This window comes from Tetrao urogallus, assembly GCF_951394365.1.
Source record: "Tetrao urogallus genome assembly, chromosome: 15".
In the NCBI taxonomy this organism is placed as follows: Eukaryota; Metazoa; Chordata; class Aves; order Galliformes; family Phasianidae; genus Tetrao; species Tetrao urogallus.
The window spans coordinates 310,804-454,982 of NC_136828.1; the positions used below are offsets into that span (position 1 = coordinate 310,804).

General features: G+C 43.4%; 4 protein-coding genes across 5 annotated transcripts in view; 1 reads left to right on the forward strand and 3 right to left on the reverse strand.

Annotated features, from left to right (window-relative positions):
* Positions 1 to 3,620: 3,620 nt before the first annotated feature.
* On the reverse strand, positions 3,621 to 13,225 carry KNOP1 (lysine rich nucleolar protein 1; the record flags this gene model as incomplete). Its single annotated transcript, XM_079542930.1, has 5 exons — positions 13,152 to 13,225; positions 10,554 to 11,922; positions 6,849 to 6,917; positions 6,269 to 6,346; positions 3,621 to 3,932 (listed from the first exon to the last, which is right to left on the reverse strand). Exons 2-5 carry the CDS (start codon positions 11,919 to 11,921, stop codon positions 3,621 to 3,623), a joined length of 1,827 nt encoding a protein of 608 aa, XP_079399056.1. The 5' UTR covers position 11,922; positions 13,152 to 13,225.
* A 30-nt stretch (positions 13,226 to 13,255) lies between these two features.
* On the forward strand, positions 13,256 to 51,089 carry IQCK (IQ motif containing K; the record flags this gene model as incomplete). Its single annotated transcript, XM_079542789.1, has 9 exons — positions 13,256 to 13,304; positions 14,697 to 14,752; positions 16,484 to 16,622; positions 19,457 to 19,554; positions 25,097 to 25,149; positions 25,280 to 25,357; positions 34,127 to 34,211; positions 40,216 to 40,327; positions 50,938 to 51,089. The coding sequence occupies 9 exons, from the start codon at positions 13,256 to 13,258 to the stop codon at positions 51,087 to 51,089; spliced, it is 822 nt and encodes a 273-aa protein (XP_079398915.1).
* Positions 51,090 to 60,569: 9,480 nt separating this feature from the next.
* GPRC5B (G protein-coupled receptor class C group 5 member B) lies at positions 60,570 to 67,513 on the reverse strand (the record flags this gene model as incomplete). Its single annotated transcript, XM_079542926.1, has 3 exons — positions 60,570 to 60,614; positions 61,960 to 62,072; positions 66,484 to 67,513. The coding sequence occupies 3 exons, from the start codon at positions 67,511 to 67,513 to the stop codon at positions 60,570 to 60,572; spliced, it is 1,188 nt and encodes a 395-aa protein (XP_079399052.1).
* A 76,179-nt stretch (positions 67,514 to 143,692) lies between these two features.
* Positions 143,693 to 144,179, reverse strand: part of GPR139 (G protein-coupled receptor 139) — a gene marked incomplete at both ends in the record, with an annotated part of 14,918 nt that continues 14,431 nt past the window's right edge. For both annotated transcript variants that reach the window (XM_079542828.1, XM_079542827.1), the window contains one exon: positions 143,693 to 144,179. This exon is cut by the window's right edge and continues 448 nt beyond it. In XM_079542828.1, coding sequence (XP_079398954.1) covers positions 143,693 to 144,179 — 487 coding nt within the window.

The following is a 144,179-nucleotide window of genomic DNA, read 5'->3' on the forward strand; positions in this document are numbered from 1 at the left end:
ATTGTAGCGACAAAGGAATAAAATCTGATACTCTACACAGATCAATTCACAGCCCCCAGACTTCATCCTGCCTGTAGAGCAGTGTTTCTCCTGTGTAAAAGCAGTATTTCAGTGTAGTAATCCTACTAAGTTGTCCTCCTGCTTTGGAATGCTGCCAACATTTGGTCAGTTTTAGTAAGAGAAAAATGGACCAAGTGTTACTGTTCTAATTTCTAATATACATTTTCTCAGCTGCGCTTGTAATATCACTTCAGTAGTGTTTTGTATCTTTAAATGCTGTCTGCAAAGGAAAATGGAAATGTACGCATATTCTCTAGTATGCTGTATCACTGAATAAAGCAATTTGCAGCTCACCTGTTTGTTCTGGAGGAGTTCCTTTGTTTATACAAGTTTATTACCTAGTCATGCTGTAATTCAGCTGTGTGCGCTGCTTTTATACCTAATAAATTTCATTCTGTCCGTTTCCGTCCTGTGGTAAGCAACCACAGTGTGATCTTGCATCTATTGGTACTTCTATGTGGCAGTATTTTAATGACTGAAGTCACATATTAAGATGTATTTGCACAGAAATGTTCTCTTTGTTAAGGCAGATGTCCTACTTTCAGCAGGGATAGAGCTGATTTTTCCTTCACCATGTCTGATATGAGGCTGTGTTTTGGCTTTAGGAGAAAGACTGCTGGTAGCACACGGATGGTTTGGTTGTTGCTGAGCAGAGCCAAGGATGCCTCAGTTTCTCAGCTTCTCCTTCTGCTGAGGGGGCTAGGGGGGCACAAGGAGCTGGGAGGGAACAGAACCAGGACAGCTGCCCTCAACTGGCCAAAGGCTATTCTGTACCGTTTGGCATCATGCAGAAGCAGCCTGAAAACAGGGAGTTGGTCAGGGTGGGCAGCTGTTGCTTGGGGACTGGCTGGGCATCGGTCAGCAGGTGGTGAGCTACTGCGTCGTGCATTGCTTTTTTTGTCTGCATATAAGTATCATATGTATATAAAACTTTTTTTTGTTGTTGTTCCTTTTTTGATAAATAGTTTTATTTCAACCCTCAAATTCTACTTTGTGGGTTGTTTTTTTTTTTTTGTGATTCTCTCCCCCATGCCAGTGGGAGGTGGGGGAAGTGAGCAAATGACTGCCTAGTGTTTAACAGCAGCTAAGCATATAATTGGTTTTGCTAGAACCATATATTCATTTCTAACCTTCAGTACCCAATTTAATTACACTTTCTTTAGATAATTCTGTATATCCTATGCATAGTGAGATGACAGTACTGCACGTATTTTACTATGATTTAGCTCCCCTTTTTGCTGCAGCTGCACAAAGCAACTCTCAGCAGCACATGGATGATTCTATCTGTTAGACTTGGAAACTGGGTAAGTGGGATTGAACCGAGTGTCTAACCAGCCAAGTAGGTCACAGAGAGCAGCTGCAGTATGGTAGAAATTGTCCTGCAGGGGTAAATGCACTGCTCCAAACCCAGCATGGAGCTGTTCCAGGATCTGTAAAATGGAAACTTACAGCAGGCTTAGTTGGCCCAGCCAACCATTCCTTTTCCCCCACAGACACCCATTTTTGCCTGTCATCTTTTGTGCACAGTATAACTTTATTTATTGATGCAAGACTGCCATGGAAAAGGTTTTCAAGGTTTTTACCGATGCTTTGATTAGTGCAAAAACAGCTCGGTTATAGCCAGAAAGCTCTAATTAGTTACCAGGAGCAACTTTAAACATCCAGCCTTGAAGCTCACCCCACCACTCTAATAACCTGCTTTTGGCTTACGTCCATGTTAGAGAAAAATTATTCTTAGTTTAAGCATCCCACTTACTATAGACCCGTGTGGCTTCTGTATGCAGTAAATACACAAGCTAGAGCAAATTTGACTGCTTGAATGAAGTTAGTTTGTCCTGGATGTCTTCTTTTTCCGACTGTGACAACATTAGCAAGGGCAAGGTGTCAAGCCATGCACAGAGCTACAGTTCAGCAAGTGTTGTACATCATATATGGCTAGAGGGGGTAAACATCCACATCCAAGGGCAAGTGTAGAACTATTATCCCCTTCAGCCTCTTCAGCAGTGGCAATGCAAGGCCAGGCACTACATACCCAGTAATGGCTCTGTAGCAGAGATCTGTACATGCTGTTCTGTCCTTCCCTTTTCAAAGGAAGCCATCAGTTAACAATTTCCCACCTATTCCATTATTTCAATGCATTTTTTGCCAAGTAGTTGAAGGCCTGAATTCAGCATCTGTCTTCATAAGAATGTTTTCTGACTCTGAACCTGTGGTACTTGAAGCCAAGCCACAGCTGCAGCCCAGAAAGGTGCTGAAGCCAGTCCTTAAATGCAATGGTTCTCTCAAAGCCAAGTCCAGGCCCTGTAGGAAGTGGTTCAGTATCTCCTTCCCCAGGTATGGCTTTTGCTGGAGTCTCTGCACGATTTTTCATTTCCCCATAGGCATTGCCCAAAATGCACTGAATCACACCATTCTGCATATTTTCTGCCAGGAGTCAGTTGCTTTCAGGCACAGAAGTCTGATAGAAAAGGCTACTGTGCAAAGAAAGGTTGCCTTTCTTTGCAAACAAAAAATTTAGCAGATTAGTTTGCACCATCTTATCAGAAAGGACAAGTAAAACAGAAGAAGAAAGATGTAATTAGAGACAGCAACTTGTGTTGAGCATGGTGGGTTCCCTGCAAGGAGGCCACCATTGCTACAGCAAGTCCCAAACATAAGAGATGGTCATCTTGTCACGCTCGAGAACCAGGATGACCTGAAAACTTATAGAACACCACATCCCACAACAAACAGCACGCAGTGATGGAATATGGGACATTTCTTCATTATCTTTTTGTAACCTCCCCCAAAAAGTGCTCTGGAACTTTCAATTCTGAACTCAACGTAAACAATACGCTCTTAATAGTTTGTGTTCAGAAAGTGAAAGTGCAGGTTGCGTGAAAGTCTGAAGATTAAAAATTTCATTCATTTACAATAAACCCGTAAACGCATTATTACAACCGCCTTGCTTTTTATAATTTAGGAAACCTACTCACAAAGTGTTTATTTACAGGTAACAGCTGCTTCTTGAGACTCACACTGCTAGAGCATGTTGAAACAGGACGTTCGAGAGTATTTCTATTATAGTGAGGATGCCAATAGTCAAGAAACCACTTCCATGGTTAAGTCTTCCCTCATGAAATTTGTAGGCAACCCAGTAGTATTTCTTCCAAGTACAACGCCATCAGTTTGTACTGCTCACTGAGTGTAAAAACATGAAGATTTTACAGAATATTAAAATCCTTTTGAATCGCAAAGATGCAGCTAAAAAAAAGCTTATCAAATCCATTTTTTAAAAAATTACCAATTTTTACTTTCTTGCAGGCACTGTCCACATACCTTCAATCTCTAAGGGAAATTTTCTTTTGTCTGTGGAAAACGCTGGAAAGGTTTGAGATCCTACTGTTCTTAGCTCCTTTTGTGTCCAAGTGAGGACACAACTCCATGTAAGCTAGAAGCTGAAAACTTGTATTAAAAATGCCTCATAAGTACAATGTATTGAACACTTCATATTTTATTTCAAGTAAAAATAAGCGGAAAGCAAAAATAAATTTCCCCATTTTCATTCCATTACTTCAGTTTTAATCTGCAAATTTTATAGATCTAGATGCATATTTGTCTATGTACACTTTCCTCTTGGCAGCAGGTTGAAATCCAAGACCAATTCTTTTGTGTTGCTTCAAGTCCATTGCTTTGTCAAATTCCATCTTCAGAGCCTGCTGTAACTTCTCCTCCCCTTCCCTGCTCAAAGCCATGTTCTGTTTGTTCGTAGTCACAGAGAGATCTTCCATAGGTGCAGAGCTCTTTTTGAAACCACCCATCAGTCGAAGAAATTTCATCCCTCGCTCAGAACTTTGAAAAGCAGCTGTACTCCACTGGCCAATCTTTGTATCCTGTGAAACACACACACGAGACAAACACTAAAATATCACCACAACTGACAACTTCCAGCTGTGTACCACCAGCCACCACCACCTGACAGGGCAGGCTGCTGCAAGCAGTCATTCACATGCAGCACCTCTTGCAGTGTGTAATTAGACTGCCATAACCCAATGCTAGTGCAGCTTCATTAGCATAGGAATTCACTTAACCTGGAGACATCATTTAATGCGCTTTCAGATTCTTCTTTTCACCTGTCTTTACAAATCTTGACTTTCCTGCTTTCTGCTCAGAGCACCAGACCCTGCACAGATATTTCTCTTACTCTAAGACAATTCTAAGACTCAATCTTTCTCTCACTCTGTTGCCTCGTACAGCAATTTTTGTTTTTAATTTTTCTACTGCCCTTGATTAGGTAGTTTTTGTTTCCCAAGTATTTTGTTGTATTAGTGTTAGAGACAGTATTCCATCTGGCTCATGTGCTTTATATAACAAGGGCATTCTCATCCCACTACTTACCAACTTCATTGCAAGGGTGCAGAAATTTTAGGGCATACATTAACCAACAGGACTAAATGTAATGCCCTTAGAACCTCCCCTCCCTTGCAGTTTGCCACCCCACAACTTTGCCTTTCACTGTATTCTCTGAACAAATTACTCCTTCAGTTTTGTTTTTGATATTGTTTCCTTTCTGAGACTGTAGATAACATCCAAGTAGAATCAAAATTCAACAATTTGTGTTTGCAAATAACCCAAGACAGAGGGTGTGATTTAAGAAGTTTATGAACTTCTGGCTTAGCTATGAACATACTTCATTACATCAGGATCTTTTTGACTCCTGACCACATAGCTCCTACTGTTGCTCATTTCTGACTACTCCCATTTTTTTCTTTATAATTAGGGTGATATTAAATGGAAGAATGTTTGATCATTAATTAAACGTGATTAAACTGATCTGGCTTCATCCCAGGAAAAAAATGCGAATTTAGCAGTATGTTTATGTGAGCCTGAAACCCTTCCAACCAAACAGTTGTAGCTTACATGAAACAGTCGGTTCTTCACCAGACAGCCAACATGACACACAGCATGCTATGCAATATGAAGGCAATCTGTAGCAGGTGTTCTATGTTATAAAAACACAGAGCTGGAGCATCTGCCAGTATCACAGGCCAGAATACTGATACTAAAAGAAAGTTATCCATAAAAACAAGGCTAAGCTGCTGTATAAGCCCTGCTCTGTGACACAAATGCAGACATACATAAAGTCTTCCCTTTGGAACAGGAGATGGATATCTGCACAGATGCAGAAATAATTACGGCTTGTCAAACCTTTTTTTTTTTTTTTTTTTTTTTTTTGAACTGCTGGCAAGCACTGGACATAGCTTTTCCTGCAGTATTTCTAGCTCTCTCCTTTTGAAGCCCATCAATTAGTTTTCACAGCTTTTATTCTTTTATGTATTAATAAACAATGACAGACAAACTCCACAGAGCTGGGATCCCCTGCCAAAGAAGTCATTTTCCCCTCACAGACTATCAGATAGCTGCAGTTCAGAACGCACTGCAGTCTTGCTCCTACTCCATAAAACTTACATGAGTTGTTTCTGGGATTTGTTGAGGTTCCAGAAAGGCATTTATGGCCTTTGTAGTCCTGAGCAACACTTCTGCAAACAACTAAAGAATTCCACATTTTTAGCAAAGCTTTCTTTCTTCTGAATCTTATTATTCCTGCTGAACACTGCTGCAACAGTAATCTGAGAGGTAAATCTGCCAGGAGGCAGGCTAAGTAGGATGGAAAAACAAAAAATAAAGAACAGTCTTTCAAAGAGGTGGGAAAATGATGTAGAAATTAGGAGGCTATTGGCTGTAGGTACTGCAGGACTGTACTTTCAGTTACCATCCCTCTCACATTTTCATGTGCATCTCCATGTATGAATGTCTGCAAATTCTTCCAGATAGCAATTCAGATAAAATTCAATGGTACCTTATGACCATGGCCTAGGATCACTTAAATTTCACAGTAAGTAGCAAATGGCTTTGTAGCAATTCTTTGTAGCAAAATCTCCAGAAGAACTAGAGAAAATAGTGCTTTTCAGTACTCATGATGGGAGTCAGACCTCTAAGCAATTCCAAATGATGTTAAGAATTCACTGGTCAGCTCCCAGATTCTCTTGGTATTGCAATGCGTTCCAAAGCATGACTTCAAATTTACAATCAGGAGAGTGCTTGTGCCAAGCCACATACATGAACCACAAACAGAAAAAAATGCTGTTTTCAGTGCTTTCTTTTTTCCCCAGGAAGTGGTTCTGGGACATAGTATTTCCATCAGATCAAAGTCTGAATTCATACGTACCATGTTCTCTTTGGGACTGAAAATGTTAGTTTTTCCAGATTCTCTATCAATCTCTTCTTGCAGAGCCTGCCGCCTCGCCTAGCATACAGAGAAAAGCAACACAAGCCACTGTCCTCTGTGTTAAACAACACTTAATTTAATTCACAGTAAGCAGATGAGGGAAGATTAAGACGATTATTTGTCCTCAGTATTTTGCAAGGATAATTAAGAAAGTTGCATGTGATCTTCTTACACACTCCACTTAAGAGCTCTGCATTTTCTTGTGCTATTTTCAATGAACATTCTGTAGTGTCAGATATGTTTAACCTTCTAACTGCAGGTAACAGCTGTGATGAAACTGCCAGCAGCAATGAGAGGCAAAGGAGCCTGTATTTAACTGAATAAGCTACTTAGAAGCTTCTGACATTAAGTGGAGCTGTATATTTTTTACCTAACCCATGAGTGCAAAAGCAAATCTTAAGCAAAGGTCTACTTTAGAAAATACTGGCACAGACCAGCAGAAGGCATTCTTTTCATTACAAATCCTACTACACCCTAAAAGCTTACTTGCTTCAAATCGTGCTTAACTGAGAAAGCATACCTTGTCTATATTAATTTCATCACAGTTTCCTTTTTTTTCCTGCACAACAGTCACATCATCCACATCTTCCTGTAAAACAGGGAAACACTCGTATGAATATTATAAGCCATTCTTCTTAATTAATTTACACATGAGTAAGCAGAGAAATCACTAAGCAATGAGCAGTATTACTGGGGATCAGAAGAAACAGTCAGATTAAAGCTGGAAATTCCAGCTAAACCTGTACCTTTCTTTGGAGGGATTTTCTCCATCCATTCAAAAAAGAACTTACAAAACATACATTTAAAGTGACATTTTTAATATATATATTATATATATATTTAGCAATAAAGATAAGGGACTTTCTGATTCACACATTAAAATGGACCTGCCAGTATCAAAGGCACATACATACAGTAATATTTGCAGGCAGGAGCACTTCAAATCAGAAGCTATTGCAGAAGTTGAAATTTGTAATTGAAATAAAAATAGTACAGTTAAAAATAAAAAGTTAAACCAGTGGTAACATAATGGCCAATCTGAACGCACGTGGCAGGCCTGAAGCATGCTGACCCCACTACCAGCACCAAAACAAAAACCAGCCAAACAAAAAACACTCAAGAGGCATCTGCTTTGTGCCTGCTCTTGTACTAATGCAGAAGCAATGACAGTCCCCCAAAAGCTTCCAGTCTGGAAAGAGGAGAGGCGTGACACGTACATAAGCTGCCCCTGCAATGGCAGCATCAGCACGTTAGTCCCGCATTTGGGAGTGAGGAACAGAGAACTCACAGTGACAGAGCAGGAAGGGACAGGCAGGCTGGCAGGAGCCACAACCAGCCCCTGACTGTTAATTCTTCCTCAAAGTGCAGCCCTTCAGCACTGCCTGCTCCCACTCTTTCTTTCCCAAATCTGCGCTAAGATTTTGGGGCACCCACTGTAGTAGGGTTAAGTTTTAAGTCCAGGATAGCGGTAAATCTAAGCCATGAGCTTTAGACCAACCTGCAAAATATGGCCAGAGGGAACAACTATTGATACAGCTAACACAGTAATCCAAGCATGAAATAGCCACAGAACATTAAGACAAGCAAAAGATCTGTAACATACTTCTGCGAGCAGAAGCTGCTGTTTCTTTTTTGAAAACCTTTTTTGAAGGTTTACAGTATTATCTAAAGCCATGAATGATTTACCTAATTTTCCTAAGCTAGCTTTTGTGCGCTGCTTTCACACACAACTACACTATCAAAAAGGAGAACGCTGTCTGCAGTAAGAGGAGCTCATGAAAAAAGAAAAAAAAAACAAAAACAAAAAAACCTTACTTCTTGATGGCCTGGCACTGTCTATTCAGATCTCTCAAAACAAGCAGGAAAGCTGCTGTGACAGGACTTTGCAAACAGCTGTGCTGGGTTCTCTTTTAGCTGGTCAGAGGCAGACAGGCAAGGAAAAGCAGTGCACCTTCACGTGGGCCAATCTGCAGCGTGTTTTGGAGCTGCTGAAGGTCACTGAAAGGCAATAACAAACCCGTCCAGGGGTGTGCTGACCTCATCTCCCCCACACTGCAGGAAGGGGAGCACATTCACACACAGAGATGGCTTCAAAGAGGTACACCAAGTCCTCTGACACTGGATGTGCATCTGCTCTGTCATCTGACTCTCCCTGGACTCCTTCATGTTACGACACACAAGGCACTGTATAGCACTTTTGCTCTGCAGCTGAGTGCTTTCTCACAAGGAAGAAAATCCCGTATGCATGGTGGTGATGTCCCTGCAAGCAAGAACGACCACCTAAGCACAACACCTACCACTATACAGACAGAATTCGTCCACTTTCAGAGTTATCTCCTCCTAATGTCAAGAGAAAAACTGAACATAAGATCCCAGCCTGCTCCCAGAAACACCAGTGCAGGCATTCATCCACGTGGCAGAGGGCTGAGTTTGGGATGCTCATCACTGGCACGTTCCCCTCCCCCACATACGTAGACTTGCAGCCCAAAGTGCTTGTGCAAGCTGCTGGTACTCTGATGGACATCTTCCAAAGGAGGGAACAACAACAAGGAATATTTACTGGCAAAATACTTTCAGGAACTGCCTGCTCTATTTTTGTATTTTAACAAAGGAACTGAAAACAGCCTGCATCACAAAGACAGAGGGTCAGCATACAGTGGCCTGAGAAATGCCAGCAGCACACGATTTCACTGGGAGCATAATCAACTCACGCTGACTTTCCCCAGAAATGCCTCTATGTCAGCGTACAGCAATGCTGGAGTTAGTTGTGCATGTTTTGTATCAACAGACACATTCACTAATAACCATCCTCTTTCTCCCTCTGGATCATCTCAGCCTTCCCCTTGCTTTAGTTGGCTGTAACAGCATCCAATGGGAAAACACAAGTCTTTGATATTAAGCAGGTATGATTAACCTCATGATCAATCAATGAGAGTAGTGACAACAATCACTACTCTCTGCTGCAGAAATCTACCAGAGGATGCTTCAAGGCATGATGCAGTACAGCCCAGAAAATGGTTAAAGACTGAGACACAATTAAATGCAAGGCCGACACAATAGGCCATTTATTCCAGCAGTCTTTGAGCCTAGCAGTAACTAGATGTCCCAATTACCCAGAGTTCTAAATCTTGAGAGCTTCTCTGAAATGCCTTTTTACTGCTGTACAGAGCTGGATACAGGGAAGAGAACCAAAATGTGCATCACCCTACCCCCGTTCTCCTTAGTAGATCACAGAGGCCTTGCTGTGTTCTCCATGTTCGGTTACCTCTGGTATGCAAGTTTACTTATCATCATAAGGCTCATCTCGCCTCCATTTACACATGAGCAGCTGCAGGACTCCAAATAACGTCCAACAGTCTCAAAGAGACTTTACCCTTTGAAAGGTCAAAAGGAAAAAACACTGCAATAGTCTTATTCTTGAAAAGCTTTGAAGAAATCCCCATATTTCAAATATTTTCTCTTTTACATACACCAAGCAGATCTGTTTCCCCTGCTATTCCATCAGGTTCTCCACGCTTGCCTCACCACAGAAATAGCAGTACTCTGACTCTTGAATGAGATTTCCTTTAGCAGTTCCATTTACCTCGAGTTAAAAGTTGCACAGCCCTTGAATCTATTTGTTTTTTGTTTTACATACCTTTCCACCCACCTCACATTAGGAATTTGACTTCCAGTTTTTGACTGGGTTGTTCCCTGATTTTCTATCACAATTTATGCATTCATTGGCTAAAAAATCTCCCGTTTTCTAGCACTACACAGTTCCAGCAGTTTTTCTTGGGGAAAAAATAAATTGTAAGAGTCAGAATGTTACCTACCTGAACTGATTAAATGACATAACATTAAAATGCTGTTTTGTATCATAGTTATGACAGAAGCAAGTGAAAAAGAAGAACATAGGTAACTGTGCACACTAGCATTCTTTCTGCTCTCATACTTGCTGTCAGGTACTTTAGGCATTTTATATTTTCACAGCTGAAACACTAAATGACTACGGCATCAGGCATTAAAAAAACATACTTTCCTGCATTTCACAAACATGACACGCTAAAAATCAATGGATGCTCTGAGCCTGTGTCTGTTTCTTAAAACCCAGAGGAGTCCCCTTACTGACTTAAGTAAGCACAACCCAATGGTCTGAACAGGCAGAGGAGGCTACAAAACAGGGTACAGATGGTCTAAGAGGCCTTCAGCTCCAAAGCAGGAGGGCACCTTATTAACGACTTACCAAGATCTTATCTTCCCCATCTTCTATTTTGGTCCTTTTCTTTTTGATACTTGCATTTGATCTTGACTCTTCTGCAGAGTCCTCTGGCACTTTTTTCCTCTTCTTGTCAGAGAGCATATGACTAGAATTGCATAACACCCTATCACCTGCAGTGTCCCCTGTGACACATTCAACTGGCTTCACTTTCCTCTCTTTGTTCTTTTTGTTGCTTTCTGGGGGTGTTATTTTTTGGCTTTTAGGTGCACAGTCATTGCTTAAAGAAACTTTTGAAAAAGTTGTTTCCTTATCTTTTTTTATCTTCCTTTTCTTTTTCTTATTGGTTGCTTCATTATTATTCTTGTTTTTCTTCAAGGTTTTTCTCCCAGACAGCTCTTCCTCCTCAGGCTCAACTTCTTGCGATGTAGGAAGATGCTCATCAAGAACTCTCTGACTGTAGCACTGATCATCTTTACACTTTAAGGAGGAAACATCTTTTTTTTTCTTCTTCTTCATCTCTCTGATACTTTCTGGGTTCTCAGTAGCATCCTTTTCCTCTTTATCCGTCAATCTAACTTCTTTTCTGTGCCTTTCTCCAAAGCTGCTTAATGCAATGGAACTATAACAAACTGCAGAAATGTTTTGATTACCTGCTAGTGGCAAAAAAGAGCCAGATTTCTTTTTCTTCCTCTTCTTTCTTCTCATACCCTTCCCATCATTATGGATAGTATCTGTTCCATGACTTTCACCAGTAACAGATCTTTCTGAAGCGTGCACATTTGTTTCTTTGCAATCTTTTTGAGACTGTTTATATTCACTGTCCTGGATATCTCCTAATGCTAAAGAAAAGGTGTCTTCCTTCTTTTTTTTCTTATTTTGTTCACTATCCAGTTTCAAATTCAAAGCGTTACTTCTGCTTTTTGCAAAAGCAAATTTATTTTCCTGCATATCATCTGAATAATGATTTGAAAGCTCCACATCACTATTTTGTTTACTTTTCACTGATAAAGAGGCACGACATCGGTCTTTTTTTCTCTTCTTTTTGAACATTTTAGAACATTTTACCTCTGATGCTTCTTGTTCTAAATCCTGATGGCCTTCTACATACAAAAAGTCTTCTGAACATACTTCTTTCGGTAATTCAAAGCGAACCTTCCTCTTTTTGTTTTTCTTCTTCTTCAGATTCAATTGGTCTGAACATTCATCTTCTTTCACACTTTCCTTCTTCTTTACCTTTATTTTCGTTTCAAACCAGTCATCATCCTCCGCTTCAGCGGCAGCCTGAATTCTTTTCTCAGTTATAATGACAGTCTGGCTACCACTGCTTCTCACTTTTTTCTTTTTCTGTACAGTTTCCTCATGAACATGTTTCCGCTTTTTATTGACTGTCATCCTAAAAAAAAAAAAAAAAAAAAAAAAAAAAAAAAAATTTACTGTGCAAGACAGTATTGCAAATTCTGGCCTATCTGGTGTTCCCTTCCTCTGAAACCCGTTCACATCTCTGACTGCAAAACTGGGGAAAACAGCACCAGAGACCATGGATTTTCAGAGATGGAAGAACTAGAAGCATACGCTGCACTGAAGTGCAGTTACTGGAGCCTTATTCTTCCTTTTTAGCAGCTTCAGAGCTCTTACTGTCACAAAAACATCTATCCTCCAAAACTCCTTCCTAGCAAGACATGTACAGAATCATAGAATGGCCTGGGTTGAAAAGGAGCACAGTGCTCATCCAGTTCCAACCCCCTGCTGTGTGCAGGTCACCAACCAGCAGCCCAGGCTGCCCAGAGCCACATCTCCAGCCTGGCCTCGAATGTCTGCAGGGATGGGGCATCCATAGCCTCCTTGGGCAACCTGTTCCAGTGCCTCACCACCCTCTGGCTGAAAAACTTCCTCCTCATATCCAACCTAAACCTCCTCTGTCTGTTTAAAACCACTTCCCCTTGTCCCATCACCATCCCGCCATGTAATCAGCCATTCCCCCTGCTGTTTATACGCTCCCTTCAAGTACTGGAAGGCCACAATGAGGTCTCCCTGGAGCCTTCCCTTCTCCAAGCTAAACAAGCCCCTCAACCATTCTTCAGGAGAGGTGCTCCAGCCCTCTGACCATCTCAGCAGCTCTCCTCTGGACTCTGGATGTAATGTACATACAGTACAGTTTAGGCAGATTTCCACGTAAGTAAGAGGCCACACTTAGGCACCCCGGCTTTGTATCCCTTCATCTTCCACGTAACACCCCAGGATCCTTACAAGGCTCATCAGTCCCGGTGCGGAACGGCCCAATGCCCCTCTGGGTCCGCTGCCTATGAGGAGGAGTTAGCAGCGGCCGCGGGACACCCTTTCGCTAAGGAAACCCTCGCATCCGCTTCGGTTCTCGTCTTTTAACCGACAGCGAATGCACAGAAGGCCCTCCTGCAAGGCCCCGCAAAACGAAAGGCGCTGCCCTCCGCCCCGAGCCTCCGCGGGGCCGCCGGAAACCTCGCCTCCTCCCGAAGGTACAGACGAGGCCCCGCGCCGGGCGGGACGAGCAGGAGCGGGATTCAGCCCCAGCTCTCCGTTTCCCTCACGGACGGCACGAACGCAGCCGTGTCCACAGACCCACACACAACCGCAGCCGCCCCTTACCTGCCGCGGCCCACGTGCAGCACAGCGCACCGCCCCGGAAGCAGAACGCCTCCGCGACCGCCGCCCCGCCCCGATCTCCGGTTGCCGTGGCGACGCGGCGCGATATGGCGGCGGGCGGGCCGCGGCGGGGCCTGTGGGAACAGCCGTGCGCAGGTGGGCCCGCCCGGCACCGCGGGGCTGAGCGGCCTTCCCACTGCCCCGTGCCGCAGGGCGGGGCCACGAACGTCGCTTTCGGCGACGAGGTGTGATTCTGCCGTGCTGCCGCGGGGCGGAAGCGCGGGGCGGCGGTCGCGGCTGGGCTGTGGGGCGGTGAGGCGCCGCGGGTGCCCCGGGCTGCGTCCGTCATGGCGGTGGGCGGGGCCTTGTGAGCTCGGTGCGGCGCTGGGCTCTGAGGGGTGGCGGCGAACGCGCTCGTTCTCCTGCTGTGCGGTGACCGCGGCCGCTCGGGGAGCTATGTCCCACACCGCGGTGTTTTTGATGTACTGCTCTGTAATGCCGTCAGGTATTATATATTCATATATATATTCACATATAAAGGGCAGTTTCTAATGTGGAAAGAAGTTGTTTGGTGCAGTGTGACGACTGAGGCACTGCAGCGCACACATGGGGCGATGCGGTGCATCCGTAGCAGATGAGCGGTGTGGCACAGCCCATAACAGAGCAGTGATGCAGTGCAGCCCGTAGCAGAGGAGTGATGTGGTAGATCATGGTTTTAAACTGATACAGGGGAGGTTTAGGTTGGATATTAGGAGGAAGTTTTTCACCCAGAGGTGGTGAGGCACTGGAACAGGTTGCCCAAGGAGGCTGTGGATGCCCCATCCCTGCAGGCGTTCGAGGCCAGGCTGGATGTGGCTCTGGGCAGCCTGGGCTGCTGGTTGGTGACCTGCACACAGCAGGGGGTTGGAACTGGATGAGCACTGTGCTCTTTTTCAACTCAGGCCATTTTGTGATTCTTTGATTCTGGATCCCATAACTTAGGATCACTGACCTTGAGTGCTCTGTCTCTCAGGGCCCTTTGTGTTGCCTGACCCAGGAGGGTTTGGTGTGCCTATCAGATTCATTGCCGTTCTTGGTTATTTTTCTTACCTTGATTTGCTCCAATTTCAGTGGGTTGTGTACTGCTCCTGCACTGGTGCTTTTTTGGAAGTGGAGAAGATAAGTCTTAGCATTGTCCTGGGGGCTTGAATGCTCATAGGGAAACACAGGGGAAGTTGAAAAGCCATGCTGTATACTGGTGAAACCAATGGTTGATAACGTGTGAGCATCTGCATTATAATATTTTAGATTATTATTTTTTGGTCAAAAATATTTTTTCCAACGAGGAGTTATTTTATAGCTGAAAACCTTGTACTTGACTTAAAATCAGGACAAGAGACTTGAAAATGTTGCCTTTTCTTAGCACATCAGGTTCTGTATTAAACTAATAGTCATTCTGTACTGACTTTATTTTTTCAAACTGGAGTACAGCCTTTCAGAAGGTAATGCTTGGTTAGAATAAAAGTGGTTTTAAAATCTTTCATGTAATTGTTGTACTTTTTCTTTAAGAGTACAAAGCAGAACAGCATCCGTTTCCAGACATCCCTGAATCAGCGCAGAAATCTGTAAGTATAGTTCAAGTACCAAATCTTCATAAGGTATCGTGTTTTAAATAACAGAATAGGAAAATTAGGTATCTGCAGAGTAGGGTCATTCATAAAGTGTAAACAGAACTACATTTTGTAAACAACTTCTGTGAATCAACAAATGCAATATTCCAAATCATGGCTTTTGTCGAAAGCAACTTGGGGAGTGCTGTCCTAAAATTAGATGGCAGCTGTGTTTTGTGTGCACAGCCTGCTGCCTTTTGTCTTCAGCTGTCAGCTTTGCAGGGGGGAGGCAGAAGTGTGCAGGGATCTCCTGCTGCTGCTGGTGCAGGCAGACCCAGCATTGATGTGTAAAACAGAGGGAGCAAGCACTGCCAAGGAGTTATGCCTCAGTTTCACATTTGTGGTAGGTCACGTAGATGTGTCTGTCGAAGTCAGAGGAATTAAACCCGATCACAGCTGCCCAGAGTCTACATTTGACCAGGTAAATTCAGTCTAGGAAAACTAGTTTGGCAGACAGAAGCAGTATACAAGAACAAACCCTTTTAACTCTTTTTCCCCAGCAGTTCTACAAGCAGCAAAACTAATTATTTTAATAATCACAGAGTTAACTTTCATTTAAAATAGGCATCTTCTTATTATGCTGTATTTAGGTTACTTTCTTCAAGGCTTTCTGGTTCAAATTGTTTGACATGTGGTAAATTTAGGCCTTTACGTAGTATATCATGTTTCCTTAAGTAAAACTAGCTTCATCACAGGACATTGTTGAAATTGAATTGTGTACTCTGCTTAGGACATTCATGAGTCTAGGCGTTATATATTGACATATCTGAGCATTTAATGCCAGAATGTAATAGTGTGCCTTTTTATGTTGATATGTACTTTTTATAATTTCCTGAAGCATCATTTTATGTATCTTGCAAACATCACTGCAGTCATTGCATATGATATTGCAGTCACTGACTTGCAATATTGTATATTGTATGTGTGGTGGCCTGGGTCCACTGCTTGCTCTTCAGCAACTCGTAAATCCAGCTGAATTTCAAAGGGGAACTGTTGAGATAACATCTTTTTCACAGCATGTTTTCATACCAAATATGGTGAAGTGCATTCTTGCGTATGTAATGGGAGATATCTGGATTTCTGTAACAGATGTAGTTCACAATCTGCTAAAGGTACTCTCCTGGCTCACTGTAACAATTCTTGTACTTCTAAATACATAAGTAAAATTGTGGACTGCTTTTTTTTTTTGTGGTAACTGTAATTGTTCCTGTATGAAGAAACTTAAGATTGGCATTTACACTTGTTCTGAACTTATTTACTTGTGCTTTGTTTCTTTTAGAACTTCTGAGCAAGACAGAATATATAAGCTTCTGAGTGGAAGAATACTTATTCAGAAAACATTCCCAATTTTAATTTTCAAAAAATTATTATTTTTTTAGAATGGCTAAAATATTTTTAAAATTATGATATCTTGCCACCTTCTTTTAAAAACAATCACATGCCTTCTCCAAGCTTTGAATGTTTTCATTCAGTGGAAACTGTAAAAAATTTAAAGTGAAATTGTTTGTTTTTGAAGTGTGCAGAAAATATGGAACTAATTTAATATTTGTTTTAGAAAATTAGAATTTCTGTCTTTTATTTTTTTTTTAACTGACTGACCTTACAGCAGTGTACCTGCTGAATTGGTTTCTACATTTCTTTCAGTTTGATTGGGATATTTATATGGGTTCCGTTTATCTTAAACAGATGAGTTGGGAAGCAGGAATGTTGCAGCCATTCTGTACAGAACAGTTTTACTCATCCCCTGCAGCTGATGCAGTTGTCCAACAGTTGCTTCCCACACCTGAGGCAGCCCCCCTTCCAGAAGCACCTGATCCAAAAACGTGTAAGTAGGGCTATATTACCTTGTATCCTCCTGTGAATATTTTTCTCTAGTTTGGCAGGAGTTTGTCACTGGCTGCAGTTCATTACAGAATCACAATATCATTAAAATTGGAAAAGACGTCTAAGACCATCAAATCCCACCATCCAGCTACCACCAATATTGCCCACTAAACTGTGTCTCTGAGTACCACATCTCCACAGTTCTTGAACCCCTCCAGGGATGGTACTCTACCACCTCCCCAGGCAGCCTGTGCCAGTGCCTGGCCAGTCTTTTAGAGAAGAAATGTTTCCTAATATTGAACCTGAACCTCCTCCAGTGAAACTTGAGGCCATTCCCTCTTGTCTTATCACTGTTACCGGTGGGAACTTGCACCTCACCACAACCTCCTTTCAGGGAGTTGTAGAGAGCAATAAGGTCAGCCCTGAAATTTCTCTGCTCCCAGCTGAACGATCCCAGTGTGCTCCAGACCCCTCACAGCTCTACTGTCCTTCTTTGGACACACTCCAGAGCCTTGTTGTCTTTCTTGTAGTGAGGGGCTCAGAACTGAATACAGCACTTGAGGTGCTGCATTACCACTGCTGAGTAGGAGGGATGATCCCAGTCCTGCTGGCAACACGGTGTCTGATACAAGTCAGGATGCTGCTAACGTCAGTCACGTGGGCACACTGCTGTCTTATGTTCAGCTGGCTGTTGACCAGCATCCTCAGATCCTTTTCTGCTGCACAGATTTCCAGCCACTGTGCCCCACATATTCCATAGGGTTGTTGTGACTGTTTTTCAGAACACTGTGCTTGGTCTTGTTGGTTCTCATACGCTTGGCCTTAGCCCATTGATGCAGCCTGTCTAGATCCCTCTGTAAGGCCTTCCTAATCTCAGGCAGATCAACACTTCCCCCAGATTGGTGTCATCTGCAAACTTAATGAGGACACACTCAATGCCGTCATCCAGATCATCAATAATGATATTAAACAGGAGAGGCCTGAATACCAACCCCTGGGAGCACTGCTCGTGACCCATTGCCAGCTGGATGTAACTCCATCCACCAGCACTCTGGGCCGAGTCCTCCTGCCAGTTTTTTACCCAGCAGAGATCATACCTGCCAGACCACGGGCTGTACCTTCTGCAGGAGAGTAGTGTGGGAGACAGTGCCAAAGGCTTTGCTGAAGTCCAGGTAGACAACAACGACAGCTTTTCCCTCATCAACCAGGCAGGTCACCTGGTCACAGAAGGGGAAGAGGTTAGTCAAAGTGCTAACAGTTCAAAAGCATTAAAACAAAAAAGCACCTAACAGCTGAAGTGCTAACAGTTACATCACCTTTTCTGAAGTGGAACTTACTTTGGTCTGTTTGCAGGAGCCAGCTTGGCCTCTTCGTCAGGTGAAGGGAGCTTGAATATATATGCATTAGGAATTGTTAGTAGTGTCTAGACATTATAGTATTCTACTATCTTCTGAATTATTTGACCAGTTAGATCAGAGAGGGACAAGTATTTCTGCTTCTAAATTAATAATGCAAAATTAGGATCTGCAGACTAGGCAGATGATTAAAACTGCTTTCAAAATATTGTTTTACTCAAGTGATTACAAATCAGAGTGGAAATAACTCTCGAGTTTTGTTATTTTGTTTTTATCAGTTTCTATAACATTTCTACCAATTTACAAATAATGGTATGTTTTTAGTGTTTCAGCTGTGTGTTGCTAGAAGAGGAAGTATCTGTGACTTCATCCTTATCAAACACACTAAAACCAGAATACATACTGCATGGCAGGTAGTCTGGCTTTAAATTGAGGGCAGCACTTCAGTCAGTAAGTCATCCCTGCTTCTCAGAGATTTTGACAGCTTCTGGTTTGTTCACCATTCCAAGAGTAGGGCTCTTACAGCTACATATGGGGTCATGCTCCTTGTTCCCACAGGCCCAGTGAGCGTGAGTTCCTGCATGTATGGTATGGTGTCCTCATTAAAGGAGGCAGAAGGCTCCTTCACCTTAACCAGTTTATAAGTTGGTGGTGAAAGATCCTGTTGGAGGAGATGGGGATGTAGCTGAGACGAAGATAGCGTGAACGTCTTGGGAAATGTACAGCCATTCAGCTTTATGTAGAACAAAGACAATGGGTTGTTTTTTGTGGTGGTGTTTGTTGATTTGTTTTTTGTTTTTGTTTTTTGTAACACTGACCGTAGCTGCCTTCTTTTGCATAGAATTCAGAGCATGAGCACACAGGAAATAGGGCAAGTAGAGCTCAATGTACTGTCAGTGGAAACATAAGCAAGAGAGATGCCAATCCAGACAGCCCTTTCAAGGTGTATGGATTAATGTTCAGATTCAGAAGGATCTGGTGAGTAGGAAGTAGTTAGGAGAGAAATCACTGAAATACAGCCTTTTTTCCCCTCTGCCTAGAAAGTCAGTTTTATAACCAACACTATTACAACAGATTGTTAAGAGCATGAGTGCAGATATCAAAAGAGGTCTGGCTGTAAGAGCCCTGAGTGCAGTGCAGTCACATTTGCTGTTCTTCCTGTCAGGGTAAATCAGTCCACGTTGCTCCTCATTTCCTCATGCTAAACTGCTTCTGGTGTTTGAGTTTTACTCTAGTCTGACATCTTTGAGGCACACTGCAGTGTGCAGTGTTGATGCACCTTTGGTTTGAAATTTATGTTTATGTAATCTTGTCTGAAGAAATGGAAGACAGACCTATGGCTGTATCAAAGCTTAGAGAATCTGTATGTGGTTCAAGCTGCAGTCATATTGATTAAACGACTTCTACTTCATTTATGTTATCTACTCTTTGTGAAATGCAAGTGCTTGTCTACAAGTGAAAGCTGTACTGTTCTGTGCAGGTTCTCCTCAAGCATATTTAGAGTACTACATATTTCCAGTACTCTTACCCGGAATGACTGAACTTCTGCATCAAGCAAAGAAGGAAAAGTGCTTTGAGGTTAGTTCTTAGTTTGCAGTTCAGATCACTGTCAAGGAGTTACGGCCTTTTATTTCACAGGTTGTGTTTCTTTATGTTGTGCTTGTTTACATGAAAACCGATGACAATACTATGAAATAATATATTGTGAGTTGTTTTGGATCTAGTTTGCTGGGAGTGGTTTTTTGTCTGGTAATCCAGAATAGATTGTATACCACACACACTTCATCATTATGCCAATGTCTATTCACACCCAATTCTCCTTAAATATTCAGTTGCATCTAGCCAAAGCTGTGTTGTATTTCCAAGAAACGCACTTTCTTTTAGATTACTGTGCATCACTCATTTCAGAGACATAAAAAACTTGATGTTTACTTAATACAGTTCATTTTATTACTCAGTTATTTTTTTTTGGTCTGACATCCTAAGATAGGTATAATTTCTATTTTAGATTTTAAAAGTTCTGTATAAATTAATTCCATTTAACTGGAAAGCAGGGTATTTAGCATTGATGAGCTTTTGAAAAATGTACTTTTAAAAATATTTGTCTTCTATGTATATTTATGTATTTCTTCTGTCTGTGTGTGAATGTACCTATAGAGGCAGTCCACTTTGTACATAGGGGATACTTAAGAATACATTAGAACCAGTGCAAAAGAAATCTCGCCGTATCAGCCTAACTCCCTGACCCCCAGCAATAGATTAGGAACTCAGGGTTGTTGGGTTTGCATCATTTCTGCTATTTTCTCCAGCCACAGAAGTATTTTTTTAATTTCTTCCCCACTTTTTGCCTGTCGTCAGCAGTTTTCATGCTAATACTTACCTCTTCTTTATTTAATTCTAAATTAAAATGAAAGCTAAGTGAGGATGATTTTGAGATACTAGTGGGTTAATTATCTGAGGTCTTGGCATACCTGCACTCCAACTACTGACACTGACTTCCTGTTATAGATATGTGTATATGTGATAACAGATGTCATGGAACAAATTGTAAAAATTACATATGTAGTGTTTGCCATTGCCCCAGATGTGCTTAGCACAGCCTAAAATTCCTTAATTCACTTACCAGAAATTCACTTACCATGCTTGACTGGACACTCCAAACTTGTATTTCATATCCAGATCTGTACTTTTAATAACAGTGAGTTATTTCCATTTTTTGCTTTGTCTTTAAAAGATTTGTGTCTGTCTGTGAGATGATTGGTTTTATAGGTACGTTTGTGGGCATTTATAATTTGTGATTAATACATGTGAAATAAGAAAGTGGTCAGTGGACGTGTCATTGTGGCTTGACATCTCTATACATTATTCCTGCCATCAATTTTATGTTATCTGGCCAAGAACAAATTGAACATGTATATTATTCATCACACTTTAATGAAATTTATATTGATTCAGATTTTGTTTGAAGGAGTAGATATTGTCTAACAAAAAAAGCATGTTTTGAAGCTGCCTTAAAATACAGTCCTAAATAGGTATTACATATATTTGAAGGCAATAGAGCAGTGCTTAATACAGAATTATTTTTAGAAATACTTTAGCTTTAAACTTAGCACAAATCTGAGATTGCTTTGTCCTTTTTCAATCTGAGATATTTTGCAGAGGTTCTGTGGTATGTATATTGATTGTCCTCAGAATAGATTTTTGTATGCTTCTGCGCGTCGCTTTATAGAAAACTTTTTAAAAAAAAAAAAGTCAAATGCCAAGTTTAAGCAATTATTTTCTAATATCTAGAAACATCATAAAAATTAGCAGAGTGGTTTTTGTGGTTATATATAGAAGTCCTGATATTGAGGAAGGAAATTTAGGAAAGCAAGTTTATGCCAGATGATCATTTTCCACTGTGGCATCGTTTCCTTCTCTTTTTGAACAATAACGAGTAAAACAACAGCTCTCAATCCTTGCCATATGAATGAATATTTGTGTTCTTTTCCATTACTAACCAGGTGCTTGTACTTGGACATTCTGTTTCCTTTTCTGACTTAAATGCGTAATTTCTAATTGTACTGTTGTTTTGTAAGAAATATGTTGTTCTGTATGAATTCGAAGGAAAAAACTGTGCCACATCTTGTATTAAAGTGGTTATTGCAATGGCTGGTACTGATTTTTAGGATAAAAAAACAACCCTTAGAAAGCCCAGAGGAAGCTGAGAGCAGGGAGAAAGATTCCTGTGATAAACACAGTGGAAATAGCTTCAAAAATAGGAAGAGAACAAAGAGTAAAAAGATTCATGGAATTCATGAGAGAAAAAGAGAGCAACATGATTAATTGTGATTAAGGTAACTGAAATTGTAAAGGATGAGAGCAAAATATGGGATTTGAATTCTGGCTAGACATGAGTCATTAAAGCCCCTTTACAAAGGGCAGCTCCAATAGAATAAACCAGAGGAAGATAAATGGAAGAAGCAGTGCAAAAAAGAGAGGAGTAGTTGAAATGATGGCAGGCACTGCTGTGTGAGCCTGGGGAAAGAGAGAGGGAATGGTGGGGGGGAGCAAAGAGTGGATTGTTGATGAGAGCACTAAAGGTCTTCACGTGTTAAAGGGATTGAAGAAAATGGGATAAGGGAGTTTGGGTCATGGGAACAACAGAGGAAGTCAAGGTAGAGATCAGAAAAGACACCTGTCTGGAAGGGAAGAATCAGAATCAGAAGGGAAGTGTGGAAAAGGAAAGTATTCATCTATGTAAGAAAGCAGTCTGCAAGGTCTTATTTGGAAAGTGATGGAACAACTTAAACATTTGATTTGTAATAGGCTTCTTTTCATTATATAGTGAGTACACATGAGAAATCTAAAAGCAAAACCCTAGTAAAGCTGCCAGCTGCCAGATATATCTGCAGGCTTCAAATGAACTGGGAGCAGTCTGCAGGAGCTTCATTTTTAAATGAGAGATTTAAAAGAGACCTATTAGATTGTCCAGTGCATTCCCTTGCTGATTTTTTTTTTCTATTGTCATTTGTCCTCTGCTTTATCATGTCTGCTTTCAAAAGTCTCTGGGGAAAGATATTTTATTAAATCTTTTATTTCATGAAACTTGAGTAATGCATTCATTTTTCAAAATAAAGACTGAACAAGGTTTGAACACTTTTATTTTCATAACTATGGTTTTTCTCTCTTGTTGGCAATTGCAGAAGGAAATTGTTGTGACAGACTGTGTGGAATATATTATATTTTAAAGTATGTTAAATGAGGGAAAGCAAATGGAAGAAGATCATCTGATGTCTCTGGAATCTCCCCATCACCAATATTTTTGCATTATTATTACCAAGCACACTGAAGATAGGAACATGCATTCTGATCATGAATAGTTAATAAAGATTTCTGCAGGTTAACAGTGTGCATTGTGCAGATATTTCCTGTGTTTATCTTGATTCACGTGGCATAGGAGGAATGTGTCAAAGACAGGTCAATTTATGTCATTCTTTCCCTTCTGTAAATGTTGACTGCTGTGCAACTCAAGATTTAATTGACTAGCAGAGTGAGCTGTTTCCTGGCAGGAAAAAGAAAAAAAAAAAAAAAAAAAAAAAAAGATTTAGACTGAATCACTCTCTGATAAGCTCACTGAATCTGACAAGGATAGGCTAAGATGAATTTGATTCACTGATAACTGCTTTGACAACATTATTCTGATCGTTTTTCTTCCCATTGCAAAGGAACTCTGTTTTAAGATTAAATTACTAATGCTAGATTAAATTTCATTTTCTTGACAAAGCATAGAGTTTGGCTTCAGAAACAATTCGTTGAATAATGGATCCAGTTTTGTACTGGGCTTGGGAATATCTACATAAGGACAATCAAGCAGTGTTTTCAGATTCTGTTCAAGTGAAAGTCATCATGTAAAATAAGCTGCAGAAATCTCCCTAGTAAAGGGTGTTGGTGTCTCAAAACATAGGTGTTTGGCTTCTAGGAACAGTGTTTGGCATTGTACTGATAAGTGAGAAAATTCCTTGGAGAGACATACATGTTCTACACAGCCAAGCATTGTAGTGGAGCTCTCCATGAACCCCAGAACTTTTGTTATGAAGCCTGAAAAGGGATGTGGAGTTCAGGACTGAAAGGAGTTCTGTAATCTCCTCATTCTGTTCTCCCACTTACCTTTAAGGCAGTTTTCTTTCTTTTCTGTGGAAGATTATCTGTATGTCTACCTATGGTAAGATTTAATTAGAAAAGTAGGTGTTTTCTGGGGTGTTGTCTAGGGATGCTGTGCTGTCTACCTGTGAACTTCACTGTTGTCATCCCCTAGTTATGTGACCGCCCTGCATCCTTCACTGGATGCAGTCAGGATCTTAAAGAACTTTCCTCATCCACTTCAGGTGTGGCTGTGATACAAAGTGATTCTGTGTTGCACGCTAAATCTCAAACCTTGAGAGAGTGGCAGCCCTTCTTGTCTGCCTTGCTCTTCACATGCCCTTTTTTTTTTTTTTTTTTTTTGTTTTTTTTTTTTTCATCGTTTTTATGCATTGATCTCCAATTGCGTAGTTATTCTGATTTCTTAGCAAGTGGCAGTATTTCCATCATTTCTTGCAGTTCAAGGCTCCAACCTTTTTCATGACATCTAATGGTTTTCACTAACGTGTTTGAGCTTTGTGTTAGGCTTTCTTTCTTCCAAATGGCTGCTAGTTTAATAAAGTACTGATTGTCTCTCTTCAGCAGTGGCTAAATATCTTTTATCCTTCACTCTCTGGCTGTATATGTCTGTTACACATCTTGTGTAAGAGGGATCCTGAACAGACTAGTTAATTCTGACCAGCAGTCTAGATTATATTTTCCATGCTATGGAACCACACCTGGTGTATGAAAAGAAGAATAAGCACCTGTAGTCATTTGTACACTTTATTTGCAAGGATGGAATGCAAAGAGGAAACCTCCAGGAAAAGACAGGCTTTAATTCTATACTGATCAAAATTCTTGCTTGGTATTTTGATCTCAAAAGGTATTTTGTAGTATGTAGTGCAGTCCAGTTGAACAGGTCCTGTTCAACTGAGTCTGCAGTTAAAGGCTGCATCTGGACTACCCAACAGGAAATTTTGTGTGAGCAGCCATGCAGTGCGCTGTCGTGTGTACGTATGCACAACACCTGCAACTTTCCTCTATGCAAGAGGAAACAATGTTCCATCAATGTCCTTTCAAATCCTTGGAAGTAATGAAGTAATTTAAGTATGATAATAGAGCTTTGAACAAATGGCAAGTAGGCTTACAACATATTTTCATGTAAGAGTTCTGTTAATTTCTTTGCATTGAGGTTGCTACTAAAGGAGATTACCCTTCAGAGACATTTCTTTCAGCTATACTACAGTGAGTATCAAGATAACGTATGTAAAATTTTCTCACTCATTTTTTGACTTGGCTTGACATTATAACTTGACATTTTAGCATTTCACAAAAGGTTGAAGATTTTGGCTGAGCCACTGACTGTTGGCAGTAGCAGTATTTAAGGAGACAGAGTAACATCCCATATATTTTATTTAATAAAAACAGTCAGTTTAGCATCTGTTCCTTTCCGCTAGTAAAAACATGTGACTTATCCAAAGATAATAAATAATATGAAACTATCTTCTATCTTTAGAGAAAAAGGACCAAATTTATTGCCTGTGATTTCCTAACGGAGTGGTTATACAAGTAAGTTAATCATGGCTTTTGCTGTTAATATATGTCCAATGGCTCAAAGACAGTAATTTCTAAATGGAATAGCTGCTCTTTAATATTAATTGCTTTCTTTTTCTCTTGTTTGTTTGTTTGTTTTAATCAGCCACAATCCAAGGAGGAAAGATGAGTCATTCACAGAGTTCTTTTCTATCCCTTTTGTTCACGACTGGCTAAAGAACCAGTAAGTTATTGCAGTAGTCAGAGTAATCTCTCCTCTTTTTATTCTTTTCCTCCAGTTATTACAAAAATGTACTATGGTTTCAGTGCATTATATTTTTTCCACTCTAAATGCCCTCTACTTTGTGCAGTAAAGAACTATATGATCCTTTCTAACTTGGTAGTGTATTGTTTACAACGTATTTTTTGCATTAGGGTTGTTCACAGATAAGTTGGTTTAGAATTCTTAAACATCAATTGTTAAACAGAGCAGGACATGCAAATAACCTGGTAGTATTATGAGTATCACTGTAATCAGGAACAAAACAATGTTTCTAATGCTGCCTCCTACAGTGGAAATCTTTGAGGAAATACAATCTAGAAGTTCTTCCTCTAACTGTAAGCAGCTGTTTTAAAAGTACTTGTAGTAATCTTTGGCATTAGTATGCATTTATGCCCATATGTATGACTTTGCACTTGAGTAATGAGCACTTGTTTCAGCAGTCTCAACCCCAGGTTTCTCATTATTCCCTCAGAACCCACCTACCTAGCAATTTGAAACATTTGTTACTGTTCTTGAGGTTTCACTTTGTTTTACAGTGCAGCTGTGGTATGAAAAAAAGAAAAAAGTACAGCCCAGGGTGAGAGAATAAAGAAATTGAGGAGGTCAGATTTGGGAGAAAGTTTTCTGTTAAATACTTAATTGGAGACTAGAGTGGTCGTTGGTGAAAACTTAGAGATGAATGTCGCTGTAGACATGTTTGAGTCTTTGTGCTATGTAAGTGGAAGTTGAGCTTTTTTGTGAAACAATCCTTTGGAGAGACTTAGAACCTTGAGTCACTGACTCAGCAAGAGAAAAGCTCCTTGGTATATTCTGGTTTTTGGAAGCAAGTTGTAAAGTGAGGCATGGACAATTAACTCTGGCTATCTTAAGGACAGTCATGTCATCAAAGCTGCCTAGGAAGCGTCTGCACTAAGGGAGCCATTGGGGGGTGACCCATTTCATCTCAACTGTGTTAGCTTCAGGTACCTTTACTGTATCATACTGCCCAGCTGCTGTTGTTCGAGCCTTGTGTGGCGCCTCTAAAATTTTCATTCACTAGGTGATCTTGCCAACAAAATTCCTAATTAAGGCAGTAATTTTGGAGTTGTGAAGCTAATTATGAAATGCAGTGAAGTTGTCATACTAATTTCCTAAGCATACTAAGAGCCTTTGGACAGTAAGGCAATTTGACACCGCTGAATGGTTGGGGTGGATATCTATGCATAAAATAAATGTCTAAGTTCACAGTTTAACAAATATTCCTCCTAGAAGTAAAGCTAACCTACATTGTTCCTTGCCCTCTCCTGTTCTTCATTCCAACTTGCTTCTAGTCAACATGATAGCACCTTGTTTGATAGTAAGCTTGGTTATTCTGACCAGAAACCTCCTCCGAGTTAAAAATATCTCTGCCAAATATGAGGGTTTTGTATAGCTCTTTAAAATGTAGATCATTTCTCCAATCTGGTTCACTTGGGAGTCAAACAATCCTTTGCATTGGCACAAAAGAAAGATTAAAATGAAGGGCTCAGGCCAAGGTGAAGAAAGCAAATGAGCCGGTAAGATGTAGTGGTGGTGGCAGGAACTGCTTAAGTCAGCTTTGCCAACAAGAGAATACACTGTGGAATCACAGCCTGAATGACTCATAGCTTCTGCTAGGACTTGTGCTCCTAAATAACGTAGTGACAGCTCCACAAGGACACTGACATGTCAAAGTATTTTTTAAATTTATATGCATTTGGTCTCCAGTCCTCTGAGCAATGAGGCCTTCACAAATAATTTATTGAAAAGCAATTCTAGTGTGAACACACCTTGCAATTACAGATTTCTTAACAAATATTGCTTATGAAGTAAGCATCACTATTGTGAAATGAAAGATTGAAATATTAAATGAGAATTTGTTATTATGTTCTTCTGGGTAAGTTATAAATAATTTATTATTTTATCCTCCTGGACACAACAGTTAGAATGTGATTGAGTGTCTGTATTTTATTGTCATTTCTGTTTTTGTCTGTAATTGTTATCTTTTTTTTTAATATATTCCATACTTGACTATGACTTTTTTGGCTCTCCTCCAGTGCCTCCAGAAAAATAGTCAAAGTCATGGTCTTATGAGCCTCACTTCCCATACTGTGTGTTTCTAAGTGAGATCCTCCAGCTGAGTTTCCCTTTAGGAGACCTGAAGTCAGCTTCCAGAATTTTAAATTCAAACATTGTTGCCTTAAAAGTTGGTTGTCGTAAACTTGTAAAATTACTTCAGGTTTGTTTTCAGCTTTAGTATTTACAGTAATTGCTATGATAGCAGTACATAAAATGCCTAGTATACTTACACTGTCTTCACTGTGCTCAGGATAGTACTAGTAGCACAGACAACATATGAAGGCTGCTCCAAAAGCAATGCCTCCTATTTCATTAGTTTGGCCCATGATGTCAGAGGCAGTTGTTGGTGCTATGGCAGTAGAGGTGGAACCTTCCCCCCTAGGAAGGCTCTTGTTCATCACTGATAAAATTCTGCAGCTAGTGATGGTGTCTGTGTTGAAAAATAATGTTTTGTAGCTGAGAATTTGCCCTATTAAATGGTGTAATTGTGCTCTTCATGACTGTTGTAGTTCACGAGGAATAAATATGAGGCATTACTTTTGGAGCCACCTAGATATTATATCCCTTTGGAATCCTTGATTATTGAAGCAGATTTCATAAGCAATAGAAGGAGCAGCCTCCACACTGACTGTTAATCTACATTTCACTCCCAAGAGAGCACAAGACGTTTATGTTGCATTGAAGGATAGCTGTGCCATTTAGAGGACAGAAAACTGAAGTTTTAACAGGCAACTAACAAAAGGTTTTGGAAACTTACTGGAATATATCCCTATCTTACTTTCAACACCACTGGTATATTCAAATGGAATTAATGTAATTAAAGCCTAGGTTTTTTGCTTTCCTTCTTTAAATGTGCTAATAAGCAACGCTGTTGTCTTCTGTCAGTATTTTCTAGATGTTCAACCACATGTAACCAAACTCTATACATGAGACTGAATCATGGAGAAGTCAAGCTTGATCTGTGTTTATGCCCTAATCCCACTTAAACTTTGCTTTTCTAGCATAGGATGCATCTTTATTCTGAGCATTATGGGAATGTCATGGGAATGTCTTAAGGCCTATTAAGGAAAGAAATAGAAAACAATAATAATTTTAAAAATCCAAAGCATTCCATTGCACTGATAAATTTTGGTATTATAAAAGCCTGATGTTAACTGAATTTAATAACATGACAATATTTTTCAAGTTTATCTTCAACCCTTACACTCACTGAAAGATAATGCTGTATGGTTCTAGGTTAGGAATAAGTATGTATATTTTTCTGGCTGTTGAGGATTAATCTTTGCATATGCACATTACAGGGAATTCAGGATCTTTTATAAACATTTGTTCACAAGGGTTGTTTTATCTGCATTTCCTAATTTTCTGTATAGAGGTATTTACTGGATATTCAGTTCTGAAGGATACATTTCCTCATTTAATGTCTGTGTGTATGAAAACAAATGTGAGCAAATCATATGAACAAATAGAGCAAATCATTTATCTTTGCTTTAATGAAGTGGACAGATCATATATATATCTACAAATGATTGCTAAATCTGAAGTAGTGGCTTTCTGCCAAATGTCTGTTTGTACATATATACACATTGATTTTGCTTTTTTTTTTCCCCCTTTACCCACCCCCAGTACTCTAATTAGAAAAGCCTGCTGGTCTCAGCTGCCTTTACAGTTGACTTCATTGTCAGTTCTCAGATGGCCAATAGGGGTAATTTTGCATGGGTGACTGATTTCTTTCTTTCCTTAATGTGCCCATTTTCTACAGGCTTTGCTTTCTGCAGACTGTTTTATTTCTCTTGTCTGTCTCCAAATTAGCCCTATTTGGTATGTATTTAGTTTGCATTATGTTTTCTCTTTAATTTTCCTTAATAATTTGAACCTTAAACTTTTTGATGTGATGAGCAGCACCTTTAATTATATTAAGAGGGAAGTCAGACAAATACATCTGTATGGATTTTATTCTGCGTGGATCCAAGTAAAGAATTGACATTGCAGTAAAGTGGCAGAATTCAAGTTAACGAAGGATAAAATTTTGACTTAAAAGAGGATTGTGTATTGGAAAATTGCATTGTCAGAACTTCACAAACTTTATGTATTAAATATTTATCTCGTGTAATGGTGCTTTATGAGGTTGAGGTTTTATGGCTACAAATCCTGATGCAGTGTCATAACTTGCCTTAATTTATGTAAAGATTGTCCAAGTGGCAATGAAAAATTCAGAACATATTGGTGGTTTGTGGCATCTTCATAATGATGCTACTAGAGTACTATTGGAGACTAGTTTTGCTGCTGTTCCTTTTTCATATTCTGCAATATTTTTCTGCTACAATTATAGGTAATACATGCACAGTATTGTCCCCATTCTGAGGCCTTTGCACAGAAGGAAGAAACAGCCCAAGTTAAATTGTACGTAGAAGGTATTTTTTCCTAAAAGCCTTGAAAGTGGAAGAAGCTGCAGCTCTAAACTGTTGGGTTTCCCAGCACCCTGGGTATGGAGGTGGAGGGAGGGTTGCATATCTAGCCTACATTCGTGTGTTTTACATCAGATCTGTTCATCATTGTACGTCGTAAAAACCAATTAATCAAGCTAAAATTTACTACTTGTTGGTGTTTGTTAAAATTGTAAGAGGCAGAAATGGGGCAGATGATTTAAAAGTGAAATGTTTGCCTTGTTCATGACCTATAGCCTATACTTGAGTTATTCAAGATACAGAAGTGTGATCCTATGAAGCTGTGTAAGATTCAGAGAAAGGAGGTAGGCAATAGGGGTCTAAATCTATTTATTTATTTATTCATTCATTCGTTTATTTATTCTTCACTTAACTATTGATACTATCGAGGAGCCATTAGTTACAGAAAGTAATAGGAGGTCAGACAGCAAGAGTCACTCTTCAGAATGTCAGCTCATTTGCACGTCCTTACTTCAGGAGATTAAATTTGCCCTTGCCCACATTCACAATTGTTCAAAAATGTGCCTTCCATATAATGCACAAAAATGCTTACTTATATACTGTAAGGAATTTTTTGTTCCAATGCTTTTCTCTTATTACAGTGTATTTAGATTACTGCATGTTTTCATGTTTTACCACGATGCACTATGCTTCATTATGCACCCAGCCTGCCCTGTGGAAGTGTTCCAGGAGTACTTTTGTCAATTGTTTCTGGGAATCTTCCCCTGTAAACTTCTGAGGCTCATGCAGGGATAGTGTAACATGTGATTAATGTACCTAATTAGTTTTAAATACCAGCTCAGATAAATTGGTACCTTGGTCTCCCTTTTTTACCAGCAGTTTTCTTCTTCTTGTTCTTTGTTGTTTTGGTGGTTTTTTTGGTTCTGTTTTGTTTAGGTGTAAATAATCTTAAATCTTAGCAGTATCTATAAGAAGAACTTTGGGATTTTATTTATTTATTTATTTATTTTTGAGATGAAACAATACCTTTGACATGGAAGAAGCACACTATGAAGGCAGGTGCTGCTGTAATATTTCTACATTCTCTGGGTGGGAATAAGAAGTACTGGAAATATAAAAGATGGCTTTGATTGTTCAGGCCACCATCTCATTTGAGTACTTCCCAGACTTGATCAGAATCCTCTTTTAGGACTTAAGGAGATCACTGCATTCATTTATTTTGGTGTCTTATGTATTTCTTCCAATTCTATGTTCTGTTATTTTGTCCTTTAGATCAGGAATTCTGCCATGACTCTGTCATTGCCTGTGTTCATACATGATACCAATACTCAAGAACGGTAGTCATCACAGATAGAAGGTGGAGTGGCTTAGGCTGTTTGGTGTGGCTGTTATCTTGAAACTCGCAAGCCTCCAGAAAAGGGACCTGGTGCCTCTTTGCAAGGTTACTTCATTATTTCAAGAGAACAGCTTTCTAAAGAGAGAAAACCCCCTGGCAACTGCACTTACCTGCATTCCCTCCTGCACTCCGTCCTGCACAATTACCAAGTCCTGAATTAAGCATAGTGAAAATTGCCCTCCATTAAATTTCTTTCTTACATTTACTTTTCAAGGAAGGAATCGGGCCTATCTGTAGGACAGAGGGGAGTGTAAGAACAGCTGGGGCTTCCAGACATGACTGCATAACAATACCGACTGTATGCAGAGCCCTTTGTGGGACTGTGAGCCTCCATGTCAGCTTGGCTGTTTTGCTGTCAGTGGAGGTTCTTCCCTGCCCTTTCTGAGAGCTTGCTGGGAAGCCCAGCTTCTCTCCGGGAGGAAACAAGACACACAGCATCAGTGAGAACCTCTCCCAGTACCTCACGCATCTGTTTAATGAAGTCTGTTTTGGACCTTCTGGGAGGTAAATTCCACCTGTGTGCTGTGGTGTAATTAAAAAGTATCTCACGTAGTCAGGATCTGTAAAGCTCGATTGAGCACAATGCAAGAAATGTGTTTCCTGAAATGTAACTGTCCTCTGGTCAGCGTCTGCTTTATTCATGTTTGGTAAATTGTAGTACTTTGGACAGTCGTTTTATTGATTCTCTTTTACAGGTACAATTTTATGCAATATATCACATACATATATCAAAATAGATATTTAAATCGTAATCAAAGACTAAATAAGCAGAAGATAGCTACTGTGCATTTTGCTGTCAGTTTTAATCTTCTTGGAATCATACAGCTGTCTTGTGCCACAGATGACATATTCCCTCTTTTCCTAGCTCGGTGCTGATGGGTGATTACCTCTGTTCAGACTCTATTTTTATTTGACCTGAAGCCAACTGTGTATATTCGCTTAGACAAAAATGGACCTGGCATGACTTTTGTTCTCTAAAGCTGCCCTGCTAAAGTGATTGATATTTCAGAAGTGATTGATATTTGCCACTAGCTGTCACACTGAAAATGAAGTCCCGTACTTCTTGCTTGAATTTATATTGGTTTCTTAAATATAGTGTTGGATTATAAATGAGACGTTTTTATAATTTATAAATGAAAGCAATGGAATGCTATAGTTGGCCTTGCAGGCCAGGGGGAATCTCAGTCTGTTCCTTAGAGATGTACTCGTTCTTAGGAAACTTCAGTGTCTTTCATATGATTGCTGTGAAGTGGGTCTCTGTAATGTAGGTCTTTCAGTGTGTTTCGCACTGTAAGATTTTGTTTCCAAGAAGATCAAAAATAGAACAGTGAATGAAAGCCTATCAGCCAAAACAGCAGAATCTAACTTTGTGTTTTTAAGTCTAATTATGAGAAGCAGTTAGCTCAGGAAGCTTTGCTTCTCCTGCACATGCAGTTTCCCTTGAGCAGCAGAAATGCTAATTAATGCTCATAGAGCTAGCACTGTTTTACTTAGTGGAGCGAATTTCTTCATTTTTGCTTTATTTCCATTCTTCCAAATAGTCTGAGGTTTTCTTTCCCATGAAAATAAATGTACCCAAGAGCCAAGTAACAAGATGATGAGAGCGGTGCAGCTGAGTGTGCCAACCCGAATGGTGCAGTCAATGCAGCATGAGGTTGTGCTCTACGTGGAAATATTCCTTCAGTGAAGATAAGCTCTAAGAGAAAGGCCTTGGAGAGCACAGGAAGCTTACCAGGGCAGAGACAAAGAGAAATGAAATTAAATGGAAGGAAAATGTAAGCTGTCAGACCTTCTAGCCTGAACTGTAATGTATTTAAAAATAGGTTTCAAAAAGAAATAGCAGAAGTGGTGTTCTAGCCACTAAGTGTAGGACTGGATAGATTGGTTACTTATGGTCTTTGTAGTACATGGCCTCTAGTATTGTTAAAGCAGAGCTTAAGCCTGATACTGACAAAAACATATTTTGTACTTAAATCCAAATTATTGCTTCATCGAAACTCCTAATGTTGTGGTCTTCTGAGTCAAAGCTGTGCTGCTGTGTTCCATGCAGGGAGAGTGGCTCTTAGTGCCATTCTAACGCTGCCAACTCCACTAATGGTATTTTCATGAGTTGCAACATTGAAGTCTGTAAATACTATATTACATTTAGTACAAAAGAAAGCTGTATAAATTAATGTCTTCTCCATCCAGATTGGTATTTCTTAAATCAGTGTGTGTGATACATAAATCAACTTTCATAGAAAATGACTTTTGCAAAGCAAGACTTGATATCATGATTTGAGTTTTTATTAGTGATGTCTGAAATGTAGATATTGCTTAGGGTACTTCTCAGTCATCAGAAATGCAATACATGCAATAATTATCATTTTTTTAATTTTTAGTACATTCCGCTTAAGTGAAATCATAATGTAGCTGTAGGTACTAAAATAGATTGAAGTTGTACAATTTTAACAATTAGGTTATAAACATTTGTCATAAATTTGTTTGTTGTTACATGCACGCTAAAACCTCCTTTGCTTTACAAATGACATGTTTCCAACACCTCTTGCTCCCCTCCCACTGCAAGCCCAAACCCCACTGTAATGGTAGCAATTCAGAATCCACATAGGAAGAGTAAGAAAGATTACTGTGCTTTGCATTCCATTATCTTATTATTATTTTACGGAAGAAATGATTGTAGCATACATAGAGTATATTTTAAAGGAGAAATAACTGTACCTTTTATCTTAGAGCATGTTTCAGGCTCCTGAGCAACCTTTTTTATAAAACATATTGCTAAGGAATAAAGTAATGTACTTTTGAAGGCCAGTCTTTTACAATTTTTTTTTTTTTTTTTTTTTTTTAATTTAGTCCCAGGCAACCATTGCCTCTGTCTTTCTTCCTATCAGAAGAAGAAGCAAGCATAATAATTCAGGCATTCTGGAGAGGTTATCGGGTAAGAATGATCTATAATTACTTTGCTTGATGTTGAATCTGTAGGACTGTGAAGGCCCTAGGGAAAATCCTTACATAAATTTTAAGTAGAGGATACTATAAATAGCTGTTGAGATCCTCATGGTTCATTGACTTTGGATGTTGCTCTGCCTTATGCCTAGTGACTACAATCTTTTCACAGGCATTTACACTGATGTAATCTTCCTGTTTTTCTCATGAAATCCACAGTGATTCAAATTTCAGAATACTGAAAAATTTACATTTTGTCTTTGGCAACTTGCTAAAATGTTATTTTGTGTCATCTAGAGTTATACAGAGTGAGTGAGTGTAGGGGTGCATAGAGGATCAGTGAGGTCTGTTCAGAAATAGAAGCGTATAGAAACAAAGATGGTAACACTGAGACAACAAACCAGACCAGAGAGGAATGGGGGCTGTTCTTCAGATGATGCAAAGCTTACTAGTGAAACAGCGCTAATGCACTCCCCAGTGTAAGGGGGAAAAGCAAGGCCCTTGAGTATGTTATGAAGAAAATTGGCTATTGCTGTTATTTTGGAGTGTAACAGTAGTGCTAAGCCTAGGATAAGATATAAATTATTTTGAAAATCCTGAGGAGATTCTGGCAAGCTTTTCTTTCTAAGGCTCTAAAACCTTCATGATTTTAGAAAAAATGGACTTAGAAATCATGTGACAAAAGTGTCTTTGACTGCCTTTATCATAGCTTAAGGCTGTAAATAGCTTCTGCTATCATGATAGTCTCACTGTGATCTGTCTATACATCTGGTGTTCTCTAAATCACGTTCAGAATAAAACAATCTCTGTTAATTTTTTCTGTCCTATTTTAACAATCGTGAATATATGAGTTCCTATTATAAAGTGCCATGCAGGCAAAAATGGTGAAATATCCTGAGATGATCTTCTTGACTGATTTTTGACACTTTGTATTTGTTTGTTTTTTCTTGATTTTTGTTTTTCTAAACAGAGATGGCGTTGACTCTAACATTAATTAGCACTGACAGTATCACTGCAGGCATCCTTGCAGTGGAGTATTACAAAGGCATACATCCAATAATAGTGAGCTGAGCCCCGCATGGTTGCTCAGATACCTTGTGCTTCTACCAGACATTCTGAAGGGCACAATCCCTTCTCATTTTGTTAACTTTAAAATTTTCAGCATAGCATTTATCATTTGAAACTGATTCCTAGAAATGAGAGAGGAACTGTAGCATTAAAAAGTAAGAGACATTGAAAATCAAGTGTTCTATGATATGATTCTATGTAAATAATTCAGACTATAAAATTAACAGTTACATACTTTAGCTTATTAGAGATGAAAAAACTTGGGCTTTTAAAAACTAGAACTTAAAGTGAGAATAAAAAATCAAAATAATTTGTAGCAAGTTATTCTGCAGGGTTACATGTTATCTTTGAGCTTGTAAGTTAAGCAAACACTGTTTAACTGAGAATTCAATGCAGTAATGATAGAGTCTGAAAAATCAGAGGAGAATTCAGATGATTTTCCTTAATATAAATAACTCTGATATGAACTTTCTAAGTTTATATTATTATTATTATTTATAAATGATCTCATAAAATATGAGAAAACAGAGCTGGTTATTTTCTCTGACACATCCTGTATGAACTCACTGTGTTTCAGATGCTTCATTAGCCACGTTGATCTGGACAATGGACTATATTACTTGCATAGCTGGCTAAGCATCTCGTCTTCTCATATATTTCTCTTATTTCTGCACATCTGGCTGTCTGCCTGTGCGCAGGAATCATAAAAACAAAGCTGTCAGTCAATGAGGATTTTTCTATATGAAGGAAAAAATCATATAGATATACCACTTTCTGGTAATAAAAGATAACTTGAAAAACTACATTCATCCTTACCTAGACCAGAATTTAGAGAAATCCTTGTTTTGGTAATAATATTTAATGATTGCTCTCCACAAAGCCTTTGCTATGATCTTTCATACAAAGACATTTGTTTCAAATTCAAGACAAATTCTGTACTACAAAGCAGATACTGTATGAGAACTGCTGAATCAGGGCCTGAACCTCTGATTGATTACCTGAGGCGAGCCATGAGGCAGCCCTGGGAGCATAGGTGAAGGCGATTCAGCTGTGCTGCTGGAAGAGTGGAGCCTGGCTGCACCTCTCCCAGACCCATTGAAGAGCTGACTGCAAGTGGGGAAGGATCTCTGCTGGAGATTCTCTCTGCTGGAGTTTCATAAGTGAACCCAGGAATATGGGTAAGCATCCTATCTTTTCTGCTCTGGTGTAATAAATGCGTAGCCAAGCTCTCTGGTACATCTCATGACATCTGTACGTTCATTGATTGTACAGATACAAAAGCACCAGGCCGCACACTGAAATGCAAACAACAATCTAGTTGCTTTTATAACAGTTTTCTGGTTTAAAAGTCAGGAAAAAAGCTGACAAGATAGTGGAATGTTAGATTAGGACCTTAGTAGAAGAAAACTACAGGAAGTGATGTTAGCTGTTATAAACACAGCCTAGCAGGAAAGGGAAGGTGCTTTCTGGGTGCAGAGCTAGCCTTGCAGGGAGATGCAGATTTTTGAGTAAACAGGCATTTGCTGCCATCACCTCCATTGTTTTTCTGGAGATCTTGTTGGTTTACAGATATAAAGGCTCACTCAAAAGAAACTCTAATTCAAACCTTCAGTTTCCCATTCCTATCAGAAAAAGTCTCTTAGTTCCAGGACCAAACAAAGGAATATTCGGTAATCAGTATACTTCAAAGGAGTAATGATAATCTCATTTGTTGCTTATACATGAGACATACAAATGAGACACAAAAGCAGTCTGGCTTGGTTCTCTGAGGAGGTCAAGAAAGAAGATCTCGAGAGGTCTTTGTGAGGCAAGCAGCTGGAATAAAGCTTTTGACAGTTATTTCATCAAATATCTTTATCTTTACGTCTCATGTTCTCTTTTATTGACATCCAATTTATCTATCATGGGCCAAGGCAGTATTCCAATGTCTGATGAAAACCCTTGACTGGTAGGTATCAATTTTCCAGGCACGTCTCCATTTCAAGAAGGTAAATTTCACCCTTCTACTGCAGAATATGTGCTTAGTGCTACTTATTTCATGGGATCTTTTTAATCTTTATAATTTGTATAACTTATCTAGACTGACAGATTTCTTCATTAATAGAATTTCCTCTAATGTTTCCAGCAAAAGCATCCTTCCACTGTTCTGACACGTTCTTACCTAGCATTGAACAGAGAGTATTTGTCTACGTAAATCCTGAAGTATTATAAAGCTTTAACTGTAGCTTAAGCTGTTTTATGTAAACATATTGGTCAAGCAAAAGTTAATTCAGAATGGAAGCGGGTTTATCTCTGTATCTTACAGAGTGTTCTTGTGCTTTTGCTGCCATATGTTGTTCCTTTCCAGTAAAGTGTCGCTACTGGTGAAGGCTCAGATCTAGAAGATCACCTGAATATTTGCTGCTCTTTACAGCAAGTGTAGATTCTGTCCATGTGATTTGAGTTTTTAAAGAGAAATGTTATGCTTGCTCTCAGTTCATAGCTGGGCTGCTGATCTACAGGAAAGACATCAGTTGAACAATACTTGAGCCATTGATTACTTACCTGGAGTTTTGGCTGCTGAGTCATGGCTTTTTAATCATAGAATTGCACTCTGATTACAAATAGGCTACATTCTGTGAAATTATCATGAATATGCTGAATTAGAGATCCTGAAGAATATTTAGAACACGAGGATAGGATTCCGTTCAGATCCTACTGCCTATTTTATGCTCCTTTTTCTTTCTCGTTTCTAAAAAATCTCTTTGTCCTGGGAGTTCGTGTTCCTGCTCGGATTTCATATGGGACCTTGGAGTATCTAATTCTGTCTGACTGTGCCTTTCTTTATCTCAGAGCCCTGTATTTTGCTGTGTATTTCACCGTATTCGCTATTTTGTTGACAGTATACAGAATCCACTGTGCTTATCTCCTACCTTTTAACAGCTTAGAGTCATTATCTTCATTTTCAGTATACAGAGAGCACTGTGGTATTGTTGCATACCAAAATACAGATTCTAAATGTCTGCACTTATAAAAGGACACTTTGTTTTTTTTTTCCCAACAGTTCCATATTTAGAAGTAGGGGTACTCATTTTTGTGTCTTCCTGTCTCTTTTTTGCTGTTTTTTTTAATGTTCCATAAGCATTCCCTTAGCCCCTTTCTGTGTAAATAAATGGACTCATTGAAATAGAGAATTGGGGATTCTATAAAAGCATACTATCCTCTGTCTGGGATTATATTTTATTTTTTGAAATAGTATGTCAAGGATTTCATAGAAGATAGAATTTTTAAGATTTATTTCTGTGGAAAGAAATCACTAGTAATAATACATTGATGTTTTGTGTTTGTTTGGTTTTTTAAAATTTTATGTTCACCTTGTAAGAACTTTGTATATCCTTTATAGGAGATAATACAGAACTGTAGTAGTACAGTGGGATATTTTAAGAGGCCTAAGAAGTATCTGATGTCAAGTGACTTAGGGAGAGTCTTCCCCACCTGTACTGATTATATAACCTTGCACTGTATTCCTACTCTGTCAGTGCTCTGAAATATGCCAAGTTATCTTCTCCAGCGTGGACTGAAAACTGCTGCTGGAGTGCAGCTGCTGTCTGTTGCATTTTTAGTTGCACCACAGAGGAGAAATTCTGTGTGGGAAGAATACTTCTGCTAAAAAAAATAAATATTTTATATATATATATATATATATATATATATAAACAAGTGGAAAGTTGCATCCTGCTGTTTTGCTTTCTGTGCATCTCAGAAAAGCATGTGAAAACTGGAATGTATTGCAGTAGAGTAACAGAGTTTAAATCACAGAGCAGGCTCATTACTGTATCATCCAAGAATAAAGTAAACATTCTCTGGACAGCTAAGCAGTCAGCTTCCTGAAAGTAAAACATATCCAGGAGAATCCATGCATATGGGTGCTTGTTTCTCCAATGCTGTTTAATTTCAGCCTGAATAACTAGGACATTATGTCCTAAGGCAAATGGCATTTCGTATCCATATCATTTAGAAAAAAACAGAAACTCTATTTTAAATAATTCTATTATTATCTGAACGTGACTCTAAGAGAATAATCACTTATCAGTGAGCAAATACTACAGTGACCACTACCTGCTATTGTCAGAGTGATGGCATCTATTCTGGATTTTTGCTCTAATGCTGGAGGTAGTAATTGTGTGAGTGCTAAGGTGGATAATGGGCAACACACTGCCCTTTAATCAAGTGTGGATTAGAGCCAGTTCAGAAGTGGTGAAAGCTGAATTACTTCTTATGTTTGTAGGATCTATACCAGTACAAAAGCAATAATGTAGGAATTCAACTTATATGGAGATAAAGCCTGTGACTGTTGTCATTCTCATGGAAGTAGAATTAGGCTTTTCATAGAAGTGATTGCCAAAGAATAGACATCATGTAATGCATTCCAATTACTTTAAATAAGAGATTAATGCCTCTTCTATTTGTGAAAATGGTATGGCTAGAATTGCAGCTGGTAGCAGGTGTGAATCAGCTTGCTGGAATAAATTTCCTGCTGTATGACCCTTCATGTGCCTCCTCTATTCTATTGTGTTGATCAAAGGGTTGGTTTTATAGCATTGTGGTTTTCTAAAGGCATTAATACCCTACAGTATAATGCTTTAAATTTTAATTGACTTAAGAATTGGCATCTCACTGCATTCACATTCTCAGGAGTCCTTGGTAATCAAAATGATCCCTTAATTGGCATATTTATGTTTTCAGGGGGGTTAGTCAATTGTGTGGGTTTTAGTTCTGTGTAAATTGAATGCTGTAAACCTCTGGGATCATGCTTTATATCAAGCCTTGCAAAAAGGATGAATGCCACATATTTGCACAGCCACAGCCCAGCATAAAAAACAAAGACTTGTGACCTTGAGTAACATGAGTGTATAATGTTAGTTGCGTTATCTGCTTTCCTTTTCCAGGTGCGCTGTGATAGGGAAGTACAAGAGCTGCGTCAGTGGCAAAAGCAGTTGAGAGATGAAAAAATCATTTTTCAAAGAGTAGAAGAGTTCTGGGCTAGGCAGGAAGCCAAAGGTAGGTGAATTACATTGCTTATTGTAATGATTTTTTTTTTTACATTAAATATTTAATTTTTATACTTTAAGTTGCATTAAGAAATAAGACACACAGTGGAACACTAATCATGAGTGACAAGAAAAGGCAGTGTCTGGTGGAAGTGCCTGGCTGTTTCTTTACAATCACTATTTAACTTAGTTACTAGTATAGCTGAAAGTGGCAATGAAAAGTACAATACAGGGCCAAAGATCAGTAACTTCACAGAATTATGATAATGTGGTGGCACAGTTATTTCCTAGTATCAGACTTCTACCCGCTGCAGAACACTGAAATGCTGATTCTTACCAGAAGGTTGTAGTACAGTTTTTCTGAACTGCAGAATTTCTGCACCCTTCACTGTGCTAACACTCACTGCTGCATCTCCATCAACATTCATAAGCATCGATGAGTGTCAGTGGGTGCCATTTTTCCACATGGAGGAATTCAGTGACGCACCTTTCCTTCATACACACTTCCATGTCAGATGCCATTTTCTGAGAGTGCCCCTCTGCTGCCATCTGTCACGGGGCAACCAAATGTAATGGGGTATTGGTGGGAAGATTCAACTTCTACTGCCATTCCTGCAACATCTGCCCCTGATGTTGTGGATCAACATAATGAAGTAGGAGGCATTATTTTCAGAGCAGTCTTCATAATTGACAGAGAAAATGAGGCCATGCTGCTTTAAGAAACTTTTTTGTCTGATTTTGAACAAGGCCTTTCTGACAGGGACAAAATTATTCTTTCGTTATTCAGGCACATTGGTATGACTATGATCGCTCTTTGCCTGATCTCTCTGCCTGCTATTTGTCTACTAACACAGGAGGATTCTCTAGCTCTTTATCAGCCTCTGCTGCCTGGACTCAGATGAGATCCACATAGGGATGTGAGGTGCCTGTCAATAGACAGAGGTGATAGGAGTTTATTCAGCTATACTGCTCATCAGCTGATGAGAGGGAAACGTCTGCTCTACCAGTCACTATTGCGTCCCTTGTTCTGATGGCCCTGCTGCCAGTCTTTGCCCACAACTATGTAAAGTATTCAGGATGTAGTTACACGCAGTTGGATCAAATTAGTAATTGCCAAAAGGGTTTGTCACAGTTTATCTCTGGAAACAATTTCAGTGACTGTGTAACTGCACCACAGGTTAGGATCAGCAGAGGTTATCTGTGGGGCAGGTTATTTTTCTGTAATATTGCCACATGATTGCTGTATCTATCAGAACAGAAAGAGAAGTGGGGACAGAGGGAATTCCTTCCAAGCAGCTCACAGCTTGGTTAAATGGAGCAGAACGTGAGATGGTGTTCTCATCATAGCTGGTTCCTGTTCAAGCTGAGGAAGTGCTAACCTCCGGGTGATCAGCAGGAGCTAATGGCTGGGGGCAAATCATGTTAGATTTCTGAAGCTTGGTGTGCAAGAAGGCATCCATCGGAGTCCTCATTCTGAGCCTGGTTTTCATGACACTTTGCTGGGATAGGAGGTTTGTCTTTGAATCCCTTCAAGGCTAAGGGAGTTCAGAATCAGGTTTCTGTGAAAGCTTTTAAAATAGTGAGTGCTGGTCAGTTAGATACCAACTATCCAGAAAAATCTCCACCTCGAGTTTTCAAGTGATTGAAAATTGCTGATGCACAGATAGGATTAGGCAGCTTCTTTGTTTTAGGACACCACTGCTCTCAGTGCTCTCAAATGAACTAGACAGCTTTTCACTCAAGCACTGAATATTTATAGTCACTGTTTGGAGCTGTTTCTCTTAGCTGTATCTATATGTCTTGCCGGTGCTTTATTAGTTAACTTTCTTGAGCCATGTTTAGAGCCATGTTAGATGTTTAGAGTCTAAACTGAGACTTGGAATTTATTGTGCTGTGGCTTCATTCAAAGTGGTGTTTCTCTCATTATTTTGTATGCAACCTAACTCTTCTTACTTAGGTGGAGTTAGTGTATTCATGAGCAGATATGAGGTAGGGTATTCTGGAGTTGAGTGCTTAACGTTCTCACAGCAGGCTTTGTTTTAGAAACTACAGTAAGAATGTCTGTACATAAAGAGTACTCATTAATGTTACAGCTGTAGCAACCAGGGCTTTATTGTACAAGAAGAGAGCCTTGCAATTTTTCAGTGACTTCAGTCATCAACTCTTTTGTGGCTATTGCTAATTCCAAAATAGTACTGCTTTTTAATAAATGATATGACAAAACTTCTTTATTAAGTAGTTAATCATTAAGTAGCTCATGCTCTGTAAATGCCAATGGGATTAAGAGCAGTTAGGTCATTAGCCTAATGCACTGCAATTATTCTTTCAATTTGGTTGTGCATCCAGTCTATCTGTCCAGTCCCAAGTAGATCAGGGTAAAAGCATGGCACAAAAGTCCCAAATGTTTCCCTCTACTTGAAATCTTCTATAGAAAGTTTTTGACTAAAGGTGAAGGAGAAATCTGTCACTAATAACAATTGTTGTAACAATTGGAATGACAAAATATCCCATTGTTTTCAGCTTTCCATACTTTAATGGCTTTTTTCCTTCACACAAAATAAATGTAGTTGGCACTTGGGTTAATAATAATATTTTAAACCAATGCTAGGATTTTCTGATGTGAAATGCTGGCAATTCCAGAGGGGCTACATTTATGTAATACCAAGAAACACAAAGAAAATATGTAGCACTTACTGACTGATAACAGACATTGACAAGCTTTTGATTCCTTCAACATCTGTTCAATGATTTCTGATTTATACTTGTTCATCTGTTGGGTAGCACCAGTTTTGAAGGGACCCTCTCAGGGTAATGTTGCTGTTACGCTGTAAGCCGTTGAGTTTGTTGAAGTGCAGTGCAGAGCACCAACTAATTCTGCAATCAAAACTGGATAATTGGACCGTATTTCTAATGGACAGTAGTTACAGTACAAATCTTTCCAGTAAATACCTTAATACGCTGTGCTTTTGTAACACAGTTTCTCATCTGTTGTGTGGAGCAATATTTGAACCCACTCTCACGTAACAGCTGTACAGTTATGTTCTGGTCCTGCAGCTACCACCCCAGGGGATGGGTAATCTCCTGGCTCACCTGCACTGCGCAGAGCCTTACACAGAGGGAGGTCTGTCTACAGTCCTGCTGCTCTCCCTGTAACGACAGATGGGGACAGTGGTGGTGGCTAAAGGACACATAGTTCTGTGGTTTGCAAATTTGCAAGAGCAAGGAGAGCAGTTCCCTCTTGGTGGTACTTTTTGTGCCCAGGCAGCTGTTCTTCATGATCTCCAGGGAAAACATGAGCTGGAGGCTAGTTTCAGCTACATAATGCTGCTTAACAAAACGTGTCTGAAGTCTGCTTCTGTTGTGATAGTGAATGATTTGGAGTGTGTGTACTGAAAACTCCATCCACTGGAAAGTGTGCAGTGGAAAAACCTGTTCATCCAATTCTGATTGCAGAATAAGTTGGTGGTCTGTGCACAGAGGATGACATCCATCCAACATTAGCTTACAGCATTCATAGTTGTTAGCATGGGAATGACTGGCCTGCATTGATATCAGCGTTGCTGCCAATGAAGTAGGACCAGATTTCTTTGAGTGGGTATTAAGGTATGGAAAGGCAGGCCCATACCTAACAGAGACAGCATTGAATGGCAGCCCGAAAAGTGGTGCCTCATACCCACACAAGCAGCAAGGACTGCAATGAAAGCACATTGTATTTCAGCTGGGAAGGCATTGTGTCAGCTGGCAGAAGCCTCACCAGGAACATTTTTTAAATTAAGCGTTAGCCAAGAGAACGTGCATGCAAGAAAACATGCAAAAAGAAAAAAGGAAAGTTAAAATCAAAGCTGCCATAAATAATCATTTTTTCAAAAGACATTGCTTTCAAAACCTTGATGTATCACAGCCTCCTCAAGTGCCTTGCTGTTATAGCAATATATGAGGGCTGCTCTGAAAGTAAGGCCTCCTATTTCATTACACTGGCCCATAGTGTCAGAGGCAGATGTTAGTGGGATGGCAGTAGAAGCTGAACCTTCCCACCAACACTCCATTACATTTTGTTGCTCTGTGACAGATGGCAATAGAGGGGCACTCCAGCAGAATAGCATCTGATGCGGAAGTGCAGATGAAGCAAAGGTGTGCCATTGAATTTCTCCCTGTGGAAAAAATGGCACCCATTGACATTCATCAACACTTCTGAATGTTTATAGGGACCAAACAAGTGGGTGCTGGCACACTGAGGGGTGGGTGCTGCATTTCAGCAGTGATGACAGTGACAGTGGGGCACTTCTGCTGGTGCAGATTGTTATGAATTGCATGCAGCTCTTGTTCTTTGCTGGTGAAAACGCACAGCTAGAGCATTGAAAAAATTGTATTTTGTAACCAAGAATTTGCTCTATCAGATGGTGTTATTTTGCTCTGTTGGTTTTTTTCCACAGAAATAAGTAGGAGGCATTACTTTCAGAGCAGCCTATGATAATGTAAGGTGCTACAAGCTGGCAAACTTTTCTGTATCTGCATTGTGCTATACACAGGACTTTCAAAGCCTCACTTCAGTATTAAATGTTTAGAACACTGAGTATTTATTTTCTTGTCTTCCAGCAGATCTGACTGTGTGTAATGTCAATTTTTGCAGTGATCAAGTTTTTCTTCAAAAAAACTTTTCCACAGTATATTTCCAACACAACACTTTGAAAAAGGGTGTAAATGATATTAGATGTCTGATTACAGCTTACCGTCTTCACGCATAGAAAGTTTTAAAAGTTGAAACTTGAAGCATGCTTCCAGGGGACAAGATGAAACCATTCTGAATGTGATGTGAGCAAGAAAAGTCAGGACCGAGGGGGGGGGAGGGACACTGTGCCATTCAGCTGTTGAATTCATACCAAAAACCTCCCATCTCTGAAGAAATTTTTCTGTAAACTACACTTAAGTTGTTTTGGAGAATCATGTAGTGATAAGAGTTCCCTTGCCTTCTCTACCAATTGTTTCCCAATGAAAAAACAACTTCCTTTTAATCATCCTCATAGAGATTTCCTGTCATCAAATTAATTATTTTAGGATGGTAGGACAAAGCTGTTCCATCACTCCAAAGTATGATGTAAAATTGTTCCTTTTCAATTTCTTGCTTCAAACAGTGCAAGTTTATATTGCTTATATCACATTAGCTTTCAATATTATCAACTTGTTTCTGTAATTATTTGACTGAGCCCTGCTAAATTAATATAAGACTATCCATTACATAAAATAGCCTTGGGGCACAGACAGATGGCTGTTTGAAACAGCTGTACCACTTTAAGAAGTTACTGTCCAGGGGTTTTCATTATCAATCTCAGCTGTGATGCCATAATTAATTATGTTAGTGCTCCAGCTGCTCGTATTTCTGCTATTACTACTCTGCTGTTTATTAATGTTCTTAAAACTCATTTCACTGTAAAGTCAATGAAGTTGGTTTCCACTGCCTTTGTCCATGGTGTGGTCTCACCCAACTGACTCTGCACTGAAGGGAAATATGAGCACTTATGCAGTAATTAGTAGCATAACACAACTGCTTCTTAAGCTCATCTTTCTACGCATTTAACTGCGTTACTGTGAAATCTCCCCTCTAATTAAACCACTGAGCTCCTTGCATCAAGCAGGACAAAGCATTTGTTATTACTGAAAGCTCAGATGTCACAAATAAACCATTAAGATCAAAACATTTTAAAGTTGATAGATCATTGTCTTACAAAGTTAGCTACATCAAGAATAACAATGAAATCTCAAATTTGTAGATGACTCAAACCCTATTTATTAGATGCTGTAAATAGTGTTGAATCTAACTGTGGGGGATGAATGGTGAGCTGCCAGATAGCTTTTAGAAAATGCTGACTCAAGCAGTAATGTGATTCTATTGACACTACTAGAAGGATCAGCATACCTCTGTGTGAAAATATCAGCCAAAATGCAAGCTAGCAGTCACATTCTGCTGTGGTGCAGCTCGCAGCACAATGCTACCTATACCTTATTTCATGGGTCTGTCTTGGGTAAGTGTTTATTATATTGGTGCCGAAAGCAGAGTGATGCTGAAAAATGATGCCAAAGGGAAGTTAGAAATGCAGCTGTATTGTAATTAACAAGTTTAAAGGCATTCTTAACTTTCCTCTTTTCAGAATGTGTGTAAACACATCCATCATAATTGAAACAAATTGTGAAGTCTTAATTTTTATAAGATCATTGGCAGAACAAAACAGCTTTTGAGTATTTTCATTTGTTTGTTTTTAAGTAGGGGCCAGTTTGTGATCTGCTTTGGGCAGCTGAGGTGCCCAACTTGCCCATCAAAAAGATAGTCCTTGTGCTTCCTTGGCTGAGCTTTCTACCCATCTCTCCTTTCCTTGGCTCTTGTGCTGAGGGCTTTGTAGTGAGCTGCTCCAGCTGGCTGATCTGCCCAAAGACTGCTCTCTGTTCTGCACTGTGGCCTTCCACATTTCTTTTTTGCTGGATAAACCCGGTATGACACAGCCTTTAGATCCAGTGCAAGGGAACTGATGCCCCAGTAGCGAGGGGAGCAATGCCACCCATTTGAGATAGCAGCTCACTTTTTAGATCAGCTGAGCTGTGCTGTGCCTACAGGGTCATGTGAAACCATACCCTCTGTGGTATGTCTGCTTGGTGTGCTGGGCCAGGGTATAAAGCAACCTCATGTAAACCCCTGACTCTCCCCCTACTTCAAAATGAATTTAAAAGCATCTCTTTTTTTCCTCACTTTACAAATTTTCACTCTCCTATCATTGTATCATATGTACTGCTTATCACTTGTTTTGAAAAGTATTCTGGGTGTATAAGCAATGAATATTAAGATGTTGTAATTATGAAATAAACAAGAGAGTTAGGTAAAGCAGACTATGATAACAAAAAGAGAGTAGATAGAAAGCTTACCCGTATCCTGGGCTCCCTTACAAAACCCCAGCAGAGCGGATCTCCAGAAGAAATCCTTCCCCCTGCTAGCCAGCTCTTAAATAGGTCTAGGAATTGCCTTCACCTGTGCTCCTGTGGCTGACTCATTGCTCGCCTCAGGTGATCAATCAGAGGTTCAGGCCGTGACTCAGAAGTTCCCATACACTGGGATATAGCATGTGAAAACTTTGCATGAAAATACTGAAGAAAAAAAATAGGGGAAACAAACAGCATCCTGCAGAACTATTGATCTCTTTTAATGCGTGGCTGATAAATTTCTCTTTGAGTGCAAAGAAAAAGTTACATTTCTTTCAGCCTTATCTAAGGTCACAATGTTATAGCATTGTTTGCTACACTGCTCCATTGCTGTAAAATTACATTCCATAAAATGATCTATACATCGAGTGTAAATTACTTTTATCAGTATCTACTTACAGACTGAAAATGTAGAAATGAAATGCATAACAGTCAGGACTCAGTTTAGTGGTGCACAGCTTTAGACTTGTAGGGAGAATTAGAATTCTTGCCTGTATAGATCCATTGGTTTAGCATAGTTGATGGGATAAATTAGTTCTAGAGTATTTACAGAAGTTTTAAAAATTATTACCTTCAACATAGAATATGTAGGCCACTCCGAAAGTAAAGCCTTCTACTTATTTCCTTGGAAATGACAGCAGATACAAAGAGCACAGTAACACCATTTGAAAGAGCACATTCTTGGCTACAAAACACCATTTTTGAATACAGTCACCACCGCTAGCTGTGCATTTTCACCAGCAGTGAACAAGAGCTGTATGCTGGGCTCATCCAGATCTGCACCAGTGGAGGTGAACCGCTGTTGCTGTCACCACTGCGGAAATGCAGCACCCACCCCTCACTGTGCCTCACCCACCCACTGTTTGGTTTCCGTAAATATTCAGCAAGCATCAGTGAATGTCAGTGAGTGCCATTTTTTCTGCGTGGAGGAATTCAGTGACACCCTTTTGCTTCATCTGCATTTCCATGTCCAACACCATTCTGTCAGAGTGCCCCTCTGCTGCCATCTGTTACACAGCAACAAATTTTAATGGAGTATTGATGGGAACGTTCAGCCTCTGCTGCCATCCCACCAACATTTGCTTCTGACCTCATGGGCCAATGTGATGAAATAGGAGGCATTACTTTCAGAGCAGCCCTTGCACTAATAAAAAACAACCACAGAAGTTATGAATGAGCAGCAAATGAGCTTGAGGCTTCCTTTTTTTTCTTTCTTGGTGGCTTTGTTAGCTGCCTGTTCTCAGAGGCCACCATAGCCTTAGCTTTGCCAAGTTACAGTGAATGAACACTGCATGTGGAAAACATAATTAAACCAGACTGAGAAATAAAGTAATCTTCAGATGGGGAGGGTTTGATTTCGAGACACAGGATGGAATATTTCTTTGCACGCCACTTGATTTTCAAGCTATATTTCTCCTTTGGCAGAAGTTATTACTCGCCTTTGGTGGGAGCTTTTAAGAATAGTGCTTTAAAAGATTCTTTCTTTTGCCTTGGATGAGTGCAACCAGCAACATGCTGGATGAGCTCAGAATGTAGGTGTTATTTCACTGGAAAATCCTTGAAAGTATGAATGAGGCAGCAGATAGATAAAGGAGGGATGGGCTGCTTATTTTAGGAGCATGTGTTGTGCTAAAGCAGGAACAGATGCATACTGTCATGAAGTAAGGAAATGTGGTCAGTCCTGCAGCTGTGATATGTCTCCATCTGAATTATGAAGAAGGATTTGAAAACTGAGTAGGTTTACCAAGTTAAGCTGGAGAGGGGAAGTCTTGTCTGCATTCTTGAGAAGGATGGCTGTATCACGATTGTATCACAATAAATAACAATATTACAATGAAACAGAATGGAAAAACATTAAATTCAGTGCCCAGAAAGAAAAGTTCTGCCTGATGAAACTTCTTGGAACTTCTTAAGCATGTGAATATAGTCATGGACTCTAGCACATACTCACTGATGAGTCTATAAATGAAGTTACAATTGCATGCATGTTTGCAGAGTGAGCAGTTTCCCAGACAAAATACCAGAAGGAGTAAACTTTTTGCTCCCGAGAGTCACGTGTTACACTAGGCTTTAAAAGTACCATAATTAGTAATATTGGATTAGCAGAAGACAAAGTCTGAGTAGATAATGGATCTCTTAAAAATTTTTAAGTTTGCTTATGAAAATTCAGCTCAGTAAAATGTAAGGAATTCATTATTTCTACATCTTGGGTTACTGCTTCCTTATTTTTTTCCACTTTGATCAAGGGAGGTTGAAGTGTAGTCATGTCTAAGCATGGTACGCGCCAATTTTTTCTTTACTTTTTTTTTCTTTTGTGATTTAATCAGTCTTCCTGTAATAATACATCTAATTCTTTAATTGATCTCATTATGAAGTTCTTGTAAGCAGAGACTTCCCCATATTCCATGGTCCCACACTTTTAAGTTATATGAAAATATCTGTTAACATATGAAATGTTGCAGGTTTGTCTTCTGATGATTTTGCAACTGTGATGAACTGTATGAATTGAAAGGCTTCTTGCTGCCACTGTGCAACTAGAACAATTCTACTCCTAAAAAAAAAAAAAAATCACTGTATTTACAGACATTCCATTGTTTCTTTCCCAAGCAAAAGTGCTGTATTCAGAATGATTTTCTGAACCAGGCGTGTAGTTGCTTTCAGTTTAAAAGTAGATCTGTAAGTTATCAGTGGCGCAAAAGACATTGAAATTTCTTTTTTAAAAGTGGAAGGAGATCCAAGAACAAAGCAGTGCCTGTGGCTGAGTACGTGATGTTTTTCACCAAGTCTAATTCGAGATGCTTGAGATGTTTCTGAAAGTTTAATCTTGGCATGAACAGCTGAGAATGTAGTGATAAAAGTCATAAGGCTCATGATGTAGATTCTGCCTTGGTCCACACCCTGAACTCAGACGTCTTTGAAAAGTGACAAAGATGACAGTCACTTTAATTTCTGAAACTGTGCTGGGAGTGTTTGAGACAAAAAAGTAAATAAAGATGGCAATTTAGATAAGCTACAAACTATGCAATCTTCTGAACTGTGCTTACACAGTTACCAGCAGCACAAGGTCGAACAAATCTTCCAGCACCAAAGTTGTACTTTCACCCATCACTGAGCAATTTTTAAGAATGATTGTAGTGTAATAATGACTGTAGTGGAAAAGAAGACAGTGCTATTTGCTGATTGTTCTGTGATTATAGAAATGCATTTTGTTTTTCTGTTTTTAAGGAGGGGAGAAATTCTTCGTGGGCTTTGCAATATATTTTCTTTTAATGTTTACAAGATAATAGTGAAAAAACGAGAGCATTTGAAACGTTTGAACATTGAAAACTCTGTTGGTTTTTTTAATTCAGGCATATGAAAACAAATGTATATCTTTACACTAACTATGAGATGTGTTAAAACCCCAAAGGAAAGGCTGCTCTCAAATAAGAAGTAAAACCTCCAAATATTTCTGCAGCAAAACTAGATTTGAGACTAATTTGGTTGAGAAGAATAAAACAAGGAGGCAGGAAAAGAAAGACCATTAATGAAGGACAAACTGCAGAACACACAAGTTACTTGTTCCTAACTTCCCCTTCTGCCTTCTGCCCATCATTCCCCAAATGCTTTCTGGGGGGCCCCACTTCCAGCCAACTTCTGCTTTTTGCATCTCAGCTACTTGCCTGGAAGAGCTGCAGCAATCAGCTCTTGCTGAAGATGTGCTGGTTGCCTTCATTCTGGACTTTTCTCTCAGTCCAGGATCTTCCTCCTTGACTGGCTGTGTTTCTGTGGCTGCCTCTCTCTGCTTGATGGCTGGGCGGGCATAGGCCATGCAGTCCCCAGCACAGGAATTCTGCATGCTTTGTGCTCTCCCAGACTCAGGTGTTCATCTCAGCTGTTCATGCAGTTTAATAGATGTCAGTCAGTGCTTTCCTCTTTGTAAACCTTGAATTGTAAAAATGTCATCTGGATATTTTGAAATGAATGCTTCAACTTTTGGTCAAAATATTAGGAAGTATGGTACTATACTGCTAGACATCTTCCAGTCCTTTTTCTCATCTCCATTACTGCCTTTTGCTAGCTGGGGGTCTCATGCTTCCCTAGTCTGAATGTAAGTGGATAAACAAATTCCCTGCAGTAGTTTGTTCTCCAGGCATTGAATGCAACCATTGTGGCTGTGTATGCCTGGCGCTTGAGGGAGGCCCTGGGCCCCAACAAAGCCCTGGGCCCAAAGCAGGGGCTGCTCAGGCACCACCTGCCCTCTGCTGCAATGTGTGGGGCTACAGCAAATGTCCTTGTGGCGACAGTAAGTGATTCACAGCCTCTGTGGGTGCTTTGGAGAGTTGGGTTTGCCCTGTCTCTTTTTTATGCCCCTTTTACAAAAACACTGTTACATGAGTGATTTGGGAGTTGCATTTCAGATTTGTGGGAAGCAGACATGTCTATGGGCACAACGTTTCAGTTTCGTTTTTTGTTATTGTTGTTTGTAGTTTGTTGTTGTTTTTTTTTTAACGTATCGTTTCTTCACTTCCCTATTACAAGTGACTGAACATTTCCTGAAGTGAAAGATTTCACTAACAGTTGCCTGCATGTTGACTTCCAATAATAAGAGGCTAAAATTATACACGTTTTTCATAGAGAGCTGTCTCTTTGAAACTCAGGTCTTATTTCAGAAAGATTGCTGGCAGCTCCAGTTTCACGCTCAGGCTTCTTTGGCATTTCACTGGGAGGCGAGGGTGAAACTGATTTCTATATATATATTTTTTACCCTAAGCCCTTGCTAGTAAGTTATTCCAATATATTTTCTTTAATGGATTTTCATCTTCTAATTGTTTGAGTCTTTTTTCATTACTGTTTTCAACTGTTTAAATTACTAAATGTAATTCTCACTGTTTTTATAATTTAAACAGAGTGTGGGTGTATAAACCTTTCATAAGCTTCTGTCACAAACCAGTTGTATTTTACAGTAGTACGTAGCATAAAGTAGGTCATAGGCTGTTCACTGTTAAGTTGAAACAACCAGATTTTACAGAATTCTGGTTTATTTGTTCATTAAGATGAGGGAAAATTGCCTGTTACCTAAAATAGATGGTAAGGATGTTTGTACCTAATGTATATGTGAAAAGGACAAAGTCCTAGGCAGGCAATCCTTTGATGTGTAGTTGGAGTTCTGCAGATTACTGAATATTCCACTCCCAGGAGTTGACTGAAACTGTAAATGCATTCAAACTCTGTGCTTCTTTTGGCCATCATCTGTGCCTTCAACACTGCAACATCAGTACCATAAACTATGTAGAACAAGCTGCATTTCCGAGGCATGTGGCAGACAAACAAATTATTGTAGTGGGAGCTGCAAGTCAAAAATATGGCTCAGTTAACAGCTCTGCTCAGAGACCCTCACCTCACTCACAAAGAAATTAAGTGCAGTCTCCGCTGGTGTTAATTGTTGTAGCATCCTTGATTTAGGACATGCATGTGGCTGCAGTTTGAAATAGGAATTGTTAAAATCAGTAACATGAGTGCACTGGTGACAACAACCTTATCTACTCTGGCAGTAGAAAACATATGCCCTGTACAGATAGAAACCATATATCAGAAATCCCTACACTACACTATCCCTACACTATTTGTCAGTTTTAAATAATGAGCACTACCAGTAAATCTTAAACTATGAGACTGTTCTAAACACCACTATAAGATGTGGGGGTGATTATGTGTTACAGAATGGACATTTGGACTGTTCATTTCACATCCTGAATAGTGATTGCAGAAAAGCACCTGAAAAGATCTCTCCTTTTCTTTGTTTGGGTTTTTGTTTTTTATAAACTTACATGGCCATAATGCCTAAGGGCCTCAGCTGCTCTGTGCCTTGGGTCTCGAAGCAGGCGCTGATGTTTTAGAACAAAATAAAATATTGTGATAATACCTTATGTTCCACTTCTATTTAAATCTCACATTACATTTCCTATGAATGTATAATTCATGATTAGGAATTCCCTGCAGAATTTTTTTACACATTCTGTTACATGAACAACTTGGGAGTTAAGGGGTTTGTCCTTTTTCTGGGAGCTGAGTCCAACCTCCTGTCAAAATGGTTCTCTTGGCACTGCCCAGACTGCAATCACCCCAGTCTACCTGGCATCCTCAGGCAGCTTGTTCTGCCCAGTTATGTCCATATGCCTTTCCCCAGCATGCAGGAAATCTCTCTAAAAGGGGATGGCCTTCGCTGCAGCAGAATCACATTCGTGCAACGGTGGTAATCTGTTAGTGTAAGGAGGGAGAGGGATAAAATGGGAACAGTGCTGTTCAGCTTTAGCATTTTTAAGGCCATTGAAAATGGAAATGGGTCTTTCTCTTGCTCCTGCTGAAAGAATGGCAGGACTCGTAAGACTTCAGAGATTAAAATTCAGCATGTAAGTAGCAATGGTGGTAAGCTTGTTCTTCATATCAGCATTTACACTATTCACTGCTTTTAGATAGGTGTTGCCTGAAAAAATGTGTTGGATTATCAGCTCATGTAAATAGTTCTAAACTCCGTGGGAGTTATGCTAATCTGCCAACAAATCATCTTCCTTAGGCCTTTAAAAATATTAAAGCAAGTTAGTTCAGCTTGAGGTGTCATGGCCTGAAGAATATTTCCAATGGAAATTTCTAGTGAAAAGACTTAGGCAGGCAGACTTTGTTCCCCATCCTTCCAGCCTATCTGAATCCTAAGGACATCTTACTTTTCTGTCAGCATAGGAAGCAAGTATATGTCAAAAGCTATTTAAATAACTCTCTGAAATCCCAATTCATGTTGACAACCTGTGCTCCCTGGTTAGCATGATGTGATTCAAAATTGTTGTGCTTAAGTAACACAGGGTATGATAAGACATGGAAGCTCCTAACTAAAACCTAGAAGCTACCTAAGAGACCGGCTTGTCCTAATGTTGGACAGCATGTGTGAGTCCTGGGCTTTTGGAACTTTCTGCATTTTTTACAAAATATTTACAAAGGACAGCCTCATTACATCAAGAAATATCAAATAATCAGATATCTGGCCACCGTGGTTGTACCTGGGGTTTCTTAGGCATTGACTGTGCTTCTTCTTCATCATGTATCACTTTTCCTTTATGTTTTCTACTAGCAAAGATCTTCCATGTTGGCAGCACTTTGAGCACCTTAAATGAGCCCATCGGAGTGCTGCAGCCCAATATTCTGGGAACATACCAAAGTTTTTGTTTGCTGGTTTACAGCTTCATACCTCAGAAAGGTAACTAGGCACTCCTGAAACTGTATGTGAAAGTATTTTTTTTGGCTTGAATGTCCTTCTTTGGCTTCAATGTAACTTCCCAATAAATGTGCTTGATGTGAAAAGCATACAGTATAGACGATCCATCTTGTAAGTAAATAGATTTTTATCTTTATAATTTAAAATTTGTAATCTAAAATATTTGTAAAATATTAAAATATTAAGAATGAAATGTGACAGCTGGAATCACAGTATGCTGAGAAACCAAACTCTTTTATCGAGAGAAGGCAAACATTATGTTAATCTGTATTACAGCATTCTGAACGAATACAGAGCTTTGAAAACAGCTTTCATTAGGAGTTGGGACATTTCACTTTTATGTAGAGCTTTTGTTCATTTAGAACTGTTTACTCCAGCAAGCAACCCTGTGCTCTTTGTTTGACTCATTTTTCCCATTTGGCAGACCCTCTGCAATCACATGGATAACATTCTTCTTTCCACTGAGACATAGAAAAACTATTCATTACTGACCTTGCTTGTTGTTCTTAAATGACAAAAATATATTTATGTGCTAGGTGAATTGTATGACTCATCACTGACTTTTAATTGAAAATTCTTCAAAGCAAGAAACTCAAAGAGCTGCTTTCATTTTTAACAACCCAGTGGCTTCTGACACCCTCTGCCCTCAGCTACACGTGCCCCATTCCCACAGACAGCGCTGAGAACTGTGTGCAAGTATCTGAGTGCTGAAGCTTTGTTAGAACAAAAAACGACATACACAGAAAAAAAATACACTTTTTTGGCTGGATGGGGGATTTTTGTTTTTGTGTTGAGTAGGAGAGCATCTGCTGTGGAAGCGTGGATGTCTACATTCTGATTTATGTGCATGTTTTCGAAAGCTGAGTATTTAATGTTTTATTAAAGTGGGAAGCAAACTGGAAGCCTCAGAACATACACAAAATGATTCAGCATTTCAATTATGGTTTTTTCACCAAGCTCCCAAAACATGGAGCTCATGAACTAACTTGTGTAGTACTGATTTAGAAAGGTTAGCATGACAGTTTTACTTTGACGTGTGAGGTGTTATAAATCAGAGAGGTTACATCAGGGGCCAATTCTGTCCCAATGTAAGTGGCCACAGTTTTGTTCAAGCAGACGGGAATTGCAAATTTAGCTAAAACGTTTGTGTCCAGGTTTGTGTTCCTGAATGGTTACATAAAAAAAACTCTTCTGATAGGTAAAAAACTATGGATAAAATAAATTGCATCTTCAGTTAGAACTGGAGTAGTTCCGATTTCTGCAGGGCTGCAACAATTTGTGCAAATTCATGCTCTGTTCATAATGGTCTCATTTTCAAAAATCCTGCAAAGGCAAGGAAAGCTAGGGTTGCTCTGCATTTCTGCAGGGGAAAAGTCAGTGGACCTTTTGTTGTCACTTAGCATATGTGCTGAGAAAGTGTAAAATTCAGATCACAGTGATGGCATTTTCAGTGATCTCACATATGTGCACTTACAAAATAAGCAAGCAGAATAAAAATCGGATTGGGTACCCTTGCGAATGACCCCATGGTTTCTTAAATTCAGCTTGGCCAAGCATAGTTCTACTTAGGCCTTTCGTAATGTCACAGTACTGGAACAGGCTGCCCAGGGAGGTTGTGGATGCCCCGTCCTTGGAGGTGTTCAAGGCCAGGTTGTATGGGGCCCTGGGCAGCCTGGTTTAGCATTAAATGTGGAGGTTGGTGGCCTTGCATGCACGGGGGTTGGAGGTTCATGATCCTTGAGGTCCCTTCCAACCCTGGCCATTCTGTGATTCTGCGATTTGCAGTTCTGCTGCTTTTTCTGTATAAGTCCAACAATGGTCTAATTGACTGGAAGGTAATCATGGTAAAATGTGGATACCACCTAGCTCTGCTGTGATCCAACTTCAATTTCTTCCATGACTTACACCATCTTTGTGCTCAGGGACATGATTTAATGGAGGGTTGTTAGAGATAGGTTGGTATGGTTAGGTTGTGGTTGGACTTGCTGACATTGAAGGTCTTTTCCAACCTGAGCAATTCTATGATTCTGATTCACTATTATACCAGTAACCCCTCATTTTTTTTCTTCTTTTGGATGCTGATGCATTTCACCAGATCAGGAAGATTTGGTAAGACAGCAGCTGTGTGGTCCTGTCCCCTCCTTTTCACAGGCATTAGCAATTGAGCCAGCTCAGGAAACTGCTGAGCCAACTGGAAGAATAGAAATCAGCAGTAGTGTTAAGAGTTTGTCTGCACAGCTCCTTGAGTGTCTCACAGAGGGTTTGGTGGATGCCAGAGCCAGGAGCAAGTGTGGGAATGTGATCAAAGGTGGAGGAGCCAGCTTCCTTCACTTCAACTTAGCTCACATTGCAGAATCGCACCCACAGTGTCACTGCAGGATAAAGCTGTCTGTAGCACCAGAAGTTTGCTTCTGCAGAAAAATTCAATGTGGGTTTTAACACCGAGTTAACACAAGCATTGTAAGTAAATAGTAAAGCCTTTATTCTCGTTAAGAACAGCATTTTGAAAATAAAACATTTGCCCATGCTTTACAACCTTTGTAGTTTTGTATATGTATGTACAGACATCATGGTATGCATTGATTGTCTTGAAAATCCTTTAAAGATGTTCTTAATAATATACCAGTGTATGCAACAATCAGCGGAAAAAAGGGTATGTTATAAAACACACATTAATACATTTAATAAATATATATCATCTATCAAAAATGAGCTTTAGCTCTCATCAGTTAATAAAAAGCACCTGCTTTGTAATCCTGTAAGTTGGTAGAGTAGTCCAATTGTTTTATTATAAAAGCTACAATGCTCCCTTTTGCACTGTCTTTGGTGAGGCCCAAGGCATCAAGCTCCAAAGCCAACCAAGATGCCCGTGTTTACACTAAAAACAGATACAACTAGTTCTATATTTCATGTACCTTGTTTCTAGAAACAAGTGTATGTACTGAGAGTGCTGTTTTGAAGATGCTACATGTTTTCTGGCCAGTGTCAGATGCCCTCAGCTCATTTGAAAGCAGGACAGGACCTGTAAAATTATGGCTCTGAACTCTTCTTGGCCAACTGCAGAAGCCAGTTATTAAAAATCTTGATCTGGTAACAATTTTTTCAGATGTTTTACAGTTTCACTTTTCTGTATGGAAACACCATGATCACATAGCCATCAAGGGACAACACAGTAGCTTTTATACTATAAAATCCTAATTAACTGAACTGTGAAAGGCTTGTGCTTACACTTACTATGTTGTTCACAGATGCTTTACATTCTAGATAACTCATAAAAGGCAAAAGCAAACAAATTGTTGACTGTAACAGAAATATAAGCTAACATAAAGGTGCCTTTCTTCGATCACATTTTTATTGGAGCATTTAACATCACGAACCAGTGACTTACAAAAAAAAAGTTGCTTATTACTAATTGTACAAAATTGGAAAATAAAGACCTTCCTAATCTATTGCCACACCCTCACCACCACAAATTAAGACCAATCCTGCCACTTAGTAATCCTGTGAAGGGCCCAAGTGATTAACTGGCTACAGTAGTCATGCCAGTAGCAGCCTCTAGGATCTGGCCCTATCCTTACATAAGGCCTTAAATTCTAATCAGCTTCATTAGGAACAGGATTGGGAAGTCTATTTATCAGAAAAAAACATTTCTTAAGAGAACTACATGTTGTAAAGTTTTGTCCAAGGTCTGTAGCAGTTGTATTGTAGTTCCTAAATCTCGGTTGTAGCATGATAAACTTTTTAAAAGAAAACTGTCCTACCATTTATGCCATGGTCATCTTATATGTTTTTACAGTAGAGCTTTGTGATTTTTTAAATTTGATTTTTAAAAGCAAAATTCAGCAGGCAAGTGATGAAAACAGGTTTTATATTGTTCAAAGTGATGCATTTTCAGGGTAAATATCATGAATGCTATCTTACTTAATTAAAGCTTTGCTTTTAACAAAGCAGATGTATTTCTAAGTCACTGGATAGCATGCAATATCCACCCCTACCCTACTTGGTTACTTAGGCCATCTAGGTACTTAAAAAATAAATAAGCAATCCCTAAACAAGCACATGCTTCCTTTGCCTTGAGGAGGGAAGGGCAGGGGGGAATATCCAACATGGAGCTAACATGTTCCTTTACTCATGCATGACAGAAAAACATTGCTTCTGGAAGAGAACAGCTGTGAAGTAAAACCTCATAAGATGATCATGGCAAGAATGGCAACATATATTCCTTCATATATATATATATATATATATACAAATATACACACAGGCACACATGTATCTGTGTGCAACACTTAGGGACTGGTCTTGCAGCTTCTGTACCTGTATGTAGACTGGCTGGTATCAAAGGGACTACTTGTGGGAGTACAGTCTGCAGGACTAGGTTCCTAGTTCTGCAGAAATGGAGGTAAGTGGAGAATCAGGAAGACTCTTGAAAAATAGAATACTTGTCTTTCTTCTGCAGTAGAAAGCAAGTAACTTCTTTCTGTGAAGCTACTAAGCTATTTGGTTATTTGTACATTATATTTTTTTAGTTCGAAAATATAGTTTTTTATTATATCATATGCAGAGTTTATTTGTTAAATGTTTCCTGTGCCCTCAAGTAAAAACAATTTGCTTTTAGAATTCCGGAAAGCTAAGATTGACGTTGGCCAAATGGTGAGGATACGGTGATGTTTTCAATGTCCGATATGTATTAAATGTTAAATAAAGGAATGACTGATTAAACGTAATGAAAATCAAGACACAAACAATGGGCAATGGGAACCTTTTAAATAACCTGGAGAAAACAAAGATAAAAAGCTTTGAGAAAGGCTGCCATTTTAACTCGAAAAAGCGGAGGCAGAGGGGATGACTAAGGAAGAAACCACCGTAAAAAAAAAACAACAACAACAAACCACCTCCAGAAGGGAGATTCTACCAGCTAGCCACTAAAATGCACAACCACAACTAAATGCACAAACAACCGCAGTCAGTAAGACTACCCATACAAACAGGGATTGGAAGCAGCAGCCTCAGCCCTACGCGCACCGCGTTCCTCCCGTCAAGCGGTCGGTGCTCTGCAGCTGCCACTGACCAGCCTGCCACAAGGCGCCGGCCTTGGCCCACCAGCACAGACAGACTCCAGCCCATTATGGACAGACCTCAGCCCACCAGCACCGATGGACATCACCCTTCATCTGCTATCACAACGCACTCGTTGCAAACACTAACCACGTTCTCTCACCAGCTAATTCTTTGCAAAGCGTATCCCTCCAGATTCCTTTAATGGCTGCTTCTGTAGGAGAAGTGAGAACGTGCAACTCTGCTCACATCCAGGTTGAGGAACAGGAGGGAATCCAATTCCAGGCTGCCGAAGAGCTGCCTATGCTGGACCTGTACTCCTCTGCCTCAAGAAGCTCCTGCGCTCGCATAAAGCACGCACAGACCTTGCATCTCTCCAGAACTGCTTCTCATACATGAGCTTTTTAAAGAGAAGAGTGTCAACCTACAGCGTGATGGTAACGGCGTTGCCACAGAGCAGTAACGCGTGACGTTCCAGTACAGCTGGATCATGAGGCAAACAATATACTTTTCATGACATTTCAAATGAAAGGAAAAGGAGCAAGATGGAAAGAAATCCTGCATGTCTTCACACTGTGGTGGCAATCTCTTGTGGCAACGTGAAGTTTAGGTGAGAGGAGGATAGTTTGCAAGCAGCTGGTATCCAACAAAAAGAATCAGGCTTGCCTTGCACACTGGTTACTGGTTACAGACAAGGGAATATCTTACATTTCAGAATACAATATCCCCCTCTTCCATTTTGAAGTGTGCCTACCTCTGTTTTAATTCAGATTTAGCTTCAGACTTATAATTTTCTTTTTGCAGTTAGTTTATCCATTCCGTGGTGTTCACATTTACACAAAATCCTCTGTGGGATTTCGCAAGCTCCTGGATGTTCTGTTGCTTTGTTCTGGTACTGGTATCAATTCCTCCCTCAAAGACACACTGCCAGGGAATAATTCTGCAACAAGGATTCTTATTCTCTACAGCCTACAGCCTTTCACCAGAGGTGTCGTCCAGTGTAACTTGGCGGAGCTGTTGGTATCTGCAAATAAGGATAATAAACCCATAACTGGGAGTTCTGGTCTGTTCAGCAATCAGTGTTACCATGCTACATGTACAGTATTTCCAGAGCAAAGCACTACAATGAAACTCATGTTCAACCCACATGGCACGTTTACCTCTCTGTAGAAACCATGGCTATATACATGTTTCTCTCTCATATTACTATCCAGTGCTCTCCATTAAGTTTTGTATTCACCTCAAAACAAGACCAAGCAAATTCCTTAATTTCTCATCATCCTTGAACTGCTTTTCCCTGAGCTGCATATTCTGGTACCAGAAAACACAGGCATGGATGAAACCAAGCATCAAAAGGGTGCTATTCATGACTGACAGCAAAGCACAAACCTCTTTTTATTCAAATTGATGTGTTCCCACTGTGTTACCACACGACAGAATCCTTGTATCTAGTCAGCCTTGTTCACTAAATCCAAACAAAATGGTATTTTCTTACAAACAAACAAAAAGACCTGCATTTGGATTGCATTATTTGGCTTTAAATGTAGAGGCTGCGTTATGGAATCAGCTCATGACTCAAAATTAAAAAAAAACAACCCAACTCATGTGTAGAGAGCTCATGGATAGATTTTTACAAGCACATAGATATGCATGAAAAAATATGGGGATGAAAATTCTTTTTCAACATTATGCCTACTATATGCCACTTCTTAAACGCAAATTACATGTAATGCTGGAAATATTTGGAAGGTTGGTTTGGCATCAGCTCACTAAGCCATTCCTACAGCTACCACGCTGCAAAAGACGAGTCTATGGAATAGTGGCATACCAAACTATTGCCTAAGAGAGAAAGATCAGTGTTGTTATCATTAAAATATTCTACACTGCTTTTTATTTCCCAGAGATCTTTATGTCTGTATCTTACAAAGAATTATGTGCATTTGCAAGAAAATGGAAACTAGGTGAGAGGCTATCACTATCTGCTACAATGATTCTTATTTAAAGCAAAATACTGGCTTGCAAACATTTGTGTGATTCACAGTGTCTTGAGAAAAGATCAGGTTAGAAATTGTGTCACTTAATAGTTAACTTTAACACAAAAGTAATTCAGAGGGGTCACTGAATAGATAGAGTTACCAAAACACTGGGTCCTCCCAAGCTACAATGCAAAATGTGAAGGGGCAATTAATGAAAAGCAAAATACTTTCAAATGACATCTTTTCTAAAGGGGGAGGGAAGCATTACATGCACACTTGCTGCCCAAATTTGCATTTATAGCTTTCCCCCTGCTCTGGACAAGCTAAATGCAGAAGGCTTTTCAATTAGTAGCAATTGCATATATCGGTACATCATCACATTTTGATACTTACAGTCCCACCATTTAGCACAACTGCCATCTCAGTTGGCTGATAAACATTGCTTCTAAAAGGAGCACTAGGTCGGCTTCCCAAACTGCCGTTGCGAAATCCTGCTGTCCTTAGCGCTGCGTTTAAAAAGAGAGACTGTTCTTAGGAACACGAGTAATGCTGTGCATCTCCTTTGAAGTCATAAAATATCGTGCTCCCAGTGCAGTTACTGGGAACTGTGCCACTGGTTTTAACTTTTATGCTGCCGTATCAGTTTTTGTATTGACTTTGAACAGCAGTTTTTCTTACAGAGTTGGGGATGGATATCAGAAGAAATAATGTTTTACACAAAAGTAACTGCTTGCGGTGGAATGGGGGCACATTTCTTGAAATTTGCTTAGTTTCATTTCACCAGGAGTTAAATATCCTCAGTCAGTGCACCTGTGATGCATCCTGAATAATGTTTTTTGCCATGTGCTTTCTGCATCAGTCTGGATACAGTGGGGTTAAGTGAAATGCTATTACACTTTGCTTTCAATCAAACTGGGAAGACAGAGATCCAAAGCACTGCTTGAGCCAGCAAGCATGCTCACAGTCCCCCTGAGCATTACTTCAGCATGACTAGCACGTAAGGACTTTCCAGATGTTTCAGATTATATTTACCCTGAGAAACTAGAAATATGAAGTAAATACTGCTTTCGAATAGCTTAAACGTAGCCATTGACTGAAGCAAAAGAGAAGGCACTGACTGTCCTTCCGAATGCAGAACTACATCAGCTTCTCCATGACTTTTAGCACAAGTTTGGATTTCAGGATTCTGAAAGAGACGCCGAGTTAGAGATGTGCTTCTTTCTGTCTAAACCAGACAGGAGATTGGCACACACATACTGTTTTTTTTTACTTCAGGGGTAAAGAATGGCTTCTCTGAATTCAGATGTGGCCGAGGAACAGAGCTCGTTTATGCGCACTGTGCGAGCGGTTCCAGCGGGCAGTGCCCATCTGTCAGCTGGCAGATAGGTGCTGCATTGGGCACCTGGGGCAAGAATTCCACTTAGATTTAATTCAAATTACAATTCTATTCTATGCTCTCCAGCTGAAAACGGAGGAACTAAGTTTAGAGGAATTTCAGCATAAACCTTAATGAAGTCCGGATTTAATATCTTTGCAGTGTGTGCATCAGGATTTAAATGGAGCCTACTGCTATGCACAGTCCTGCGTACACTGCTCTCTTCTCTCTGGGAGTAGTGCACAGAGATGATGAGCAGTACAGACTTATCACACGTATTTAAGAATCTAGCCCTGCAAGTGCTTAGCTATTGACTTCACGTATATACAGATCCTCACTTACTCTATACTTAAAATTCATATATGTACAGAATTACATACTTTTTTTTTCTTCTTTTTTTTTTCCCAGAACACTAGAATAAAGGCTTTCATCTGCTGTTCACCCACAATTCTGTATCTTTATTTTATATTTAACTATCTCAGGGTCAGTAGTATTCCTTCTTTGCAGTTTGGCTTCTTTCTGTGCCTTAGACACAACTGATTGCACTAGTATTTAGTACTACACAAAGAAAAAAGATCTCCTTATAATGCATGCTATCAGTAAAACATTTACACATTCTAGCATATAATTTGCACGGTAATTTCAATCCTATCCTGAGACAGTACCTTCAAAGCTAGCTGAATTTTTCTTCCTTATTATTGCCAGAAGTCTAAAATTCTCCTAATGTGAGAATCAGAGACAAAGTGCGTGGGCAGAATAAATACTCATTTGGGGATTTGCTTTTCCTAGTGGTTTTACTATTTCTCTTGTATTTTTCCTGGTATTATTAAATGCATCTACTCATGTAGAGGATCAGTAGGTTAAAAAAAATTGCCAAGGAGGATTGAACAAATGCCAGGTCACAGTCTCCTATGTGTTTTTAATTGTTAGCTTTGTTTGTAGGTGGCTCAGAGGATGACTTTAGTGCTAACAGTTAAACAAAATTTGGCGAGCAGCAGAGCTTCTTAGGCTTGGGTTTCATGACAGCTGCAAAACTCTACATTTCACACCCACGTTCTTCATGCAGAAAGCAAACTGTGTTTGCTTTGCTGAAGCTGCCCCATTACTGTGCACTGCACTTCCAGTTCTCTGGGAGCTCACTCAAGTTGTCCTTTTTCAGGGATTGTAAATACTTTACTGATATTCTTACAAGAGACAGAAATGAAAGTTAGTCTCCTAAGTACTTTGACATGTCTGTTACATGAATGTTAAAATTAGTGTGCTGTTTAAATGACGGTTAAGTAACTGAATGTAGAACCGTTTTGCCTTACTAATGCTTAATGGTATTCCTGGAACAGAGCAGATCTGTTGGTAAGTATGACTTGGGGCTACATAGCAGTAAGAAAAACTATGAGAATGCATGCTTATTTGAACCTGTAGTTTAAAGGTTATTCCAAGTCTGAAAATGATAAAATCTTTTTAAAAAGGAAAAAAAAAAAAAAAATTGCTTTATATAGCATGAATTAATGGAAAATACATCCAACCAAGCATGTTTTCTCAGTAAAGCTATTTGTTTAAACAAAGTAAAGGAACTTAGAGTTGATTTCTGGTTACAGAACACTAGAATCATCTAGGTCAGAAAAGACCTTCAAGTCCAACTATAAATCACATCTTCCAAAACTTTCCAGCTAGTAGAGCTTAAAATCTGAAACACTGTTATTATGCGTAATTGAAGAAAGTACTCTTCCCTTAATTTCTGAACTCTTAATTACATTTCATTAATTAATTTATTACATTTAATTAAATGAATAACAGAAGAGAATATGCCATAATATGTGACTTGAATACTTTTACTTCTAAATAATGCTCTACTGTAAGTTATGTCTCCAAACCCTGTTGTCATGGTTCTGTACACAACGTAGAGAATCCAATCTTTTCCTCCACGTGCCATGAGGATAGGAATGACATTCATTTATTATGATAAATATTAACAAGAGAATCAGATGAGGAATTACTTTATATTCAGATTAGAACAGAACATCGTAAGGTACGCTAAAACAGATACTATAATGATTTTATAGCTGTCAGGCGTCTACCCTTGTCACTGCAAAACCTGATCACTGACCAATCAGATCTAAATGGAGCTTCCAGTTCTTTTTTAAGTGTAGGCATGAATGAAAATAATGGGGGGTGAAAGATCTGATTTTTTTCTTTAGCTCTGTCTTAGTCAGGAACAACTCCTCTGTAGTCACTGCACTTACGTTACTATGACATTAATTTACTGGGGGATGGAGAGCAGTAAAATAAAATAGAAGTGCATTTATAGTCTACAGTGAAGTTCCTTTGGAATGCTGGTAATGAACAGCTATTCTTTTATCCACATTTTGTTTTACCACTGCTCTCTTCTGTTCAAAGCTTCCATCCAAAGCGGAGACCTTTGAAGTTGCTGCTAAAACACATGGAGGGAAATACCTTCCTGACCCAGCGCTGTCACACGAGTGCTCTTCTCCTTCATCCCTGCTCTACATCCAGCGGAAACATCAAGACCCACGTAAAATAAAGATAGGTGGAAATGAATAAAGAGGTAAAGTGCCTGGACTATATAACCAAAGCCTTCTTTTGTGGACTGCCATAACAGTGTGGCAACCATTGGCTTGGATACTAAAGCAGTTTGAGTAGTATCCAAATCCTTTCTTCAACCATGAGGCATCAGCAGAACACAGCCTTCTCTCCTCAACACCATCAGGTGATTTCCATCACTGCTCACATAAGCAGTCCTGGATATTTCCTGATATGTGTTTAACCTTCAGCAATGCTTTGGATCTCCTGAGCAACCAGTTTGCTGGCCTTTTTGGTACTCATTCCAACATTTTCATTGCAAATTTTCTTTACATGTCATCCCACATTGTTCTGCGTCATCCAGTGGCTGTGACAGGGAAAGCAAGTAAGACCTGTCTGTGCATATTCTGTTAGCACGTTAAAGTCTTCAGAACAAAGACTGTCTTTGAACTTGTCTATATGCCACCTTGCATCTTTTTTTCCAGTGTCACAAGAGGAGACTGAGTCCTCTTTTAATGGTAGTATGATTAATAGTAATTATTCTGTTGCTGAAGAGACTGAGCCTTTGTAGCATGAGGAACTCAATTTATTTCTTGTTTTGTTTTGTTTTTTTTTAGGAACATATTTCATACAAAATGTTATTAACTAAGAAAGGCAAAAAATATTGTACTGTTTTAAAATAGGTTATTTTTCCCACTGTGTTTTTCTTCTGCTTTTGGTGTTGTCTGTTTACATTTGAAATTGTTCTGTTTATCAAAGAAAAAAAAGGCAAATGAAAAAAAAAAAAATCTAACATTTTAACCAAACATCTGTTTTCTGTATTACATTTTTTTAATGTTCTTCTTCCATTAAGGTGGCTTTAATTAATACATTGAAAGCAAGCTGTATGTAAGGTGTAAAGTATGGCTTTCGTAGTAAGCCTTGTTTTTGACACCCGAAAAATGTCTCACACAGATATTTTCCTTGCTGCTACAAAAATAAAGTTATGAATAGTAAATTCTTACCTGCATTATGTTCATCCATAGAAAAGGCTTTGTTTTCCATGTAGCTCCGAGGAAGCTGTATTTCTTCCTCAAAAGCAGTTTCGCGCATCCTAGGCTGTGAAGTGTCAAAATAATTGGGAGTGTTTTCCTGCTGCGATGGAAGGATGGTACAGTGGACCTCTGGGATAGCATGAAAAATAACAAACACCCAACCACTGGACACCAGTGCAATAGCAAGAGTGGGATCACTCCATTTGTCTCTTTTCTTTAGTTCAGCATTACCAAAGAGGTACATAGTCATCCAGGCTACCCAAATCAGAATGGAAAAAAACAGCGTTATAATCAGGCATACTCCATTTTTCTTCCACTTCTTAAACTTTCCACAGAGAGTGAAAAGAGAAAACCCCATGGTAAATACCATCAGGAACATAACATAAATCAAAGCCATAGCAAAATCCATTGGTTCGTAGCTGCAAGACATCTTGTTGTCTCTGACAACTGTCAGTATTAACCACTCAGTTGCAATGATGACCTGAACAAGCATCAGGCAGATGGCCACACCAGCAAGATGCCAGCCAGATGGACTCTTCCCATGCCGAACAAGTCTGCGAAGTCTCCAAGCCTGAGCTAGCAAGCACGAGAAGCACAAAGCAAAGATAACTCCCCACAGAAATCTTCGGGTAGAACACACCATTTCATCTTCCTGAATGATGAAAGCAAACGTCAGTCCAAACAGTCCGAGTGTCCCAAACAGAAAGAGGAAGTGCATTCCCAGGGGGCTCTTCTTCTCTTTTTCCTTGATGAAGGGCAGCCTCACCAGCAAAATCAGCATCAGCAGTAATGTTGTCAGCACACCTGCTCCCGCAACCGCCTCCACAACGATTCCCCAGATGGCATCCAGGTCACAGAGGTACACATACTGAGGGAGGAGGTCCAGCCCGCACCCTCTCGGTGTGCTGGAGTTTTCAGAAGAGCCATAGCTGATGACGAAGAGGACGAAGAAACCAATGGCTGGGTAGGTTTTCATTTTTCTGTCTGAGACAATAAACATTTGGGTGTTTAAGCCACAGGTCACTCTGAAGGACTTGACAGCAACTGGAAGTACAGCCTGTTTCAGTAGCTCACATTTACTCTTTTTTTCTGCGTGGGATTTTCAGCTGGATTAGCATAGCCCTACACCCCTTTGCTGCCCTCCCTCAAAGAAACTTTTGCCTGCTCTCTTAACACAGAGAGCAAACTGATTCATTTCTGTGTTTGCACTGATTGAAAACATTCCCAAGCACTGTCCCTGCAAATATCCTAAAACACCAGCATAAATTGTTTACCATGTGGTTAAGTAATATATTATCTGCAGTATTTTATTGTTCAGATTCAACTTCTTAAAGAATGTGTGAATTGCACTGGACTGTCAAAATTAGACCATTTCACAGACTTGCCCCTTTTATTGGAATGTAGACAGAGCAAAACCTTTTTTTTTCTAAAGGAAAATATTCTTTTCCTCCTCAGTCAATAGGCAGTTATAATATTCATTCCCTTCAAAGCCCAGGTATTAGGTTGCAATTGCAAATGGGAATGGTTGGCCAGAGAAACCCCCCACGCTCTGCAACAATGGAGCACACATGCAGTGTCATCAATCAACTAATCAAAAATGAATGACTCTTTGTGCTTCTTAGCAAATCTAAAGCCATTCAGATGAAACAAACAACAAGAACCGGAGCATCGCTCTCCTCGGGCTGCAGAGTGAACAACTGTAAACTCTCCAGGACCACAGCAACCCCACTTGCCATCGGGACCATTGGGCTGGACAGATTCCAACAAGTCAAGACAAATGCTTACTTTCAGGAAGAACACAGATTAGGTGGCTTTAAAAGATGTATGTAACAGCATTTGCTTTTACCAAGCAAAGCAGGGCATTGTTAAAATGTACTCTTTAAACGAGCAGTCTGCCCCACACACAGTAAACACAACACATACCAGATAGGAAACCTTTCTGTTGACTTCTGCTTGCGTAGTGCCGTGGGTTTCAGGTGGGTTACACTCAGTGATGCGAGCTGTGTGCCCAGCTTAACATGCTCAGAATAAAGCCTCTGTGTGTGGGAGAAAAGCACCACGTAAGCAGGCACTAATGTCACTCACACAGCATCCTTACGACACAGAGCAAGTAGAGAAGCAAATTGCACCAAGTCCTAAATGACTGCCTAATGACATTTTATAAATCAGAAGTGCGTCTGAGGGAAACATTAAAAAGTTCTCTTTAAACCATTTTTAACTCTCATTAATGGTGCAGTGTTGTTATATTGGACGTGATCAGTTCAAACTGATGCAAAAACCATTCACATGTACTGCATGAAACAGCAGAGACTATTACATATGAGAATGATGGGTTTTCTCCTGCATGTTCTAGTCTTTTAATGACCGAAGCTAAATCCTGAGGATCTCAACCTTTAAGCACGTTCATTCATTCTCCTTTCACTGAGATATGAATCCATGGTAGGTCTCTGTCTTGAGAGAATGACAGAAATTATTCTGTTTCCTATCAGAGGCACCAAGACTACAAACAGGCTAATATAAATGCATAATGGCTTCATGCTCTTCATTCACACAACAGAAAAAGAAGCTTACTACAAAACTTCATCTCTGCAGTGGGAGCTATGATACATAACGTGATCCGGGCTGGACAAATGAGAAGAAAGCAGTGACTGAGCTGCTCGCTCACAGGAGCAAAAGGGTCCTCGCACTGCTGGGAAGGCTAACATGTTCTAATGATGGGATGACATGTCGATGGTGAATAATGGGTTTTTTTTTCTACTTAGCTTTAGTTTTCTTTATGGCAAATCAGAAGAAAACTTACTTCTTTGTGTCTGATCTGCGTTTTCCAATGACTGTCACAACACGTTAAAAAGCACTGACTTTACCAAGAGAAAATCAATCATCAGTGAAATGGATTCATTTTTCTACCAAAAATGGTCATGCTCAATAAATCTTTGCCCTGCGAATTCATAATTAACTAGAAGGAAACATTCCAAAGGTAATTTTGCAATTCCTTCTGTGCACAGGCAGTTCTTCCTTCAACTGCTGCATTCACTTGTAAGAACATCCAGAATCTCTTGAGAAGTGCAGAATGGTCAGTGCCTGCTGATGCACAGAGGAAATCCACGGGGATCCATGAGGGCACTGCTGAAAACCACTGGTACCAATTTCAAAAAGCAGGAGCTCACATGGAAAATTATTCAAAACTCCTCCTAAAATAATGTAGCTCCAACTGGAAGCAACAAATAGCCCTTTAAATGAGAATCACATTTCTTTTCCACTATCCTCTCACATGCATGTGATGACATACATGCACTACATTGATTTTAATACTGGCTTTGTTTATCCACTGCTCTCCAATGAGCTGGGGGGTAATGAATTAAGAGCAAGTATTGCCAGTTCTAAGATATTTTCCAGTTTTCTGGTTACTTTATTCATGTCATGTAACCCTCATGTGATGAAGCTATTCTAGGACAGTCTGTTTCCATGGCGATGGTGCTGCATGGGTAAGCAGTCATATTGTCAGCCCATCACTTCTTTCCTCTTCCTATGTGGAAGTGTTTGGGAAAGGAGGATTAATGATGTTAAGTATTTCCCCCTACAAGAAGGAATAGTTTCTTCCGGAAAAGGGGAATGAATCTGTGTCAAAATATATTTAAAATTCAGACAAAATACATCCTCAGAAAGGCAGAGATGTTCAACTCAAGAGAACTTTTCCTAAGTTACTTTGATTTGTGAAATTACTTCCGGGAGAACTGATGGAAATGAGCAGTAGTTCTCTCAGAAGGCACTGACAGAGCTGCAGTATCAAACAAGAGCTCACTGGGACTGCAAGTATTCCTGGTGTGGAATCACGTTCCCATCACATGACAGCAACCCGTGCTGACCCGCAGAGCCTTTCTCCACCAAAGCCTACAAGCAGAGCTCCATAGAAGGAACTTCTCCCCACCACCTCAGCACAGCCACTCTCACAGCAGTGTACTGTGGACTGACTGGGTCAGAATCAACCCCATCAGAAGCCCCACGGGGATGTCAGCCAGAATCCTTCCGGCACTGGAACTGGCAGCGCACCCACAGCGCTGTGTGGGCAGGGAGAACAGTGCAGCACAACGTCAAGTCTGGCACAGGAGTATCACAGCTTCTGCTGAAGACACAGACAGAGTAAACGTGAGGGAAAACCAGAGAGCCCTTTTGCTGGAAAAGTTGTTTTGAAAAAGCAAAGGATATCAGTGCAGGTTTGTTATTAAAATAGTGGCTTCCTCCAGCTTGTGCTGTAGGTGGTGAGCCTGTGTGCCTCGAGGCTCCGTAGTAAAACCAGCTCCTCAACTCAGCAGCTGCACACATCGGTGGCTGCACAACAGTGTTCCTTCCTCTTTATGTCCAGATCAGCTCTCAGCAGAGCTGCACAGCCTGGCAGTGCGCTGACACATCGCTCTGCCACCACCAGAGCTGCAGCGGGAGCAGAGCACGACCAGCACAGAGACATTGCAGTGTGGTGCCCAGCAGTGTGACACTCCCTGTAGTGCAAGGGGGAACTCTGGCACAGCAGGAATCACCTCGACTCTTTTTTTTTTAACCTCAGATCCCCCTCCAAAATGACATCTCATTGCGACCGGTTAAGCCAACATACCTGAGTCTGAGAGCAACCACAAGCACATGACACGAATCGAGAAGCCTCAGATATTTCAGAAACAAGCAGCAAACAAACAGCAGGACAGCTGCAGAGCCGGGCCACAGTCCCGGATCGGCTCCCAGCACAGCGGGCACTGCACTCTGCAGCCGGCACAGCCCCTGTGCTGCGGTGTAGGGGCAGTGCACAAACCGTGACAGGAGTGACATGCATGGGGCCCACGCATGGCACAAAGCATGGCTGCGGACAGCTCAGCAGGAACAGAAAACCTCACCGCTCTCTTCCTGAAGTTGTCATGGTTAAAAATCAGTGAGGCTTTCCATTGCTAACACCTTCTGGCTACAGACCTCAAACATCTCCCATCCAGTCAAAACTATGCTGTATGCTGCTAGCAAATATCTATGTGTAAAGAATAACATTACAACCGTGCAGAGATGTAAGGTGACAGTATTTATGGATTGCTGTGTTACCCGATCCCCTTTTTACAGACCTAAAGTTAACAATGCAATGCAAGAGGATGCATCCAACCACAGAGGAGGAAATCAATCTGTAACCGAGCTCAGGAGGAGCCCCCAGCCCCTGTTACCCCCGATCACAATGCGGGTCTCTGCCAGAACCTTCTGCTCAGGTGAGGGGTGGACTCGGAAGCAGACAGCAGAGCGGCAGCAGCCCAGCCAGGACGGGACTGCTGGGAGATTCATTTCTGGAATAACAATTAACGCTGCTATTGCGCTGCGGATGCAAAACTATAGCACTGATTGAGACGCGCCCCGTGTCAGAGGAACGCACGCACCGCTCGCGGCTGCACAGAGCACGGCCCGCTCCGAAACGCACAGAACGAGACGTACTCCGCAAGGCGCAGCGATCCCTCAGCCAGCGCTGCTCCTTCGCTTGGACTCCGCCGCCCGCGGTGCCCGCACTGCCCGCGGCTGTCAGCCCCGACGCGCTGCGCTGCTGAGCGCGATCGATGGCAAGCGATCAATGCTTCCCTTTGCTCCGCTCGCTCTCAAACAACTGTTTCTCTTCACGTCACAGCCTCACACGGACGGCTTTCTTCACGACGAGAACACCTCAGCACCTCCGCACTGCGCTCCGCCGCTGAGAAGCGCTCGGCGCTCCGCCCGTAACCAACCCTGGCGCGCAGCTCCGGTGGAGGAAATCCCGTTACCGCGGGATAACCATTAGCTCGGGCGTAAACAAAGGGTTCACATAAGTACTAAATCCCATCGCCGCTCGGCTTCGGGGGGCGGGAGTACACCGAGGGCTCCGCATTGAGATTCAGCTGTGGCGCAGCCGCCCCGAGCGGCACCGCTCCGCCCCGGGCCGCCCCTCCGCCCCCCCCCCCCCCCCCGCGCCTCCGGACTCGACCGAGGCAGTGGGGTCAGCGCTAGGGTCCCCCCCGGGTTGGGCCCTGCGCCCCGCACGGAGCTCCGCTCCCTCCCACGCGGACAGCCCTGCAGCCCCCCCGCCGTGCCCCGCGGCACCTCCTCCCGCCGTCCTGTACAGTCCGCTCCGGCCCCGCTCTTTTGTCCCTCCGCTCGTTTCTCTCTCCGCTTTCTCTCCCTTCCTCACCTTCCCCCGTTCTTCCCGCTCTTCTTACCCCCGTCTCCTAACTCCCCTCGTCGTCCTCCCTTCCCAGACCCCTCCTCCACCCTCTCGCCCTATATCCCCTCTAATCCCCTTCCTTGACTCCCGGCCCCAGCCGCTGTCCGCTCCCGTTCCGCGAGCACAAGGCAGGGCAAGGCGGGGCGGAGCGGGGCCGCAGCTCCGTGCCTCCCACCGCCCGCGCACCTGCCTGGGACCGGGGCAGCCCCCTCCCGCTCCCTCGCTCTCCCACTCACCGCCTGTGCCGCGGCCGTGTCTCAGCCACCGCCACTCACATCCCGGCGCGGCGGTCAGAGAGCGCAGCGCCGGCTCCCCCCCGCGCGCCGGCGGCGGCTCATGGAGCGCTGCTGTGCGCGCTGCTGTGTGCGGCTCTGCGCTGCGCTGCCCGTCCCGCCGCGCTCCGACCTCCCGCCCCCTCCCACCGCCCCGCCCCGGCGCGGCCGCACGGCCCAGGGGTGTCCCGGCTGCGCTGCGGCCAGTGGCGGGTATGCAGACGGCCGTCGTGCGCCTACACACACGCGCAGACACAGCCGCGTACGGAGCTCGGTGTGCAGCGCGGCACGTATGCACCTCCAACACACCTCCACGGGCACCGTACCGCGGCCGCAACTCTGCGCTGCCGTGCGGTGATGTGAGCGCGGAGCATGGGCGTGGGGCGGCCCCGCGTGCTCCGAGCGGTGCGGGTGGAAAACCTCCGGCGGCCGCGGGCTTCGGCGCGGTTCTGAGATCCGCGCTAGGCCGGGGACGTTCCCGGGGTCCGCCTCGAACGCCCGCGCCCGGCTCTCGGACGGAGCTCCGCGTTCTGCGAGGAACGTCTGGAGCGATCCGTGCTGCATTCGTTCCTGCACAGAGCCCGGGAGAGGGCCGGGCAGCCCCGCAGCCTCGCGGTGGGACAGGAAAGCAGCAGCGGAACAATTCCACGTTTCTCCTCTTCCTCCCCCAAGTTCCGATTCTGGACTCGAGGCGCTGGCCGTCCCTGAGGCAGCACCCCCCGCTCCGCCTCCGTCGGTGAGACGCGGGAACGGCCCAGCGGCGGCGGAATGGGCAGAGGCGCAAACGGCAGCGCGGAGAGGTGGGCCGCCGGAGAATGATGGATCACAAGGACTCATGTGATGGAGGCTTCGGCACGCTCACAATGGAGCAATGAGCAGAGTCTTTCCGCAGATGCAAATTCTGCCACTGTTCCTTTCCGTGCTCCTCTCCCTGCTCCCCTGGTGCTCTGCCTTCTGCGGGCAGAGCCGGGAGCGTGATACCCCAACCTGTCACCGGCGGAGCGATAGCAAATGAGCCCGATTCCTGACCTGGGGAAATATTTTGTTACATTGGCTGCCCTGAAAATGCAAAGAACAGAACATGGAATCCTCGAGGAAATTCTAAGAGGACTTTGTGTTGCAGCAGGACTAAACCACATCTCCCTGTGCTTTACTTCCTTCTGGCAGTTAACTTGGAAGATGTGCTCTGAAATGTGCTTTTATGAAGGGGGAAAGCCCTTCTGCCTGTCAGGCACCCACTCAGCAATGCCGTCAGCACCCCCTGCCCTGGGAGTTGGGGTGGTGGGTGGGCAGAGCTCCTGCACTGATGTTCTTTCTCAGCTCCTGCACAACACCTGCTGCAAAATTTCCTAATTTTTAACTTGTTTTCAGTATTTGTCTTCCAGCTTATGACAGGATGTACACAGAGAACCTTTGTGATGCTGCACGTCCACAGATTCCCTCTGCTGCAGCAGTGCTTTCAGCAGCACTTGACAGCAGAGAAAGTGCATTCCAGCCCTGTGTGGATGGCACTCACCACCAACAAAGGCCAAACCCATTCTGCCACAGCCAACCACCCTCATTTCAGAACTACTGTCGTGTTCCAGAGTGACATAAAGGCAATTTCTGCCCTCTGTTCTGTTCTCTCCTTTACCATCAGACAGCCAGGAAGGTGCTGTGCTTTCTGCAGGAGTGGGAAGAAGCTGTCAAACAGCATTTCTCCACAGCTATTGGTTCTGCAGAACCTCAGTTGAGTGCTTCTGTGGCTGCTACCAGCACGGACTCGTGCTCATGTCAGTGCAGTTTAAACACAGTATTTCACCAAGAGATCAGCAGTAGGAGCAGGAGATGACAGTGATCAGTAAGCCCGTGTTGCTGACGTTTGCACAGCAGGAGCACGTTGAGGCTCTGGCAGACACAGGGCTGTGCATTGGTCCTCCTGCACGTGGCCCAGCTGGACACAGCACCTTTCCAGCAGCACCAAAGGAGACCCCAAGTGGTTCCATCACTGGATGAGCTGCTGTGGGGCCTCTTCTGGGTGCTGGGATGCCCTGAAAATGTACGTAGCTGAAGAGAAGGAGATGTTGGATGGATTTGCCCCAGCTGGTGCTGTGTGATTGTTTCACAGTATTTGTGACCCGTGGGCAGAGAGGTGTTTGTCATTACACAAATCCCTGCAGCGTGATTAGTTTGCCTAATACTCAGCCTGCTTTTTCTCAGGGCAGGATACAAATCCTGGAGCTCTCATTGGCTGGCAGCATCAAGGAGACAGTGAGACTTTTGTGGCTGCTGCGAATGGGTTTCTCTATGACTGCCGCGGGTGTCACACGTTGCTCCTCATGGTGCACAGGACTGCTTGGTGGGGCTCAGTCACCAAATGGGCGGAGAGGAGAAGGAGAGAAGGGGAAATGAAAGAAGGAAAGAGTCTTGAAATCACCATGAAGCAAGAGGAGGATGACAGGGAGGACGTGGACACATGGGGTAGAAAGAATTACCAAAACATTAGGGACAAAGGTAATCTGGTAGAATTTACATTCATGGCACAAAAGAAAAGTGCTCTTAGGATGGGTAGCACTGGCAAAAGGTGTGGTGTTGGTGGCCACACCAATGCACAGAGCCAAATTACACCGGTTTTGAAGGTAGGAACACATTTTTAGCACTGCACACATCATTGCCTGTCTTAAGGTGTGCTGTAAGGGGAGGTGGTGAGTGCTCACTTACAGCCAGGACAAGAGAGCAACTGTGCAGGCAAGATTTACATTGCAGTCAACTTGTTTTCTCAACACATTTATCACATGAGTAATGAATAAATGCTGCAGAGAAGCACAGACAAGATCTAGTGCAATTGGCAGCATTTGACTGATACACCATTCAGATCAAGATATTCTGTCTTATCGGGCACCTGGCTTGGGTTTGTACACCTTCAAGTCCTCACTTCACAAGGAAAAGTTGCCATAGACTTTCAAATGAGCATCTCCATGCTTTGTCAGTGTGCAGTACTGAGGCTCCAGCAGAACAGACTCTTCTCATGCTGGACAAACCATTCCATTTTTAAAAGTCTATTCTTGACTTTTGCTCCAGCAAAGCACCAATTCTGTTAAATTAGATCTGACCAGACAAAGAGTTTGTGGCTTTTTGTTTCCAGCCAGAGAATTTACTGCCTTGAAAAACTGCGTTTGCTGGGGAGCTGGAGATCCTTGCCAACACTGAGCATTTCTGCTCAGCAGCTTAGAGCTCCTTTCTGAGATCATCTGAGTGCAGGAGGGCCGGATTGCTGTGCATGGAGCAGCTCTGTGCCCATGGGGCCTCAGTGCACTGCCATGGTGCAGGCAGCGTGGTGTCTGCAGGGAGGTGTCTGTGCTGCTTCATGTAAAGGAATAAAACAAAATGGTCGTGGAGTAGAGAACAGGTTCTCGTTTTTCTCTTACATCACTCGCTATGGTTCTGGTCGAGCCATTCAAACAACTGCTTTATTCCTTTGGATGTTAAGCAAGGTGCAGCCATTTAATCCATTTAATGTGCATGGCGGCTTTGTGGGCTAAGGAAATGTTTTCTTAGCTTTCAGCACAAAGGTTGTCTTGGCCATCACCAGCAGCTGTGTTGTAAACACACTGATGTGTGCAGAGGAGTTTGTACTCCAAACACAAGTTTTGCCTACGGCTGCTGCAAAGAAAATGTTGCAGTCATCTAAAATGTGCATTCAGGTTCTCTGCTCTCCTTGAAATGTTATAGGTATCAGCTGGTGTGACTGTGTCAGCTTGAACATGCTTATGTTTCAAATGGGCTGCATTTCTAAGTGCTTTTATTTATATATGCTTGGGTTGCACCTACACTGAGATGTAAAGATGATTTTCTGGAGGGGTCAGGAATCTGCACTCAGGAGCTTTGCTGGCCTTCCTTCTTTTGGTGTGCTATGTGAGAAATATTGCCCCCTGTTGTGGACTGTCTGTACGTATAAGCACACACAGACAACATTTACATCCTGACAGAAAGGGGAACAGCAGCCCCTCTCTGTGAGCTGCCCAGGCTCTTCTGTTTCTAAGTCTGTCCTCCATTGCCCAGCCAGCAGCTCTAAGCAGCTCTGTGACAGTCTGACAAGAGGAGGCAGCTCTGCATTTAGAAATTATATGCTGAGATGGTCCTGTTTTACATAACTGCAAACAGCAGTAATTCTGTGAATGGAGCTAGACTGAAAACTGGGAGGTCTTCCTCTTTTATGAAACATCCAGATTTCCTGGAGTTTTGTTGCAAAGGAAACTGTGATTCTATGAGTCTGTGAGAACTTGCCAGAATGGAGTGTGTCTTGAGTCCCAGGAAATATAAAATGAGCAACCAGTGGTTAGAAAATAAGCCATGTCCCATAATCAAGAGGAAGACAAAAAACTCAAAGCCACACAGCTGTTCTGTCTGTGGATTTTTGTTGTGTTAGTCCATAGAAGCAGAACAATATCAGGAAAGGTTCAGATCTCAGTATTGCCCAGAGCTAGATGGGAATGACAAAGAGCCTGTACAGCAGAGTGACTCTGCGGCTTTGTAGGGAAGGGGAAGAACTGCTCTGGAAAGCTCTTTTAGGCCCTCTCACCTCTCTTGGCATTGAGAGCTCCTGTTCTGCCAGTCTTCAGGTCTGAACCTCAGACTGTACAAAGGAGAGTCTGACCTCATGGCTAGGAATGGGACCGGGATGTGGTTCTGCTCCTGCCCAGCCCTGGGAGCAGGTTCGTGTACTGCCCCAGCAGTGCTTTGCAGCTGGGATTTTTTTCTGCTGACAGCACAGAAATGAGTTGCTGAGCTGGACAACAGGTGCTGAACTGCAAAACTGCTTCTCTACCATGTATTCCAACAGAGCATCCCTCTGTATAGCCTTCTAAAATTTGTGTTTTTTCTTTTGTATAATCGAGATGTATTCCTGGTGTTCCACAGGGTTACTGCTAGGAAAGGGAAGCTTGTGCCACAAATACATTTAACGGCAACTATCCTCAGCTCGCTTGGAGTTACACTGGGGTGTTGCTGCCTGAAAGCACAACTAAGCCAGCCCTCAAGCTCACTGCTTTGTGTTACACTGAAATTTTAAAGAGGAGATTCTTTTTTCTGGATCTTTTTTGTCATGCGCTTCTTAGTGCACATCTTTAAAAAAGGAAATTTCTTGTTCTTCGAAGTTTCTTGTTGACCGTGTCTAGAGAAAACCCCTGGCACTTCATAAGCTCAGACAGGCCATGTATGTATTTCTTGTTGCAGCCCGTTTCTGTGACATAGGAGCATTATTTCCCTTCACTTCATTCCTGTGCTTGGACACAAACAGCCTTCAGTAGTGGTCAGATGGTACCTGGGTGTGTCCCTTACAAAAGCAGCAGATTAAAAAAAAATAAATACAGAGTTAAAGTCGGAAACTTCACTGAATTCAGTGAAAATGGTCATTTTGAGCAATTTAGGATCTGATTTTAAATGCATTTCAGGGGAGACTTTGATCTGGTGCTTTAATAGAGGATGCTGAGTCTCAGTTTCCCCCTCTGCTGGAGGGGGAAAGGATGATGCTACAGGAAGGAGCATGCTATTTACCTCCCTGTGGATTACTTCTCCACCCCACTGCTCATGCTCAGCTGGAAAAGAGTAAAACACTTCAAGGCCATTCATTCAACATCAAGATGCAGGAAACCTCTGGATTGCAGCTGAGCAGACCCCGGAGGCAGCTCCCTAACACTGAACAGCCACAGCCTTTCCATTTCATTGAGAATATCAGCCTTTCCCCGAAATGCTCTCTGGTATTTCTGAATGCAAAGCTGGAGAAATCCCCCCAGCTTCCTTCTCTGTGATCCACCCAGGCTTCTCAGGAACTGATTTCCTTGAAGCTGGTGATATCTTGTGTTCAGGCAGGAGGTGATTTGGGAGCAGTCTGTAGGGCTGCAGAGTGCATTCCCTGCGGCCTCCTCAGCCCCATCCATCACTGTTCATCACATGCAGATATTCCCCCATTGCTGGAGACAGATTTCCTTTAGAAGCACTAATTTTCTGGTAGATTTACCTTGCACCCAGACATGACACAATTTCACATTGGTTTTGAGGGTAAATAAAGGGCAGTGAGGACTGGAGCCCCAAAATGTATCACATGAGTTCTATCCCTGCACTGCGCATTCATTTTAATGGTCCTTGCTGTGTGTTTTATTGAAGGCTGAGTCATAAGCAGATCTTACTGCTTTGGAGGGAAGGAAATGGAGTTTGGGCAAAAACATTACATGTCTCAAATCCAGTAAACAGAGACTGCTCAAGCTGTGAGAACACAATGACGTAACGAGGAGAGCTGAAGGTCAGATAGAAATTCCTTCTGTTGTGTTATAGATTTCATCACCTGAAGTTTATCTGAACTCCAGTTTTTCTGGTGACAGGGCCACCGCGGTGAGAGGGAGAGGTCCTGCTCCCATCCCTCCCTTCAAAAACTCAGGTCTGCAGGTAGCAGGGCTCCCTCCCAGCATCTCACACTTTTGCATCATGATGAGAAACTTCTGCTCACATCTTGGAGCTGATTTCTGCACACAGCTGTGGTTGGGACTTGGTATGGTAGAGGCAAAGCATTTTTGGCTGAGGTGGTTGGGAAAGATGAGAGGAGCTCTGTTCCGGCAGCATCTGTGGGGTACAGAACAGTAGAACATGAGATGGTTGTTGTTGTTTTGTTTTGTTTTGTTTTTAATGGAGCACACCACAAGGGAGAACTTCAGGTGTATCTAATTCAAAACTCTAGACAAGTCCTTACACCCACCTGTTTTTTGGTGCAGGATGTTGCTGCTGTCACATTCTCAGACACAGTTGTAGACCAGAGATGTTCCTTTAACAGGATCCCTTTACAGGAACAGCAGTCCCAACTCATAAGCAGTGGCCCAAGAATTCTCGTCCTGCAACCCAGGTAGGCATCATGGTCCATCCTCTGCTCCCCCTGAACGTGACAGGTCCTGATCCTCGTTTGCCACAGCGGAACAGCAGAAGTGAGGAGCATGATGCCTTTCCTCTTTAGGTATCTGCCCAGGACTTAGCAGAGTGAGTGGGAAATGTGTGGTCCCTATGCTGGTCCAGCACCCAGGGGCTCTGGGGGAAATTGTTGCGGGAGTTGCCTGGGGCACCCAGCTCTCCTGTCCGCAGCTCAGCTCCCACCCCGTGGTGCCTGGGAGCTCCCCTGCTGGGAGCTCTGTGTGTGTGTGTGCGCTGGTGTTCTGCTGTGCTGTGGGCTGAGCTGTTGCATTATTTCAGGGTGACATATAGAGGAACAGTATTCCTGTGCCCAGGAGCACTTCTTGCAGGCGGCTCTCTGCAACAAGATGACATCTTCTGAAAGTTACTCTCAGTAATAAGAGACATGGCCAGACCAGTGTGGTTGTTTATCAAATTACGATTCGAAAAGCTACCTATGAAATACAGCTGTGAGAAAATGGCCTCTTTCTTTCCTCCCCTCCCCTTGGCCATTTGGTGGTCTTCCCAAATGCTCCTTGGTTACAGAGGAATTTTACATTGTTAAAGTTCAGGATCAGGCTGCAAATCTGGTTGGTGTTCAGAGGGGCTTTGGAGAATACCATCTGATGTTTCTGACAGTCCTGGCCACAGAGGGCTGCATTTGTCCAAGCTGCTGGTTTCTGGACTCCTTTGAGCTTTATATTGCAGCAGGGAGGAATAAAAGACCCTTTCCATCTTACTTGTAGAAAACAAAGAGACTGAACAAAAATTAAAAGCTAATTTTACAAATACCAGTTTTGTTTCATAAACTTTGTGACTTTAAAGAATGATATCCAAGTGAGTGTTGCACATGCAGAAACTTTCAGGCTTACGTTAGATGTGTACATCCAGACTGTTGCTGTAGAATCCTCAGACCTGAGGTGTTTGTTGGCCTGTGTACGTGTATGGGAACTGTTGGGTCACAGACTGAGCCACTGACTGAGACCTGGGGAAAGGATCTGGTCAGCCCTGGCAGCACAGGTGAAGGCAATTCAGCTGTGTGACCGGAAGAGATTGAGCCTGGCTGCACTTCTCTTAGACCCCATTTAAGGGCTGACTGCCCCTGGGGAAGGATCTGTTCCTGCTGATCCCTCCTCGTTGAAGCATTCTGCTGTGGACCTCAAATCTTCTGGTATGGTGAGCAATCTTTTTCCTTTCATTTATAGCACCTTTCTATTGCGCTGGTCCTTTTGTCATCACACCTCTGTTGTAACACCTTTCCCATTCTATTGATCTGTCCAATTGCTACAATATGCCAAACTCATGCTGATTGCAGCTGTAATGTAGGACTCCAAACTCTATGGGAGAACACAAGCTGGGCTGCCACAAACTGGTGGATCAGGATCGTTAAGTGACTGTAAGATTGCTTGATTTTGCAGATATTAAGCAAGTAGCATTGTATTTAACTGGCAGGCCCCGTATGTATCATGGCACTTCAAATGCTTTGAAACTTCCTGTTTTAGTAAACTGAACTGTTCCATTTCTAATTTTGAGCAAGAGGCCACCAGCTGGGCTTGCCCTGCAAGTACAGGTCCAGGTGCTGCACACAGCTGTGCACAGACATGTCTGTGCTTCCCTAGTCTGGCAATTGGATTTGTGGACCCAAGTGGAGAGAAAAAAACACATAACAGAAACAAAACAACAGAATCTGTGTTTAACCACTGTTTTGTTAAGGGTGTGTGTGTATGTGTTCTTTTCATTTGCCTGTTGTTTGTCTCTGTTGGTAGATAAAGGTCTTCAGCCAGCAGGATGAAGCATGGCTTTGTTTTATTCCTTATAGTGTTGTGTTTGGCTGGACAGCATGAGACTGTAAGAGGGGAAAAAGCATGTAAATAGCTTGTTTATCCTCAGAGATGGGAGCTTTGTGCTGTAACGAGCTGTGCTGTTGAGTTGACCTAGCTTTACTTTCCCAGAATTTGGGGAGCTGACAGAGATTGCTGAGAAGGCTTTTAAAACAGCCAGCTTTTGATTTCACAGCAGTGCTTTGATCTAATGGTATTGATTACACAAGAAAGGAGAGGAAGGTGGGAAGTAGAGATATTAAAATAAAATACCCAAGCACAAGTTTAAAGATCCGACAGCAAAATTTGAGAGTGGTGTTGAGTAAGCAAATGGGGTTTGAGTGGCAAAAGGGGAAAGCTGGTGACTGGCAACAGGAGATGGCTACTTTGCTTGCTAAAAGGTTATGTTCTGAAATGCACAAAAAATAGGTGTGAGTCAGATAGATATTTTAACGTAGAATAAAAAGTCGGTTCCTTTTTAAAATGCTTAAGAAACGAGTTTTTCCTCATGTTAAAAGCAGGACACTGAAATTCAATGGAAATATCTTATGTTTGGATGCATGAAAGTGAAGTCTTAAACTGGATGCAGTTTCTCAGATTTTTGGCTAAAGTTGACTCTTTTGCCCTTTCCCAAGCCATGCGGTTTGATCACCGAGTTATTGGCTTAAAGCTTACTGAGTAATACTGCCTTCAGCAGGAGGATCCTGTGATGCTTCTTGCACTGAGGAGCTGAGTACCTGTCCTGAAATCAACCATCTGACTTCTACTGAGACTTCTAATGGATGGTTCTGAAGATTTATATTTGATTTCTGCAGTTGTGAGGCAGGCACTAAGAGTGTTTATATTAAAGTTTCATGTAATTCCCTTTCTGCATCTTTGTACAAAGAGATCATAGAATGGTTTGGGTTGGAAAGGACATTTAAGACCATCTTGTTCCAACCCCCTGCTCCCATAGCCCACATGTTGCTCACAGCCCCGTCCAGCCTGGTCTTGAGTGCTTCCAGGCAGGGGTCATCCACAACCGAGCTGGGCAACCTGTGCCATTGTCTCACCACCCTTACAGTTAATTTCTTCCTAATATCTAGTCTAAATCTCCCCTCTTCCAGTTTAAAATCCCTTGTCTTGTTGCTACCTGCCCTTATAAAAAGTCCCTTCCCAGCTTTCCTGTAGTCCCCATCATGTCCTGGAAGGCTGCTATAACGTCCTCCCAGAGCCTTCTCTTTTCCAGACTGAAAAACCCCAGCTCTCTCAGCTTGTCCTCGTGGGGGAGGTGCTCCATCCTCTGATCATCTTTGTGCTCTCCTCTGGACCTGCTCCAACATTTCCATGTCCTTCTTGTCTTGGGGGCTCCAGAACTGGATGCAGTACTTCAGGTGGCATCTCACAAGAGGGAACAAAGGGACAGAATCACTTCCCTCTGGTCGCACTTCTTTTGATGCAAACCAGAATATGTTTGGCCTTCTGGGCTGCAAGCATGTGTTGTTGGCTCATGTTGAGTGTTTCATCCACTGGCACTCCCAAATTCTCCCCAGGGCTGCTCTCAAGCCCTTCTCTGCCCAACATGTATCTGATCTTGCACTTGGCCTTGTTTAACTTCATGAGGTTGACATAGGCACCTCTCTCAAGCCTGTCTAAATCACTCTGGGTAGCGTCCTTTCCCTTTAGCATGTCAACTGTGCCACTCAGCCCAGTGTCATCTGCAAACTTGCTGAATGTGTACTCAATCCCACTGTCTGTGTTGCCTATGAGGACGTTAAATCCCACTGGTCCCTGAGAAACACCACTCATCACCAGTCTCTACTTGGACATTGAGCAATCGACCACAAGCATGCAGCCAATGCCATATCCAGCCAGCGGTCCCTCCATCACATCCATTTGTCTCCAATTTGGTGCCCAGGCTGCCATGCAGAACAGTGCCAAATGATTTGCACAGGTCCAAGCAGATGATGCCAGCTGCTCTTCCTTTATGCACTGATGCTGTAACTGTCATTAAAAGACCTACAAGTTTGTCAGGCATGATTTGCTGTTGGCAAAGACACACTGGTTACAATCAATCACCTCCTTTATTTTCCACGTGCTTCAGTGAGGCCTCCAGGAGGATCTGCTCCACGATCTTGCCAGGCAAGAGGTGAGACTGACTGTAGTTCCCTGGATCATTTTTTTTTCCCATTCTTGATAATGGGGAGTTATGTTTCCCCTTGTTCAGTCAGTGGGGAAATTGCATGGACTCAGCAGCATTTGCATTTGATAGTGCTGGGTACAAGCTGGAGGAAATATGGCAATAATGGAAAAAAAAAAACAAACCAAGAAAGATAAAGAACATATAGAACAGCAGAATAAGGAGGCATTACTTTATCATCAAGTTCAGTCCGTGAAATCCCACATGATTAACGTACGCCATAAACCATCATCACAAGAAAACAGCAGGAGGTAAGAATGGCCAGAAGCCTGGCCATACAACAGTCCCATTCTGAGTGCACCTTGTATCGTAACGTCTGCTGCTGCTTAGATCTCATTACCCTCAGTAAATTCGCAGATGACACCAAATTGGCTGGAAGTGTGGATCTGCCTGGGGGTAGCAAGGCCCTACAGAGGGACCTGGACAGGCTGGAGAGCTGGGCTGAAGCCAATGGAATGAGTTTCAACAAGGCCAAATGCCGGGTCCTGCACTTCGGCTGCAACAACCCCAGGCGATGCTACAGGCTTGGGGCGGTGTGGCTGGAGGACTGCGTAGAGGAAATGGACCTGGGGGTATTGATTGATGCTCGACTGAATATGAGCCGACAGTGTGCCCAGGTGGCCAAGAAGGCCAATGGCATCTTGGCTTGCATCAGAAACAGCGTTGCAAGCAGGAGCAGAGAGGTGATTGTTCCCCTATATTCAGCACTCGTGAGGCCGCACCTCGAGTACTGTGTCCAGTTTTGGGCCCCTCACTGCAAGAAAGATATTGAGGCCCTGGAACGTGTTCAAAGGAGGGCAACAAAGCTGGTGAGGGATCTGGAACACAGGCCATATGAGGAGAGGCTGAAGGAGCTGGGAATGTTCAGCCTGGAGAAGAGGAGGCTCAGGGGAGACCTCATTGCTCTCTATAACTTCCTGAAGGGAGGTTGTAGTGAGCTGGGGTCGGCCTCTTCTCTCATGTCATTAGTGATAGGACCAGAGGAAGTGGTTTCAAGCTACGGCAGGGGAGATTCAGGCTGGACATGAGGAAGTATTACTTTTCAGAAAGGGTGGTCAGGCACTGGAATGGATGCCCAGGGAGGTGGTGGAGTCACCAAGCCTGGGGGTGTTCAAGGAAAGACTGGATGTTGTGTTGAGGGACATGGTTTAGTGGGAGCTATTGGCAATAGGTGAACGGTTGGACTGGATGATCTTTGAGGTCTTTTCCAACCTTGGTGATTCTATGATTCTATGACTTAGCAGGGTGACGGAGGGGATCCTCCCTCTCTGCTCTGCCCTGCTGAGGCCACTTTGCGAATACCATCCACTCACTGTGATGTGTGCCTACCACCTCCTGCTCATCTGCCATGTCCTGGGGCACTGGCATCACTGAGCGTTTGATGGGAAGGGCACACGCTGGCACGACCATGCACCTAAACACTGGTGAGCACCTATGGTACCCAGGAGTCCTTCCTCAATGTCACACTGAGTGGCTGATACAGCACAGGACCAGCTGTGTCCTTTGGTTACCCTGTGCTCCAGGGCAGTGGCTATGAAGTTGCTCTGGTCTGTGGAGAGGAGGAAATGGCAAGGGGAAGGAGCTGGGCACTGAGGTGTGTGAGCGGAGCGGGGTATTCCAGGGGACCCAGGGTGTGGGGCCTCCCAAATTCGAGAACTCCAACTCAGTGGTAGACCAGGTGTCTGGGATCATCCTATCCCATTTCCACCCCCGGTCCCCATAGCTCAGTGGTGGAACCAGCAGCCTGGGAGATCCCTGTCGTATTTCTAGTCCTCGGTTCCCATAACAGGGGTGTCCGGGATCTCCCCATCCCATCTACAACCCCACGACCCCATATTGGAGTTGTGAACTCAGGGATCCTGAGATTTCCCTGTCCCATGTGCACTCCAAGTGCCTCATTTCCAACACCAAGGAAGTGTCCCCACTGCACTGACCTGCTGATGCCACCCCTCCAGGAGGCTGGGTGCTCTGTCCCCCTGCTCCTGCTGATGTCAGGGGGCTGAGTGCGCATGGAGCAAAGGGGGGACAGCAAAGGATGGTGCTGCTATTGGGGGTGCACGTGGCCTTCAGTGGTGACAGTGCTGTGACAGGGACTGCAGTGACGGAGCTGCAGGAACAGCTCTGTGGGATCTGTGTCCATCTTGAGAACAGGGGGACAAAGCACTGCGAGTGGAGGATGGGAATGGTATTGGGTGCACAGTTCTGGGGTCTGGAGGTGGGGTTGGGTGGGGAATGGGATGAACCAGCCCGTAAACTGCTGACAGGACGGGATGACATAGGGTTGGGGATGGGATGGGGAGCACAGCTGTGGTGTCTGGAGATAGGGTTAGGATGAGGAGAGGTGGGGATAGGGAGCAATGGAGATGAGGAATGAGGGCTGGAGAAGAGTGATGAAGGGAGAAAGGGACTGAAAAATGGTTGAAGTAGTGCGTGAGGGAAGGAGGAAGAAATAAATGAATGGATGAAGAGATGGAGAAGTGGGTGAAGAGGAGGATGGGAGGAGAAATGGAGGATGGTTGGAGGGCTGTGGAACCCTTCCAGCAGGACCACTAATCTAACTACTGCTCCTTCTCTTTCCCCAGCCCCGTCCTGCTCATCCGAACACCCACAGAGGCTGTGTGCCACCATCCCAAACCTTGTCCCCAACCCCAATATCATCCCCAAACAATTCCTCACCAATGCCACCTGCTAAGCCCTGGGTGTGGGCCATGGCTGCACCTTTGACCACCTCCAGCATGATTTCTCAGGCTTCTGCCTTTACCTTTTGACTGAACACTGCTTCAGAAACAAGAGCCCCAGATTCTTTGGTGTCCTCATCCAGGGCAGCCCTGGCAGTGTCATTGGTGCCCAAGTCCATGTCTTCCACACGGTGAAGGAGCTGGAGCCTGGGCAGGTGCTGGTGAGTAGCCCTTGGGATGAATAAGGGAAGAGGGGCAGTGCTGAGTAAAGATATCAAATGGTCTTCAGAAGGGTGGTAGGTGGAACATGGAGCTCATGGAGTGCCCCAAGAACTCAGGAACACAGGGAGAGAACCCAACATTCCAAGGGGACCCAGCATTCTGCGTGGGACCCTGGCACCCAAGAAGGGACTGACGGCTTGTTTGTTTGTTTGTTTATAATATTTTGTAAAAAAAAAGCTTCCCTCGTTGTGTTAGAACAATGTTCTGAAGTTTGATATTTGTCTCTACGTTCCTTCATCAGCTGGGACGTTGACGCCGCTGCACACATCTCCTGTTTTGTCACTCTGCTTTGTGTAAAAGATTGGTGAGATGTGCAATCTCTGCATGAAATTTCATTCAAGTGTTTTCCTTTATTTGCCCCTAGGAAGCAATGGCTTGGAAATGGCGGTGTCAGCCAGGAGCCCGCACTGCAAACTGAAGTCTCATCATGTGGATCTGTTGAAAACCGCCGTGATGACAAAGGAACGTTTGTGTCGTTTCTGTGCTGACTGTCACACAGCCTTGCGGAGCAGGTAGGGACATGGCATGGCAGAGAAAAGGGATTTCCCTCCTGATGGGGAAAAGGTGCCCAAGGAATGTTCACATCCCACGTGCCGCTGTGTAACCCCCCCCTTGCCCGTGCCCCACGTGCTTCTGAATGGGCAGCACAGCTTTTGGTTCACTCAGTCACCTGTGGCACAGCAGATCAGGCTTTCTGCAGGCATGGGAAATCATCCCATTGCTTTGTGCCTTACAAGGAAAAGGAAAACTTCCTCTTGTGAGAGTCCGACTTCCAACCCTTACCGCCTACAGTGGAGAAGATGCCGTTTTTCTTCTATCCCTCAATTCCAAGTCCATGTTTTCCAAAAGGCACAAGAATTCAAATTTGAACTCCAGCAAGCAATTTCAGTGCCTATTTCTGATTGTGGCAATTATTCAGTTCAGAGGTCCCACTTAGATTACGGTGCCTGTTTTAATTCAGACAAAGGCTGCAGTTGCAGCTGACTCCCCAAGACTGCGATAGGAGGTGGTGACACAGCCTTGGGCTTCCGTGTTTGTGCTAATCCCACGTTTCCTTTCTCTGCCTTGCAGGGCAGCTCGTGCTGCAAGTGGCCAGGATCGAACTATGAATGAAGGTCGGCGTGGGAACAGCTGCTGATGGGAGCAGGAAGTCCAGGCTGATGCACTCTGAGGCATCTCTTGGTGCGGTACCAGAGGTGGCAGTAATGATGTCCGGGCACAGCTGCAGAAGAACGTGAGGAGTTCCCAATCAGGAAGCTACAAAACCTGCAGAAAGCTGCAGGAGAGCCAGAGCGTGCGCGGGAGCCCAGGAGGAAATGCAGCCCAGGAGTTTGAGCGGCGCCTGGCAGTGGAGTGCTGCGGCCCACGGCCAGAGCTATTCTGCCTTCGCCGGGCCGGCTTCCCAAGCAGGACGTGTCTGTCTGCGTAAAAACCAGAGGGCTAGCTCATCCAAATGCTTGCTGATTGTTTGGAAGCCCAAATCCTTCCAGCCTCCAAGCTGGAGGCAACATCTCCTGGGTGCAGTCGTGCGGTGCCTGAGCAAGAGGGTGACCCGAGCTGGCTGCACAAGAGTCACCTTAATTTCTCTGTTATCTTACTTCCAATAACCCCACTGGGTGACCCCTGTGTCGGTCTCTTAGAGTTTGGATCTAGGAGGTGTCCACTTCCTTTGCTTAGAATGAAAGTGCAGGAGTGATGCGGAACCGTGCTGAGGTCACAGTCGTTGCTGGGGTGGCAGGGCTTGGCCCTCTGTGACGAGCAGAGCTGGTGCTCTAGTGAGCGAGTGGCACACAGAGACTGAGCTCTGAGCGTTTTGTGGAAGAGATCATCCTTGAGAGCCCGTCAGAAGCACCGCTGCGGTGTGTGTGTGACCTAGGCACAGCCTGGACTGACCTGGACCAAGAGGTGAGCTGGGCTTGGTGCTGCGTGGTGGCTGGAAGGAGTCTCAGCAGAAAAGCTGGGCTGGGGAGGAGTTCCCAGCTCAAACGAGGCCCTTCCCAATGGCTGTTGCCAGGGGAAATTGATTCTCTGAGAGATTGTGGCACACGTTTGGCTGAGGATGACGAATTGCCGTCACTCCCCTGTGTAACGCTACAGTGCAATGCAAAGTGCAGCAGTAACAACAGGGTGGCAAAGTCCGAGGCTGCAGCAAGGGAGGATTTGCCCAAGTGCAGCAGCTGTGGACACAGAAAGAAAGGAAAAAAGCTGCTGAGCCTTGGAAGGCCCCAGGTAGCAGGGATCTCCACTCAGACACCCTTGCCTCCACTGCCAACCCTTCAGTGATGACTGGGAAGAGTTTGTGTGCACCTGAGCTGCCCTGCCTTCCCACCAGGTGCTCAACCACTGCCTCAAGCTGTGACTGACCATTGCCACTACAGCCCTGCAAAACTGCTGCTGGGCCCCAGCCTTCACCTCAGACAGGACAAAGGAAGAAGAGCACAGACTTGATGCAGTGCAACTGGTGCTTTAATGACCACGGAGCGCTGGCTGTGCCGTATCCAGCACATTTTTAACAGAACCCCACTGAAGTCACGGTGGAGAGCCGGGTGCTCAGCTGGGGACATGCACTGTCCGGTGACATCACAGGCACGGTGACATCACAAGCACTGGGCTGGGGCCGTGGCTGCCACCAGTGAGTGCCACAGCCGTGAGCGCTGCGCAGCAGTGTGGACACGCTGCGTAAGCTCTCGTCCCGGCTGGCAGTGAGAGTGGTGGTGGCTGACGGGTGCTGCCCGCTGTCGCTGATGGTGCTGCTCAGCCACTGGGCTGGAGTGTGAGCTGGAAGGGAGAGGGACTGCAGCTGTGCCTGGTAAGGCAGAATTGTAGGTTTGTCAAACGTGGGAGTCGTACCAGTGCATCCATTGCAGCTGCAGCAAGAGGAGAAGATGAAGGGAGTCATTTTCATGTCAGGAGCGCAAAATGCGTGCTGCTAGGTGTATAACTGGTGGTGAGATGGAGGACAGTGCTTGCTGGGAGAAGTCGTGGCAGTTAGACACAAGTTGGATCTAGACTTGGCACAGTTCTTGCAACCTGCTGCTTCTGAGACTCCTCGAGAGTCACATAAACAAAGAAAGCTGCGAAAATGCTTATTCCTCATGATTCTTCCCTTGTTGACTCTTTCCTTAGGGTTCCACTCTGAAAGGTGATCTTGGGTCCAAGCAGTCCCAGAGTGCAGCCGCCTCTTTCCAAGAGCGGGGAATTCCTTTGGAGACAGCCCAACCTTGCTCCAAGAAGTTCCCCATGCCTCAGAAAGGAGTTGACTGCCACTTCTATTTCAACTCTGTCTGCTTTAAGGTATGGTTGGGTGTCTTTTGCCTGGATTTTCTTCCTTTCCTCGCTTTGAAGAGGAAGGGCTGGAGCAGGGGGAGACCTGCTGGCGATGCGTTGCCTTCATCAGCAGAGGCATTGTGCGCTCCCTGCTACCAACCTGGGCCGACAGCACGGACATCTTTCAGGCTGTGCTCGTATGTTCCTTTTGCTTGCAGGGAGACAGCTGTCCCTTCCGTCACTGCGAAGCGGCTCTGGGGAGTGAAGAGGTCTGCAAGCTGTGGATGCACGGTCGCTGTTCCAGCAGCGACTGCAGGCTCAGACACACAAAAATTGATGTGAGTGCTTGCCTAAAGATGAGCTCTCCACTTCTCTCAAGCACGACCTGCAGCGCTACATCTCTCTGCAAACCTCCTCTGCCTGTTTCCATGACCCTTCCTTTCTCTCTCTCTTCAGAAGAAGCGCAGTGAGATTCCCTGTTATTGGGAGAATCAGCCGGGAGGCTGTCAGAAAGCCCACTGCCCTTTCCTTCACTTGAAGGAACGCAGTGGGAAGGCACCGACTGTACCACCAAGTGACGGTGAGTTCCTGATGGCATGAAGCATGACAGACTTAATGATGAATATTAGTTCTGAGCGGGTGCAGGATGTCAGGTAACCATTCATTGGGGAGCGCAGGGAAGAGTGGTGATAAGTGAAATATTGGTTTGTGTTTTGGCTGTCAGAATAGGGGTGGGTGTTTTCTGGAGAGAGGTCAATGCATTGCAGGTCTGTGCCGACTGCAGAAATGGCACAACATCCGAGCAGGGGAAAGGCCAATGCAAGAAATTATGCTTGAAAATTGGAAGCTTGTGGCTTGGTGTGCTGAAACCTTCCTCCAAAGAGATGCTCTTCAATTATTTCTTGTCTCCTTTCTGCCAGAAGCTGACACGAGCCTTCCTCTGACCAGCGGCCCTGCAGAAAGCCAGACAGAGGTTGAGAAGGCAGCAGAGAGAGGTACAGATACTGAACAGGCATCTGGGTTTGAGGCGCTGCCTTTCTACTCCCATGTTCTGATTGTTCTCTCCTGGACTGTTCTCTGCAGGTGACATCCCATCTTCCTCCCATGGCCCGGCTGCGCAAAAGCGCAAGCGATCTGAGGAGAAGGGCAAAGCAAGCGAGTTGCCTCTCAAGAAGAGAGTCAAGGGTGAGCACCAGGAGCTTGTTGCAGTGCCTCAGCACAGTAATGGTGCCACTCAGCATTGTTGTGTGTCAGAGTTTTCCTTGCCCTGGACTATTGCTGAGTGCAGCTCGTGGGTTTCTTTGTTCCTTTCGATGCGCTGTTGGTAGAGATGGCTGTGTGGAAAACATTGCTGAGAATCCGGGACATGGCAATGTAATTCCGCTGGCCAAATGTATTTAGCTTTGTTGTGGGAATGATAAGAGAACGGGGATTTCTCTTGAGCCACAGCAAGACCTTATCAGCAACCTCTTCCTTTTACTGCAGCTGGACGCAAGGTGTACCTCAGGTCTGCTGATTGGAAATCCACCTTCCCCAGGAAGCAGACACTGAAGCGGAAAGCAGCGGACATGGAACCATCTGCTGCTGAGGACACCGATGAGCCCCCAGCCAGAAAACTGCCTATGGTAAGAGCAGCAGCAACAGCAGCAGTGCATACGGAAGGTTTACACTGCACTTGAAGTCAAGGTGGACATTTCAAATGTTCTACAGGTCTGCTGTTTCCTTTGAAGGCAGCAGATGTCTCACAGGGTACTTGTGGAAGACCTCTGTTTTGGGTAGATGTAGAGCAAGGATTATGTAAGACTCTGTGATTCTACAATTCTCAGATTGCTCTGTGGTGTGAAGGATTTTGTCCACGAATGCTGCGCTGTTAAAAGCACCCAAGGTCATTGTAACCTTCAAGAGAACGCTTTCTTCAGGAGCCCCGAGCTTCTGTATTTGGGTTCAGGCTCAGCAGTGCCCAGGGGAGGGAGGAGCAGTCCTCAAAGATCATCCAGTGCTCCAGCTGTCCTGCTGTGGCCAGGGCTGCCAGCCACGAGATCTGACAGCCTGAAACCCATCCAGCCTGGCCTTGAACGCCTCCAGGGATGGGGCATCCACAGCTTCTCTGGGAAAAGAAGCTACTTAGGAAGCTTTGAGCCGTGCTTCATACACACTGTCTTGTTTCTTCCTAGGCCATCGTTCCAGCCCTGCCTGGGGACAGCCTGGTGACCATTCCTGCAGTTGAAACACCTCCAAGCAGGTGATGACCACAACTTGTTCTTCGTCAGTGCCATTTTTACATTGGACATAAGTTCTTCCACATCAGGGGACAAATGGGGTGTTTGAGATGTGCCGTGGCATAATCCAACAAACGAAGAGGTCATCGGCAATAACTTAAATTGCTCGCTCAGAATCTCTGCTGAGTATGTCGTGGGGAGAAGGAACTCAGCCAGTAAACAGCTTTATGCAGAGGATGACTTCTTCACGCATTTACAGCCAAATAATGAGGCTGGCAGTGTGCTTCTGCTACAAAACCTGGCTCCTGTTGGCTGGACTCAAACTGCTCTGTCTGTACACATCCATTCCCACTGTGACACATGTGCCTGCTGGTATCTTGCACTCGAAAGGCAGCCTCAGGTTAACTGAATCGCCATCCCTCTGCGAGTGTGAGGTGAGGGAGGGGTTAACCACAGTTCTCAGAGCTGGTAGCTGAAAGCGTACCTTCAGTTAGAAATGCCAGGTGCTGATTGTTCTCTTCCTTGTTCTCCCCAGTCTGGAACTGCTTCCGGGAAGCCAGGCAGACTCCGTGGCAGACTCTGTGCCTTGTGCCTCGCAAGCAGCACATCAGATGCAGCAGCTGAGCTGCACAGAGGCGGGGAATGCGCTCATCTCCGAGGATGAGGACATCGAGACATTAATGATGGAAATCATTGGAGATGAGTTAGAAGGAGAAATTAACATGGACACTGAGAAGGATACGGACGAGCTCCTTCAGGAACTGTCTGACATCATTGACAGTGTAACACCATAGACTGATTGTATATTTTAAAACAACCAACAACAAAAAACAATTAAAACCAACCCTATTCCTTTTCAACCAACCTTGTTCCTTTTCTTTCTTATACTGTGGGGACACTTTTCCTGAAACTGTGCAATGAGTCTGAAAGCAAACTGGTCAAAATCAGCAGTGGAATAGAATGGTGGAGGAGCTAGAAAATGCTGGGATCGTAAGACCTGCACATAGCCCGTGTAATTCCCCCATATGGCCAGTGGGTAAGTCAGGCTGCACATGGAGAATGACAGTGGGTTACAGAGAATTAAATAAGGTTATGTTTCTTGTTCATGCAGCCGTACCCAATATTGCCTCTCTGATGGACACAGGGATGGAGTAGAGACATAAAAACCTACCACTGTGTCCTAGACTTGGCAAATGCATTCTTCAGTATTGCCATCCATGAAGAATCCCAAGGTCAGTTTGCATGGGGAGGCAGGCAGCAGACCTTTCAGGGCCTGCCACAAACGTGTGTGCTTTCACCAACCTGTTGTCAGGACAGGCCCAGGCACTGGGTATATTCAATCCTACCCTTCCAGCCAAACTAGATGTCCATGGAACTCAGGATGGGTTTGGCTGGGGCCTATGGCAGTTCCAAAATTCTCTTTGAACTGCAGTTGGGTTCTGGTCTCAGGTTTGGCATGGAGCAGAAGTGAGGTACAGCATGACTGAAAAACAGTTATCGGCTGCCTATTCCGTATTACAAGCAGTAGAGCCAATAACCCAGACAACTGAAGTCGTAGTTAAGACCACCTTGCCAATTCAGGGCTGGGTGAAAGATCTGACCCACCTTCCTAAGACAGGAGTAGCCCAAGTACAGACAATGGCAGATGGGTTGCCTATCTCGGGCACAGGAATAGTCTGTCTTCATCACCATCGGTCACATGTGAGCAAGGAGTTGTTGTGCAGGTATATTGTAAGCACATAAAATAAAGGTCTTCCTTCTGCACCAGCAAGGGAGTCCGTGACTCTCCTGCCACACCTTCGGCTCCTGCTTCTGACATTCAGAGAGAGCTGCAGGCAGAGGGATCCCAGGATGTTCAGGCCCCCTTAGTGCCAGGGTCTCCTTCGGCTTATTGGGGCCAGGGAAGGCAGAAGGGACTGCAGGAGATCCCCTGAGGCACTGTGCAGGAGGAAAGGCAGCAAGGATGCTGCTGCAGGCAGCGGGCTCTGAGCTGGGACTGCAGAGCCAGGCACAGCTGCACAGCCCACAGCCTGGCCATGTGTGGCAGGCTCATCCAGCCAGGGCCTGGGGATGTGGTCTTTTCCCTAGCAACACACCCTGATCTCCCAGTTCTGGTGTGTCTCAGCCTTGTGCTTGATGTCTTTCTGCTTCAGGATCTTTGAGATGACTGTGAAGGTTTCTCCCAAGGCCTGTGGAGCAGCAGAAGCTGGCAGAAGGCACCACAGCACGTGGAAGGAGACCTGTTGTCCACTGCCTCTTAGTCAGGGTGCGTTACAGGAAGTTGCTCAGGGGGACAGAGTGTGAACTGGGTTGGAAGGGCAAGGCAGGGACACAGAAGCAGTAACTCTTCTGTGGGCTTCCCCAGGACGATGCTCAGTCGGGTGTCTCACAGCTCCTCCATGCTCCAGGTGGCAGAGCTCTGAACCCAGGCTGCAGGGCCAGGGTTCCTTCATCTGCACTGAGGGAGGAGGCCAGCCGTGATGGACGTGGCATGAGGAAGGAAGGGGAGCCGTGCCCAGGCTTCAGGGACTCAGGCAGTGGCACCCCAAGGGGACAGACATCCCCGGGGGCCAGTTGCCTGCATCCCTGGCCCTCGATGCCCAGAGCTGTGTGGGGTCAGCACGCCCCTGCCCACACAAATGGTCAGGGCTGAAATCCATACCTGTGCCACGCTCTGGGTCTTGTCACTCACAGGGAACAGCAGCAGAAGCAGGCTCAAGCACAATCTGCATTTCTCTCTTATGTTCCACTGTCTTTTTATTAGTGTACAGTGAGTTTCTCACAAAACTCCTGCTCTTGTTGTGCTCCGGCCCCTCTGGCTGGCATATTCCAGATGGTGCCTTAGAAGGGCAGAGTAGAGGGGAACAATCATGACTCTGCTGCATCCAGGTACATCAGTGGAGGACCTGATCCAGGCTCTCAGGAGGACCTTGCACTTGGCCTCGTTGAACTCCACCAGGTTGGCATGGGCCCACCTCTCAAGCCTGTCCAGGTCCCTCTGGATGGCATCCCTTCCCTCTAGCGGCTCATTGCACCGCTCAGCTTGGTACCAGCTGTAAAGCTGCTGAGGGTGCGCTCAATCCCACTGTCCATGCTGCCTACAAAGATGGTAAATCAAACCGACCCCAGCACTGATCTCTGAGGAATACAGTCGTCACCAGTCTCCATGTGGACACTGAGCCATGGACCACAACTCTCTGAGTGCGATCATCCAGCCAATGCCATATCCAGCAAATGATCCCTCCCTCACATCCATTTTTCTCCAATTTGATGACCAGGATTTCATACTGGACAGTGTCGAATGCTGTGCGTAAGTCCAGCTAGATGATGTCAGTTGCTCTTCCTTTAAACACTGATCCTGATCCTGAATCCTAATTTTGACATATGTGGATGGGTTAACTCAGAAGCAATGGAGAAGCAGGGAGTTGTTGAAAGCCCCTCTCATTTTGTCCTCTGCTAGAGCAGAGTTGTGCCTCTACTCCTTTCCTCTCTATGAAATGTGATGAATGCTACTCCTCACCAGCACTGTTTGTGAATCTTAATCTGCTCTTCGTAAGCCTCAACAGGGGAGCCCTCACAAAATCAAGATCATTTCAGAGTAGTTATCAGTTAGTTAGAAACTTCTTTCATGTTGTGATCAGAAAGCAATAAATCTCTCATATACCCTGCCCTCTGAAAGCAGTCCTCTTTGGGATGACAACATCAGTGCGTGACTGTGCAAATGTTCAACCACACGTCCTGGGAACATCTTAGAGCCAGGTCTCTGTCTCCACTTTGCTGTGCTGATGGAGCTGCCCTGCACAGGGAAGTCCTGAGAAGGGACAGGTATTTGGGACCAGTGCCAGCAGTTTATGTTTGGGATACCCACTAGCCTTGCCTCAGGAAGAAGTGGAAGATCAGCTCACTTCTCTGCTATTTGAAAACCTTTTAGCCCTGTTTTCTCTCATGGGAGCAAATCTATACTTTTTTTTCTGGAGATATGGTGTATGTTGTATGTATGGTGTATGTTGTTTTCTGTAGATATGGTGTATGCAGTTTTATTGCATGTATTTCTATGACAGCCCTGTGCTTTTGGGAGCAGGAATGTGGAGGCTTTCAGGAAAGAAGTGGAGTTCTGGGCGTGCTGAGTTCTGCTTTGTGCACGTGGTGCAGCACTTCCCTCCCCCTGCCCAATGTTTGTTCTGCTTTAACTGAGACCTAGCATTACAGTATCATATACTTCGGGAAAATGTAAGAGAAAATTATATGCAGTGTCTTGTCCCAGTGCTAGTAGTAGGAGAAAATGCTTAGAGTAGAGCTTAGCCTGCTGATTGATTATTATGAGGCTCTCTTACTCCAAAAAGTGTAACTTGTTAAATGAAGTAACTGTCAGGTCTATACTATCCTGTGTGATAGGTTTCCAAAGCCCTACCAGATCACTCACCTCAGACCACTGGCACATTGCAGAGGTGTCTCTGAAACGAGCACCATGAATTTCAGCAGGTGTAGAAAATACCTGTACATGTTTCTCAGCAGGAGGAAGGCAGGTGCCAGGAGCTGCACCTTTAGCTCCCACAACAGGCACAGCTGGATGCAGACCCACATTTCCCTGTCATCTGGGCCAGGAAATTTCATCAAGGAGATTTATGGCTGCAGCTGGCAGCCACTCCCCTTCTTCCCCCCCCCCCCCCCCCGGCCTGCAACAGGGCTGTCCATCACCATCCACAGGGAGCCAAGCTGTTCCATCAGCAATGCAACAGTTTTCCCAAGTGACTTCTGTAGCAATTTAAATTTAACCTCAATTAAATATTTTCTTAGCAAATATCAAGCAAGATATATCTGCTCAAATGGTGCTTCTCCAGGCTTAGCCAATCCCAGTTCCACTCAGGAGAAAGCTGCCATCTGCTCACATCTCTGTCACTCTGCTGTATGGGCCACCCCTATGAGCCTGCATTTGTTTGTTGTGCCAATGCACAGGGACCTTCAGTGCCAGCTGAACTGCTAAGCTGGAAAACCACTCACGTAAGTAAATGACCAGAAGCTGACTGGCCTCTTTCTGGTGACTCTGCGCTTACTGTCATTAGCCCTAGTGCAATCCGTGACCATTGCCTGAGAGAAAAGTAAAACAAGTTCCATCCCAGAAAACCATAATTAGCTGGACTGAGCTCAGCAGTGCCTCACATCTCCAAGATTTTAACATCTCATAAATTAAGAAGCCTTTCAGGCTGGGCAATGCTCTGGCAGCGTTCATAGGCATTAAAAGGCTGTTGTAATGAGCCTCATAAAATGAAATGCTGGTTTTTAAAAGAGAGGAAACAACTGATTGCCTTCAGCATACATTCAGAAATATGAGGGCTTTCACCCTCATCACCATCATCAACCATCAGCTTAGTAGATGTGGTTAGATCCCAGCACATAGCTTTTGCTGATCAGCAGTTGCTGATGACAGGGGTGAGAAGAGACACCCACCCACATTGCATGGGAAGTCATGGCAGGGTGAGGAGGTGAAGAGAAAAAGAAACTGCAAGGTACCGCTTGTGAAGAGTGAAGTAAGGTTGCAGTGACTAGGTGAAATACCTCTTAGCTTTGCAGATAAACCATGACCTTAGTTATCTAGGCCATGATCTTGCTTTCCCTGGAGCCTGTGCCAAAGTGCTCCTTAGCTTTCCCATTGCCAAACAGGCTCCAGCTTTCTTTGTCAGTGACAGTTTGTCCCTTGCAAATGATCTGTGCAAGCAGAGCACTGAGCAAGTCAATACAGTTCTCTGTGCCAATGATGGATCTGACCTCACAGGAAATTATTGTGCCAATGCTTTTAGCCAGTAAAATTTTGGGCAGCAGTCATGCAAATGTTTCGATTCATTTAGCTACATGAGTACGCCAGGAAAATCAATGAAATCACTTAGATGATTAAAATTGCTTTGTTCAAAGTGTTTCTAGCCTCTGCACAAGTCCTTGATCTATATGGATGGTTTATGCATAGATTGGTGCATTTACAAAGGAAAAAATAAAAGCCTTTTCCTTAAGAGATGTTGCAGAGAAGGTAACTATAAGTAAAGCGAGTCTTTATTTTTCCACTGACATATGTTGTCTCTGTGTTGTAATACACAGGTACTGTCCATGGGAGACATGAAAATCTATTATGCCAAGCTCTGTGAGTCCCTGATACTTGACAGTGTGCGTTCTTTATCTTTAGTATTTCCTGGAGAAGAGTTGAGTCCATCCATGTGCAAAATATTGCAACTGACAGGGAGAGGAGGCATGCATGTGTTTCAAGACATGTGCCTGGGGAGACTGTGGTTATGTAAGGACTCTTTTGACACGAGCAATTACATAAAATAATAATACTGGAAAGGAAGGCAGTAAATGAATGCACAGAAGGAATTTATTTGCAGTAGTAGAGCCTGTGTCACTGCAGGTGATGGGAATGGAGCAGAATGGTCAGTAAGTTCCTCATGGTCTGCTCTGGCATTCTGCTTTCCTGCCCACTGACCCCCAGGTGCTGCCACTTTTCAGTAAGTAAAGCAGGAACCCTGATGCTGCAGTCCCTGCACTACACAGCCATGGGCAAGTGAATGTTAATTCCCCCGCAAGCACAAGAGAGGAATGAGGCCATGAAACATCCTAGTTACCGAGATGCAATATTTGAAAAGCTGTTTCTTTAGTTACATTTTAAACAGAAGCATTCTCAGCGAGCTGCAGGACATGCAGCACGGCTGGTTCTGCTGCTGCAGTGGTAGGAAGGGAAGGAGGACAGGTGCTTACTTAGTGATGCAGTGTGTGCACTGCAGAGAGGATGTGCATAGAAGTGCTCAGTGAACCATGTGCTCTGCCTGTGGGATTTCATCTCCCAGGGTAGGATCTACAGCTCTGATATCCCAGGAGATGACACATTGCATTGAAAAAGGCTTTTCTCAAAAATTCTTTTTCAGTTCTGAGCATGAGACAAGTTCAGAACTGTCTGGGCAGGCAGCAGACTTTCAGTCCAGTCTGAAGCTGGACTCTGCTCAACATACAACAAAGCCTTCACCATTGTAACTTGCCTTCTTCCACAGGTATAGCTCAGATGTCACCATCACATCACTGGTTTAACAGCAGGGAGAGGAAAGGAGCTTTGTACCACTTTGGCCTGTGCTTCTGTATTGCAAACAAGAAGCTAGAGACCTCCCCTGAGGACAACCACAGTGCACATATATTTCATGTGCTGTAACCAATCTCAGCCTTTTCAGGTATAAGCACTAGTACTGAGACTAACCAACGGGGTATGAGAGCGCTAAATTTGGGCCCCAGAGCAAATATTTCAGTGTCTGCTGTGCAATTTCCAGTGAGTCATGCTGCCCATGCAGCTCCCTGCATGGCTCATGGCATGGTGACTTCTGTGCCCAGCTTCACAGCTCTCTGCTGGGGACTGGGCTAGTTACAACTCTGTGTCTCTGTATCTACAGTCTCTGGGTTCAGAAGCAGAAGGGGCTACCCAGTTGTTGCCTCACAGTGAACTTGGTGGGGCTTGAAGAGGTTGCTTAGGGAAAGACACATTCAGCAGCTTACAGATAACCCAGGTTTTGGTCAGCAACTACTGAAGCGACTTGAGGCATTTCCAAACTGCCTGCTCATGCGTACAAGCGTGAAACATTTGTGTGTGTGGCATCATCAGCTGAGAATAAAGTGCAGGCTAGCCATTTTTAAGGCTTTTCCAACAGATGGTGCTGTGGTATCATGAAAAACTAAATTTGTGTTTGGAAGAGGTTTTGGAGGCTGTTTCCTGCTCTCCTTGTTTTCCCTTCTCTGGTTTCGTCATTGAATGGTTTCTAGTACTCCCTACAAAGTTCTGCACAGACTTTCCTCAGCTTCAATTTATTCCTGACAGTTTGGTGTTGCCTTTGCTGCCCCAGCCTCAGGGGAGGGCTGACATAGCAGGGACTGCCCAGAAGGAGCCTGCAGCTCTTCCACCTTTCTTGACTTGATGCACCTGCTCCTGCAGACAAGCTGTGACTCACTGCACACTCGTGTCCACCTTGCCATAGGCACTACTGCTGTAGTCTGTATCATGATAATGGAGCAGCTGTGCCACTGCCAACACATGCCATGAACGTAGAACCTTCAGTCAGATACCTGCTATGCCTTGTGTTTTATCATTGCCACTTCTCCTGCCTGAATGTCACTTACATTGTTGAGCCCTTTGTTGAGTCTTTGAAACTAAGTGATTACTTCTTAGGTAATTTGCTCAGTTGATTCCTTTAAAAATCCAGAGGAGCCCTTGAACAGGCATGTGAGTAAGTGACCAGTTTGCCTAATTGATGCTGTCTGTAAAATTTGGTTCCCACCTTTGTGAAGGGAAAATAATGCCAAGATCAGTTCACCGCAGTTTAGCTGAGGTACTTGTATGGGTGGGTGGTTGCACTTTGGAATATGGAAGAATGTTTGGATTTATTCTCACATTAATATTTTTTCCAGTGGATCCAGTCCCATTGCAATTAGACTTTTGAGTACTGTATCCCTTTTAAAGAAACATCTGTTATAATTAACTTTAATGCCTTGGGCTGAAGTACCACCCTCGTGCCAGTGATGGTTTCATCATCCTTTTGTGGGGCAGGTGGAAAATCCAGCAAGGCAGCTGGTCTCCTTTCACCTGTTCTGCTGCACTTGGCCTTAGTGTTCTAACTCCTAGAACCAGTAAGAATCTCTGCTCAGCAGAGTACAGACCAGTAATTTGTCAAAGACAACCTGTGTCACACAGTATAGCTTTGTGAGAACCAGGTTGCTTCATCTTGTTTCCTGCCCTTTACTCTCACAGGAGCAGTAGTGACTGTGGCCTTGATGGGACTGAGATTTCTTTCTGCCTCCTGGTTTCAGGATTTTGCTTCTGCTTGCACGGGCACAGGGAGATGTAGCTCCTGTGGTTTTCTGCACAGGATCCTGCTCATGCAAAGCACCAAAACGTTGGGGCCTGCTTGTGCAGACCACTGTGGTTGGGATCTTGACTCCTTCATCCAGGATTGATGCTGTTTACGATCCCGGAGCAGCTGTATCATTACTCATGTGGCTCTTCTGCAGTCATCCGAGCGATGACTCCATTTGTCACATGTGAACCTCCCCCAGCTGGGCCCGTCAGGGCCTTGCATCTATGCTGCTGGTGTCGGTGCAAAACTCATTTCCTTTTGGCCCGGTGTGACTGCACCAGCCCCCAAATCCAGCCCCAGTCCCTGGTAAAGATGTTAAACCTGTGATTTGGGAGGGCTGACTGCTAAGTTAGGTTCTGCAGGCTTTTAGGCTGTCAAAACAGGTTTTTAACCTATTATTTGTGCCTTATTAGACTCTTGGACACTTGTAGGCGTGCAAGCAACATGGGGCATCTTGGCTGAGACTGATGATCCCTGCCTCTGCTCCGGAGAACGTGGAGGGAAGGCGGCCAATGAGAAGCCTGCTCTCATGGTGAGTAGGAGCAGCTCCACAGTTGCTCTCCCAAGAGCACATCCAGCTTTGCTCATAAGCAGCACCGCAGGACGGCTCCCATCCCTCAGGGCTCACAGCCCCGCTGGCCAGAGGGCGAGCAAAGCGCTGCAGCCGTGAGTCCCGGGCCGGCGGCAGTAGGTGGCATCACGGAACCGGAGAGCGGAGGGAGAGCGGGGCTCGGAGCCGCCGATGGGACCAGGGGAGGGCAGCTCTTCCCAGGGCCTTCCCACAACCCAATGCTCAGAGCGTTTTCATCCTGTGTTATATAGGGACTTCCTATAAAGTATTGCCTTGCCCAAACAACCCTGCCCCCTTCCCCCCCCCTACCCCCCCCCCCCCCCCAAAGTGGGCATATTTACAGTGATACAAGCACAAAGCACAAAGAGTGGCAGGAGCTGCTCAAAAAAATATTTTTATTAATATGTAATTTGAATCAGAGCATTGACTGAAAAATCTGGTTCTATGGAAGCAGAAACCAATACTTCCTGGGGGTATTTTGGTTGTAAATATTTAATGTCAGGATTTCTCTGGAGAAACAAAGTGTAAATGAGTGGGAAAATAGTGCTGAGTAGGGATAATAGGCTGCGCACAGAAAGCTTCAGACTAACCATCAAAACTAATTAAAGTAAGTTGTTACCACTGAACAGCGTGGTTATTAGTTGCTATCATGATAGAAGAAACATGTGAAACATTCTTTTGTCAGGAGAACAGTAGTTGGATGCGAATTGCATCACGCCTGGGAATGCACTGTGTGGCTGTGCCTGGAGCTCTGTGCTGCCAGCATCGCCAGCTGGGAGCCAGCAGCAGCTGCTGTTGCTGCACCTGCCTTAAAGAAAAATGCTGCTTCTCCGCTGACTCATCGGTGGGGGTGTCATGCAGGTCCTGTCAGTTGGTGGGGTTCAGCGTTCTGTGGTTTGTACTTGAGACAAAGAATGCTTTTCTGAGAATGGATTTTCCCAGCCTAGGAAATCAGGTAGCTGGTGCAGAGGCTCCAGTGCTGCTTGCTCTTGTGCTTTGGGAGCACCTGTGGGGCTGACCTAGCAGTAAGGGGAGCCTTGAAGCAGGTGACCAGCACGCAGACTGTCCATGTGCTGTGGAGAAAGCTCAGCATTGATAACCCAGGTGGAAATGAGCTCCAAAGCTGCTGGCCAAGCTTTTCTGTGTCCAGATCTGTTCAGGTCAGTGTACTTCCCAGATGGACCTAGAAAGCTGGGTTTGTGCCCAGCTGCCCCTTAAATGCTCCTTGTAGCAGTTGTGGTGGCCATCAAGCTGGGCAACCCATGGAGACATGAAGGAGACTGTTGTTCCCTCATGTGCTGCTGAGCTGTCCCAGAGCTGCATGGGGAGGATCAGGGCTGACTCAAAATGCAATGTAAGAACCCTTACTCTAAGCTTAAGTGGTTATTGTATGTATCACTTAAATACATCAGCCTGCCACCCATTATAACACTGTAAGTATAGACTAATAATAGGGCGTTATTATACACATAGGTGAAGCTTTTCCAACTCTGATTCAGGCTTCTTGCTGTATTGAATATCACTCTGAGCTCTGCCATCCTGGCTCACCTGCTGTCAGATCCAACACTACCAACCCTATTCCTGTCTCAATGCACCATCTTGAGAAGAGCACCAGTGGAATATGGTGCAAATGGCTCATTTTCCCCTAAAAATGCTGTCTTAGAGCAGTTGCTGCTGTTGATGTCAGTGCACGATTGTATAGGTTAGAATATGTTCTGTATTTGACTTATTCAGAAGACATGTAACAGAGTAACAATAGATGAGTAAGCATAAGGTTTTGGCAGTTAAAGATGTGGAAAGATTTGGCTTTAGGAACTGTTTAAAAGCAACTTAAGCTATCTCTTTAATGCCATGAAGTATCAGTTAATGCATTGGATAGGCTGTCATATGGGATGTCAGAACCATGATTTGGCAATTTCTCAGTCTTCACCGATCAGCAGGAAGATAGGCTCCTGGCATCTTTTCCGAGATAATTCACTGAAACTTCATTTCAGGCAGAGGCAGATAAAGTTTTCACTGATTAGACGAGGGGAACTTGAGAAACCAAATGGCAGGAACAATAAAAAGTGATGTGTGATGGTGGGGAAAATACTGAAAGTGCTGAAAATACTGAAAGAAAATACTGCAGGAGATGGAGATAGACTCAGGTGGGGATGGAGACAATCTGAAATAAGTTGGAAAAAAAAATGGGCATGGTTTTTCATCCTTTCTTCCTATTTTGCTCTTTGCTGAACCACACATGGGTGAGACAGACTGACCTATCCTTGTACCAAAAGGTTATTTAATCACTGAAGCATAGAAAAGGCACTGAAATCAGAGCTTGTTTTCATGCTGCCTGATGTTGATGACAGTGGCTGGTGAGCCAGAGTGTAATGCTGCTCTCTGTGGCTGTTGCTTTCAGGGTGAACTTGGGCTTGCTGGATGTTGCCTCCTTGTCCCACCTCACCTGAGCTTTCTGCCTGCTGTGTAGTTCCTCTTTGTGAATGCGTTACTAGGAATGAGACTCAGAGTGATGCTGCCCAGAGGAGGCCCAGGGGACATAGGTGTCACTTGGGAGTGTTTCCTCATCCTTGTGTTTTCTGAGAAGGAGATGCATGGAGAGAGCTTGCCAGAGGACAGTTCCATAACCCATTCTCTTCTGCACTGGCACCTGTGCTGCCTGTCTTTATTTCTAAACATTCCAGGCATTAAGCTAAGTAGCTAAGTAACATCAGTCAGTGGCCCATTTTATTTACTCAGGTAGGTAGTAATAGCACAAAGGGGAATGGTTTTAAGCTCAAGGAGGGATGGTTTGGATTAGATGTTAGGGGAAGGTCTTAGCTATGAGAGTGGTGAGGTGCTGGAACAGCTGCCCAGAGAGGCTGTGGATGCTCCTTTCCTGGAGGTGTTCGAGGCCAGGTTGGATGGGGCCCTGGGCAGCCTGAGCTGGTATTAAATGTGAAGGTTGGTAGCTCTGCATGTGGCAGGGGGTTTGGAGCTTGATAATCCTTTGAGTCCCTTCCAACCCAAGCCATGCATGGACAGTGAGTGTCTTGCAAGCTGCTGCTTTTAATGTATAAGCATTTATTAACAGAGCGAAGGGAAGCCCCACCTCTTTAGATCCCCTTAGGTGAAAAACCACCAAGGAAAGACCAAGACCAAAGACCAAGGGAACATACCTCCTCGTCTCAGGCTTACCTGTGGACTGGAAGGTGTTCTAGCACGCAGAAGATGAATGTAGTTCTTCCCAACCCGCCGCCTAGTGGTGGATCTGGCCTGTGTTACTGAGACATGCTGTGCTGTCGTGTCCCTCCGTTCAAGGAGCTGATACTGAGGTCCCCAGGGACTTGCTGGAGGGTGGAACATCTGACAACAGGTGGCACTTTACAGGACCATGCATTTGTCCCACGGCTGTCATGGCGATGCTTAGGAGAGACAAATAGTTCAGATCCCATGTGGAGCACTGGGCTCAGTGTCTGGCAGCAGCATTAGCCTCAGCAGGGTGTTGCACAGTATGTGTGTCTGTGTTTTAGGGAAAAGAAAAGAAATAATGGTCTTGTCAAGGCCACTGTCTCAAAAAAATCTGGTCTTCCTTCACTTAGGTTGTGATGCACCGAAGCAGATAGTTCAGCAGGCACCTTGACCTGCCCAGACACAGCCTGTGCTGCTGAAAGCCTCTCCAGTCTTATTTTATGCAAATGTTCCCCATTCTCTACATTAAGATATGCTGACCCATTTTCACCTCTGTTCCTTCTCAATAGTGTCTGTTTTCAGATCAGAGGGATAGGAAATGGGTGAAAACACCTTGAGAAGTGTAAATGCTGCACTAAGGGCCTATCAGCCTGGTCTGAACTAGAACAAATGCTCTGTGCTTGACACAAGAGCTGGGTTGCACATTTTTCAGAGGCAGTAGTTCATTGAGAGGCTGCACCTATTTCAGTTAGCTCATGATTGAAAGAGTAAAAAAAATCCAGCCCCAAAATTTTCTAACCTAACTCGGTTAGACCTTCCATTATTACAGTCTGCACCAATTTGCTAACTACTGTTCCGTGTTGCACAGTCCATCTAATAATGCCATATTGTCTTCTGATTTTTCCTCACAGAAATATTCTTTACAGGGTGCTGCACTACATGGGATTTGATTATGCTTTTTGATATTTAGCCTTGACCCTCTACCAGAAATCAGTAGCTTTGTTGCCCCAAGCCAGCTTATGCTGCATGCAATGATGCAGAAGTGTTCTGATGCTGCTGGGTTTGGTCCCGGCACAGAGTCAGCCTTAGGTGTCTGCATGCTTCCAGTTGTGAGGCTGGGTCAATAATTAGTGAACTGGCTTACATTTCTTTGTGGAAGTGCTTACCTGCTCTGGTTCTACAAATCTGGGGCCAGGTTTGATGCTTCAGGGGCTGCCCTGTGCTGCCATGAGATGCTCCTGGAGGAGCTGGTACAGCTTGCACCCTTACAGTACCCAGTGGGGTGTTTTCTTCAGGTTTAACTCAGATGGGTGTTTTATTCAGGGCTAGTAACAAGCACTGTATATACCCAATGTAACTACCAGGAGGGCGGTGATGTAGGTAAGATGCCTCAAGGGAGGTTGGCAAAGAATCCTATTCAAGGGATTGTACTGGCAGAAATTATAAAGGCTGATTTGGATAGCACAAAGTCATACATTAATGAAGTGGCATGATGTTGCACAGTCCATGATGATAGATTTTCTTGGTGGAGGAAGAGGATTGCCAGGGTGGCTTGGGGTGCCTCACCCAAAGGGACAGAGTGGGCTGAGCAGCACTGAGTGCTGCTGTGGCTCTTGGGTGCCTGAGCCTGGCCCTATCAGCCCACTGCAGCAGTTGCTGCCTTGGGCACACAGCACTGGGACTTGGGTTGCCCCAGCCATGGAGTGGGAACAGAAGGGAGTTGATGTGCTGGAGGGGGAGTAGAGGCTTATGTCAGAGGAGAAGGTAAATTTGTTTCCTGAATTTTGGAAAATGAGGTCTTAAAGAATTTCTGTTAACTACAGGAAGTGAAATGTGGGGTTGTGCCAGGTTAAGGAGAGATTCCTCTGTGCAGAGGCCACAGCTTCAGCTCTGCAGCTTTAGCTGAGGGAACAGGACTGCTCAGAGCAGCTTGGGTATTCTGTGCGCTGCTGCCTCGTGCCGGGTTGATAAGGCAGAGGCGACTGATAAAGAACTGTGCTGACAAGTGAGCAAATGCTATCAGCAGCTGAGTACTGCAAGGTGGGAAATGGGAATGGTGCTGTTGTATCTCCAGATCTGGTACAGAATGGTAGTTAGAAGCAAATCCTCCGAATGCCTCCAAGCCCATCTTCCTGATCCCTGTGTTCACATTGCTTGGCTTCTGGGAAAAGGGGACTCCTGTCTGCACTGCTCTGAGCTGTTGTCCTGCAGGCAGATGTGACAAAGGCAGCTCTGGGAATTTTGATCTACATCGAAGGAACTATGGAGTTCTGGAGCTGACAGCCTTGGCCAAGGTGAGGGGTGTGTGGACTGACGTGGGCCTGCTGAATGCATGCTCTGCCCACTCTCTCTCCTAAATCCTGTGCTCTCTGTGCCTTGGATCCAAGCAGTCACTGCATGTGCTGCTGGGGGCTTGATGGGGTTAATGCTGGGCATGCTTATGGCTCAGCTCTGTGAGGAGTGCTGCTGGTGCTGTCAGGCTAGGGGCTGAGGCTGTCTCCACTGTGCTGCTGAGCCTTCCCTTCCATCTTCCTTATTCACTTTGTGGCACCAGATCACAGAGGGATGAGGAAAGCTGAGTTCTTTGTGCAAGTGGGCCACCTGAAGTGCTTAAGTCTGGTTTAGAAGAAGACTGACCTTTAGACAGCAGGGCTGAGCTTTATTCGAAGAGCTGGAGCTATTCTGACAGTTGGCTTCCCAGGGCACTGGAGACATGAAACCAACGTGTGCTGCTAATTGCAGATGCTCATCTTGCAATAGGATCCAATGCCTTTTAAGGGATTGAGCCACCTCACTGCCTTCAGTGCAGGCAGGGTGTCACAGGTAGTAGCATGGAGATACAGTTAAGCAGATTTGGGTCCTTATTGCTTAGTAAAGAGTGCTGGGTGGCTGGTACTGCTAGTTACAGGGTTGTTCTCTTCGTTTTTGCTACAGAAAGAGCACCGCACAAACATGATGGGCTCCTGGTGCTGTGATGTGGGTGCGACCTGCGCTCAGCCCTGTGCTGCCTGGCATTGTGATTCCTCGGGGAGGTGGAGGGGTTGTGGTGCAGCATGGGAGAGCAATGTGCACCTGCTGGAGGAGGAGGAGAAAATGGGGAGCCCCAAAATGCTGGAGTGTTAATGAACTCTGGTGCTGCTTTTGTCTCTTTGGGTTTGCTGAGCCCAGGCATAAATATAAGGCAAATGTAAATTCTTATGTACCAGTAATGTCTTGTTTTCCCTATCTCTTCCCAAAGTTACCCTGCTGTACTGTGAACCCCCCAACATATTGTTAATTAGCAATGGATCAGTGTGCCTCTGATTAAAATCCTTCCTACTTCATGGCTTTTAACTAACTACATGTGTGCATGGGTTTGTGCCAGCTTTGGTTTTAAACCTTTGAAGAATCTCTAATCTGCACAGCACAGACCAGACAATTATTTTTCTTTATAAACAGTAAATATCTATCAAGCATTTTGTTGCAGATAAGGGTGCTCCTTGATGAGCTCAGTATTTTTCTCCATACTTTGCTGGGGTAGAAAATACCTGAGATGTACTTCCATCAGCTTAGTACTGTGTGTGGGAGAGAAAAGGTGATAGAAGTGCAGCTGTTTAAGGCTGTTCTTTAGGCAGAACACATCCAGGCCGGAGCTTCACAGCGAGTTCACATCAGAATGACTTATCTGGAGAGGTCAGATGCTGTACATAGATTTCCCTGTTAATGTGTATAAAAAATACAGAACATCTGTGGAAAGACAGAATGCTGTGAGGGGACCAAACACTTGCTGCTTTATCTAACTAATTATAATCTTAGAGGAGGAGAGATATCTGTGATATTTTTTCATATTGCTTTTGCATTTTGGGAAAGGTATTAATTTTTCTGCATGGAGGGAACAGAGCTGAGAGTGAAGTAAACTCACACCTGTCCCAGATGAAGGCGACCACCTGATGGTTTGTCACACTTTAAGCAATCCTTAAACTCTAGAAGATTCTGAAGATTTGACTCCATACCCGCTTTTTTAGAATGTTATTTCTTAACTATAAAAGCAAGTTCTGTTCTCTCACATTTCTGGTGCAAGCAGGCTGTCCTCATTACCACAGAGTTGTTCTTATCTCCCTTTTGGAAAGGTTTTGCCATAGCAAAGCATTAGCTGGGGAGTGACTTCATGCAGCTATAAAGCATGAAATTTCAGATGTAACCTGGGCAAAGGAGCAGTGCTGACCTGTGGGAAGGCATTTTTAAATCATTTGTGTATGTTCTCACTTTGTAAAGCACAATACTGAGAAGTAATAGCCTAGCAAATCTTCTGAGGCTCTGGTGATGCATCCCAAAACTGGTGCTCGGTTCCTTTATAAAGATATGTTAAATGCATCTTCCTAACAAGCTTTACTTGGCATTGTTCTTCCTTTTCTTTTCTGGCTGTACCATCACACACAAAACAGCAGTCAGTGTCTGTCTGACCTACTTAGGTAAAGCTAGAGCCAAGAAAATGCATTGTCATCTGTTAAATAACTGTAAGGGAGGAGGAGTAACATTCATGCTCTTCTACATGCCTCAAAACTAATGGCACTAATATGCTTTTCTGCAGTTCTGCCACAGGACAGTATTTCTGTTCCTTACAAGGATGTCAGTCAAAGCGCTTTGCTGCAATAAACAATAGCTCTAATTATCTTGACAGCTGGTGGCAAGTGCTAGGAGGCTTAAAACTTTCCCAGAGGAATAGGGAAGCAAACAGAGCTAATAGTCCCCTGTCGTACTGCCTTGATGAATGAAGAGCTGACATGGTGCATCAGTTGTTGGTCCGAGGGCATAGAAGGAACAGTGGCGCTGGGACTTGCTGGGATGTCACCAAAGGTCCTTCCTGAACAGGCTTTCTGGGCCAGCTAATTTGTTGCCTGCAGCAGTGGAGAGCAGCACAAAGCAGTTGTCTGCTACCTGCCCTGCTTTCCAGGTGTGCTGCCTGCTGTGCTCGTTCCAGCTCAAGGTAGTCCAAAAGGAGCTTCAGTGCAGTGCTTGACTCTTTCTTACGCCTGAGCCATGCACAGCATTCCCCTGGCTGTTAGGTAAGAAGGTTAAAATGCCATGCTTGCAGTATCACCTGAATGCTGCTGCTTAGCCTTCCTCATCAGTGCAAAGTTTCCCTGATCTCTTGCAGATATTAACGCCACGTGTAACAAAGAACTGGGACCCGGTGCTGGGATGTTCTGTAATCTTTTGTGTTCTGTGTGGAGACCCACATAAAACATCACATCGCCCCCAGAAGTGAAGTCATCCTCAGCAGTGGTCAGCTGAGGAAGCTGGGAAGACACATTGACCAAGGTGACTTTAGTAAGCTTAAAATGGGTCTGAAAATGCTTTTAAGGTCCTGGAAAGACTTATGTCATCTTGCTGGGGCACTGGGGGCTGTGCAGGGGAGAAAGCTATATGGAAAGGCAAAATGGAAACTAAAATGGTGAAGAATTACTGTTTTGCTGTTACTGATTATTTTTAAGTGTTTTGGGGTTTGCAGAGATCCGGGCTTTTCATTTGATTATAGCATGGAGCAGGTAGTTAATCACACAGATGAGGTCCTTGTGATGCTTTTAAATAAACAGTACATACAATTTAATGTTTGTGGCTTATAAGCACTACAGGCTTTGTTACTGTCTTTAGACCATGGATGCGTGGTTTATAGATTGGTGGTCAGTGGTGCTCTTAACTGAATGTGGACTTGTGCAAATGAAATCTGGATGCTGTTCTCCTCAGGAACAAACTGTTCTGATGACATTCTGTCTTTTCCAAAGCCCTAGAAAAGTCCGAGTCTACATCTAAAGGCATTCTTGGGCACCCAGGACTCTGATAACTAGATAGTTTCTGAGCATGTATTTTTGAGGAAGAAGATGTTTCTATAGCCTTTACATCCAAATGATCACAGTTGAGTCTCTGGTAGAAGACAATAACATGAAGTTTAAGATGTGTGTAGGTAAAATATAGATATGTAGCTGCATTTGGTGTATTGCATGAAATATACACAGCCTGAGCATCTTGAATGTGATTACTAGAGCTGGGTGACCAAGGAGAAATGGAGAAATGGGCAGAGGGGCAGTGGGTAAATCAGCAGGTGGCATCTGCAGGGTTTCCAGTCCTGTGGGTTGGTGATCTTCAAAGCTGAGTGCATCAGCAGTGCCCATGTTGTGTATCTATGGCCTCCTGCCTCCTCTCATTCCCTCCTTTCTCCAGCACACTTTTAGATCAGCAGCAGGAACTCATGCAAAGAGGCTAAAACATCTTTTGCCAGAGACTTGCTTCCTCCATTTGACTTGTCCAAACTTAGCTACTGTTCTCTGCAGCTTTTTACTTACCCTTCTCCCCTGGCATTCAATTTAGTTCCTAGCTTACTCACTGAAGAGGTGGACTTTGGTTGCTCTGGGCAACTGGAGTCAGTGTATTCCAAGAACTGATTTTATTTCATTATTTATTGTCCCAGACTTGCCATAGTCCTGTGTAGGACCATCTTCATGGGAAGACAGTTTTGGCTGCACCAACCCTGTGACTTCTCAAGCAGTTGGTCAGCATGAAAAGAAGAACTTCTGGAGCTGAATACGTGATAAAAGATCAGGTCTGATGCTTCACCCTCTGTGGATCCTTGCTCTGCTGAGAACAGAAGGGGCACCTGTATTGATGTCTTATTCTGCTCCGTGCTGAAAGAGCACTGCAGCCCCTCTTTAGTCTGCTGCTACTGTTGGCCTTCTGGCTTTGGATGGCGAAGGACTCCTTGGTAAGCCAGTCTCTTGCTAATTTTTCTTTGCTTAAAGTCTATGATACTGCTCTCTGCCTTTAGCTTAGCTGAAACTTTAGATGCTGGTGGGAGGTGTGTGCATGGCACTCTGAGCACAGATGTTCCTCCTGAGCTTTGTGAGCAGCTCTGTGAGTAGGGGAGATGTCACTGGAGGTGTTCAGCTGGAGAACTGGGTACACTGACAGTAATTCCCCGAGCAAATAACAGGCAGCTGCCGCAGAGGTCTCACAAATCAGACATGTCTCTTCTCCTTCCTTCCCCCTCAGGCCTTTTTGCAGTAGTTTGCAATTTATAGCAAGGAGTCTTTCACCTTGTGCCTCGTGAGGATGTCTTTGCTGGGACGGATGGTCTGCTGTGCACTTTGGCACAAAGCTGCTTTTACCGTTTGAAAAAGGCTGTGAGTATGGGGAGATATTCCAGCAAATGGTCAGTTTTTCTTGGAGAAATGGGAACTAGAAAATGAGGCAATAAAATATTTTTCCTACCAGCACCAGAAAGCAAAATGGAGTAAAAAAAAAAAAAAAAGGGGTGGCACAGACAAGTAGGAAAGAAAATTAAAAACCAATTAAAACCCAGCCTCTCCCTAATGCTTTTATCAAAGGAATGGTGAAATGCTGCATGGGGCAGATGTCTAAGCCCTGCTGTGCTGGGGACAAGCAGCAGGTGATGAGGGCTGTGTGGGGCAGGTCCCAGTGCCCTTGGACTGCTGGTGACAGATGTGTAACCATGGGTGGGGGTCAGAAAATCCTCTGCTGTGTGGAGCAAATCTGTGTACTGCCCTGGTTGAAAGGCTAGCCTTTAATCAGAGATAACAGCTTGTGTCCTGTTCCCAGTCTTGAAGTCACCCTAGTCCCAGTTCTTGGCTTTTACCTTTCTCTTGGAGGCAAACATGGCAAGAGGAATCAAATTTACAGCCCACAGACTTACTGCCAAGGACCTTCCACCTCTTGGGTTTTATTTCTTCCCATTTGTTCTTGCAGCCTTAGCCACTTGCTGCTGCCAGTAAAATGTATGCTGTCAGTGTCTAACTGTGCCAGGTGCAGCATTTGATTTCCAAGATAATTTTGAAAAGTTACTTTTTTTTATTCTCCATTAAAGAAAACTTTCCTTAGTAAGGAGGCATAATAGATCAGGATTTGAGTATGACACAGTAGCAACCTCTGTGTTGCTGTTGTACCGTTACAGGAAAGCGAGTTTCTCCCAGGTGACCTCCTTGTGCCTGGGCATTGCATCAGTGTGTCCTCTTGTGAATCACAGAATGGCCTGGGTTGGAAGGGACTTCAAGGATCACGAATCTCCAACCCCCTGCCACAAGCAGGGCCACCAACCTCCCCATTTCACAGCAGCCCAGGCTGCCCAGGGCCCCATCCAACCTGGCCTTGAACACCTCCAGGGATGGACGGGGCATCCACAGCCTCTCTTGGCAGCTGTTCCAGCACCTCACCACTCTCATAGTGAGCTGCCTTTCACAGGTCGCCCTCTCTGAGCTATGGATTTGAGATGAGCCTTTAGCACTCAGCTGCACTGTTTTAGGGAGAGATTTATTTTCCTTGCTTTGCTGACTCTGCCTGGTCCTTTGGGTGAGCTCACAGATGGGATGGACAATATTGCCCTAGACTTGCCAGCTGAAAAGCTCTTCTGGGCTGTGAGATGGGCTCTGAAAATCTAAATGTGCATCACCCTAACCAACACCTAGCAAACTGATGTACCGTGCTGGCTGGGTGATGTCAAACAAAGATTAAAAACCTGAAGACCTGAGGAACACAATGACAAAAAGACTTCTTGGGCTTTTATTTTTTCCAAACCACTTGCAAGTGTGTGACTATTTCACATACTGTAAGTATTACATGAGTAAATCTGAAACAACTGCTAGAGCATTAAGCCATCTTTAAGGATTCCCCCCTCCTCAATTGTTATCAAACAGAACTCTTCCATCAAAGCAGTCCTCTCTGATCTGACTGAAAGTCGGAGAAATGCCCCCAGAGAAAGAATTGCAAATCAGGGCCATGTGGCTAAATTAGCTTCCTGAGCAGGATCACGGGATTACTTCTCATTGGAAAGCATGACTTTGGTTATTCTGTTATTTATTTGTTTTTACAAGATGAGCCCCTGTCCCCCACCCCCTGCTCTTTTATTTTATAACAAGGGTGCTGGTATAAGCAGAGCTGACCTGCTGGTGAAAACTAATGAGTGAAATTACTGCATTAATGAAGAAACTGCTACTAGAAAGTAGTGAAAAGTACTTTAATCATAATTAATAGGACAAAATTAAAAATGACCATTAACTTTCCTCTGGTGATTTAATGAAGTTTACTACTAGTAACCTAGTAAACTACATGTCTGCATGCTTCAAAGTACCATGTCAGAGCAGCCAGGAGAACACAGCAGTTCTGGTAACTTCTACAATGGCACATTCATGAACTTTAATCTCTGAGGACTGATGATTAGCTTGTTCTATCCAGTATTAATAACCACTCCTAGAAGCGAAGTGGGTTGAGATGTATGCAGGTGCAGCACATTATGCAAGATACAGTTAACAGTGTGATGGGGCAGATGCTACAGCTGTTTTACCAGCTATTTCTTCTACTGTCAGCCAATGTGTTTTGCATTAAAAGTGCAAACCTTCTGAGACTCCATTTATCATCCCTTCAGAGCGCCACAGACCTCCAACAAAATACAGGCCAGAGAATGCTGTCAGGTAGTTTTTTTTCTTTTTAGCTCGAGCTGCAGGCTAGTTTCCAGAAATATTTGATGGCAGGACACTGTCACTGCCTGCAGAGGCTGGGTGGCAACAGCATGGCCCCATATGGCTTGCCGTGGTTGCTTCTCCCAGTACTCATCTCCCCAGACCCAGGCAGAGCCATCTCATGTGAACAGATGGAAGCTGCTTCTCCCAAGGTGCCTGTCTAGTGTTTAAGCTTCCTTCAGGATGTGCCTACAAAGCAAGAGGAGTGTGAGCAATACACCCAAAGCTGGTAGGTGGCCTAGAAGCTGGCTCTGTAATGCTGTGTGTTGTAATGACCAAGTTCTACAAGGCAATTTGAGGATGGATGTGAAGTCTGTGGGCAAAGCTGATGGGTTGGCAGGGAAAAGCACCTAGAAGGCGACAGCTTTGGCTTCCAAGGGCTCTGCTCCAAAGCTCTGATGACGCATAGCTAGGCTGACTGATGTTTGTGACAATGAAGTGACAAAATAAGATGCCAGCTGCGTCACAGTGCAAACAGTGCTCTCCTTTTCTGCCACAGAATTTATTTCCAAATTCAACAGATATGTGAGAACTGAGACTCGGTGAAATCCTGTCACAGTTTACCTCTTTTGAACTTCCTAACCTTGGGCAGCCTGTATGTGGTGGGGAGGTTGGGATTACAAAGCAATTTTGGGATGTGCTTGGGTTTACAGCAATCTGGAAGCAGTGCTGTCTTTGTCCCTGTCTCCTGCATGGGCTTTGGACCTTTGTTGTAGCTGGATTTCTGGACTTGTCTACTTTCGCTTCTGGATGGAGCCTGAACCCTGCTCATCCCTTGCCTTCTCTGGATTGCTGATAGATGCTGATACCAACATCTGGTTCTACCCACTGTTTGGACCCCGTGGTGGTGGCACTGCTTGCTCCTTAGCATTGAGAAAGATAAATTCCAAAAGTTGGGGAGTTGGTCAGCTAGCAAGAGGTGATTCTGAAATTGCAGTAGTTTTAGCTGTTTTGTGCTCTTAGCAGTGCTGGATTGAAACTCTTCCACTGGAGACTGAGTGAGAGGAAGCAAATAAGTCAGAGGTGTCCAACCTTGGCCACAGTGAGTGGTGAGGGTTTGCCTTGAGCCACATGTAATATATGTAATATAGCTTGTCTATATAAGTAACAAAACTTTTTAAAAATTTATATAAGTTGTTAAAACATTAAAAAAAATGAGAGCAAAAAACCATAAAACTAGTGGGATATTTGACTTTGTTTTTGTGAAACTAAAACACGATTCTGGTTCACTGGCAGAGGTTGCAGCTCTTAGTGAGTTCTCAAGGTGCTCATTGGAGATTTCTGATGACATTTTACTCTTCCTTTACATCACCCTTAACCACAGTCACTCACAAATGTATGCACTGCCAAAAAGCGATGACATGAACAGGGTGTCAATGTGAAGTGAGGGATATCAACATTTTGATGCTTTGATGTTCAGATCTTGAAACCTACTCTCAAATTCATTCATCAAAACAGAAGGGAAGGCTGCATATTTTTCACCATTCACATGTCTGTTCAGCCATTGTATCCAAATGCATGCAATTATTTCCTGTAAATTGAGATAACCATAATTTAAGTTTCATTTTAAATGCTGTTATGGTATGAAATATAGCACAGATAAGTTGATTTTCACCTTGAAGACATGTCTAACTCATTAAACTGAGTGGTTAAGTCCACCAAAAAATGCCAAATACATGGGCCATTTTTACTCTTCATGTTCTGGCACAAATTTTAATTTTGATTCCACAAATGACTAGATTTCATGTAGCAAATCCTAAAATATTTTTTTGCATTTTACCCTGACTTAGCCACCCTCCTTCAGAAAACATTATCAGCACCCATACTTCTAAGGTATGGAATTGGTGATGATTCTGTCCTTTGGACTTGATGCTTTTATGATTATTTGCACAAGATTATACATTTTTTAAAGCATTTGCATCAATTTTCTTGATAAAGGATGCAGTGATATTTCATCAAATGTGAGTTGCTGGTCACAACTGAATCTTGTATTAATTTTCTTGCTGGGCACCATCAGTAGCTGTACCAGATATGTTGACAGAAGTTAAAGAAAATCACTTTGATGTAGTTTTTACAGCTTCATGTAAATTGAGTTGTGTCTTTTAATGGCACCAAAGCAGCCCTTTCTTCAATGATGTTATATTCATTTTCATATTCACCTCCAGTGAAAACAGCAAGTTGAGCCATAGCAGTACCTTCATCTATCACCAAAGCTTAAAATTTGAAATTAGCAGCTCTACCCTCCAAATTTCTTTTGATAGATGTTCCTGTTTCTTCACTTCACCTGGCTACAGGCTGGTGAGACAAAACAATGTTAGAAAACTGTGGGTTTTAATCAGGACAAATTGTATCTGTGTCAACGGTTTATGGGCTGGTCCGGCCCAGTTCCGTGACCAGCAGGGCGGAGGGATCTGCGGATCCGCGCCTCTGGGAAAGGGGAAGCAGGGGACCCCAAAATACTTGAAAACAACAGCACTAATCTGAGGTGGAACAAATGATTTTACTAAATATAGTATTAGTAAAATACAATGAGAGAGAGAGAGAGAGAATCTGTTTGAATTGTATAGACCTCACCACAATGCTGGGGTGAGAAGTGCAGTCCAGTTGAGTGACTGAAGTACAGACGGCAAAGTGCAGATGGCGAAGCGCAGGCAGCGAAGCGCAGATAGCGAAGCGCAGACAGCGAAGCGCAGGCGAAGAAGAAGGATCAGGTGACCTTGCATGGAGTTATATCCCCTTGCTGACCGCAAAGCCTCCTGGGGAAATGCAGTTCTTCTCCGTCGGACGAACATTCGGCAGATATCAAACCCCACCCCCAGTGCATTACATGATGTTATGGTGTGGAATACTGATGACCAAAAATCATAAAACCATGACAATCTGCCATGCTTTCCATCCATTGCTCAATAAACTCACCATCAGTCAGTGGGTGTGATGTTTTTGCTATCAGATTTGCTACTGCATAACAAGCTTCAATATTAGAGTCCATCTAAGGTGTAACTTTAAAAAATAAAATTGCTAAAAGACATTTTCTTCAGTTCTGCTATTTCTCTTTACAAAACATTCCTTGGCATGCACTGAATTTGCAGCACGTGTTTGCATATAACAACTTTTCATCTTTGAAAATGGACAGAATTTCCTTGCAAATTAAGCACAGTGCCATGTTATCTGTCCTGCCAAAGAAGTACTCCTTTGTCCATTTTTTATTGAACGCCCGTCCTTCATCAGTTTTTCTTTTTTGGGTTCTATTTTCTTTGGAGATAGTACTAGGATGGCTGAAATGTTATTGGCAATTGCTGGACTGGAAGAGGATCTTAGAAATTGGAAGGCAGGACACCCTGTGCTGCACTGGAAGGGTTTACAGAGGAGGGGGATGTTGTCTTATTTAACTGAGGTGTGATAACTACTCTCCCAAAATGTGAGCTTATCTAAATAGCTTTGGGGATTGTAGAAATACTCTGTTGACTTCAGTGGGCTGTCTCTCGTGTGGAAAATATCTTATTTTCACATCTTATCTTATGCGTGTTGTGATTCCAAGTACGTCCACCGTCCAAACAAAACTGGTGCATGGAGTGGTAAACTGGTAAACTGGTTATGGAGGGTAAGAGATCAGATGTCTTGTCCAGTGTGTGTAACTTCTCATTAAACTACTGCTCTTTCTTAATGAGGCCATTCTTATCTACGTGGGGAGATGGCTGTGAGAGAAATGGCACCAAGTGGTTGTCTTCTCAGGTTTCACTGATCCACAGGTGAACATAGTGTCTGGAAGCATTGCTGGGAATAGCTGAATCTGTTTCTGGATTTACAGGAGTAGCTTTAAAAATAGCAGCAAATTCAGGCAATTCTTTACCTCTCCAGTCTCCTACACACAAGCTTCTTTTGTGTTTGCAGTGCTTCTGTGTTCTTGGAATGGTCTGAGAAGCAGTGATAGAGATGCAGCAAACTGTAATGAATCAGTACAAGTTGCTAGGAAGTGAGCTTTTAGTTTGCAAATGCAAATATTCTTCTTGAGATGGTGATTCTATGTTATTCTCATCTAGTTATGGATTAAACTGTTATTGAGTTACTTGTTAAGTCCAAACCATGCACAAAATATTTGGATTTCAAATCTTGAACCCTTACCAGGCAATGCTCATAAATAAATTGCAGATCAGGAGTTAGTCACCAAAATCATTGTGATTAATTTAAAATAACAAATTAGATATGAAAGGGAACAAATCTGCTCACAGATTATTGAAGAAAATGGTCTAAATATTATTCATCAAGCTTGATCAACCTTCATTCTTGAGTAGTGTTGTGTCATCGCCAGCAGGTGGTGGGACACGACACAGCATACCGTAATTAGTAATAGCCACGTGTTTTTGATCATAGTTCACCCATGTGATTTACTTCCAGATGGTTTTTGAAAATACAATCAAGGTAAAAAACAACTTCCTGGATCAGAATTTGCTTGGATGTGTTTTTTTAGATCAGTGTTACCATGGGTATGTGTTATTAACATCATCTTACTAAATGCCTACATACATTTTGTTTAGAGCGGATGATCACTACATTGTTTTGCCAAACTTAGGGCAAAACCTCAAAAGTTATCAAAAGCTAATAATAGAGAAGATGATTGACTTCACAAAAAATAATTGCTATCCACATGGTCAGCATGTATGCACAGCCTTCTTCCCATGAAGAATCTATAGGTAGCATGACACTGAATTGGAAACAGCAGGAACTGGGCTTCAGGTGGGCACACCCTCCCTTAAAGAAGTAATGCTTATTCATAACATGAATTATGTTTGCTGGATCACAGTGCTCTCTTGTATGTCTGTAGCCTTTGCTAACACAATTTTCCTTTCAAACAGCCTGCAGTTTCATCAGACAGCTCTGAAGTTGCCTCTGAATCTCTTGACCTGGCATACTTGGACATCTTTTGCAGCAGAAGTGCTCCAAGAAATCTCCAAGTCATTTCTTCTTTCCCTTTTCATCCTCACAAGCAAGACTAAACTTGTTTGCATATATTAGTAGTGTGGTCTGTGGCTGACAACACTATAGATGTGCAGAATTTAGTTCCGGTCCTACATGAAGAACAGAGGAACCCAAAGTTTAGACATCAGCTAAATTTAAGATAGCTGTCTACGCTCCAATAGCCAGCGAGAGAAATGCCTCCAGGTTTGTTATATCCCAAGAGAACTAGCTGAATGATGGCAGCTCTTTGTTCAGACTGTAACTACTTACCAAATAGAGTAATAGATCCCTCCTTAGATTTCAAGGTGATCGAATTGGTGACTAGTTGGTGTCCAGACATTAGCTTCTAAGGAACCTGGCCATATTCTACAGCAGCAAACATTGAGTTTATGTGAGAACCTAATAAATTGGACAGAGTGTAGGGAGGGGATTGGGGGAGGAGGGGGGGGTGAATCTTGTGTTATTTACGTTTACTCAGTTTCCCTGGGCCAGCCAGCAAAGCTGAAGAAATCTTCTGTCTGGAGATTTGGGTGTTTGTCATGGAATGCTTGTTACTGGGTGACAAGTCTCTTGGTGCAGCTGAGGACTATCATGTCTGTAACAGTGGCAGTAAAGACATGCCAGGAAACATTTTAGGTAGTTAGGACTCCTCAAACTATGTCCTTGAAAGCAGGCTGCTCATTAATCTTACTTGATGGTCAGAGCTCAGTGTTTTCAGAGTGACTGTGCAATTTATTTCAATGGCTGTCAGTTTTGTTGGTATGGAAATCTCTAAGATTGAAGTGGACTCCTAGAGTGTGAAAAGTTTCTGAATTTGCTATTGATGTGTTTTTGTCAGGTAGAACCATTTCAGAAAGACACATATCTTGATATAACTTATTTAATATCTTGATATAACTGATTTAACTTAGCCTTCTTTTCCTGTACCAAGTCACTGCAGCTACATGGGATGTGGGATCTCCTACTTGGCAGTGCGCTAGAAGCTGCATCGGGTTGGCTTCTGGTGCTGACCTCCTCATCTGTGCTGAGAGCCATTTGTCAGTCCAGGTCCATACAGCACCCAGCTGTCCCTTCCCAGGTGGTTCATTTGTTGGAGTAAAATCAAAGTACTCTGAAATCATTGTCTACAAGGAGTTACATAGTGCTGTGGAGGTGATGTTATGAGCACCTTCTCCTGGAGAAGGATCATTATGCAGAAAGAAACAATGTGTGACCAAAATGCAGTTGCATTTGGAGTGAATTTAGTGAGACAATAATACCGTACTTATCTGGACTAAGTTGCAAGAGGAATCCAAGAAAAAGTATTTGATCACTCACTGTGAAACTGGTATGGGTTGCGGAAGCCGGCATCTTTACTCAGTGGAGGAAGAACAGGTTCTGGTTCAGTGCTAAGATGGTACCCTTGGCAGAGGGCCACTCTGGTGCCATTGCTCAGTTCCAAGCAGGAAAGAGCTGTGCTGATAGACACATGGCTTCACAGCCCTTTGGGGTTATCTTTCTGCCCGAAACTCCCAGAAAAGAGATCAAGTTGTGAATGTGTTCTACAAGTGAACTCAGTGAAGTTTTTTCACTGGAATTCAGAACTGGGGTTCTGCTATCTTAAACTTAGGACAGGAAAAGAGAAAACAAAAATTAACCCATGGAAGAGATTATGATGCAAGAAATGTAGCTTCTTGCAGAATGAGTGCATGGCTTCCTTTCTTCTCACTTCTGAGTGCCTAGCTTGAGTCCAAGTGCCCCAGTTCACTGAGCGGGGGCCTAGGACTTTGCAATCACCCGGCCTTCTGTAAGGCAAATATGCAACCATAGTAAAGGCAAAAAATTCAAATGGAATTTGGTTCCTTCTGATGTTATTAGCAGTGGATACACTGAAGTAGCTGGCTTCAGGACTAGCAGCATTTTTTGTGTGGGTGAAATCAGCTTGTAGGACCCATGCCTTAGCACCTTCTGAATATATTGCGTTAGGCCAGATTCTTGAACACCATTCATTTGCAGTTAAGTCTGAATCGTGTTCTTTGTAAAAGACAAACTACCAAGTACTGAGGTGCGTATGTAAGTACTTTTCTGAATTGAGCTGACTCTGTTGAATTAAAGCCAATAAAAAAGTGGCAAAAGTCCTTCTCTGCACTGCATAGGCTCTATTGTTTCTTTTCATCAACAATTTTAGGGTGAATCTTCCAACCAAAGCCACTCCGACAGGACAGAATCATGGCTTATGCTGACTGGACAAATCCATAAGGTTTTCAAGAGATGGGTGGATACTACATGGGGCTTACAACAGTATGTGTTTCACTGAAATGTTTTCTAGGATGAGAGGAATCTGTAAAATATGGTGGTTGTTTCCAGAGCTATTTAGTTGCCCAACTAACTTCCTTCACAGGAAGGAAGGCCTGAGATAGCATAGGTGGGCAAAGAGGTCACAGGCACTGCTCAGCATTTTCTTTCTCATTTAAAACTGCCTTGTTTCCATCTCTTTGAAACCTTTGGGACAGGCTGATGCAGGTAAGTGCACACTGAGGTTAGAATGGACAGAGCAGTGGTGTGAGGCTGGGCTGGCCCCTGGGCAGCAGGTGGGCAGCAGCATGATGGGAGCAGGATGGTTGGTGGGGCTGCTGCTTCTGGCAGGGTGTTCATTACAGCTCACTTGGTAGGCATAGAGCATCTCTGAGAAGCTTTAATTATCAGTTTTCCTTCTAAAGCATGTACCACAAAATACTGCTTAAGAGCCTCTTTCATGCTGCTGAAGGCTCTTGATGGGATCCTCTGGCTATCACTGTGAAGAAATAATAAGCCTAGAAGCATTCACCTCTAGAAATGTATTTTCCAGTGCATGACCTGTGGTGATTGATAATACATGTGCCAAGTGAATGAATTCTTCTTTACCAGCCTCAGCAATCTTGATGCCAACTGTATTTGTTATTCAGGAGCAGTTGACACTGAGCAGTGCTCTTATCTCATTTCTTGGCAAAGGGGAAGAACGAATGCATCCGTCACCTTCACAGGTGGCAAATGCTTGGGCTCAGAGCACAAAACCAGAGGAAGTTGCCATCCTTTGCCCGGGTGAACCATCCAGCATGGCACAGAGTCCAGGCATTTTTCCTCTGGGGAGGAGAAGGGAGGGAAAAATGCTAACCACTGCTACACCCAGAAATGTGGATTTCCTCCTCCATCATCCTTTGTCCATACCAGGTGAGTTGTGATGCATCAGTGTGCTGGGGCAGCGCATCACATTGCTTTTCTGTGAACTGCTGAACATGAAAGAAATCTGTGTGAAGAACTGAGTTGCAGAGTGGCCCTTGGAAGTTTGAAAGGCATTGTGTTGAAGTGCTAAAAAGTGCTTAAGTGTCAGCTCCTTGGGAAGCTGTGACAGGAATACTGTGTTTGGAGAAAATTGAATGTGTTGCTATACAGCTGATTTCCTTACTGCCAATGTCCCCTTCTTAGGAGGAAGGTGTGGTGCTGGTTTAAGCAGAAAACTTTTGCAAAGTTTGCTGTACCAACTTTGACAAAGGCTGGAGGCCGTCCCCACACAGTCACCTTCATCTGCTGACGCAGCAGGTTCACTCCCAGACCATCCTTCTGGGCCTTGAGGTTGGGCTGTGATTGTTTTGCCAGAGGTTAAAATGCTAAGTGTGGTGGTAGGTGCTGCTGTGCTGATGTACATACAGTTGGTGCAACAACAGCATTTTGGAGTGAGAAAGGCTCCACCTTGGCAGATGCACAATGCTGAATGCAAAAAGGAGAGGTGATATAAAGCTAAAACTGTTCATGTGGTATGCCTCAATCCCCAGGGAACAGACTCTGCAAAAACAGTGCTGAGCAGCACAAAGAACTAACAGCCTGTGTGCAAACAGAATAATGTGTAATGAGACAGCTAGACAGACAGAGGCACAACCAGTGTGGCAAAAGACAAGCTAGGATGCCAAAGGCAAATATTTTGCAGGGCACTAACTCAGTACGGGGAGTGCTGGGATACAGTCTGTGCCTAAGAACAAACAGGGGTCTGTGATACCTGCTAGTTTGAAACTGGGCAGGCAGAGATGTGGACAGAGGAGAACAAACCTATTGGTTTGCTGCCCCAAGGCAGGTATGTTCTGAGTATTTACTACATTCAAAAGCATTGCATTGTCCTTGCAGGTCTCTGATGCAGCTTGAACCCAGCTTTGCTGCTCATGCAGGAGCTCGTGCAGCGTGGATTTGGCTAGGCACTGGTAAGTATGAAGGGGAAGCAGCCCAAACACTTGATTTGCTGTGCTGATGCCCAGGTTGGGACAGGGCTTGTCCTCGGTGCTGCCAAGTGCTGTGCTTCTGGCTGTACCATGGCTGGGCCTGCCATCTTAAGGGGCATCCTGCATAGCTGTAAACAGAGAAGGACCTAGCGCTGCCCTGCAGTATACCAGCACTCAGCACATGGGCAGGTTTGGCCTAAAATGAGTTGGTTTTACATGAGGTGAGGAATAGCTTTGGGCTGGGGACACAACCAGGTGACAGTACAGGGCCGAGGGTGTGAGCACACCTCTATCTCCATGTGTACCTACAAGCAAAGCCGGGCAGAGCTGGAGCTGCAGCCAAATACTGCTGTTCTCTTCCACTGAGTGTCCTTTTTAAGATTACCTTTTGCAAATGAAAAGTAAAAACTAATATAAGGACATCTAATGGAACGCAGTAGGAAGACAGAACAAGCTCAGATGCGTTTTGATGTCTTTTAAGCATCACTTCAAGAGATAAAGCTGGTCCCTCGCCTTCAGAATAAGTTGTGGTTAAAAGCTGGCCATCTGCAGTGAGAAGCAGACAAGTGGGTGAGCACCTGGCAGATGTTTAATCATTCTGTGGATTCTGTCCTTTCCACTTAATTAGAAATCTGCCTGCTTGCAAACTTCCACTGGAGAATACAGCTCCTTCTGCACATCTCTTGGGGAGAAAGCTGTTTTTGTCATGACAAATGCTCAGATGGTAGAGTGATGTTTCAGCCAGAGAGATGTCATGGACTATAGAAGTTTTGACTTCCGTGGAGACTGAATATTGCTTCTATTCATTGAGCTGGCCTAGCAGGGCTGTCTCTCCCCATTGGATGGATTTGTTGGCTGGGGAGACCACCTGTAGATACGCTATTGCTTCCTCCCAGAATGCCTGTGAAATGTTTACACCCTGGAGCAAGAGAGCTCTTTGCAGGTGGTGGGGGCAGCTGAAAAAAAGCTTGAAATGCTGCACAAGAGTGTAATGGCTGTTTAATAGTAAAGATCTGGTGCAAAGCTTTGGCTTTGATAATTTATCTCTTCAGTGCTGTGCCTTTAGCTTTCTCTGATCCCATTCTGCATAAGGTGGAATGGCTGGTTGCCTTTGGAGCTGGGCCTGGCAGGGGAAGGGAGAGCTGCTGCAGATAGCAGGGTGATGGGATGTGCAGGACAGGTGACCCAGCCTGACTGCACTGCATGGGCACAAGGGCATGGATGCAAGTTGGTGCGTGGAGGCTGTGACACCAGCAATCACAGGACAGTGCCTGCATGGCATGGCTCACTTAGCTGCTGTCACTGGATTTCCCATTGCTGTTTCCTTCAGGATAGCAAGCAAGAACTGTGTCCATTTCTCCTAATGCTCACTCAAGCTCACTTGCCAGCCTGGAAAAGAATTAGAAGTCTGCTGGCAGAAGTTCACAAATTCTCTGGCTGTTTCAACTGGTTGTGCAGAGCTCAGAAATCCATAGAGCATTGCAGTGGAGATATAATATACATGTTTCCAGCTTAATGTTCAATATGCCTAGGTCCAAACTGCTGGAAATCATCCTGCCCATGACAGAGGTCTTCTGTGCTGTCTGCCAGGCTAACAGAGGAAGGTGAGGTTTGCCAGTACAAAAGAAACGTCCTTTAGAGTTTTCTGCTTTCCTGCCAAAATTGCTTTTAGATCATCTTTTAACCTCTTCTCTCCCACATATGTCTGCTTTCAGTAGACAAGTCTCTTCATCTCTGTTTTAAAGCAAGAGTGACAACGGCTCACTTTTTTGTGTTCTGTGTTGACAGCACAAGTGTGGAGGAGCCCCAGAGCTGCATGGTGTCTCCTGCCTGGCCCATGAGAGTGGAAAAACATACACAGCCACAGGCTTTCTACCCCACACCATACTGCCTTGCATGATTACTGCCAGCCCCTGTGCAAGGAAAGGGGCACCTGATGTTGTTGCAGGAAAACCCGAAGGGAACTTGGGAAGCTTCAGAGATGGCATCAAGCTGACCTCGTGGACGTGGCTGAACTGCCAGCTGTAGTGTTTCTGAATACAGCTCTCTTGATTAAGAAGTGATTTTGTTTTACAGCCCTGCATAGTGTGAGAACCAGACAGCGGTGGTGATTTGCTGCCATGTGGGCTGTTAACTACTCAGAATGCTGCCAGATCTGCCTGATGTAGATGTGGTCAGATCTCGCTCTGTATGTAGGTGACTTGAAAATAATATAGAAGCCTCTTTAGGCTCCTAGTGGGGAATGATGCTGGTCCAAACCTTTGACTAGTGCAAATCAACGCAACTCCACTGAGATCCATAAACACTGATTGACAGCATTGGAGGATCTGCCCTGCTGGCCTTTCTTGAAATGCTGATAAAGCTGCTGTGCAGTTCACATGGGCTTTCCCCATGGGTGGGTCAACAGGATGGTCTGAAGGTAGAGAAATATTGATTTGGAGGGACACCAGTAGGCACTTTGTCCTAATAATCAATCCCAGAAGCAATATTTGCATAAGTCTGAATTAGAGCAGGAGCATTTCATGGTGAACTGCATTCTGCAGACTGCTGGTGGAGAGAGACCCTCAAGATGGGGCGTGCATCCACCCTTCCCAAATTGTACTGCAGCTTTAGAGAAGGCACTGCATTACTTCAGTAAGTTTAACTCGAACAAAAGGGGATACCAAATTAAACCCCTTTCTAGCTCTGAGGAGGCAAGTCCCTCTAAGTTGGTACTTATAGAAAACAGCTGAACTCATTGATATAAGCCACAAAATACATAATTATTCTGGGGTGTGAAGAGGGCTCAGGATGGAATTACCCTTCCCTCTTCTCCCCCCATACCTGAAACATGACATCAGCTGATTTAAAAGCCAAACCACTGAAATTTGATTCTGTGTACTCAAACCAGTGACAGCAGTGGCAGTATGTAGATAGATTGCTCCAAAAGTAATGCCTCCAATTATTCCCATGGAAAGTCCCAGTGGGTACGAAGAGCACAATAGCATTATTTGATAGAGCAAATTCTCAGCTACCAAATACTGCTTTCCAACATAGACACGACCACTAGGTGTGCATTTTCACCAGCAGTGAACAAGAGCTGCGTGCTGTACTCTTAAAGTGGAGAACCTATTCAAGTAAACCACAAACATTCCCACAAAAATACTGCACAGTATTTTCTTCATGTGATACCACTCCATGCCTTATAGCTGTGATTAAAGGGTTATTGTATATTTCTGAAAATCTTTGACCTCAAATTGGAATTTCAAGTTTTACTTATCTCCTGGTTTTTTTGTAGGTGTCACAGCATTGAGCCACACCAAAACACCTATCCTTTGGCTTCCTGTTTCCAGCAATGGCTAGAAGGTGATTAAGAGATATTTTCTGCTTTTTTTTTTTTTTTTAATCTGTATATGTTTGCAGGGAATGGTTGTCAAATGCTGCATTTAACATCTGCAGTTATCTCTCAACAAATGGAGCAGAGTTTCTCTTCAAACCCCATGATGATTGCTCAGGCATTATTCAATCCGTACTTCATTTGGAGAGGTGCGTTTTCGGAAATGAACCTTCCTGCCTTTTATCGTATACTTCTGCAATTTTCCTTTTGAATCAGACGGATGTGTCCTCTTACACACAGATACAGCCATGAAAAGAGTGTGTGAATGTGGAATGAAAGTTGATCCTCTGAATGTAATCAGTAAATGTATGTATTTTTCCCATGTCCACTTGTTTCATACATATACAGCTACTGTTTTGCTATTCCTGGTCTTGTTTCATTTTTCCTAGACCCTGGCCTATGGCAATAATTGATTTGGGACTTTTTCTTATTTATTTCCTTCTGCAGACAGTGTAATTTTTGCTTGTCCAGGATCTATATTATTGATCTCACACAGTCCGCTTCACTCTTGCAAATGTTTCTATCCCAATTCCAAATGGATTGACTTTAGTTTGTTGGCCAATTTGAGAGCTGGAGAGCTCCTAAGTGACTCCTGGTGTCCATGTAATACAGTGAAAAGCAGGATTCAGCTGTAATGATTCTGAAGGGGGCTATTTATTAAGGCCACTTGGTGTTCAGAGAAGTTTAGATTACTCTGACTTTCCAGCCCTCAGGGAAATTGAATTGTTGACTGCTGTTGGTCTCCCATAGCTTCCTTTGGCTGGGCTCAGTGCTGGTGATTATTAAAGTTATTTAATCTGCACTTCATCCTTAAAGCAAGAACTCAGGCAGAAAGTTAGGAAAAGCTGGATGTTAACTGTGTAAAACCATTAGGAGATTATTGCATAAAGCCCATTTTATTTCCAATAAAAAGTCCTACACAAGACACATCCTTTTCTATTACAAAACAAAACCAAACAAAGCAACATTGCGTTTAGTGGCACTGTAGGGATAAAGGTGCAGTCAGTCCTTTCCCTTGTCAGCCAGCACTTCAGAGCACAGACAGTGCAAAGGCCATCATGGCACACGAGTGAGAACTGTCCTATGAGCCACTGAAAGGCTGTTGCATCAGTTTCTACTCTGAAGCTGCCTTGTGGAGCCCTGTTCCCTGATTTTCCTTTCTATTTTAGTTTAACTGACAGTGTACTCCCAAACAGAGGTTTATTAATGAGAACTGCATCCAAATTCATTCCTAAGAAGTTGAAGGTAGGGTCCATTGAACTTGTCAATGTGTTTTTTCAAGAGAAGCATTGAGATCAAAGTCTCAGAAAACCATTTGATCTTCCAGCTATAAACAACTACTAAGAGCACATATGCTGTATTTAATTACAACCCAGTGCAGTCCTTGTAGCCAAACTCTGACGAGCTGGTTTCAATAACCATTGCTTAAAACAGAGGTGAAAGAAACGAGATCAGCATTGCCAGAAGAGACCAGTGCAGAAGGCAGAAGAGTCGATACAAGTTTCTGTCCTTCAATTTTTCTTTAGTTCTTTCTGGAACTCTTAGAGTGCAGCTGGGATGCTGATTTTGCTTTAGGAGTATCTGTGGGTGCTTGCTTTCCCCTGTGTGTATTCTCTGGCTGTTTTTAAACAGCATCCAGAAAACTCGTTAATAAGTCCTTATTCTTCGAGGCTGTCTGATATGCCCCTACTCACCCAATGAAATGAACAGACTGTTAAATCTGGACAACAGTGGTTCTCGCTTTTACAGTTGATTATCCAAAAGACCTCGGTATGTTTCACTCTCTCACCCCCACTCATCAGATACTCAAACAAGGTGCAGTGGTTACCTGATCACACCAATCTGCAGGGAGTTTTGTAGTGTCTGGCTGTCCAGGAGAGCACTTGCCTGGGGAGCTATCAGCACGTCAATCTCTAACTTTAATGTAATTATCAGTATACTGAAGTTTACGTCTCTTTCTGCATTTTAAAGTGGCAAAGTTTTAAAGATGTCAAAATTCAGTGGAAAGCAATGGACTTCCCAGTCGTTTAGAGTCATTAGTGTAATGAGGAATAATTATCTATGTGGTCTTGGAAGGCTGGTTCATTGGATAACTGATCACTCTGGATTTTTTCCAATACCTAGGAGCATTAAAAAAAAAAAAAAAAGCAACACAAAAGAAAACAACAACAAAAAAAAAGCACACATAAAACAAAACAAAACCAACCCAAACTTGACAAGAAAGTCAATATTAACAGAACAGATATGCTTATCTTCCTCATGTGAGGAAGCCTGCAGGGTTATTCACTGGTTTCATATCAATCAAATTTACAATATTCATCGTTTAACAAATGCTGCTTCATGGTTTGGATCTCCTCAAAAGAGACAGTAAGTAGTATTACATCCCTGGAAACCTGCTTTTTCTCCTCATTCCCCCCCTCCTAAGCTTCTTAGGTATGATTTTGTTCCAAAACAATGATGCATAGCCATGAAACAGCTTTGCCCTTTATCACTAATAGGAGAAGATAAACCAAAGAGACCTGTTTATTCATTTTGGAGGGGGAAAAAAAAAAAAAAGGCTTCTGTGCATTGCAGTAATGTAATTCCTAATCAATGACAGTCGTTTTAACAGATTTATGGGTTTTTAATTTCTAAGATTAATGGCTACATACATTGATGCTGTCAAAATGACAGTATCATGGTCACGTACTTCATGAAACAGAGAGTGACCTCCTGCCAGACACGTCCTTAAGGAAATGTAATTATTGCTGCCCATTTTACAGCGCTTAACTTTTTTTTCCTCTTGGTAAGTGACAAGAGAATGGGTTTTGAGAATAAATTAATTTTTCTAGGTGAACTGTTAACCCTTCATGCCTGGCAGCTGGTTTCATTAACTCAATGCCTGCATACTGTTTTCTGAGTTGGCCCTGGCAAACAAATCAATGCCAGAAGGACCATCTGGAGCACTCAGCTCCAGCAGCCCTGGGAAAGGATCAGATCTGCAGTGTGATTGTCATCTTTTGGACTGCTAGTGTAACACTGCACTCAGTGTCACAACTTTTCTGTATTTGTGTGTGTATATGGAGCAGCAAACATCTGCATATTCAAAACAGCATACACCAGGGAGCTACCAAATGCAGCTCCAGGGCACTTATATTTGGGGGAAGATAGCTTCATTTGAAAATGTTTTGTATACCATTAAGGCATTTATCTGCAAGTAATAGCCTCACAGTGGTTTCACACAGGCAACAATGTATTGAAAAATAAGACTGGGATTGTCTGGGAGAGGAATTTCTAGCACTGGTGTGTTTAAACAAAACCTCTCATCAGCAGTCAGTCAGTGAGTTCCCATGTTGGAAAGCAGACTCTTCTCCATAGGCAGGTCATCTAAATATCATAACTTACAGGGAAATCTGCAGAGAAATCACTGTCAGGGATGTCAGTGATGAGCAACAATAGTGCAGTGCCTTAAAGATCCTGAGAAGCCAGTTACTGATAGAAGCAAAGTTACTGATGATCAAGAGATTTAATTCAGCATAATTTCCTGCATCTTTTTCTTCTCAGTGGTACTTACCTCTCAGAAGTGAAATATTTGCAAGTATGTGAAGAAGATCAGTTGTCCTGAAAGGCTTCTGGTGAGATCAGCTCCCTTTCCAAGAGGGAGTTCAGGATAGGTGGTTAGGGTTGTAGGAGCAGTCAGTGGCAAAACTGGCAAGAGTTCTGTCTGGAAACTGAAATTCCCTTACTGGCACTTCAAAATGTGCACTTCCTTCTCATTTTTCCATATGGTAATGCTGGGGACGCTTTGCTCCTCATCCTGACACCTGCCAAGCTAGCTGCAGAAGGATGCTTTCCTCTGTGTGAGTTGTCCACATGGTGCAATGGCAATGAAGTGTTAGCTCTCAGAACTGACAAATTTATGTTGTACCCAGAAATGGTTGATTTTGTTTTTGTTTGTTTTTTAAAGTAGAAGTTGCAATTAAATAGTTAGCTTTTTTTAAATTTTATTTTATTTTATTTTTTAAATAAAACATGTATCCAAAGGGCACCTGGCCTTCCTGCTTCAGCTGCAGTATTTACCGCTGTCTCCTCTGGCAAGAAAGCAGTAGAGTAGGGGCACAGAACACTCATTGTTTGAAATGTAGTAAATCTCAGGCAGTCCTAGTTAATCCGTGAAAATTTACCATTAACTTGTTAAAATGGTAGTAGGTTCTCCTTGTCTTTCCTGACAAGCACAGAGATGCTTTAAGATTCTGAGCTATCACAGACCTTATTTTTATGCTTGCTTGTCATGTTTTCTGGCTCAGATCTTCTAAGGTTGTTCTCCCCCAAGGATTTGGAGATGATAGAAACTCTCATCCGTGCATTAATAGCCATCTTGGAATGTGCACCCTCCCTTGGTCTCTGGCTCTTTTTTCACAGTCATGAGTGTCTTCCAGAACATCTGTAGCTTCTTAGTGTTTCATACACACACAATGATTGCAAAAACTGTATCATCAGGTTCTTGGCCTCTCCCTGTGCCTGACCTGCTTTGCTGTGCATTGAGACCGTGTCCTCTGGTGCAAGCAGCTCATTTCAGATCTGAGGACAGTGAAACGACAAGGCAAGCGTGACCTAAATTGCTGACCTGGATGTTGGTGCATTTTCCCTGGAAATATGCAGATTTCTTCTTCTTGAGTCTTTAAACCATTAAAAAGAAGCACATTTTCTTCTCCAGCTAGGCAACAGTCTTCATTCCATTTCCCAGTTTTTTCTCAAGTGACCAGACACTGTGCTGTGGCAGCATTTGGTACTGATGGAAGCACATGCAAGTTAGTCAGATCACACTGACATGCACTGCTGATCTGCATGCAAGGCCTGCATGTGTTTCACGGCTTCCTGGTAAAAGGCAGGGTCCTTCTGGAAATCATACCTTTGCTTTACAGGGCTGTCTTAATATCAGATCATCTATTTACAGTCATCTTTACAGCAGGTTTCTGTGTCAGTGCAGTTATTAAAGCATCACCTTTTTCTTCCCTCTGGCCATGCTGTATGTAATGCACTGCAGAGTACCATCGGCCTTTCTTGGCCACCAGGGCACACTCCTGGCTCATGAAGAAAAGGTTCTATTTAGGAATTGCAGACATTTTGGCAAAGTTTGGCATGTAAAGGGCTGATCCAGATGAGCTGCTTCTTCTGATCATTCATTGCTTGGCTGAGAGTTTACTGGAAATTAGGAATTTACACTTTTGAGCCTGTTTGAACTGTAGTGCAAGTTTCATCAATGAGCATTCTGCAGCAGGTGGGGATGTGCTAGTGCTGAATGAGGAGACAGGGCTATGCAGGTGCAGGAGATGGCTTTCCTGGGAGGCAAAGTCTGTGTGGTGGTAATAAAGCAGCAGGAGGCTGGTATGGCGTATTGAACCTCTGCAAAATCCGTTTCTCTGCCTGCCTTACTTGAGAGCTGTCTGAGACTCATGGCCCATGAAGTCTGTGATGAATTAGCTGAATGCTTGGCTACAGGAAGCTCCTGTGGCTCCAAGTGAAGTTGGGGGCATTAAATACACAAGTGACTTTCAGGACAATGTCAGAATACCTTCTGTAAGAATATAAAACCTGGAATTTCCCTGTCTAATATCTACAGAAATAAGCAATTAACAAAAAATGGGGCCACATCTCTCTTTGCAGACCACTGATACATCAGAGGAATGTGTGCAGAGGGAACACGCTGCGGTCCCAGTCTGGCTGTGGGGAGGTCACAGGCTGAGCAGGAGGGATGCAAGCTGCCAACCAGCCACATGCTGGGCTTTGCTAGGCCAAAGAAAGGTGCAGCAAAGTCTTTTAACCCCAAATTTGTCTGCTTTCTAGAAAACGACTATAAAAAAACATGCAATCTAAGTTTTCAGTGTTCAGTCTCCTGTGAGAATATGAAGATGAGTTTTGTGGAATCCCCTTAGTAGTTAATATTTTCATTTTGAACATCTAAAGCATTAAAACCTGATATCGCACAGTGTAAAGGCGAGGAGAGAAGCAGGAAAAAATGTTTTGGTTTTTTTTGCCGAGCCTTACTTGCAGTTTTCATCTTTAGAGGGGAGCTACTCACCAGGAAGTGTGCAATACAGAGGTGAAAGAAGGACTTTTTCTAGTGATAGTTTAATTCAGCCTGGGCTAACTCTCAAGCAAGGAAACCCAAGTATTAAGAGATATTAGATAGTAATTAGTGTAAATGCTAAATCACAGGGGATATGTGTGGTAAGAGCTGACTTGTCTGAACTTCTTCCAACAAGGCCTTGTGCCAAGGCCTGCTGATCAGCTAGGCCCCAAAATGGCTGCTGCAGCCACCTCATGAGCCAGGCTCAGCTGCAGCCTATGCCTCCTGCACCGAGCTGCTCAGGCGCCGCATCCAGGGAGTGTCCAGAGGCTCAGGTCAGGTCTGGACCCGCATTGCTTTGTAGGTTACGAGGATATATTTGCTGAATCTGAGAAGGAGGGATTTTTTGGGGAGCAGTCTGCACAAGGTCTGGTGAGTTTAGCACAGGAGCATGGATACAGTCTGTGTTTTTGGAGGCTTCTAAGTCTGAGATGTGCAAACTCTAAAGGGCAGATGAGGAGACAATCAATTATATGAAGTTTTTATATACTTTTTGTCATAAAAGAACTATTAAAATTCTCCAGCTGCCCCTCTATCAAGCCATTACTTATGACTGATTTCTTAGAGGCACCCAAGCATGAGTGGGGCAGGAGAAGCAATTTCCCTTCACAATTAGGTTTGTGAATGTTTGTGATATAGAGTGAAGCGCCGTCACATCCAGACTCAAAGGCAAACAGCTGTGGAAGCAGCATTTCTACCCCATCAAAATACAAGGGAAGGGAATCTTGACCAATTTGTGGGGTTTTGTTTTTTTGTTTTGTTTTGTTTTTGACAAGCTCTTGGACACATGGCGCAGATCAGATCTTCCTCTAATGCTTCTGCGTCTGTTCTTGTGACTCATTTTGGGGAAAAATGCTTCTCTCTAATTTGACATGAGTAGGGCTTGTTCACTGCAGAGAAAAGTAACTTGTCCTTATGCATTTATCCAAGGCTTCAACAGACAGGGAAAAGATGATGATAAGCCACTAAAATAATAATAATAAAATAATGGCAAACTTGCCCCACTTGGCAGATGTGGAGTGGTTACCAAACAAGCAGTGTGGTTTTCTCTTGTCTCTTCCTGAGATTTCCTCTGGCCTGAAGAGCAGCAAAGCCTCTATTGGCCAATATCCCACTGGTTTCAGGGAGACTTAGGGGTGCTTGGCCCAGACACTTCTGGCACGTGTTTCAGTTCAGGATATTTCTGTCTTTACAGTTAGTAAAGCAGAATAGTGAAACACTGAAAATATGGGGAAGAAAGGGCTGCAGGTCACTCTGCTATGCGGCAGCTTTTCCTAGTCAGAAATAGAAATGCCTCTCAACAGCTTGCCTGGAGCTGCTGCTCTTTAGGGATCAGTGCAGGAGCCCAGAAGGTTCCTATGGAAAGGTTGCTGAAGAGGGGCTGCTCAGGTAGTGCAGGGCCATCTCTGTGTGGGTTGTGAGTACTGACTGCATCACTTATTTTTCAGACCTTCTAGTGCTCTCTTTTAATGTATCTGCTCTTCTCTGAGATACCAGCTTTGTGGCATAGTTATTAAGGGTGTCAGGCCCTTACCAGCCCACAATGAACTTCGGTCAGAGCTTGGGTGGGATGCAAGGATGCTTCGCAAGCAGCAGTGCCTATTCACAGGGGCAGAGCTGGAAAATGTGAACTGGCAAAGTGTAAGGAGCATAGAGATGAATGCAGTAGGAATCGCAAGGTGGCTCTGGGAGGCCCTGTAAAACATGGGCTTGACATCTTGAATGGTGCAGGATATTAATTTGGTAATAGATGATGTAACCATTTCCAGCACTGTCCAAACTGGAGACTTGCTGTGCATGTGTACACCTGGGCTCTGAGGAACATGGGTTGGCTCTGACAGGAGGGAAATAAGCAATACTAACGTCAGAATAAAGATGGAATAAATAAATAAATGAACAAGACACCTGCTTTGCTAAGCAGCAAAAGGAACAGCAGCAGCAACTACCAGACTCCAATTCCAGGACTCCAGCAGTTTTATTCATTATAATTACACCTATTGACTCTTCAACTGTTTCATTGCTATAGCTACCAAAGTGGGTAGCATAGAGAAGAGCCTTGGTGCTGCCTGCATGCAAGCATGCAGACGCAGTGCCCCACTGAGTGAGGTTGCACCTCAGCATGGATGGACAGGGAGGAAGTCTTTTCCTTCCTGGTGCAGCTGGTTGTGGCTGATATGGGCTAAGGATACTGTTCACATGCATGGTGCTGCCCTGTCCTGTCATGCCCTGCATTTGTCCTACACTCTGTGGACAGAAAGACTCCAAACTCTTCACCATTTCCTCCTGGCCATTCCTCTCTCCCTACAATTCATAATTCCCGTTTCAACAACAATTCAGGATTCAAAAACATTCAGGATGTTTTGTAAATCTAATTTTAGAGAGTTGCTTTGGTGCTCCATCCCCTTGATCTTGTAAAAGTTGTTTTTCTCTGGCTGTAGCAATCTCTGGAGCTGCAAATGCAGAATGACCTTTCTGAGACTGTAGTCCTGTTGTGGGTCACCACTGCCATGCCATGGGTCTTCCATGTCACACACACACAGAATCACAGAACTGTAGGGATTGGAAGATACTCTGGAGATCCCTCAGTTGGGATCCCTGTTAAGGCAGGTTCCTTAGAGCACATTGCACAGGAAAATTTCCAGGTGGGTTTTGAATGTCCCTAGGGAAGGAGCTTCCACCACCTCTCTGGCAGCTTGCTTAGTTCTCTGTCCTTCTGTGGCTAGGCAGGCTACGAACAGGCCCTTCCCTGCCTGCATTGCTCTCCAATTCTGTGTGGAGCTGGTAGGATACGTTAGAGTCTGACCCCGAGGAGCACTGACCTTTCTGCTGCTCTGCACTGTGGCAGCTTCATTCTTTCCTTTATGCCTCCTGGACTTCTCCGTCCCAGAGAACCCAACTGGTGCTTTTCAAGATTTTACAATTTTTTTAGTTACACTAATGCACTCCTATTTTAGCTGACACTTTAGCAAAATGTCCACTGCCTTCTGCCTGTGGATTCCCTGGTGCTGTTTCCCTGATTCCCCCCACACTTGATAATTCCTAGTTGTTTAATTAAACTGCAAATTTCATCCCTTCCCTATTCATTCTCCTCTCTGAATCACTGATGCAGTTGCTTGTGTCGAGATGGTTCTGCATGTTAAGCAGGTCTCTCCTACAGCTATTCCACAAATGTGTATCCTCATCTTCACCCCGCAAGCTCCACCACCCTCTCAGAGCTGCAGCCGTGAGCACAAAGCGCCATTTTCATCTCAGTGTCTGCAGGGTTTGCCTTTGAGAGGTGAATTTTCAGGCACGTGCCTTCCCGCAGGCAGCTGCCGAGCTGTTGATTGCTGGATATGCACTCTTGGTAAAGGTTACACCGGTGCAATATTGGCTTACGGGAAAATCTGTGTCTGTTCCTGCAGGCAGCTGATTAACCAGCCAGCTGTGGCCAGATGTCTGAGATCCTCCGGGATAACCGCCACTTTAAGAGCTCACATGGATTGAGTTGGACTGCTGTTGCTTTGTAACATGCTCAGGCTCAGTGCTGAATGGTCCTGAACCATCTTTCATGTCCGAGTTATCAGAGTGCATGGGCTGAATGCTGGAGGGGGGCTCTCCCTGTGAAGATTTTTGTCTTTCTGGTTTTGCCGAGAGCAAGAGACTCTGAGCAGTACCTAGGTTCCCTTCACTTTGTACTTTTCTAACCTCAGTCAGATGTAATCTATAAAGCAGCTTTCAGCCAATCTTTTTCCCACGTAACCACTGTAATCGCCCATGATAAATAACAGTAGGTGTTATTTTAAAAAGACTGATCAGAAAGAAGTAGATGACATGATTCACTCAATATCTATAATTTGCAATAAAAGTACGGCATTTTCTGGTCTCAGTTTCGGCACACCAGGGCTCTGTGCCTTATGCTTCAGGGCTTGTTCTCATCTTCATATCCCCTTACATGGAAACCCTTAGGGAACTGGGGCTCTGTCTCCGCCAGGCGCAGACAGCGAACAAACCCTACATATTGCATCGCTCACCCTTTGTTTTTCAGGGCCTGGTTGGGGTTCTTAGCCAGGGCTGGGTTGTTTCTGCTTACACTGCATCCCCTCAGTGCTGCAGCTAGAAAAGAAGGCAACACAGGCATTTCCTCCAGCATGCTTATCCCTTCCTTGAAACTGCCTGCAACTCAGGTAGGTTTCTATTGCAGAAGAACAAAGCAGATAAAACAAAACAAAACAAAAAGGAGGAAAAATCCCATAGTGAATGGTTGTTGTTTTTTGTTTGTTTGTTTTCCCATTAAGGGATGTGGGGAAGTTCTATTAAAAACATGCAGGTTGAAATCAGGGAATGGCTTTTGCTCAATGCTGATGTAAGCAGTGCTGGCAACACACGGTTTGGGTTGGCTGCATCCCTTTGTAATTTTGGTGTAGTTTGGTTCCCAGTGTCCTGAGACCCCAGGCAGCCAGAGGCTCTGATGGATTTCATCAGTAGCTCCCTTTTGGACTTTTATCATTTCCTATCCCAGAAACAGCACCACCAAGAGTCAGTGCTGTCTGTACCTGCCGGGATTGCTGGGGAGTCAAGTTGCTGCCCTTCCCCCCCAGCAGCCCTGCGAGAGCACTGCCTCGGTGCCTTGGTTCTCGTTCGGCGAAACGGGCAGCAAAAATGCCCCTGCTCTGCTTTGTGTGTGCCTGGGCTGCAGGGTGCTCCTGTAGCAGACAGCAGGAGGTGCTGCTCTCAGCTGACACCTTCGTTACTGCAGTGCTACAGCCAATTAATCTTCTGCCCATAATATTCAATAGCATACCTCTAGCAGGCTCAGCATAGAAGCAGCTGCTGAGTGAGGAATGCATGGAGCAGGGTTTCCAGCCTGTCTGTGAGGCAGGAAGACGCAAGCCTTTAATTTTTTTTGACACTATTTTGTAATTATCATAAATGTTTATGTTGCTTTGGTCCACCATGGCAGGCCAATAGTAAATTCGTTTGTGATGCCTATTTGTTACAACGGCTGGAGCCTCTCAACCCCCTTGTTGTGTCTGGCAGCTCCCAGGGATTAATTGCATGCTGTCAGAAAGGCAGCTCCAGCAAATCCAGCCCCAGCTTGCTAATAGTGGGATTATTATTTAACAGTTCAAGTCTGTGTGTGGTTGCTTTTTATTCGACTGCTTAGCAGGTTTAAAGAGGTTTTCAAAGAATTGAGCAGCTGAAGCAGAAGTCACTATGTGTTCAATGGGGAGTCCATTAGCTGTAGCCGCCTGCTGGCTCCCAGCTCACTGATGAGCAGCTCCCTGCTCTTGTACTGGGGGGAATGGGCTCACAGGGGCACGACTGCAGTCCTTGGGGTCCTACTGAACTGTGCAGGAGGTGTGGGCACCCAGGGAGAGTGGCAGCATGGGGCTGCACAGCCCCAATACGTCCCGCTGCTGTCTCACCACTCTGTTCACAAAGCTGTTGAGCTCCACTTACAACCACTGAGGTAATCTGTGTTCTGGGTGGGCTTTTGTAGACCTTCCTGCTTTGGTGAAATGCCTTCCAAAGCAAACTGAGAGAAGTCCATCACCACTTATTCTTGTTCCAGCTCTGTTTATCATTGTTATTTCTGGCTACCGCTATTTATCTCTTGATATAAATGTATATCCCAGACAAGGTCTTGCAAAACAGAATGAATACTATTCTGTCTCTTTACAATGTCTTTGTGATTTAATTCTGGGCTTTTTTTTCAGCTGCTTTCTGTTGGTGACTCATCATCGTTCCAGCCCAGCTGGCATAACCAGGTTCTTAGTTGTTTCTGATTGCTGAGGCTTTATGGGAAACGTATTGTTACAGGCAGGCAAGTGGAGGGCCCTGTTTATTACTACTGAAATCATCCCATTTTTATCACTTGAATCTTCAAGGTCACGCAGTTCTTACATGAAATACCTTTCCTTCTGACCTCCACCAGCAGTATGATGCCGTTTCATAATCTCTGCATTTCATCAGTCCCTCTCATGCTGCAGCTGTTAATGAAGATGCTGAGGCTGGCGGGTCCCAGGCTCCCTCCTTGGGGAACAACTCACAATGCTGCCCCTCCACCACCTCCCCTTTCCCACTGACTCGTTTAGGCTTCCTCCACATGCTGTCCCCTGAGGTCCTCACTTCACTTGGTTTATCAAGCTGTTCTTCTGGGAAATAAAAACCTTAATCACAGATGCAGTGTTTTTATATTTCAAATGAATTTAACTTGTGGTCAGTTGAGCTAAAATTATTTCCTATTAGGCAAGAAAACTAAATTGAAAACACTGTTCTTTCTCTTTGGCCTGGTTACCTGTGGGGTGCTGAGCTGCCAGAGGCCCTTCCTGTGTGAGGTGGCCCAGCGGGCTCCAAGCCATTCTCCCATGGCTCTGGGGATGGGATAGAGCTGCTCAAGCAAGAAGCCTGTGCCTTATGCTAAAGGGTAACGTGTTCTCTCTAGTGCTTTGTATTTCACACTCCAGGCAGTGCCCAGCCCATAGAACACACAGACATGGGGCATCCCCCAAGTGTGTGGATTGGGAAGATTTCCTTTTTTGGGATCCGTTTTTCTCCCCAGTTTGAACCACAGTGCTATTTGTCCCATTTCCTCCAGCTCTCATAACAAATGCAGCCTAACTGCAGAGAAATTTATGCCTTCAGTTTTGTCACTTACCAATGCTGGGACTTAGGTTTATGCCTTTTGCTCTTCTAGGCCCGGTTTTCTGCATATTTCATCACTTCCAGTGGCTGCTAACAGCAGCCCAGCTTCTTGACATCACACTCACTTTGGTCAGGTTTCAACGATCTCTGCAGGTCAAACCTTTCTCTGGTGTTAGGGATAGGGATTAGTTGACTTTAACAGCTGACCCTAACTCACAGCTTCAGCTTACAAGGAAAACTGGGCCAGCAATGACGTATCTTGTACTTCAGGTTTTTTTTCCAGCAATGAATGAACACTCATAACGCAACGCTGTGTTTTATAGAGTAGCTGTTGCAAGGATCAGTCTTATATGCAGTGCAGTATAACTATCTAGAAATCCAAAGTATGTAATAAGAACCTATAACTGAAACATAATAGCCCCAAACACTTTAAGAAGTTATGCACCATTTCATAATTTATTATAATACAAACAAGCCCATCAAACACAATATGTCTACTTATGAAAATATCAATATTCACAATTTAAATAGATGATAATTCTCATAATTTTATATATCAGTAACTCATCTAAAAAGTATTTTGTTCCTAGCTGTGGTCTTGAAGGAAATATTACCTACGTGTAATTGTAAAACTGTCCATTCACAGTTTATTTTTTATAGTTCTTGATACTTGAAATAGAAATTGAGTACAAAGGACCACCTCCAGAACAAAGATGATTTTGTCTCCAGGATGTTTTTTCCCTAAATTCCCTAAATAATGAAACTTTATGTGCTCAATTAATTGTTTTTACTATTGTAAAATTAGGAGGTATGAATAACACAGCAAGACATTGGCTAGTTAGCAACAGTCATTGCAAGATGCTCCACAAAACCAAAAAATAAGGCAAGTATTATCAACAGCAGTTCTCATACGCAGACCAAAAATGTCAAGGCTTTATTATCCAAACCAGACTCTAACAAGGCTTCAAATGTCTGTTAACAAGATACGTCTTGATCCAAAGCCCTCCTAAATTGATGGGGATTGGAGAAACCAACCACAAAAGCCTCATACAATCTTCTCTTTGACTTGAAGGGGCTTTGGAAGCAAGCTCTTAGAGCCCTAAATTATCAGAAATAAGATGACCACTGTATGTGAAAATTGCACCGTGTCATTTCTAAAGTGATACGGAACAGGTTAGGAGTTGTTTTTTGAAATGAAGCTACAACTATTTAATGAGTTTCCAATTCTTAGTTGGAAATAAATATTGATGCAAAAAAAAAAAATCTTTAAATATGGGAACTTACAAAAATACTTCATTAGGACAGGAAAAAGTCAGATGATTCTGCCAGTTTGCAGGAAAACCATTATGTTACAAAAACTGGTAAATCACACCATGTGTATGGCAGCATATGCCATGCACCTAATTGAGTTTTTTTTAATAAATAAAAGCCCTAAATATTCACTATTTTCTGTAAGGTTACTGTTATATTAAGCAGAATAGTGAATATCTTGTATAAATATTTTTTCAATAGGTACATTCTCAAAAATGAATTACTTATCTATATAGATATTGCACTTCAGACTCATTCACATGTAACTCAGACTAGCATTCCTCATAACAAATTCAGCATAAAAATAAGTTATAAATACAGTGTTTTCTCCAAAATGAGACATACAGTACCTTTTCCATAGGTAACTTTGGTTACTATCAACAGACACATAAAGAACAGAAAGAGATTTCTGAGTAAGGTAGAAGGCATGACCACAAGACTATTTATGTAAAACACTAGTAAAGGGAGGAGTAATTTTAACCTTGCTGTGATAAATACAGCAAGGCTGAGCATCCCTTTTATGCTTTATTATTGCAAGTAAGTGTGATATTTTGTTGAGATTACAGGGACAAACAGGCCAGAATATGAGGAGGCTCTTCATTTCCCTTTGAATATGTGGAGATTTGGGCTTGCAGCATTCCTTTGGAAAGGGACAGCTTTCACTCTGCCCGCCGAGGCCCTCTCCTTGCCACACCAGCACGGTCCTTGGGGTGCTGCAGCTCTTGGCGGAGCAGCTCTGAGCATCTCACCCGGCCCGATGGCTCTGCTGATGGGGAGCAGTGGGCAGCACCAGCTCACCAAGGCGCTGGGCCCATCCAACCTGAGTAGTCCAACCTTTCCTGAGAAAGCCCTTCTGCACCTCAGCCAGCCATTGCACGCAGCCCCACTCTTCATGGTTTGTGCCTTCTGCTGCCATTTCCTCCCAAGGTGTGCTTAGGTTTGGGATAGGTTTTGGTCTTGCAGGATGCCAGCAGGAGTAGGTATGTAATTGCATGGCAGAAGGAAACCAGGCTGTTGTCCTCAGCAGGACTTCTGCAGACTTGGTATTTTTTAGGATGTGTTTGTGCACCAAAGCTGAGCCATCCACAGGTTTTAGAGGGATGCTTTCAACCCTCAGATCCCACTGAAGCAGAACAGACTGGATCCTTTTTTGGGAACCTCACTGTAGTAGTCCCAGATGCACCATGAGCTCCCCGCTGGTAATGGAGGTGGGCACAGACACAAACACACTGCTAGCACCAGGCTGTGTTTTGTTTGCAGTTACTGAGAGGCTGCTGTGTTCACTGACCAAATTGTGCTTGTGTTCACCATGCAAGGAAGTCTGCTCACACATTTAGTAAGGCTGTATTAAACACCCAATACCTAAGTGAAAAAGCTGGGGTACATGATTCTGAGAGACCATATGCCAAGATCTGAAAATGAGACAAAGTAAAAGAAATGCACTTCAAGCCTTCCTGTAAATCTCTTCCCGTTTTCTACACCCAGCATTGCTGTGAAGCTTTTTTTCAGTGTAAAGAAAGAGAAATTAAGCCACTTTAAATAAGGTAAATATTTGAAACTAATCTATGTTTTCACTGCCGTAGGGTATTCAGTGGATTTATTGGATTTCTTTCACAAATAGTCTTTTAACAATTGAATGGCAAATCTGCAATAGGAATAGCATAATCTGCCAGGAGAAAATCTCAGGTTAAGGTTTTATACGTATAATCCCTAAAGGCCTGAACGTGGGGGATAACTGAGAATCTTCACTGATTAATGAGGAAATTGAGGGCTGTAATCAATCCAAATCTTGCAGGACCAGCTTCAGTGGCAGCTCAGCATCAGGCAGGATTTGGCCTCACACTTGAGAGTCTTCAAATACCGTAATTGAAATAGCGGGGACAATTCTCTGCCTTTGTTCTTGGCTCTAGAAACCTCCCTCTGTCAATCTCCCCTGTCTTGGTTGTATCTTAAATAACTTAAAACATGTGAACGTTGGCAGCCTGCAGGATTGCTTTCCATGCCAAGGCTGTGTAACAGGTCAAATATCGGCCCTTGAGCCCCACTCAGATGAGCCAAAAGGGGCTTGTCATAGTCTGTGCCTCACGACAGCCTCCTGCCAAAAGGACTTGACAGCAAATCTGTGTGGCGGTATTTCATGTCAGAGAGAACACATCTGTTTTGGCAAGGGCATATAACAGAAATGGCAACTTCCACAGCACATGAAAGCATCAGTTTGCTCTTTTGATGGTGAACTACATGGTCAAGTAAGACTTTGTTGTTTCTGAAAAGTAATTAACTACTGCAGCTTCCTCCCTCAAAAGACTTTGGACTGCACTGGTGTTTGGATGCAAAATGTTTGAATGCAACTGAATGCTAAGACTTGAACTCTGAAGCATATTCAAAATTCTGTGTAGAAGATGAAGGCATTTGCCTTCATATTTCTGCTCCTAAAATCAAGTGCTCCTATTCCCTTCTAACAGTCACATCTGCCCTCAGCCTCCCAGGGAAATGAAATCGGATGACCACTCTTTAAAACAGCCACTTCAGCAGATTACATCCTGAATATGTAACCACTTGTAAAGAACTTTCACCCAGAAACTCCAATTATTGCCCTCTTCATGGTGATATTTTTATAGGCTTTCCATTCTTATCGTACTGGTAAACAAGCATTTTGATGCAATGAGAGTTGGCTGGGGAAATCCAAGGACTGCTTGTTATTGAAAAGTTATGGTTTGTATAGAATTGTACAGGTTGCTTCTGACACTTAAAGAAGGCTTTCAGTGTGGCAGCTGCCATTGTGCGAAATCTTTTGCTAATAAAACAGTAGAGGAAGAAATTAATTGCAGTGTTCAGCAATGCTAGCATATTGGCAATGTCCGACACAATATGTACCACCCAGCTGTTGTTTATAGGTGATACGTAGAGGTGATACAGTATCATGATTATTCTTGGTGCCCAGAGAATGGCAAAAATAGAAGTTATAGTAAACAAAATGGCTGTTGTTTTCCCTGTGGAGTATCCTCGCAGTCGGAAATTGCTCTTTCGTCGCAGCTTGTACACGATGATCGAATTAAGTATGAAGAAGATGGAGCAGGGCACTAAG